A 144,179-nucleotide genomic window follows, 5' to 3' on the forward strand; every position below is an offset into this window, starting at 1 on the left:
TCCTACCATTCCTTAGCTTGCAAGCTTTTTACCTGTGGGGCTGCATTACACTCACGAGAAGATGTTGGGGCACAGTGACTAAACTGTGTGCCGCCTGTAAAGATTACACTGGGAAAGACTACAAAAGCAAATGGCTGCACTTCAGTTTACGGAAGAGCTCAAGAGGTTTACATTGTGATCCAACACCCAATGTCATGTCTCTAAGGCTTAAGGTAAAGAATACTGCATGCCTACTCCCTCCCAGGTATTATTATTAGTTAGCTCTGGCACAAAGCTTTCCAAGGAGCTTGGGCAAAGACAAGTTATTAATAAGAGACAGAGAGACTGTCCCTTGGAGATGGCAGTGTTCCAGTACTGGACTGGCCATCCTACTGCCTTCCCACCCCCTGCCCTCCGCTCACTGTCAGCATGCTTCTCTTACCCTTCTTGCGGCCTTTTCACCCCCCACCTCCCAGACTTATCTTTCCCTCTTCCTCGCTCACCCTCCCACACTTGTGATGGTCCAGTTCGGAGCTTTAGCAGGAGCAGGCTGTCCAGTACAGTGAGCTGCTTTCACAGAGCCATCTAGGTTCTCTCTAATGCCACCTGTTAGCCGAACTAGGAAACTGCAGCTCAGGGAAGTGCCTGGAAAGGAGCAGTTTATATGCAAATTATTCCCATAGGAACCCAGCAACTTCCGAAGAGGGGCGCAGTCTCAACAGCGCCCCATACATTCTCATAGGTTTGCTGGTAGTGGCCCAAACACTGCTCGGTTTGCTGCCTCAGGGCCGTATTCTCAGCAGCAAAGCGCGTGCATACTGAATGGCACCCTAATATGGCAGTGTCCTCGGGTTGCTCCCTTATCCCTACTATAGAACTGGCCGTGTGTGGGGGCACTAAGCAGACTTTACTAAAAAGAAAAGGCGCAAAACATCTGTTTTTCGAAAATGGATGTTAAAATACACAAAGTCTACAGTTTTAAAATAATAAATAAATAGTCATGCTAAGGAAAGGGAAACATGGAGAGAGGGTGCAGTGGAACAAAAAGGGACTGATGGGCAAGAGGCCAGCGAGAGAGCAAAGGTCAGTGAGGGAGCCAGAGATGGAGCGGTTAGGCCAGAAAGGTGGCGACTTGGGGAAAGAGGGAGAGAAGTTGGAAGGGAGAGTGCAACAAGAAAGGGTGAGAGGTGCAGAAGGAGCGAGTGAATGCTCGAGCTAAGAGGAGGCTGGGGCAACAAGAAACTGAAAACCTACCAAGGACTGGAGAGTGCAACACAAACAGCAGAGCGTAAGGTGTGAGTTGGGAGCATGAATGGGAGTCTCTGGCAGTTGTGAGTTGGCAGTGTGACAGTGCTAGTGAGTATGCACATGACTGGTGGAGGGAGAGGTATGGGTACATGGTGATGGAGAATTGGTGAGTGTGAGGGGGTGCTGTGGGTGATTGGGGTTTAGGAGATCATATAAGGAGAATATTTGCACCATTACAAGTGATAATGATCAATGAAGTTCCTACTATAAATTAAAATAGACATGCACGCCAAACAGAAAAGGTAGAGCAAAACAAACACAAGTATGGCCCATCTGGGACTCTGCATTACATGGATTGCACCTCCACCTCTTCCAGACTCTGTACCCCAATCAAATCATGACCCTTACCAGACTGCCCCACATCCCCCCAAACACACGTAATACAGTCAGGGGCCGGCTTCACTCATACTTGCCCATCCACCCAGATTTCCCCTCACCCTTCAAATTTCAGGCCCACCCTATTCTGCAATGAGACACCCTCCCACTTGTCCTCCTGCCATCAGGATCACCCCACATTCCATTCACTTCATCTTGCAACCCCAATCCTGCTTATATTCCGTCCACCAGGGTCACCCCCACTTACATGTCCCCACACAACACCTCCCCCTCTTCCTACTATACCACCCACCACTTCCTTTATACCTTGCCCCCTATTTACACCCCCACCGGTATTCCTGGCACCATGATCACTGCTGCGCACTTTGACATCCCCACCTCCCTTGACCCAACCCCCTTATTTCTGCTTTGAGACCCCCTACGACGTCCCTTGTCTCCTTATTTCTGCTTTGAGACCCCCTCCCACCAAGCTCACATTTACCTCCCTCAACACTTCCCTGTCCATATACCATGACCCCACCTTTCTGCCATGTGACCCACTTGCATTCCTGCCGCATGAAGATGAATGCTTGTGAGCCCTATGCGCCTGCTTTTGCATCCTATTTGAACAGGCTCTGCCGAATAAAGCCATCCACACCACTTGACAGCTCGCTGCACCTCTAAACCCCAACCCTTGGCACTTGCATTTGGTTTTAGAGTCCCTTGTGGAAGCTCTTTCAGACAATGGCTTCCTGCCACCTTGACCTACTCCCATAGAAGACTGCTTTGTTAGTCACAGTCACTTATGCTGGGAGTGAAAGACTCGCAAGTTCCCTTGTAATGAGACTGACACTTTTCGATGCTAGTGAGGTGGGTTTAAGGTCACATCTCCATTAATTCTTAAAGTAATACCACATTTCCATGTGTGCTGGGACGCTATTTACATTTTTTTCCCGTCTAGGCTACCTAACTCAGCGGAAGACAAGGGTCTGTGTGATTCAGATATGGCAAGGATGTTCATGTTTTATTTGGACAAGACATTTGTAGGTGTGACAATCTTTTTGTTGTTCATTGTAGTGTTTCACCAGGACTCAAGGTGGCCGAAGCCACCATTGCCAGAAGGTTGCATCTTGCATGTCAAGAGCATGTACTTTGCATGGGCTTCCTGTTACTGAGAGATTGCAGGACTGTTGCACCAGATGAGAGGCAACGTTAAATCTATAGGTTTCTAAAGGCATTTACCCATTAATGAGAAATGAAGGGCGGCCATAGGGCACAGGTGTTGTGCAGGATGTCTCTTCTAGAATGGATGCTTCTTTTGGTGAGAGATACTGACCAGCCTCATCGCTTGAAGCCATCTGACATATGCAGTCAATGCCTCTTTGTACTCTGCCCCAACAAATTAGCTATGAATGGAGAGTGTCCGGGCCAAAGGGTAAGAGAAGACTCCCTTCATGCTGACTCAGGCACTCTCTCCATCTCGCCCTCCTTCACAACTGGCACCCAGCTATCGCCTCGTGCATATGCCAGTGGTACTGCTGATGGCTGTAAATGCACAGAGCTGGTGACTGGTCTCTTTGATTAGTGAAGCGGGGAACCCGGTCGCCTGAAGGGAGGCTTGTGTAGCAGAAACTCCACATTTGCACTTGCCCCGTCTTCCTGCAGGATCAGGCTTTCCAGCCAGTTGTGAAGAATTGAGCTACAGACTAAGAGGACCTGAATCGCCAGGAAGATCCGTTTTAGGACTCTTGTACTTCTTGTTGCTTGACTCATTGATGCAATGTCCTGTCACTGTGTACGAAATAATATGATGGGGAGCCTGTTCCTCTCCTTTCTCATGGCAATGATCTGCTTAAGGCACTGCAGATCCTTAAATTAAAATGCACTCAGCAATAAAGATTATCCACGTCATTCATCCTGGTATTATCTTACCTTACTCCATCCCTCGTATCCTCCAATTACCCTAAACTATGACCCCTTTTTCATTCTGGGCACTTATCCATTCCTAACAAGTTCTGCACCCTGTATCTGCTGAGGCAAACATGCATTCATTCCCATACACTTTGCATCAGCTCCTTGAAGGGCACCTCTTTCTGCTCTCCAAGATCTCAAACGAAAATTAAGACACGCCAGGACTACTGTATTTTTTTCAAATACTTTGTTTTTTAATATGTAAATAATGTAACAAAAAAGGCTTCTCTACTTCCAAACCCTTTTATCTCGGCTGATTTCATGAAACTGGCCATCTGGTTTCAGCCTTATGCAATCTTCGTGCTGATCCTTTTGAAGGTCACTCCGCCAGCCACTGATGTCTGCAATGAAAGAAAGGAGTCTGTAAGTCTCACAATAATGCACCTGTTTCACTGCCAAACTGCTCCTGCAAAAAAACAACTCCAAAAGTAACATCACAAGATTCGATAGGCCCTAAAAAACAACTCCAAAAGTAGGATAGGCCCTAAAAAACAACTCAAAAGTAACATCACAAGATCGATAGGCCCTAAAAAACAACTCCAAAAGTAACATCACAAGATTCGATAGGCCCTAAAAAACAACTCCAAAAGTAACATCACAAGATTCTAAAGGCCCTAAAAAACAACTCCAAAAGTAACATCACAAGGTTCGATAGGCCCTAAAAAACAACTCCAAAACTAACATCACAAGATTCGATAGGCCCTTCCCCACAGAAGTCACAGCTTCAGTCCGCCAGTTTACAGACACCTCTGCTAAGTCAGGCACGCCACCTCTTACCTCCACTAGTTTTCCGCCAGCGATTTCCGAAGTGTGGTGATATTTGGGGAAGTCCACAACGAGCTGTCCTCCCTCTTGTCTGACAGTTGCCTGAAAGAGGTCAGATGGTTTCTGTTATAATTCAATACTGGGCGAGGGAAGATACAGGGAAGCCTTTAGGAGATCTGGGATGCCAACAGGATTCATTGTAGATTCAAAAAAATATCTTTGCCTGTCCCCCATCTAGATAATTGGCTTATGCTTACATAATCTGCATTCTTTACTGTGCGGAAGCCATATCCATTAGGAGAAAGCGAAAATACATTCTCTCTAAATTTCTCCTTACCTTTGTAGGACAAATACAACGCAATTTTACACTAATTAGCAGAGGATATGCTCACTGCTTTACTCTGACATGATATTTTCTGCATGTTATTTTTTAGAAATGTACTTTCACACACATGTACAGTGGAATATAAATTACAAATGATGGACTATGGGTGGATGGATGGATGGATTGGTTGGTGGTCGGATGGGCAGATGGTTGTGCGGATGGATGGGTGGGTTTGTGGATGGGTGGGCGGATGGGAAGGTGATGGGTGGGCGGATGGGTGAGTAGTCGGATGGGCAGATGGGGGCGTGCGGATGGACCGATTGGTGTGCTGATGGATGGATGGGTGGGCGGATGGATGGGTGGGTGGGAGAATGGGCAGGCGATGGGTGGATGGATGGGTGGGTAGTCGGATTGGCGGATGAGTGGATGGGCGAATGGATGACTGGGCGAATGGATGGGTAGGCGAATGGGCAGGCGATGGATGGATGGGTGGGTTTGTGGATGGATGGATGGATGGGCAGATGGGAAGGCTATGGGTGTGCTGATGAATGGATGGCTGGGCGGATGGATGGCTGGGCGGATGGATGGGTGGGCGAATGGATGGATGGATGGGTGGGTAGTCGGATGAGCAGATGGGTGTACGGATGGACCGATGAGTGTGCTGATGGATGGGTGGGTTGGTTGGTGGATGGGCGAATGGATGGGTGGGCGAATGGGCAGGCGATGGATGGATGGATGGGTGTACTAACTACAGAGCAATGGGGTATGCTTTAGATTGAGTGGAAGATTTTGAAGGCCATGTGAGATTGCGACACCGTGCATGGGAAGGTGCTGAAGACTTTAGTGGGAGAATACACGGAAGCAAGGACTTCCATCTTACATTCTGGATTTTTAGAAGTTACATTTAAATTGTCTTTCCTGCTCCAGATCGTACAATATGTAAAAAAGCTCCATTATTGGAGGAAATGTCTGTCCAATGAGAGATAAGCGGGTACTCTGGGAAGTGGGAACACTAAAGACCACTATTAGTGCAGTGTTTTTTAGCAGAGCTTTGATTTAGCTTGAGAAGTACTGCTATTCGCTTACCTTGAATTTCTTCCCAGCCATGGTCTCCATGTCGGCCTCCACGCCTACGGTGAATTTGTTGGTCATGGTCTGGCCGGGGTAGATCTGAGACCAGGTGAAGTCGTTGCCATTCTGCACAATCTCTGTGACGATTTTGAAATCCTTTCCCTTTGCAATTACATCGCTGGGAATGCCTAGACCAAAGGGAACGAAATAAAATACAGGTTTAAAGCTTTGCACTGAAAAACAAAAGAAACTGAGGCAAGGGCATCGTATTTTCCTGTCATGAAACTATTTTTGCTATAGAAACTAGCGATCTAAGCCGAAGCCAGTAAATAACTCTAGGTGGAGACAAGCCGACTCCACGCTAACCATGTAACATTTGCAATAGTCTTGACTTCCACTCTCGAGCGAACCAAAAGCCAACTATTCCTCAACGGCCAACCAGGAGACCCCAATCTCTGTTTCCCAACCAGCAAGGACTTGCTATGCTTTGATCTTGAGGGCAAGGCAGATCTTGCGTGCCAGCCAGATGGTGTTTATTGGGCAGTCTTCAGGCCATCCAACCCGGATATGCCACCATCATCTTGAGATCCATTAGATGTCAATCAGTAACCCTCCACCACATCTCTCACTTTTAGTCACAGCCTGCCTATCAGAGCTCCACAAGATGTCATGTTGTGACGTCCCTGATTGATGGTTGAGCTTCCTCATGATGTTGGTTGTCCTCTGGGAATCTCTTACTATCACGCGCTGCTCCTTCCATTACAGCCTGGCACACCGCTTGGCATCTGCCAGCGTTGCGCTCTGCTCAGAGACTGCAACACGCGCAGTTGGTGGGGTAGTCGCTTGAATGCAGGTGTTCATTGCCACCTTTCGCCCTCCATCCTGGGAGATGCGCCTCCCAGGGAAACGCTGGCTGATACGTATAGATTTGAAAGGCTGTTTTGAGGAATGGCGGTCTTGAAGCGATCAGGGGGCATGTGACTGACGGATCGCCTGCCCTCAAATAGGCCGGCAGTGTAGAAACCTACATCCTATATAATGCATGTGATAGGATTGTTTTTTTCTTTCTGGATTGCAGTGTATTGATGACGAGCGGGGCTTCCTGGTATCCCAGGTTCTGATGGGGGTATCACAATTCAGGGTGGACTCTGAGAGGGGGGTGATAGTTGTGGGTACGGGCTGAAGCTGAGGTGTTGTTTACTTCAATCCTTAGAATGAGCTGCACTGGAGGTGGCAACCCACGTTCAAGCCCCTCTTCCGGCCAAGATGGGGTGGCTGGGAAGCCACTATTCCAGCCAAGATGGGGTGACTGGGAAGCCACTCTTCCGGCCAAGATGGGGTGGCTGGGTATATAGCGCATTTGTCCAGGGTTTGGGGCCAAAGCCTTTGTTAGTTCTTGGGATACACAGACCCACCATGGGAATCTGGTGATCAAGGGTGACCCTAGTGGCAGCAGGTGGGGGAGGGCTCCCTCCTCCCCGGTTCTACTACATTTGTGCGTGTGTGTTGGGGATAAACCGTGGCACTTCTATCTCTCCCAGGAAATATATTGCTTGTGTTGCTGCCCCATGTCCCAGGGTCTCTGGTGTGGGCTGAGTTTGGTGGGATCACAAGGGCTTCTTACCGTTCGGTTTGGGTTGCTACCAGAGGCTGATGCTGTATCCCCCTCTGATCAGCAACAGCACCACTTTACCTAAAGCTACACCCCTGGAGAGAAACACAGTGACCAAGCAGTTCGAGCTACGCAGCCCCTTTTGGGGTGGGCTGAGCCTGATTTGCACATGGTCTTTCCCCTTCCTGTAATGGCTTGGTGGGCTGAAGAACCATGGCCTGGAGGGTTGCCCAGAGCCATACCATAGGTTAAGATTAATTCTAAAGCTTCCAGCCATCAACTCTTTTGTTTTGTCCAGCTCTGACTGGGCATCGCCAGTTTTAACAGACAGCAAGTTAGGAATTGCGCCAGAACAAGACAGGGCAATGTGTGTCTTTCCAGATTAGTCCAAATTAGAATGAATGACATTTGTGCCAGGGTTAGCATTTTGACCAATCAAAAGAGCAGAGTCCAACTTCCATTACCGCTCAAAATAGTTTCTTGATGAATCAATATGACAGACATGTTTCAAATTTAAAATTGAGAGCATTATTATGCTGCCGAAATGCTCTTTGCTGCAAATCCCCAGGCTTGGCTTCCATGAAGAGATATTGTGTTGGTGGCCTGGCCTGCGGGCACGTGGTCCTGATTCTACTCCCATCCCCGCCCCCCAAAGGAGGAGAGGGTTCCCAGAATACATTGTTTGCATGTCCAGCTCTGACAGGCAGGGCACACTAACACCTCCCCCACTCCTGGCTCCTCCCATCCACTTAGCATGTAGGGGAGACTTAGGCATAGTGATCAGTCTCCACCAGAGCCTGTCATAGGGAAGTTGGCACTCCCTTGAGAGGTCCGCTACACTAACCACTCTTCCAGCACCCCCGCACGTTCATCGTTCTTACACAGTCCTCTTGACTCAGCTGTGTCAAGAGTGCAAACGCTTGCCCAGTTCAATCAGGCTTCCACGCTGCATAGGGTTGCTTGTACATCATGGAACCCCACACACGCTCTCTCTCGAAAGTACTGCAAAGAACAAATTGCTAAGCATTGGCAATAGAACACAGCCTTCTATATCTAGCTAATATCAGGAAAGGTGAGTTCCTCTTCCTGCTTCTTCTAAACCACTGCAACCGGCGCCGGGAGATCACTGGTACCTGACACAGTATGAAGTTAACACATGTATTACACTTTTGCAGGGGAAGCCAGCAGGGAACAGACACCAACAAAAGTGTGGCATGGGTGGGGTGTAGAGCAATTACTCTACTCCAGAAAGCCCCCGCCACTCTACCTTACCTTCCCATAATGTAGACTGCAATAGACTTACACCATGCACTTTAGAGAGATTTATGACCACCAACCTAAATCTATTCATGGCTGGACTGCAAATGTTGCCTTGCAATACATACTAACATACTTGCCAATGTTAATATGTACCACACCTAGAGAGAACTATGAAGATTAGCCTGCACCGCATCTAGACAGGATTGTGAATGTTAGCATGTGCCACACATAGATGGAATCATGAAGGCCAGCAAGCGCCACACTTAGAACTGTGAACTTCAGGCTGCGTCACATCTAGATAGGACTGTGAATGTTAACACGTCTACACTTAGATGGAATTGTGAACATTAGCCTAAGTAACATATTGACAGGATTGTGAATGTCAGCATGTACCACACTTAGATGGAACTTGAATGTTAGCATGTCTCAAATGTGAACATTAGCCTGCGCCGCATCTAGACAGGATTGTGAATGTTAGCATGTGCTACACATAGATGGAATTGTGAAGGTTAGCAAGTGCCACACTTTAATGGATTTGGGAACGTTAGCATGTCCCACACTTGGATAGAATTCTGAACGTTAGCCTCAGCCCCTTCTTGATGGGATTGTGAAGGTTAGCAAGTGCCACACTTAGACAGAATTGTGAATGTTAGAATGTTAAATATCATATAACCCACTAACCAAAAAAAGCTCAGCATTCCTGCATACTTATCTCACTCAAAAAACTCACACAACCATCTCTTGCACAACAACCCGCACGCACTTCACAACACCGCAACAACACATAAGCCGCACCAACAGCACACGAGGATTGACATCGATCCGATACTTGCACCAAAGCTCAGCACTCGGTGTATACCGAGTTGAAGCTGCCAACAGAACACCACTCCTCTCACTATCCTACTCCCTCTTCACCTTACTAACCCATCCCACCTTCTCATTTACAGATCCACCAGAGCGCCTGGGGACCAACTCCGTTGGTGACGGTGCGCGGTACAAATACCTTTAACATTAACATTCATTGCCGTCCCCGCCTGGCACACTATGAGAGGTGAGGGCTTCCTTTATTTGCAAAGTGAATGCAGGGGACTGAAGGTAAAGTCTGAAGAGGAGAGCTGGGGCGGGCAGGGGCTGGGTAACATTAAAGGAACGCAAAGGAACGGAAAGTGTTGGACGGCGCTGTAGACTTGGCGAGGAGGAGGGGCAAGAAAGACAGGTACACCGCGGTTAGAAGCAGAGAAAGAAACAGAGGAGTGTTCCAGTGGGAAACAATGGCCAGCAGCAACAGGAAGCGTGAGATACCGAGCGGAAGTGAGACAGAGCAAGAGCTGGAGAAAGGATGGAAGATGATAAAGAGAAAAAAATGAGAAATAAAAGGAGATTGGGAAAGTAAAAGGGGAAAGCAAGGCGTAAGAGTTGAAGGCGAGGATGCATAAATAATACCTAAATACAAAGAAAATGACGATTAAAAGAGAGAAGGGGTAATAAATGCAAGATGTGAGGAAGTGGGATTAAGGTGAGCGTGGTTAAGATGAGTGTTTCTGAAAGAGCCACGCAAGGTGTGAGAGAAGTGTATTCATACGGGAAGGGAGTGGGGGAAGAGGATGAGAGTTGAGGGGCGATTGTGAGAGGTGGGAATGCGAGAATGAAGGGCGCAGGGGCTCCGCCGCCCCTGCTGGAGTCACACCGCAGGGTACGATCGGTGCTCAGCGCAGTCACTGCAGAATCTCATTTGGGGTCTCCGTGGCTGGTGCGCAGGGGCTCATCCAGATCCCTTCTGTGGAGAGCCTGCATGAGGTCGGCGTTAATGTGACCCTGCAGGAGCTAAATGGGGAACTGGCAGGAGTCCAATGTGGTGCCTGCAGGAGCTCAGTTGGATACTTGCAGGAGCACAGTAAAGTGTCTGCACATACTCTTTATTGTTCCTGCAGAAGCTCGGTAGGGTGCCTGCAGGAACCCCGCTGCTACCTGCAGGAGCTACATAGAGCACCTGCAGATACTGATTCTTCTCCCTGCAGAAGCTCCTTGGGATACCTGCAAGATCATAATAGAATGCCTGCATATACTGGTAGTTGTCCCTGCAGAAGCTCAGCGGGTGCCTGCGTGACCTCTCCTGCTACCTGCAGGAGCAAAGTAGTGACAGCAGATACTCCTCCTTACAAAAGCTCGGTGGGGTTCCTGCAGGAGCACAATAGAGTGCCTTCAGATACTTGTTCTGTCTGCAGAATCTCAGTGGGGTGCGTGTGGGAGCTCAGTGGGGTGCCTGCAGGACCGCTCATTCTCTTCTCTGCCGAATATCAGTGGGGTTTTTATCATGAGCACAGTAGGGTGCCTACAGATACACATTGTTTCCCCCACATAAGCTCAGCAGGGTGCCTGCAGGAGCACAGTGGCATACCCGCAGGACCTCTGCTGCCCTCTGGAGGAGCACAGTAGAGTGCCTGCGGAAACTCCTTGTGCCTACAGAAGTGCAGTGGATTTGCTTCAGGAATCTGCAGACACACTGTGTGATGCTCTAAACATGCATATTCCTGTCAGTGCGTGAAGCTGCGTGCGGTCCATCTACGCCAGTGGTATTCAAACATTTTCATACTCAGCCCACCCTTGACTAAAAATATTTTTTCCGGCCCCCCACCGAAAGCTTGGCCAGCCTGTTGGGCCCAAATGATGTCCAGACTCTTTGAAATATAAGCAGGTTTTCTACTGTTATATTTTCTGTTAAAAGCTGTCACCTTAATCCTTTTTTATATTACAGTCATCTTAATCCCTTTTTAAAGAGTCTGGGCCCCCTGGACATCCTTTGGGCCCCGCTAGGGGGGCCAGCCCCCCAGTTTGAAGACCACTACTCTAAGCGTTCCGGGCAGTGCCTATGGGTTTTCTATCGGAGGCTACAGACACACCTATGGCATTTACCAACAAAAAGTTGAGAAATGGGGAATAGGGGCGAGGGTCTGGGAAGAGACAGTAGGGGAGACACACACACATACACAATCGGGCGACGTTGGCATCCAAACCCAGGTGCCGATTTATGGAGCGAAAGGTGGGCTTGGAAGGCTTAAGAAAAGCACCCAGTCACATTTACAGGAAATGAAACGATGTTGTTCCTGGGAGGCCATAGAAAAGTGCCGCCCGCAGAGCGCATGTGCAGTAGCTAAATATTATTTTCTTGCAGAGGCGCAATACGAAGATAGCAGTGAAAGGGGGCATCGAGGGTAGGCCTCCCATGGGCTCACTACGTACAGCAGATTCCTGGTGACGTGATTGCAGGGGAGTTAAGTAAGTCTACTAACACACCGCTCGCCCTCTCCTGGCATATCTCCCGGCCCCTCCAGCAGTACTACAGCATGACACTGTACTGCTGCTATTCCTGTGTCCCGCTGCTGGCCTTATCTCAGTGAGACTTCATCTAGCTGTCTTTGACACACTTCTCGTCCTACAATAATATGACACATCACCCAATACAACCGAGCTCCACCAGTCTAGTGCCCCGCTACTCACCGATCAGGCCCATAAAGGCTTCGTAGTTCTCTTGACTTTCCACCTCGAACTTGCCAGAGAACGCCATACTGCTGTGCCCGCGGAGGATGGAGGGTGATGCTGAAGCCTGAGAGTGCCGGATGGGTGCACACTGCTTGGACCTGCCTCATTATAAACCCTGCCTGGCGCGTAGCCCCGCCCCTTCATGGGCCAAGCCACGATGATGCAACCGAGTCAATAGCAGGGGTGTTATTGACCCTTGGCAGCAATGTCGGGCATAAAGTACATTAGCCTTGAGAAGCACTTGAATTGCTTTTCTTTATTGACCTGGGCAGCATCCTAGCCTCTACTTACTGCTGCTTAGGTGTGGAGACTAGCCCAGGACACCATGCACTCCCATTACTCACTCCTCACTGTAGCCAGAAACCAGTGAGTGCCCCTTGTGACCCCACCCTCCTGGACTGAGGAAAGAAAAGACCCGTGTGCTGGCCACAGTAGGCTGGGGGTCTGCAAGGAGAGAACTTTGGGAAACTGCCTGGTGCCTTGGTTCAGAAGCCCCAATTGATTGCAGCAGCACCCCATTCTAAAGTGGCTACCTGAGCGTTTATTCTGGTACCTGAGGGGACCGGCTGATTTTCCTCGGGGAGGCTTGTTGGGGTTTCTGAGGTATGGCTAAGGAAAGCCTCAACAGCAGCTTCTGCACCCCTGCACACAAGGGGCTGAAGATGCTAGAGTCAGTGCGTGGCTCCAGCACACGCAGATCTTGAGCATCTCCCTTAGACGCCCTCCCTTCCACAGGCTCGCATCTCTAGCCCACCACTGTGCGCAGGGCACCACTGAAGCCTGACCTGAGACAGGCTGCAACAAGACAATCTTTCCAACTTCCTCCTGGGCACTTGGCGCAGTCCTCTGTTTCCCACGTCCTCCCCAAAGATGATGCACGTGGCATCGCTGGGGCCCACAAACCCTAGGCTGCACTCAGCAATCGTGCTCTAGCTGACAGACACTAACCAAGCGCCTCAAGCACAGCCAGACATTGTCAGAGAGATTCTGGCTATGCACGGGCTGTGGATACCTCCCGGGGTCGGTCTCTATGCAGGTGGTCCTCCCACAGATAGCCACTCCCAGGGTTGGTGTCGGGTATCTTCTTCCCTTCTTTGGGCACCTGGGAACAGACTTACCCCGAGAAATTAGTGATGTTATCTTCAGGTTCATCACATGCCCTTCCCCTAAAGTTGTTGGTCTCTTTTGTCCTTTAGGGGAAAGAGATATAGGGATTTCCCTTGACTTCATAGTAAGTGACTTAATCAATGGGTGAATTCCCACCTTTTTGGTTTTTATATTTATCCCCATCCAGGTGAGCTGGGATACCCATTAATCGAACTGGGGTACGTCACTCCCTATAACTATCTGCGATGGTAATTGTGGGATCACAGCTGCTGTTATCCAGGTTTCCTTTTTAAAGATGGTGATAGGGAACCTTACAAAACCGTACGCCTCTATGTGTCCAAAGGACACCGCACATTTCTTCAGTGTGGGTCCTGCTCCAATTTCTAGGCAACAACTCAGGTTTAATGGCACACTTTCTACTCACACTGTACAAGGCCCACACCTGTTTTTGTTGGATGATGACAGGTAGCTGGTATATAGAGTTACCTTTCACATAGAAAAATCTTGTCTTATTCGTCCCATTTTTATTTCTCTTTTACTTGGGTCGACATTTCCCTAGGCACTCTTCCCAGCTGGTTATTATTTCATTGGGCTGACCATAGAGGATACTAACATAAGGGGGGTCAGCAGTGAATTCCCTAATTCCCATCTCTTGGTGATGTTCTTTTAATGAGGGTATAGTTGGGGAATCTATCCTGTTTGATGGGCAGTTTTTCACTAGATATTCAAATTCACCACATGAATAACGCTGCTGTTCTGATATAGGGGATAGGGGTATAAGGAATGGCACAACTTCCTTTTAACACCCTTTCATTATAACATCTGAACCAGACCCACTATCTTTAGGTCCCTATCATGTGTCTCCCGTCTTTGTAAGTCACAAGTAGAGGTTCCTCTGGTAGGTATTGCTCACTCCTCTTGTTCTAATGACCAGTACCCTGGAGGGAATCCAAATTCTTCCCATGAGGGATCATGTTCGTCTTTTGCAGGAGATGGGGTGGCCATCATCTTCCAAAGCGAGATCAGAAGTCTTTTCCGGTGACATGAGAAATGGTATCTAGGAAAGCCTATTAGACAAAGGGGGGACTCAACAAACAACAGAGGGTTATCCCTGAAGTGGATGGTTCCCCCTTATTTAGTACTTCCCGAAGGCAGTCTTGGTGTGAGATATCTGAATGAGCGTTCTTGGAAATCTCTTCTTTATCAGGGTGGAAGACTTAGTACTTGGATCATCTGAGGTTTCAAAACAAGATGGGGTATCGGGAAGGTTGTTACTTTCTTTGGCCGGTCTACTAACTAGGGTATTTGGAGATTTCATCCCTTTGCAGGAACATCTGGACTTGGACTGACCATGATTAGTGTCAGAGTTCAACTCTGTCTCCAACTTTGAGTCATACAAAAAATGTTCTTGGTCCCATTCCCCACTGGGTTGTCTCTCTGGTTTTCACCATCTCCCTTCTTAGAATTTTGTTGGAAGGACGGTTCCCATAGGATTTCATACACTAAGGATCCCTCCAGCTTGCACTTTTAATCGGTATCGATTCATAGGAAAAATTCAGGAGGGCAATTTGTATCTCATTTCCACTGGATAGAAGAGACAGTACTTTTAATTTCCTCTTCTGCCTAATCTCTACCAGAGGCATAAGATAGATAGTTGAATTGTTGGAAACCTCTATCCTGAGTTCTATGGAGATGATGATTTTGACCCTACTGGAAATTCGGTACTTGGTGGTAAAGAAAAGGTTAGACGTATTTCCCTCCACCTTTTCCTTAGTGAGTAAGATGGCTTAGCAAATCAAGGGGAAACATCTGATTCCTATTCTATGACTTGGATGATACATGGTTTCTTGATTTCTCCATGTAGGTCTGGTGGAAAAGACGATTGAAGTTGACCTTTTCCCTGATGTGTAACCTGTGGGACTGGTAGTTAATTTGCTAATTTCTGCGGTCCCTCAATTTGTATCAGTACCACTCCTGATACCGAATGTGAGGAGTCAAGAATATGAGTCGGACACAAAAGCATGATTTTGTGGCTATAAACCTTCATTAACAAAAGAAGGGTTGGATAAATGCCTATCTTTCCCTACAGCTATGAGGGGTTTCCCAGCCTCAATAAAACTAAAAAAGAGAACAGTCAGGATGTCAAAGTAAAAAGTCTTCTGTCGCGTGTCCAAAACTCTAATCTGGCCCTCCCACTTTTAACATAACAAGACATGATAGCGATAACCTTCTTTAGCCACACTATTAAGACCATAGTCTAGTAGATCAAACACAAAGTTCCAACGTGACAGAACAAAGTATAAATGTTCAAAAGTTCCCAGAAAAACAGAAAGGAATGTTCTCTTCCCCTAGAATATTACACAATGTTGCAGCGCTCAGGGTTACTATCAGTCCAAGTTATTTATTAGGTTCAGCTTCCTTTGAGAAACACTGGTGCACCCTCCAACCAGGAATCCCAATTCTCCTTAAAAGTTACTGTTTTCTTTAGAACACCTGGCATACACTCCTGCCAGGATTCCCAGTTCTTTATTAAACAATCTTCAGTTTACTTTGGAATACTTGGTGTACTCTTCTGTCAGGATTCCAAGTATTTCATTATACCATTTGCAGTTTAATTTGGAATATCTGGTGTACTCACCTGTCAGATGTTTTACTTTTCTCAATGTGCCTTGTATACTCTCCTGCCAGACCTCTGTTTTCCTTTTCTCCAGTATTGGGTCCTTGACCCTCCCGTCTTGACACTTGACAAGATTACTCCAATTTCCTTCTCACCCGTTCTCTTTTTAAAAAACATTTTGATTCACTTATTTATGAAATGTACAACAGAACCAACAGCGAAGCCCCCTGGCCCCCAATACCAGCGTCACAGAGTTAATATAAATCCAAAAATCTGTCCCAGATATTCGCAAACTATTTATTTTTCTTCTGATGATTATAGATCACTCTTTCCATATCCACCAGTTTAAATTCTCATCCATCCATGTATTCTCCTTCAGGCACATCTTTGACTTCCAAAGTCGTAAAATCATTTTTATTTGCCATCAAGGAGCCCCTAAAGAGCCGTTTCTGTGCAACTGTTAAGCCTTCGACCAGTTCATCATCACCCAATATCAGCATCTCAAAATCATAATCAAGCGATAGCCCTTGTGCACTGCTGAAAACAGTACATAGTTTCACCCAGAAATCCCTCACCTTAACAAATTCCCACAGCATGTGTTCCAATGTTCCTGCTATATGCTTGCACCCCCAACATCAGTCATGCCACATTTAAACAGGCGCTCCGGTGTCCAGTAGGCCCTATTCAGGATCTTAAACTGCCTGGCCCTCTCCCCAAACTGATAAAATGAGAAAGCCACATTCTTATAGACATTTTGCCAAAGTTCCTCCATCATGTCACTGGACAACCTTGCCGACCACTTCTGTAATAACTGAGTATTGCTATTTGCCGATGTCACAATTAACTTGTAATATTTGCTTGCCAGATGCCCTTCCACCTTAGCCTGAGCATTCAACTGTGTAAAATCAATCTCCCCCGTCACAGAGACTTCACCAATAGCTCTTTTAAGAGTTTGAAATTCCTGAAGTGTGCAGTGTGGTATTTGCCAGGTAGTCCTCAGTTAATCCAATGACAGTCAATTTCCTCCAGCCTTAAGGTCACCTATCCACTGAACACCCCCAAGAAACCATTCTGGCCAGAACAGCATCTTCATCCTGACTTTTATGTCTGGGTTGCACCAGATAGAAGAGTCAAGGCATTTCAGCGCATTTCCTCCAGGTAGTGACAGGAGTTTCTTCCAAGAAGCCCTTAAAAATTCAGTGACTGGTTCAATACTAGCAGGCCACACTGATTTTGTTGTTAAAACCGCCTTCGGTGCTAAAGGCCCATTCAAGCTTGCCTCAGCTTTTGCCCAATCATCTGGCTCCAATTCCAGCAGCGGTGCCAGGTGTCTGGCCGTAAAAGGCAGATGATAAAATTCAGGGCTCCCAGGCCCCCCTGTCCACTGGTCACTGAAACTTCCAAGGCTTACCCTCACATAAAAAGTTCTGCAACAAAACATCAAATTCCAATCACACTTTCTTAACAATAGTTAAAGACAACATGGCAAGCACATTGGCAATTTTGGATGTAGAGTTCATCTTTAACGCATTAACGTTCCCTCATAAGGAGAGGTTTAAGTTTCCACCTTTCCAAAATCATTTTCAGACCAGATTGTAAACCCATCATATTCTCTGATACAATCCTGTCTAGCTTGTTTTTCAGCCAGATACCCAAGTATTTAAAACTCTCTTAGCACCGCTTAAAGCCCAAGTTCAAAATCGTATTTTCCCCACAATTTTTGGAGAGAGGAATCGCCTCTGATTAAGTTGAGTTAATTTTATATCTTGACTGAGTATTAAACTCAGCAATGAATCCCATCAGTTTTGGCAGTGACATTTCTAGATCTCTTAGCAGTACCAGCAAGTCATTTGCGTTTAGCCATAGTTTTTGGTTGACTCCGCCATAGTTAACCCCTTTAATCATCCCCTCCTATCTGATCGCTGCGCCCAGAGGCTTTATCACAATTACAAACAGTAACGGTGACAAAGGGCAACCCTGCTGAGTCCCCCTTTCCAGACCAAATGATTCTAAATGCACACTGTTAGTAAATACAGCAGCAGTCGGGCTCCTGTATAACATCCTGACCCAATTTATGAAAGACTCACTGAAACCCATCCTTTCCAGCACTGCAGACAAAAGAAGCTCCAGTTTATCCGATCAAAAGCTTTCTCTGCGTCTAGTGAGAAGATTGCTGCATCATCCTCCGTGTCATTCACCAGTGTAAGTGTCTGAAGTAGTCTCCTCATATTGATCACGGCATGCCTGTTTGATTAGAGTGAATTAGTCTTGGCAGTATTACCTCTAGACAATTTTGCTAAAATCTTACTGTCCATGTTTATAAGACTAATAGGTCAATAGTTCGAAGGTGAAGACTGGTCCTTCTCTTTTTTTCAGAATAAACAAAATTGTAGCTTTGACGAGTTGTGTGCCGGCAGGATCTCAACGGTCCTAGAGGCCTTATACATGTCACAAAGAAGTCCAAAAACCGAATTAGGCATATCCTATAAAATTCCATTGGTAGTCCAACCGGCCCTTGGCTTGGTCATCTTTCTGAGTTAAGGCTTGATGCCGATTTCCTTAATTCTTCCACAGAAAAATCCACATCCAAAGTTGCTTTCTCAGCAACAGAGAGTTCTGGAAGACCCAAACCCTGTTCAAATCCCTGCAAGCCTCCTACAACACAGGCTTCTTCAGAGTAAAGGTCCTTATAAAAATCTAAAAATACATTGGGCCTCATTACGAGCATGGCGGTGGCCGTGCCTGTATGGCAGGGACAGCTACCGCCATGCTCACATCCGGCACCGCCTCCTGCGATTGGGAAATAACTGGCCCATTACAAGATGAGTGGGCCGGTAATTGCTCATTCGCAGGAGGCGTTAATTCCGGGCTCCCGATCCCCATTCTGCCCCGCAGGCCAGAATGGGGGTGGGGAGCAAGGATGCGCCAGCACTGTTAGTAACGGTGCCGGCAGCATTACGAGTTCTGCTCGCGGGTGCTGCAAAGCCCGCCAGGTAAGTCAGGAAGCCGCGAGCAGAACTCGTAATGCTGCAGCCCGGTATGAACTATGCCAGTGCCTAACTGCACCGTTCATACCACGGCCGCCAGCCTCATAATGAGGCCCATTGTTTATTTCTCTCATATCAAACGTAGTGTTGCCATCAGGTTTTGTGATCGATGGAATGGTACTATCATTCTCCTGATCTTTTAATCTATGTGCCAGTCAATGGTAAAATTTCTCCCCATTCTCAAAATAAGAGCATTTAATATGAAAAACCATATGCTCTGCTTTTTCGGACATCTTTTTTATTGTATTCCCTTTTAAGCTGAAGCAGTTCATTGTTTTCCCATTAACTGGGATTCGCATCATCGCTTTCTCCAAATCCTTAATTTTCAATTCCAAACTCATAATCTTGTGGTCTCTAATCCTCTTCTATTTGCTAGACAAACCAATCAGGAGGCCTCTCATTGAACATTTGAAGGCCTCCCAAACTGTGCCTGGGTCCATATCTCCCATGTAATTCTATTCTATAAAGTAATTTGCCTCTTTAACAATACTCTCTATGATTTCCTCCTCTTCCAGATTTAAGGTATTCAACTTCTACAGGGAACACATGTGAGTAGTAAACTGCAATACAATAGTCATCTTCACCAGTGCATGGTCAGAAATGTGAATTTCTTTATAGCGCCTCCTGTATAGTAAGTAGTAGCCAATCCAGCCGTCAGGATCAGTTCTATCTGTGAGTAAGTATTGTGGGCACTTGAAAAGAAAGTATAATCTCTGGAAGATGGGTGTTCAAGTCTCCAAGTATCTTTCAGGTTATGCTCCAAAATCAAATCCTGCAAAGCAGCCGCCTAACTACTTTTGGATCTTAAAACACTTTTACTTCTGTCCATTAAAGGATCCAACATCTCATTGAAATCCCCCCCCCCCCCAGTATAATATAATCGCAGTTCTGGTCCTGTAGGGCTTGTGCTGCTATCCTAAAGAAGGACTCATCATCCACTATCGGAGCGTAAATGTTGCATAATGTAAACATTTCTCCATGGATACATAACGAACACGCTACCAATCTTCCTTCCTTGTTCATCCTCTCTGAGAGCACCTGAATTACCAGGTTCTTACGAATCAATATAGCCACACCCCATCAGCATGTATTAAACGAAGAACCGTATACCTGACCTACCATCCTCTCTGCAATTTAGCAGTCTCTTCCACTGTCAGATGGGCCTCCTGCAAAAAGCACACATCAGCTTTCAGGCCATTCAAATGATTAAGAACCTGTTTACTTTTTAGTGGACTATTGATTCCTTTCATATTCCAGAGGACAACAAGCATCTCACTTCTGGAGGCTGATATTCTCTCCTTTCCCAAGTGGGACAACCTCTCACTAGGCACCAACTCTGTGAATAAACTACAAAAGAAAAGAAAAACCCCACACCCTCTTAGGGTAATGTCAGCCTGTAGAAACACCGACATGTAGAAAAAAAACATTACATATAACCTCTCTCGTACCGCCCCCCTCCCTTTTCAAAGAAATACCATGAAAGATAACCAACACTAAGTATAGCCCCTATGTGGCTGCAGCCAGCACTACAAGATAAATACAGAATATGCCCTCTCAGTAGCTGCCTTCTTCAATGTCCCAACGCACGTGCTGATCAATATGGAACCTTCTCGCCCCTTCTCTGGGTTTTCAACCTTTCAATGGACTCCCAAATGTCTTTTATTAAGGGTTGCCTTCCCTCTTGGATAACTTTGAGTTTTTAACCATTTGTCTATGATCTTTGGCCAATGCTTGTTCAACTACTTCATTTACCTCTGCAGTGTTTCCAGTGTTATTACCATTGGCTTTATATAATGTTGGTTCATTTACTTGGCCTCCTTTCCATATACTTTCAATGTCATTATTATTGGCTTTTGACAATACTTGTTCATTCACTCGGTTTCCTTTCTGTTGACTTTTAATGTCAGTAATATTGGCTTTTGACAATGTTTGTTAATTCATTTGTTTACTTATCTCTGTCGTGCAAAGGCTCGCCTCTATGACTGCTTTGCGGTATACACACTGAAGCACCCCGGTGCCCTTATGGTCTCCCCCAGGCTCTCAAGCCCTTCTTGGTGATTTCTGCATCTGCCGCTGTGTGAGAGCTGTGGCTTGAACCTCCTCCTTCTCGATGCGACTGCTCCAGCCCCTTTCGGTCTGGTCACTGCTTCGGTCTTCATTCTGGAGCTTCCGCTGCTCCCAGTCTTGCGACCGCGGTCTCTCCGACTCTGACCATTCGCCACAGGGTTTCTCTGGTTCTCTCCCGTCTGCCTCGCCACAACATGCCTTTGCTGCTTCCCGAACTGCGTCGGGATCCAACTTCTCAAATCTCTTGCTTTTAAAGTTCCCGGCATTGATCACATGATGAAAACTAGTATGCGTCGGTGGTTTCTTTGATTGAGTAATCTTCATTACTCGGTTGTACATCTTCGTTTAAGTACATTTTTCCTGACACATATAATCGCAATCAAGGTTTTCCCCTACATCTTCTACCATACAATACGACATACATATAGGGGCTAGTGTAAAGTTACACTTGTTATTCTGACCCAGGGGGGAATTGTGTGTTTATTTTCCAATAGAAAAGTCTCCTCTTCCCTGGGTCGGTCTGTTCCCTGGCGGTCCTTCCACAGATAGCCACCCCCAGGGTTGTCGTCAGCTAGCTTCCACCCTTCCCATGCCACCTGGGAACAGACTTTCCCTGAGAAGTTAGTGATGTTATCTTCAGTTTCATTAAAATTGCATATCATCAGGTTGCTCTAAATCCAGACTCCAGCAATTATACCACATTTGCCAGCCATGACAGTACATATAGATTCAGGAGGATGGCTTTCAGACTTGTGTTGGCGGCCTAATTCTTTCAGAAGGTAATGCACTGTATATTGAGGGAAATTCAAGGGGTTCTGTACTTTCATGGTATGAATTACAGGGATAGTGTTGAACAACATGATCAAAGGCTTGCTGAAGTATTGCATATGCTCATCAGTGCTGGACTCACTCTTTGCAGGGAGATGTGCAAGTTCAGGGTAGGAGCAATAGCCTTAGTGAGAAGGAACTTGAGCCAAAGGGGGAGCTAGTATCTGCCATAATGAATTTGAAGCCACCAAAGGATAAACCAGCAGTCATGTAATTTTTGGATTTGGTAGAGTGCTATGCAAAATGTGTTATGCGCTTTGCAGATTGTTGCGCCAACATAATGATGTTGTGTAGGAAGGGTGTCTCATTATTATGGTCAGATGACTGTCAGATCGAGCTTGATAAAGTGAGGAATGAGATGGCGAGTGCTCCAGCGCTGAGTAGTTTTGATACTAGTTGTGAGACATACGTCATGTCAGATGCGAGTGACACTGGGTTGGGTGCAGTTCTACTTCAAAAGAAGTGTGGATTAGGAAGAATTGTGGCCTTTGCATCATGAGTGTTGAGAGGAGCTGAGTCACGATACTCTGTGATAGAAAGGGAATTATTGTGGGCCATCAAAAACTCAAGGCCTACGTGAGCAGGAACATATATGTGATGGAAATGATCACAGCTGTGATGCACGAGAAAGCAGCGAATCTCGAGTCCGAGTGGGCCGGGTTTTTGAGCTAGGTACATGCTGGGGTGATCAAACATCAGGAGATGGGGGCCCGTATGGTGAATGTGGTGAATGTGTGGGGGGTGGGGGGTTACATACAGTGTGCAAGGGGAAGGCTCATGTTGTAGGGAATCTTTAAATGCATCCTGTACATAGTTGAGCTGCTAGTAAAATTCTGTTTAGAATGGTTTACATGTGTTAGGGAGAGAAGAGAGTTGCTGTTGGGCGAAGTCAGGAGAGGATGTCTCTAAGGGGGGCCTAATACCATTGGGTCCATCTTTGAAGTTTATGCAATAAAATAATCAGATATACCTGCCGTTTGGCCACCATCATTACAAACTGTCAATTGGCCCACTTTTGATATTTTTAGGAGATGCAGATCCAAATAGGACATTTCCCAATGATGGCCTCTCTGGGCTCCTTAATTGAGCACTTACTGGATGCTGCTCAGTTAACCTGATCACAGGCCTGGAACTCTCTGGAGCACCTTTACATTGTATGTTAGTGGGTTAACATTTGGGAAGTCCTAGGTATGGGGAAAATGACAGCCCTGACCACCGTTTCAAGGATTTGATCTCCTAATTGATTTTGTGATGGATAGGGAACAATTGTTCAGAAGGTTCTCGTTGATATTATCTGACGATCAACTGGGGCTGGAAAATATAACCGATATGTTACACTATGGTGATTTCGCTTGGTCAAATGCAACTATGATGTGCTGTGTCCCTTAGACCAATGGCGTAATTTGGAACACCCCTTTGTGTTAGGCTATATGCTGGCTTTGACTGATTTATGTTTTCTAAAAGTCTTGCATTGAGATGCCTACAAAACATTGTTTTGTATTGCTGAAGATTGTATAGATGTCCAACTCTGTTTATCAAAATGATATAATTAGAAATAAAGCTTATAGAAAACACAGCGCGTGAATGGAAGAACCCGACTGATAACGAGGTCCTCTTGTATACAGTGGTTGAATATGTGGTATATCGTGGGTTCACTTCGGGTCTGATAACGGTCCATATGCACCCACCAGTCTTTGGTAGGATATTCCGTGTCCTACCAAGCCACAAGGAATATCATATCCGTGTCATGAGGTGTGCACTGAGCAGCCTCGGAAAGGAAATACATGTTACTTTCCTTTGCTAATGTTCCTTCGGGTGATACAGCCATCGTGTGTCTGATGTGTCATGTGTCCAGTGAGCCTGCACATTTGAGCATCGGCAGAGTGTGCACTGACACTATCCATGCAACTGTGTATGTGATGCCATGATGAGTTCTAAGAGTGTGCGTATTGTGTGTAAGATTGTGTGGATAACACCAAGTGTGAATGATAAAATTGATGTCGTCATGCATTTGAGTCGGTATATTTCAGAGTGCGAGATTCTGCAGCGCGTGTCCGTGTGTGCGCGCGCGCGTGACGAGTCATGAGTGAATGTGATGTGTGTAGGGAGAGATCATGTGTCATAACAGTGTCTGCACTGAATGTGGACGATGCGTTATTATTGCGTGTCTGCACGGAGTGCACGGGATGTGATCATGTATGTGTGTGCTAGGTCCGTGCGCCTTGTGTACCTTGTGTAAAGTCGGCATAAGCACTGTGTGACTGTAATGTGTCTTCGCAGGGTGTCTCACGCTGTGGTGACCTGCAAGCGGTAAATGAAGCGGCTCTGTAAACCATTTACACAGACTAATGGAAAAGGAGCTTACATTTGACCTTTGGTGTTTGATCAAATCACAGATAATGGGCAGCAGCTCCGGGGTCTGGGAGAGATGGACGGAGCGATAAAGCTCCCAGAGACGTCCAAGTGATTCATGTGATGATAAGCGGTATATAAAATACATTTAACTGCCACTGCCAGAGTGTGGGAAGCCAACCGACTACGAAGCACCACGAGTGGGAGGCACAACCGCCTCACCATCTGTTCATTATTAAGACACGTCTTGACCTAGAATTTGACAATGACGGCCAAGGGCCTGCTACTTGACACGCACAGGTGTAACGTCTCTTTAATGGTGGGAGATAGGAGGGGGCGATGAATGCGTGTATACTGTGCGTTCGTGTGTGATGGGATGATTGAATGTGTATGAGTGCCTTTCCAAATTAATGTGACTGTCTCAAGGTTCTCGACTGATTCCTCAGCTCCTTGCTTGAGTGCACCCCAGCTCTTTATTTCTCAGTGTCCGGGTGCCGACAGGAATATAGTCATTTGCGAAATTTGCTGTAGGATGCTCTCAATGGACCATAGGGAAAAAAGGAATGTTCTCGATATATTTTTTATCTCCAAATACATACAACCATTTGAGCTGTGCATCAGGCAGGGCTAGTGCTAGGATTTATGAGGCCTTGTGATGAAAAAGACGAGCGAGGACCCCTATTTTGCAAATGTAATGACAACGCAGCAAGGAACAATACTGAAAAAGACATTACAAAGAGGGACATCACTCTTTCCTACCCTTGTGCATTAGGAGGAGTTACCATACAAGAATTTAATAACAAGAGTCTGACAACTCTGTGATTTACATATAAATGGTGACTAACATTACCTCCACGTCCCTCTTCCTCGTCCCAGAACTTACCTTTGAGTATGCTCCATGCTCATAAAAACTCCTTTTTCAAGCTGACCTCCTTAGCCCCCCCCTCTTAAGAGGTGTAACCTCCCACTTACCCAACACACAGGAGTTTTTCTGTGTTCTTGCCTGAACTTCTGTATCCTCTCCTTGCTAGGCTTGTGAGGGACAATGGCTGGTGAACCTCGCTCGGTGACTCCAGTGCGGCGCTTGGAGGGTGTGCGGGCGTGAGGAGGCCCACCGGGCCCCCCTGCAGGGCTGTGGGATCCTGCAGATCTTTTCAGGTGGATTCTGCCTTGTGGGTGTGTCAGATGGCTTCCTGTGTTTGATTTCTCCTGCTTCTGTTCCCGTGGCCGGGGGTTCTGTGCCCTGCCCTGGCTCTCAAGTGAGTGTGGGTGCTGGGGGGAGGGGGTCCGTTTCAGGGCTTCCGCCCTCCCCTGCCCGTCTCCAGGTGTGGTTATCCGACCAGGACACCTCTGGTAATACGGTCCAGCGGCCCAGCCTGTGCTGTACCCACTGGCGGGGCCTCCTTTGAGGCAGCTCCTTACTGCCGATTGCTCGAGCAGGCATTGCAATTGTTCATACCGGGCTCTCCCTGGGGCGTGGACTCTTCCCGATAGCCGTTGTTGCCCCTGGCGCTTATTGTTACTTTTGCAACTGTATTCGTGGTGCTGGGGCATGCCTGGGCCTTCCTTGTTGCTGGGCTCACCTGTCACTCTGGCAGCGCATCATTGTCAGCTGGGGTGCACGCAGGTTCTCAGGCTTTTTCCACTTTAATGGCAGAAACCTCTGATGGTGTTTTCTGTGGTCTCAGCTTGCATCCACTATGGGGAAGCACGTGGCTAAATGGCACCATGTGGTGGTGACATCTTCCTCTACCTCCAGGCCTGTGAAACGAAGGAAGGTGGCTGCCCCTGGTGTTTCCATGGGTGATTTTAAGGCTCTTTCTTAAGGAGTTTATGTCCAACCACGCTGCTGGTCTTGGTGGGTCAAGGCCCACTCCCATTTCTTCTTCTTCTTGCACTTCTACTTCTTCAGATACCTCTGGGTCCTGCCTTTCCTCTGAGGACGAGAAGGCGACTGGGAAGTACTTGGACAAAGTCCAGCTGGTTCTGGACCAGATCTCCATCTCCATGGGGTTTCAGGAGCCGTCAGGTGGTGGAGGGGGCTGATGAGCCTTCTATTAGACAGCACAAGCAATCTCCCAAACTGGGTCGTCCCTTGATTTCTGACATTCGGGACAATATCCTACGAGAGTGGGCCCATCTGGAACAGTTCTCCATGCCCCGGTTTATGCCAAAGTTGTACCCTCTTCGGGGTTAGGAGTTCAGACTGCCGGCCAGGGTGGAGGTGGATGACATTCTGGCCAGCCTTGTGGACCGTTCCTCCATGTAAGCAGATGAGGTGGCTGTCAGGGACTTGGTGGAACGGGAGGTATATTCTAACCTCAAGAAGTCCTACGTGGGGTCTCATCTAGCTTTGCAGTCCAAGACCTATGGGCTATTCCATAGGTTGGCTGGTTTTCAGATGCTGCAACAGTCTCTGGATGATAGCACTGATTGTTCCCAGCTCCTTACGGAGTTGCAGAGACAGACCAAGTTGCTTTCGGACCTGTTTTGTGATGGTGTTTGCGGTACTGCTATGCCCATGGGTGCCGCAGTCTCTGGCAGACAACATTTGTGTCTTCGGGATTGGAAGGCGGAGGGGTCCCAGAAGCCTGCTGCTTTGAAGCTTCCCTTTAAAGGTCGGAGGTTGTTTGGTGATGCTCTAGAGTCGAAAGTTCACTGGTCTTTAAGGTGGATAAACATGCGAACAAGTTGAGGAAGAAGGTGGCTCATGCATCTACCAGTGGTTCTCCTCCTCCTCGTAAGTCTTATGTGCCTTGTCCATGGACAGATCGTAAGAAGCACAGTTTCCGGGGTCCTTTCCATCCCAGGTCCCCACCTACACCTCAGAAGTCCTGACTGTAAGATGGATTTCTGAACTATGACTTGGTGGGCAGAGGTTCAGAAGGCCAGCCTAATTTCTTGGAACAGGGTAACCTTCTGGACAAGCCAGACCAATCAAAGTAGCATTGGCGGCGGTCAAGACTAGGTCTCAGGAGGGGTGAGGGTGATCGAAAGCCCACAATGAGCACACACAGTAAACAACACTACAAATCACTCTCAGTCAGGTGTAGATATCAAAAATACATACACATTTATTAAAGGCCTTTTAACATATACACAAAGCAAATATCAGCAGTAATAACTAAACCAACATACACTACTATGAAACATATGTACAGTTACCAATGGCCTAAAGGAATAGTGCACAGTAAGGGTCCACAACCTGTGAGGAAAGGGAGCATACAGTGCGAATATACTTTAGGCAGTGCTTCACTTTATTAACCCTATCTGAGAGGCAGTCCAATCCCTAGGAACAGTGGAGCTTTATGCTCAAAAGTACTTTCGGATGTAGATGCAAGCAAACGTGCGGTTGGGAAAAAATGGGGTCTCTTGCAGGGGCTGTAGCAGGTCAGGAAGGCAGGGTGAGGCAGTGAAGAATAAGTTCCCACTATTCGAGGAGGGTCTCCCCAAGAGGGCAGAACTGGATCCAAGAGTTGGGATTAGCTCGGTAGAACAGGCTATACCTTGATAAAGAAGAGTGGCCCACAGGGGACTCTTCTGCGTAAAAATGGATGGATCCGCCAAGGGCCACCGGTAAGGGTTGCAAGTGTTCACTGACCCAAGGCACACTTCAGACCAAACTTCGGCAGTCAAGTCCACTTCGGTTGCGGGTTCAAATGTTGCAATGGTGCGATTCTGCAACTTTCAGCAGCTGAGTTCCAGGGATGATTATGTGGTGGGACAATGGCGATTTTTCTGCTCCTGATGAAGGGATCAGCTCAAATCCACTGCAGCTCGATTCAGGGCACAGGGGGGCAGGGGGTGGCACAGCAGCAGTGCACCCTCGAAGTTCATCACCACGGCTGGGCGACACGGTGACCGTGTGCACTTAGGTTCAGGCGTACTCTCCTAATACCAGACCAAGGGCGCCTAGGTGTACGAAACTCAGCTGGAGAGTGCCTTATACCCAGTGCTTATGATCTCCAACGTCTCAAGTGTCAACTCGAAACGGTGGCGGTTTCAGACCAAAGGTCACATGCAAGCTGGTCAGTTCACTGGTTGGCCCAGGAACACTTCAGAAGATGCTTACTTGCGTGTTAAGTTGAAGGTGTCGGGAATAGTTACTCACACTATTCTAATGGGTGAAAGCGCCTTTGCAGACCTTCTAAGTTCAATCAGAAGCAGGGTGCCCCAGCGGGACAACAGTGGCTCAGGGTGCCAAACCTTCCAGCGGGTCACCAGCAGTTCCTCGACTCGGCTTCTTGGTTTCAGGATACTTGGCTCCTATCCTAAGTTCGGTGAGAACTCAAGAGATCAGCCTTTTATGGGTGTTTGGGCCCTTTTCTTATCCAGAATCTCCTTTGCGCCAAAATGAAGAGGACCCAATGAGAGATCTGCTCACATACAGCCATCCCAGATGTGGACCAATCACACACCACAGTGGTCCCAGTCATTCCCAGCACACCAGACTCTCTGGAACCCAGGATGTGTATTGGAACTAGACAGTCCAGCCCACATCCTGGAGGCATACACACAAGTCATGCAGAAGCCCGCAAAAGCTTGGGTTTGCGTGGGGATCTGCATGACCAAATAAGGGTTTTCCTGGGTCTGCTCGACCTGGGGAAGGCAAAGGGACAAGACGGCCAAAGGACAGAACAAAGGACCTTGTGGAATGGCCATTTTGGGGCCAAGCCACTGCCCTGGTCCAAACGCAGTAAACGCGATATGAACCAAAAGAAAGGGTTAAAAATGAACAAATAATAACAGCTGCCACCAGCTCTATTCAAGGCATACATCTATGGAAGAATGCTTTGAGGGTGTCTAGGGCCTTAAAAAATGAAAGGAAGACCCCAGCATACTGTACTGTAAGGGATGTTGTGCACTGGTAACATTGCTAAAAACTAGCAGCAAAGTGAAAGACTAATGGAAACAAAGTCTCCCAGTCTGAAGGTCTTTAGGGGCATGTCAGTTTCCCCATAAAAAATGGAGCGAAAACCCAGTGGAGTACAGCTGAAGGCAGGGCTCCACTGGCAAAAGTCAGGCTAGGATGGGCCGACAACAGCAAAAAGTTGGGGGTTCACAACTGGAGGGGAAATTATACATAAATGGAAATCTTTCCTAACATTGATGCCCAACCTTGGCCGGTGGGAGGGCGTTTGTCTCGCTTTTCTCGGATCTGGGACCTATTTGCCTCCGACTCCTGGGCTCGTTCCACAGTTTGCCTGGGGTAACGGCTGGACTTTGTTGAGTCCGGTCTCCGGGTGACTCCTCTCCCCAGGTATGTGTGTTGCTGAGTGGCCTTGCACTCTGCCCTCCAGTACCTTCTTCTGAAGTAGGCCAACTGTCCTGGTGCCATCGGGCCAGAGGGGGACTGGCTTCTATTCCTGGGTGTTTCTGGTCCCTAAACCAGGGGGGGTACTCCTTTCGTCTCATCATCCGCCTGCGGAACCTGAATGCCTTGGTTTGGACTCAGCTTTTCAAGATGGAGACCCTATAGTTCATCATCCTGGCGGTGTCACATGCAGATTGGTTAGTTTCCCTCGACCTACAGGACTTTTATTACCATGTACCGATCTTTCAGAGTCATCAACATTTCCTGCAGTTTGGCATGTGGCAGGTTAACTTCCAATTCTGGGTTATGCCCTTCGGTCTGAAATCTGCACTGCAGGTCTTCACTAAGCTGTCCCCTGGTGGCATCGTTATGCCTGGACAGAATTCAGGTGTCCCCCTACTTGGACAATTGGTTGATCCGGGCTGGGTCCCGGCTCTGGGTGGTGGCCCATCTTCATCTTGTCTGTCGTGCCCTGGTCCGGTGGGGATTTTTGCTCAGTCTTCCGAAGTCCCACTTGTCACCCTCTCAGACTCTTGAATTCATCAGGCCCCAGTTTAGCACCCTGGAGGGGATGGTTCAGCTCCCGTTAGCAAGGGCCTCCCAGCTCCTCTTGCTCCTGAAGGATCTCTCTCTCAGGACCTGGGCTTCGTGCAGGTACCTTTTGTGTCTCCAGGGTCACATCGCTTCCTGTGTCTTTGTGGTTGTCTTTGTGGTCCCCTGGGCACGGCTGTATTTGAGACCATTGGTGTGTCACCTGCTGTACCATTGGTACCCGGCATCCCTTCGATACGACTCATTGATCCCGATCACCTCTACCCTCAAATCATCTCTTCGCTGGTGGTTGGTCAGGTCCCATCTCCGGAGGGGTGTGCCCTAGTCCCCAGCCTTACCGATAATTCTTCCCACCTATGCCAGTGGCCTGGGGGGCTACTCTCCTGGAATTGTATCATCAGGCGAAAGTGGTCCCTTCTGGACTTAGGGAGGTCCTCCAATTAGAAGGAGACCGCTGCTGTTATACAGGCCCTGGTGGTCTTCTGGCCTTCGATCCTGGGGAAGATGTTCTGGTTTGGATGGACAATACTGCTGCTCTGGTTTAAATCAATCATCAGGGGTGCACGGGGCCCCATTCCCTGGAGAATCTAGCCGTGTCCGTCAGGGCCAGGGCGGCGGCTCACCTGCACTCCTTGAGGGTTGTCCATATCTGGGGGTGGGCAATGTGACTGCGTGCCGTCTCAGCAGGGTGTTTCCGGTCTTGGGGAGATGTCCCTTTGCACCAGGATTTTTCTTGAGGTGTGTCAGCGGTTCGGCCTTCCCTGGTTGGACCTCTTTGCCTCTCCTGCAATGCTCAGCTTCCCCGGTTTTGTTCTCAGACTCTGCCCCGCTGGAACTGGGGGTAGACGCTGTTTCCTTAACCTGGCCGCCAGATCTTCTTTATTCCTTTCCTCCGATCCCTCTGATTCAGAGAGTTATCAGCAGGATCAGGGAGTCCCTGGGGGTGTTTGTCCTGGTGGCCCCTCACTGGCCGCAGTAGGGGTGAGTGCCGTTTCTTCTGGAGATGCAGTTGGCTCCTTCGTGGGTGTTGCCCAGTTGCCCGTCTTCTTGAGGGTGGGTGGTCCTCCCTTCTCCTCTCTCATCCATTGGGGGTCTGGAAAAAGAGCGTTAAGCCTTTCCACCACTTTTTCTGGGACGGTTCAGGTGGCACGTCGGTCCTCTACGCTTAAGTCTTACGACGGTCATTGGTCCAATTTTCTGTCTTGATGTTTCCCGAGGGGTGTTCTGTTCAGTTTCTCGATGAGGGGTCTGAGAAGGGATTGGTTGTCTCTACTCTCCGTTCTCAGTGGGCGTCCATTCAGGCCTTTAGGGTTTCCTGGTCCCCTCCATCTGGGAGAGAGGGTAAGGCTCTGGTCTAGAGGCTGTTGAAAGGAGTGGTGGATTTCCGTCCTTTGTGCCCAGTTGGAGATCCTCCTTAGGGCCTTCCTTTGGTCCTGGCTATGTTGCAAAAGCCTCCCTTTGAGCACCTGGAGGAAGTCGAGCTGAAGTGGTTGACGCTGAAGACAACCTTTTGATTGCAGTTACTTCAGCTTGACGTCTGAGGGAAATCGGGGCCCTCCTATGTCCGCCTCCATTTCTGGTGGTCTGGGAGGATGCTCTGGTCCTACGGTGTGACCCTTCCATTGTGCCCAAGGTCTCCTCTTGGTTCCATTGATCTCAGCAGGTGGTCGTTCTGCATTTCTTTCCTGCTCCTTCCCCTCCTGAGGAGGAGGCTTGGATTTTTTAGATTTCAAGCGGGTGGACTTGCATTATTTTTCCCGGAAGGAGTCCTTTCATGTCACTGATCATCTATTGGTCACCTTTGGGGTGGGGGGCTGTGGCCACAGGGCTTCCACTACTATCAGACGATGGATTAAGTCCTTAATTCTCCGAACCTATGACTCTGCGGGCCTCTGCCCGGCAGGCGGGTGCAGGGTCGGTCCTCTAGGGAGGTGGCTACCTCCTAGGCTAACTTGCAGGGGTGCCTTTACTGGATATTTACTGGGCGGCTACCTGGACTACACCTAACACCAGTAATAAATGGGGCTCCTGGCTAGGCCCTGATCTACCCAGGAGGGTTAATAATGATTTTGTACTGTGATCCAGTCATATTGGCTTGGATAATCAATAATGTATCACTCAGATATATTGTTTCTGAAGTGATAAGTGTCCTGTTAAGATTTTTAACAAAACTTTTATGCATCAAATCATGAGGTAAAAATGAATATTTAGTTTCCCTGCCAACCACCATTTTTTCTTGTTTTCTCCTAACCTAAAACAGTGTCATTCATTGTGTAAGAATTGTGTGAGGTATGCACACCACGTTCAGTAACCCTGATCATTTTTTCCTGTTTTTTGGTTACTATACCTAACACCTTCATTCGTCATTACCGACTCAACGTGGAGGGGCCCTGTTCCACTTCCTTTGGCGTGGTGGTTCTGGGGGCTGTTTCTGGTTGATGTAGTGGCAGGTGTCTGGGTATACCTGCTTCCTTTCTTCTATTCCTTGAATACATTTGTGTTGGGTTGACTTTGCATGGATCCTGGTGTCTGTGTGTTTTGTGGTGTGCATGGGCTTCCTTCCTGTTTCTGCTTTGGTACAACTCAAAGGTAAGTACTGGGACGAGGAAGAGGGACGTGGAGGTAATGCTTGTATTACTTACTAGTAATCTTCATTACTCCTAGTCCTACTCTTCCTTGTCCTGCTCACAAACGTATGATGTTACTTGGAAGCACCATACTAAAATAGGTAACGAGCAACCCGTTATCCTGTCCCGACCCCAAGTGGAAGCACTCATAACATTGGGGCTCATTACGAGTGTTGTGGTAGCTCAGCAGTAATACCATTGAGATACCACCAAATGGTATTAGTGTTACCACCACGGTAATTCCAACAGATTACAAGTGGCGGGTTGGCATTGTAAATCCCCATTTTATGGAGTCGATGGAACATCAATCGGGATTTTTGGCGGTATTACCACCGGCAGAATTACCAGATGGTAATTCCACTGATTTTTAGAGGTAAAGTGGAGGATCTACCACCAGGTTCATGATAATTCCACCGGTGGTAATACCACCTAACCAGGAAAAATAGAGGTAATGGAATTACCTCCACTTTTTTCCCGCACCGCCAAACTTGTAATGAGGTCCATTGACCTTGCCTGTGTTACAAATGGTATTTATTTTCTATTTCTAACATGTGGCTAGAATTATATATATTAAAATTGGCAGTGTAAGCCTACCTCTATTTCTGGTGTGAACCAAGCCCATGCTGGGAATATTTTGTTGAACAGTACCTATTATGCCCTGCCACCATTTAGCCTCTGCCTGCCCCACTTAGAAAATCGAATTTAGGCATTGTATTTTGTTGAACTGCTACCTATTATGCCCTGCCACCATTTAGCCTCTGCCTGCCCCATTTAGTAAATCGAATTTAGGCATTGTATTTTGTTGAACTGCTACCTATTATGCCCTGTCACCATTTAGCCTCTGCCTGCCCCACTTAGAAAATCGAATTTAGGCATTGTATTCTGTTGAACTGCTACCTATTGTGCCCTGCCACCATATACCATCTGCCTGCCCCACTTACAAAAATCGAATTTAGGCATTGTATTTTGATGAACTGCTACCTATTATGCCCTGCCTCTGAACTACCTAGCACTAGTCGCAGGATCCCCCTGTCATTTCTGTCACATACCAGCAGCACACACCAGCTGCACACAAACACACATGCAGCCACTCTCCACGATCATGATGCCCAAGAATGCACCTCCCAATCATAGCATAGTTTCACTCTCCCGCACTCTCCTTGCCACACTCCGCTCAGCCAGCCTAACAGCCAACCTTATAGCCCTCACTATAATGGCCTCTACGCCTCCCCACATATTCCCAGCACACCCCACCCAGCGCCCGGCACTAAACTCACATGCTGCAGCACTAGACTACAACATCACACAGTCTCGGCCACCTAGCCTAGCCACCAGACTCCGCAATCTCAGAAATCGATCACTCCCTAGGTATTTACTCTGCTCACCCACACCCATCACGACTAGAAACACCAGATTAGGCACCCGCACTGCACCACTACCCCTTACTAAGATGAGCATAGGCACTGCCCCTCTCCTCCCACCACCCCACCACCCCAACATGCCTCTACACTACGCCACTGTGCGTCTTGCACGGGCACCAGGTGGGACTTGGCGTAGTTTATGGAGAATCCCAGGTCCGTGAGTAGTTGGACGGTCCTCGCCGTGTGCTCCGCGGCGAGCTCCTTTGTCTTTGCTCGGATGAGCCAGTCGTCCAGGTAGGGGTAGACGTGGATCCCCTCCAGGTGCAGCCGCGCCGCCACCGGTGCGAGGCACTTGGTGAACACCCTGGGTGCCGACCTCAATCCGAAAGGAAGGACTCTGAACTGGTAGTGACGCCATAGGACCACAAATCTTAGAAACTTTCGGTGTCCCTTTAGGATGGGGATATGGAAGTAGGCATCCTCCAAATCCAACAACGACAGGAAATCGCCCTCCTCCAGTTGACCCAGGACGTGCTGGAGGGTGACCATCCGGAACTTCTGTGCCTTGATGAATTTGTTCAGTCGTCGTAGGTCCAGGATGGGACGCCATCCTCCCGTCGTCTTCTTCACGAGGAAGTATCTTGAGTAAACTCCGGAGCCCCGAAGCCTCTTTGGGACAAGCTCGATGGCTCCTTTCTTGAGCATCGCCTTTACCTCCAAGAGAAGTTGAGGGACGTGATGTTCCTTCCTGGCCACGGGGGGACGTGCGGGCACTTCTTCAGAAACTCGAGCGCGTGACCCTGGGCCAGGGCGTCCAGCACCCAACGGTCGGTAGAGATGGACTCCCACACGCTGACGAAGCTCGCCAGCCGGCCTCCCACCGGGGTGCTTCGGTGGGGGCCCGACCCCACGGCCGGTTCAGTCCTGCTTCGACGAGGCTTTGCCGCCTTGTCCTCCTTGGCGACAACGGCGGGGTCCGCCCGACTTGCCTCGTCCCCTGTAGGCTTCCTGTGACGATGAACGGGCCGCTTGATGATAGGTGGAAAATCCGCCGCTGGAACCTTTGGAGGCACCCTGCTTGCCTCCGCCGCTCCGAAAGGGCAGCCGTCATTGCTGGAGAACACAGAGAGCCCGGGCCGTCTCTGTGTCCGTCTTGATGGCTTGTAGGGAATCGTCCACTGTTTTCCCAAACAGGTTGCTCCCGTCGAACGGCATGTCCAAGACTTTGGTCTGCACGTCCTGACGGAAGTCAGTTGCCTTGAGCCATCCACGCCGTCTAAGGCACACGCCGTTGCCCAACTGGCGAAATCCAGTGTCAGCGATGTCCGTCGCTATCGTAATGGCGTGGTCCGATGCCACTTCTCCTTCCTGCAAGATCTCTAGGGCCTCAGCCCTCTTGTCGTCTGGTAAGAAGTCCAGCAGGGGGGCGATTTTGTACCACAACTCCCTGTCGTAGCGGGCTACGATAGCCAAGGCGTTGGCAGCCTTAATCGTCGTCGCTGCCGATGAGATGACTCTGCGTCCCATCGTGTCCAATTTCTTTCGCTCGCCGTCCGGCGGGGAGGTTGACGCAGAGGCCGAGGCCCCCCCGCTTTCTTCCTGGCCGCTGCGGAGACGACCGAGTCCGGGGTCGGCTGTGCCCAAAGGCACAAGGGGGCCGCGTCCGGGACCCGGTACTTCTTCTCGTACCAATCCCTTCTCGCAGGCGTTGTGGATGGGTTCTTGAGGAGGGCGAGACCCTCATCCCAGATATCGCCAGTAGAGGTACAGCGAGGACCGTCTTCCTCTTGGTCTCGCGCCGTTGATAAAGGAAACCTTCCTTCTTCCGGGCAGAGCTGGAAAAGCTCGGATGCCCTGGCGATCATGGCATGAAACGATCCCATCTCGTCGGGCGGGGAAGCCCGGGAGGAGGTGACGACGGGAGATCCTCGTCGTAAACCTCATCGTCTGTCCCCGTCGCGGCCGTGTCAGTCCCCGTATCATCCCCACGGGTCGTGGACGGGGAGGAGGGCTGAGCAGGGCGTGATGGTTGAAAAGGAGGTGGAGGATGAATCCTTCTTCTCTTAGGAGGAGGGCTCCCAGACGGGCCTGGCTCCGGGTCCCCCGTCAGGAGAGGTTCCTCCGTTGGTGGTAACGGCAATCTCGTCCTTATCTACGAGCATAAGGACTGTATAGCCAACAAAATGGCCGCCGAGTTGTCTTGCGGCACTGGTAGAGGGGATTCCGATGGGCGGTTAGGAGCCCCGTCGGCACCCTTGACGTTCTCGTTGTCTCCTACGTCGGGGTCCCTCCCGACGGGCTGGTCTTCTTCCACGCCAACGCCGTGGCTTAAGACTTCGATCAGCTCCTCCTCAGAGGTTGAGGCCGAATCCACGACGACCTCCTGCCCCCCCTTTTTCTTCTCCGTCGGAGGTTTCATGGGGGTCCTGTCGATGGGCATGAAAGAGGACTCCCTCCGTGGTGGCAGGGAGACTCTGGGCCCCGAGGTCACCACCACTGGTGTAGCCTTCACAGGCTGAGCCAGGGCCACCACGACTGTCTCGATAGAGGCCATGGCCGGGTGGATCAAGGCTTTCACCACCTTAGGTGCGCTCACCGCCTACTCCTTGGGGGGAGGGTCACCGCCTCGCTCCCCCTCCGATGGGGCCTTCGAGCTCGACCGGGGTCTCTCCAGGAGCTTTGCCGGGTGCTCGGCCTTCCTCTTACCCGAGCCAGAGCGTTGGCTCGTGGTTGATGGCGCCGGGGAGGATGCGCCCTGCCTGGCGACCGTAGAGCCCGCCGTTCGGCGCTCCCGGTGCCAGCGGACTCGCAGTGCTTGGCCTTCTGTTGGACCCCGTCGCCGGGGCACCTTCAAAGGTCTTAGAAGACCGCTCGGACTTCTTCTTCTCGCCTGACGGGCTCTTCCCTTCCAGCCAGTTGGCGAGACGCAGATGGCGGTCCTTCATGGTCCGCTCCGACATATTGCCGCAAAACGCACAGTCCTTCTCCGCGTGCGTCTTGTCCTCATGCAGGCAGTAGAGGCAAAGGGAGTGTTCGTCCTCCTTAAAGACATTCTGAAGCTGGCATCCAGGGCAGACCCTGAACAGCTTTCCGGGCGTCGATCTTCCCTTCTCCTGGGCCATGATCGAGATGGGCCTGAGAAACTTCTGGAGTCCTCCAAAAGCGTGGCTCGACGAAATCTTCACCCTTGAGGGGCGTAGAAGAATCCGACACGGGTCCCCGTTGATCGGATAAAGAAACGGTGGAGCTTGAGGCTCTTTTGACCGAAAAAGAGAAAATTTTCCTAAGAAAAAGCGCGAAAAAGGCACTAAAGCTTGAGAGCAATAGCACGAGGATCCCAACACTTGAACGTGCAGTAAAAATCTGAAGATGGCTGCCAGAGGCGGGGCTTAGGGAGATGGCAGTCATTGGTTGTGGTCAGTATGATGCAGAGATCAGTGATTGGTTACTACTACGAAAGACAGATCAGAAACGAAACTGATACTGATTTTTCTTTACCGAGGATTCCCAGCCTGACGACGGGGAATATTCATGAGCATGTGAATCCATGCCAGACCCCATGCTGGAGAAATCCGCTGCAACCCTAGCTAAAGAACTCACAGACTTAGGTTTTTCCCAAAGAGTCCTCACCCCTACTCACTCCAAAGGCTGCACCCTTGACTGGGTCATGGATCACAACTGTGCATCCAACATTACCTCAAACACGGCCCTTCCTTGGACGGACCACACATGCATCGAATTCCTCATCCCCACCAACCCTAAACCTAATACTCTCACCCATGCACCACCTGCCACAATAGGAAGTTCTAAAAAACTCAACGCAGACAACTTGCGTCCCCACCTTAAAAGCCCCTGCCTAGAACCACCTTTCTCTCAGGACCCAAATATACTATCAGCTATCTTCAATGATACTCTCACCAATGCCATAAACTCTATAGCCCCACTTGAAATCAAGAAGGAAAAAAAAATATTTCACTGCAACTCTTGGTTCTCGGAAGAACTCCAAACACTCTGAGCTCAAAAGCGCCAGTCGCTTAAAAACTGGCAAACGGATCCGAGTGATCTAAATAAGAGCCTCTTCAAACAAATAGACCTCCAATATAAAAAAGCCATCTTACCAGCAAAATCCAACTCCTTCAATGATAGGATCTCAAAGGCCAACACCCAAGCTAAAGAACTATTCGCAATCTTTAATGAATTAGTCACTCCTCCAGCTACTGCTTACGAGATAACTAAAGACAAAGCCTGGTGTGCCAGCATTCAGTCCACCATGCTCAACAAAATAAAAAATCCTCCAGAACAAAATCCAAAACCACTGCAAAGCCCTCCCAAACCAAAAAACCAACCGCCCTACACAAGACAAGCATAGTAATCTCAATCACACTCAATTCTCCTTCAGAAACATCACTGAACCTGAGGTCCTTAATCTCATCAAAAACCCCAAACCATCCCTCTGCAAAGCAGACATTTGCCCTCCCAAAATTATCAAGGAATGCGCCAATGACCTAGAGCCCCTGATTACTGCCTTCATTAACGCATCTTTCCAAACAGGAACTGTCCTAAACAATCTCAAGGAAGCCTGGGTGCGGCCACTTCTAAAAAAGGCAACACTTGACCCAGCGCAACCCACCAACTACAGACCGATAACGACAGTCCCGTTCCCCCTAAAAATCCTGGACAAAGCAGCTCACATCCAGATCCAATCATACATAGAAGCTAACGCCATACTAGGCAAAAGACAATCTGGCTTCTGTGTCAGGCATGGAACAGAATCCGCCTTATTAGACCTAAAAAATCAAATCTCACAGATCATGGACAAAGGCAAACCTGCCTTGCTCCTCCTCCTCGATCTATCAGCTGCTTTTGACCTGAGAGATCACCAAACACTCACCACCCACCTCACCCATGCAGCCCATTTCTCTAATCAAGCAGCATCCTGGATCACTTCCTTCCTTGAAGGAAGAGCCATGAAGGTCTACTCCGACACAGCTAACGCAGATCCTACCACTATAAACTGTGGTGTCCCCCAAGGATCTTGTACAGCCCCCACCCTCTATAACCTCTTCACAAAACCCCTCTTCGACCTACTTGACTCCATGGGTGTTGCATATACAAACTATGCAGACAACACTCAAGTACTTATACCCCTATCTGGACTCTATCACCAAGACGCCACGGCCCTTCACAACATCCATGCCACTATCCAAGCTTGGATGGCAATCAACGGCCTCTGTCTTAATGGGGAGAAGACTGAAATTCTTATCCTGGGCCAGACAAACACATTATCGAAACTAAGTCCCCAATACAACAACTTCAACATAGACAACTCAACCATCTCCGTATCATCCTCTGTCAAGACTCTAGGTGTTCACATTGATGCAAATCTATCGATGAACAAACAAGTCAGCGCCATAGCCTCTGCATCACCGTTCAGCACCAAACTCATCAATACCATTAAACCCTACTTATCCACCCCCAACCACTTGGCCATAGCTAGAGCAACTATAGGAGCCAAACTCGATTATTGCAACACCCTTCTAGCCGGCACCTCCGCCAAGAACATTCACAGACTGCAAGCCACACAAAACAATGCCCTCAGAGCCGCCATGAGCATCCCTAGAAGAGACCATATATCCCACGCCAGATGTGAAGCACGGTGGCTCCAGGTCAAAGACCGTATTACTCTGAAAATCCTCACCATCACTCACAGGTGCATCAACAAAACCGCTCCAGCATCCCTATCTGAAGCAATATCAAGGACCACATCCACTCGCCCCACCAGAGCTCAGTACACCAACCAGCTACACATACCACGCATAAAGAGAGCCACAGCGGGAGGTCTAGGCTTCTCCTATATTGCACCGAAAATCTGGAACTCACTCCCTGCCACCCTTAGAGCTGAAACTTCCATCTCTGTCTTCCGCAACAACCTCAAGGCCACTCTCCTCAACTAGCAAGTGGATGACTGCCTCCTCCACTTCTGCCATGTATATTGCAATACAACACAAATGTAATATAACTATATTGTAACCTGTATATATATTGCTAATGACTATGTAACTAAGTAACTAAGCTTTGTACTGTAACAAGTGCCACAATGTCCTATATAAATACGAATAAAACAAATATAGAATAATAATACTTAGCAGTGTCATGCTAGAAATAATGGGCCTCCTTATAGGTTTGTCAGTATGCTGGCGGAAAATCTGCCAGGATACTGGCAAATGTACCTACCGTCTCCGCCACCCGATATCCCGGTTTTACCTGGATCTTACAGGTGGCGCAACGGGTGGTAAATCCTCATTCCAGGACTCCATCCGGGGGATTTGCCAGTATTTTAACCACCGGCAATACTGGCTGTTTTATGCCGGTGGGGGCCTGAATTACCTATATTCCAACTCTTGGCTGGAGGTAAGTCTGGTTACCCCCACTGGCATACTTGTACTCTGCCGGTCCGGTACAGTGTCAGTATATGTAAATACCGGGACGTTATTACTGGACTGGCAGGGTTATAATATATGTTTCTATTTTTAGTGGGAGGCCCACCAAAGTTGGAAATGTTTACTTTTCTCTTTCCAGTGGGAGCAGGCCTCATCTGAGAAATTAAAAAATAACTATTCTAGAGGTTGCATGTTTTTATGTTGGTGCTAAGACTACTGGCGGTCTTTCTATTGGTGTAAAGGCATACATTGGCCCCCCTTACTATTTTGGCAGTGTTTCCAGTGTAAATATCACCAAACCCATTTATCATTGCTGCCACTTGGTCTGGTGGATTTACTGTCAGATTATGAGTGAAGTCATGGCAGTGCTAATCCCCATTTTTGGGGGTTCATAGCACTTCAGAGGGGCGTGGGGGAGTTGGAGGCATTATCGTGATTGGTAATTCCACCCATGGTAGTTCTAGTGAAGTGAATGACCCACCTCTCCTGCACTTTGCATACACACTCCTTAATATGGGCACACAGGAACATTATTACCGCCACCTTACTGCAACCTTTTCTTGCACTGCCAAACTCTGAATGATTTTTAAGTGTCGTCTTTTTGATTTACAGAATGGGCAACTCTGGCCCTCTGTACACGCACAATGTTAAGGTTAACCTAAGAAAAAGAACACGGCAGGGCACATCAATACCATCGGAAATGAGTGCTAAGGTTTTGATTTGTAGTGGTATAGAGTGAGTGTTTGCACCATAACGTTGTTACTCGCTTTGAACACTTTTTTCTAGATTGAATTTACTTCATGAATAAAAATGTTTTAAAAAAAAAAAAAAATATATATATATATATATATATATATGCACTTGATGTGTTTTGATGTATTCAACGAAAGAGGTAAATGAACCCAATGGCTGAACCGTTTCATTAAAGTTAATTGACATCGGCTCCATATCTCCTAACTCCTAAGATATGGAGGGAGAGATAAAACAGCCGTAGGCGACGGCTTAGTGATTTATTACATGATAAGCAGTATCTCAAATAAAATTAACCGCCAGCACATCAGTCTGCGGAAGCCGGCAGACTACATCTATATGGGGCGCAGCAGCAGCAAGCATGGTCGGACTGGGCGATAAAATTGTCTCGGGCACCAATGAAAATGTGGCCCACAGTTGCAAATGGCAATTCATTCCTTTTGTGACACTGTTTGACTAGTAACCAAGGGGTAGTTATTTGATAAAGTGTAATGCAAATTGTACAATTTAAAGAATATTTATTCAGCAACACTGGTCAAAACTACTAGCCTCAGAGGGAATTAACTCCTCAAACTGGCCCAAATTGGCCAAAAGAGTGCCCCACTTTGACCACAAAAATAAGCCCACACTAGCATGTTGTGTTTTTGGTTCGGCCCTGGGCATATTGCCCTATACACCAGCCCGAGCCTGGCAGCAAGATGTAGCCCTCTCTCATAGCTTTTACACATACTGTACAGGGATAGATTCATTACAGGGCTACAAGACATGGGCAACACATGGTATGTAGCAAAGTAAAAGAGGTACAGCAACTCAAACATAAAAACATTTTCAAGAGTCTCCAAGAGGCAAGGGTCATCTCAACCTAGCCTAATCACAATCCTGCATGCCCAGGTGGTTAGCATTCTGGTGCATGGTGAAGAGGTGTGGGGTTCACAAGCAAACTCTCCACAATGGGGATCTGCTTAGAGGCAGTTCTCAGGCAGACGACTCCAGGTGCCGTAAGCCAGAGAAAGCCCTGACCAAGGAAGATGGCGGTATGAGACTATCCAAAAGCTCTGATAAAGGAAGAGCAAAAAGGCAGGCAGAAAGAGCTCAGTGCATGCACTACAGAAGGTCTCATAGATGAATCCTGGAGCAAGGAAGCGTGAGGGGGAAGACTATGGTAACAGAGGTAGAAGTCCTAGTCCCATGGAAGCGAATGTACTTGGTTTAAAAGAGAGGAAGGAACCTGAGATACATTTTTTTTAAAGTCTAACGTGATAGATAGGGAAGAAAAAGTAACTAACTGGAAGATCTCCCCCAGAGGAAATGTTCATCATCTCCAGTCAAGGTCTACCGTACATAATGTCCTTGAAGAATTTTCAAGAGGTTCTATTTTTCGCAGCTAAGAGATTCACATCCTTGATGCACATGAAAAAATGAGCTAGGGACAATCGGAAGTTGCCGAACGGCAGTATGAGATGTGTGTCCTTTTGTTTTGTTGATGGTACAAGGGCCTATGCAGAAGGATGTCATTGAGAACGATGCACTGCTATGGAATTTGCAATCAGACAGACATGCCAATTTGACTCACCGGGGTCATGACCCCAAGATTGCGAGAAAGGTCTCCGGTGTCCTGGACCACGTGCCTAATGAAAGAGAAAAAGGCAAAACAGGAAGTGATCAGTGTAGGCCTGATTTAATTTGAGCCCTGGTCTGAACGATTCAGGGCGGGCCTTCCCCCAGGGCCAGAGGGCCCCCTACCACTCAGCCTTATCCTTCTCCAGAATTAACCCAAGGAAAAGAGTGAGAAGGGAACAAGAGTTTGTCAATGTCAAATTCAACCCACTCCTCAACTGATTCGTCCGTACTTAGTTGCAAGGTGGTATCTTCCAAAGGTGGTGGGGTTCCTTTTTTCCTTGAAGTTTTCCAGTCCTAGAAGAGGAACGGCTGTTCTCAGGAAGAAGCCGCTATGCCTGTAAGGCTATATCCCAGGCAATAGACTCCTGTCCAAAAGGACCTTAGAAGGGAAAAAAAGCCGGAAAAGGCTCACAAAAAAAACCTCCTCCAAAGAGATGTGTAATCGTGGAGAATTGCAGCAGGATCCTGAACGTAAGTACTAGTAGGGTGAGTCCCCATTCAATCGCTCACAGTAGGTGACAGCGGGTGAAATGAGAAGCAGAAGAGAATTCCAAGTAATTTCCAAAGGTAGGTAAGTTGCAGGAAAAGCGAGTCCACACCAGAACGAAGGAAATGAGAGGCAAATGCAGACACCAGCAGGATTAAGGAAGCCAGAGGGAAGTAAGGGAAATGGAATAAGAACCAAAGGAAGGAAGGACGGGAGCACTGAGAGGCGGGAATGCAAAGGAAGGAAAGCAGGCGCAAAGGCCAAAGATGCACAGGAATGAGGGGAGAGAGCGAAGTACACATGTCTGAAACAGCGTCTTACCCAAAGTGGAAAGAAGCGGGTTGACACGCGCTGTGAGAAAAAAACGCAGCATTGATGAAGGCTAGTGCTGCTGGGAAAGGGAAAAGGCTAGACCCCTGCGGCACGCACTGCAGTGCGTGAAGGAAGGAGGAATCAATGGCGCTGCAGACACCATCTCTTCCATAGGCGCCAGGAAGGGTGGCTGGTGACAGAGATAAGCAGGCCCAACTGAAATTTACTCAGGCCGTAAAATAGAAGGGGAATCAGAATTGTTTTCCATTTTTGATTCTGGAGATTACCCAAATAAAGCCCTCTCACCCCAAGACTCCATGGTATCTCTAGATGATGTGTTGGCCCACTTGGCGGCTCACCAAATAAAAGCAGAGGAACGGTTCCAAACCAGGTTAGACCGGCTGATTGCCGCTCAAGGAAAACCAAACATTCCACAGGGAGATCTTCAACCCATAAAGATGGAGATGATTTGGGAAATTTCTTCTTAAACCATGAAAAATTAGAACCCAGTTACGATGGGGGGATGAGTTAAAACTGTGCTATCTAGGACCTTTATTAAGAGGAGAATTGCAAACGCCCTACCAATTACTAAATCTCCCACAAACAGCCTCCTTTGCTGAAATCAAAGAAGTTTTTTTAAAAAGAGTGGGACAAACCAGTAATTTCTATTGTCAAAATCAAAGAAGTATTAGATTGAACCCCAGGGAAACGCAAGTGGAATTGGGAGAGCAAGTTAAGAGTACTCTGTCCGTATGGTTAGGAAAGAAAACATTAGCTGAAGAGTTGGAAGCCCCAAACCTCGAACAATTGATCAACTCCTTACCTCCCTCACTCCAATGGACTGTCTTATAACTGAAGAAGCCCACACTCATTTGAGCTATTTAAAGAGCCTAACGTGTCACTGATGCCAACAGACATTTTCATTAATGACACCGAGTGGAAGAAAAGAAAGAAAATAGAGGACCTATCCGTCCCAACTTTCCACAAAGAGAAAGATTAAATATCCCCAATCGACCTAGGCACCTTACTAGGGGGGAGAGGGAAAAGATAGAGCGAAAACCAGAACCCAAAACCAAAGAGGAAGTAAGGAGAGAAGACAGTAGATCAATAAAACCCATGATCCCTATAGGTTTCTCCTGCAAAGAGCCAGGACATCAAAGCAAGGAATTGTCCCCAAAGTAAGAAAGAGGACCATATGAAGATTGGGTGTATGAGAGGAGAAGAATGGGAGAATCCATGTTCTTATGACAATATTGAAACCCAGAGCAATTTCTTTTGTGGGACATCATCCAAGTCCACTCATGAATCCGTTCTTGTGAATGGGATCCCGATACAGGCCCTAGTAGATTATGGTAGTAAACAGATGGCCGTGCAAGCTGATCTAGTTCCAACTGAGCAATTAAATGGTGCACCTTTTTCTAAGAAACACTTACATCCATGGAGACCAAGAGATCTACCCCAAAGTTGCTATACCCATACATGTACAAGGAACAACTACAATATTTCTTTCAACCGTTAATCTGGGCCTACCAGAAGAAACGGTAATTGGGACTGACTTCCCTTACTTCCGATCACTATTACAGGAAGTCAGCTCATGCCATTCAGAGTTTTAACCCATCAAAAAGTGTCAAGAGGAACCCTTTATACCCACCACTTCTGATTGTTTATTTGTATAGCGCCTATACACAAAGTGTTTCAAAGCTCTTCAAGGAGTAAGGGAGCATGGGAAAACACAGTTACATTCTAACAGGTCCCTGAAACAAATCAGAATGTGAGAAAGAAACTATCATATCATAACATATAGTACAAGTGCACGGAACAATAAGGGAGAAGTGGGGAAGGAAAAAAGGAGACAATACTAGCAGTAACATTACTATGCCTGTTGGCAATTGTTGCAGTGCAAGAGTGACACGAGGAGGGGGAGCAGGGGAGGTGTGGGGGAGGGGAGGAGGAGAGGAACAAAACAAGTGACCATCTTAGTGGTGAGCGACTGAACTGAGATAATACTGGGGAGGGAGATGGAGGAGAAGACAAGAAGGACAAGAGGGGGACAGACAAGCTAGTATCAAATGTCAAGGGACCTTGATAAGAGTAAGTGATTTGGTGGTAGAAGTGAAAGGGACAGGGGGAGGGGAAGATAGCTGCAGAAGGCAGGCAACTACAATTACTATGCCTGACAGCCATTGAGGTAGTGCCAAACTTACACAGGACAAAGGGTAGGAGAGTAGAGTGGGGAGGCTGCTGCATAAAACAGGCGGCTACAATTACTATGCCTGACGGCAATTGATGTAGTGCCACAATTAGACAGAAGGAGGGAGAAGGAAAGGAAAGGGGGGGTGAGCTGCGGGAGGGAGGGGGAAGGGAGAACGAGGGATTAGACGGACAAAACGGGGGGCATAGGGGTGGGAGGGGGGCTATGACAGAACAAATGGGGGGCATTGGGGTTGGAGAGGGGATCTGACAGACAAACGGGGGGCTGTCTTTGTGGGATTACTCCACAATTCCGAGAGGTTCACCGCAAACCCCCCCCTGAGAATGCTTTAGCATATGTCCCTAGTGTGGGAGGCCCTATTCTTAGGGGATGGATATGTGAGGAACCCGAGGACTTCCTCACTTCTTTTCTCCAGGTATACTCTTCTCAGGTGGCCACGGAAAGGCCATCGCTTTTGGCTCATGACCCTGGGTGTGGATATGCGAGGGAGGATCACCTGGGTGGAGGAGACTTGGGGAGTGGGAAGAGGATGTCCTTAGGTGAGACATGGTATGCCCCATTTCCCTTTCACCACAAACCCTCCAACCCTCAAGCCTTCATAGGCTTTTGTCAGTCCTTTCCCTGTGACTCCCCTAAAGTATTCACCAAATTGCATCAATATGGTACTGGGTCGAAGACAAGGACAACTAGGCCAACACATCGTGATTTTGTGAAAACCAACACCTATCAACCCCAGCCAAGCACTGGGACGAATGGAGTCCGCTGTGGGAACACAGTCAGCTGTGGGAGAACGTCCACAAACTGCTGTGTGCAGGGGACCTCTCCAGTGTGGTGGTGTGGCAGGAGAAGCTCTTGAAACCCATGAAACAGTGCAGAGCATATGCAGCGGAAAGCAAAGGCATAAGAAGCTGGAGGCCTTTGACAAGCCGTGAGAAGGAGGCCAGCGGGACCGACAGAAGGGGTTGTGTGAATCCGGCTTCACGGAGGAAGCACTGATGGGTGTGTGTGAGCCACAAGAAAACTGCCGGGAGAAGACGCGAGCGGCCGTACAGAGAGAGAGAAACCTGTGACGGCGGAAGACCAGTGAGCAGCTGTAAGACCGATCAGTGAGTGCAACTAGAAAGGAGGAACACAGGGCTGGCAGGCAGTCATATTTAAAGCAAAAAGCAATGAATTTTGTATACCGAATGAAATGAAAGCAAGTTAAAGTAGATGAAAGACATTTTGAATATCAAACGAAATTAAACCAAGGCATTTTGAATAACAAACGAAGTTGAAAGCAAGTTGGGAACACTCTGGCATTTTGAGAAGAGTGAAAGAAAGATTGTGAACCTTACTGAGAGGGAAGCTTTGAACTGCATTGAAAGAATGAACTGCCATAACTGAAAACAAGTGCTAGCAAAGCCAAGAGAGTACAACGACTTGTATGCAGGATATGAGAAATCCAACATTGGCCAAAGCCAAGAAAGTGCAAAGAACTGTATATTATAAGGAAACAAGCATTGGCAAGAGCCAAGGAAACATAAGAAGGTGTAACAAGCACAAGGTGGTTACCCAAGCCACAATACATTGTCAGTAGAGTGTTACACGTGACTGAGGCAAACCTCACTGCTGAGGAGAAGCAGTGGACTGGTTAAAGGAAAGCAGTTAAGGAAAGGAAGGCTACCGGTTGCGGGACCTGTAATGGGTGGACCGCGTGGTCCGACAACTGAGCCTAGACTGGGTGTGCCTGAATGGAAAAGCTGCTGAGAACACCTATAAAGAAGCTTGTGTTGGGCAAAGACCTGGTTGTTATTAGGGGTGTACCGAACTTTGGCTTCGAGTACACATTCGGCCGAATTCCGTTCGGAAACAACACATTCGGTTGAAATCAACTATTCTGCATTCAGCCGAAGTCGTACTTGAATCAGCACTCGAAGCCGAAGTTACATCCCTAATTTAGTCACGTGTGGCCAGTATATCAAAACACACCTGGCAATCACGGGTCTTGGGTTTAAGAGATTTCAGCTCAGCCGCGATATTGTGAAAACACTCAAGTTTTCCCGCCCAACTGAAGTCGCAGTGTACAGGGTCACATGCTTACATGCACTTTGCATTTCTTCTATTGAAATGTCTTCATAGACTGTTTATAAATATACATTGCAAGTGAAAACATTTGAACCAACCAAAGAGGACAACGTGAATGTATGTTTGGCATGACATATGGAAACTAATCAAGCGTATTGTCATCAGCACTGAGTTTTCTCTGCCATCTAAAAGGCTACAGGCAAGGATTATTCAGTGCCATTTGGGGTGATCAAATGAATCCAAGAGCCTTGGGAATCGGGGCTTAGGCACCATTAAAATTAAACGAGACTACAAGTCCCAGAATTCATTCGTTTTAATGTTTATGTTTTGTATTTAGGGCGAAGCTGGAAGGTCTGTTGTCCGGAATTGTGAGATATTAAGGAGGGCCAGCTGAGGTGTGGGTGGAAGAGTCCCGACTCGGGATGCAGTGAGGGTGTTAGGCCAGAAAAGACGACAGTCAGGCAGGGAGCCGTGCAGGAAGTCAGCCCCCAGCAGGCTGGTCCCGGCACCTGAGAGTAATCGGTGTGCTGGAGCGCTGCGCAGACCCACGAGCTGCCCTAACCCCTGTCCACATAAAGGCGTGATTTATGAAGTGCAGGCCACGGCAGTGGGGCTTCTGCGGCAGAAGCACATTACTGCACTGGAGATTAACATGCTTTCAGCCGGGCCCTTTTCCAGACCAAAAGACACTATTTTTTTTAATTACATTTTTTCTACCTTTAATTTCAGAGGAAAGGAGTACAAGTACAAAGGAGGAGACACAAAGTCGCAGCAGCAGATAAGGCTGTTTAACCCTCGTGTCCTAGCTATTGAAACCGGCTCGCGGCACCTTGAATCGATCTGCGGGTGGCCTAGACGCTAGCCTGCAAGCTGTAAGATACAGCTCAATAGGGGCCTGGGAACAGAAGGGGGTGGGAGTGTTTACTGCAACCGTCCGGTTTAAAGATGCACGTTAAACAAAGGCTTGCACAGTATCGTCTAATTGCGCCCAGTATGCGTGAATGGCAGCCGAATGCGTGAATGGCAGCCAAACCATGCTCTGTGACTGGGTTCGAGCTTCACATTTCTTCAAGGTAGTCGACCAAGGCTCAAGTTTTGAGTGGGCGCCTTTTGGTTTTCAGTTTTCACCTCAGTTTGCTTTCCATTTTCTTGCCGAGACTAGTATGTCTCAAAGGAAAATACATTTACACACATTTTTTTCCCTCTCACCATGTTGCTAAGAAAAATTGGGTAGGGTGTAGCGTCATGCAAAAGTGGATGTTTGATAAAGCGAAAAGTATTCAGAAAACAATAAAGACACCCAATCCCTCTACAATACCGAAGGTCAGAGCCGCCTCCCACCTTGATGCACAAACAGTATGCCCTGTACTCCTAACATCTTTCCCCAATTGCTACAGGCTGATTCTCCTGCATGTTCCCCTCTCCCTCATTCGCCCAATTCAATAGAGGAATTGGGGGGCCAAGGGGTGAGGCGTCGCTTAAACCACACCATATACCCTCTCAGCATGACCAACCTGCCGCACCCTGCACTGTTTGCCGCCATTCCTGCCTGCAAATTAGTGGTGGCTCAAAGCACTGAGAGCAGCACTCTCTCCTCACCCTCTAAAGCTTAGTTACAGCTATGATCCATTTATAAGCACTATGCATGTCCTTCATCGAAGTTCTGTTAAAACAAGCATTGGCAAAGCCAACAGTTTTGGCTTGTTGCATATATAGACATTTCTAGGAGTAAACCACTATTCGGTTCCGGCCGAATACTTTGGCCTACTATTCGGTATTCGGCCGAATAGTAAATGTACTGTTCGGTACACCCCTACTTGTAATATTGAAGTCAAGTGTTGTTTTGAAAGCTGGAAGATTTGAACTCTTGGGGAAGGAACCCCCGTGGTTTATTAACTACTTTCAACTTGGGGAAGGGGAGTAGATTACAAACTAAAGAGCGAGAAGAAGCTCTGAACTTTACTTTGAACACTATTCATTTGATGCTGATATCCCTATACATTGTATGCAGTTAGCTGTGAGGGCAACTATAGTTTTTGAACACAGACAGAAGTTTTACTTTGGACTTCCTGACGCAGACTATCCTTAGTTTTCTTTAGGTAGGAAAATCCCATCTCAGCATAGGGCAAATTAGGCATTAATCCACCCTGCTTTTTGAGTTAATAAAACATTTGAAGAACTTGAACCTGTTGTCTGTGTCTAACTCATGATGCCTTCACACCTCCCATACTCCTTGGCTGGCCTTGGGTAGTATTCACAGTACTCAAAGATGCAACTGGCATCTGATAATACGGCTCTTCTGCGCACTCTGTGCACACTGTAGTAGCATATCTAGTACACAAAGGATTCACAGTGAGTCTAAAATGTGCATCCTCTATGGCATGGAATAGCATAGTGATGCTTAGACAGTAACCAAGCTGTTGATAGTGAGGTTGAGGCTGGCATTCTGTGTGGTTAGATTTTGTGTGTTATGTTTGCACGCTGAGTGTGTGCAATACTTCAAAGGGTATGTGTGACAAGAGTGTTTATCGAGTAGGTAAGCGTGGACAGTTTTTGATAAAATCTTTTCTGATAAGTTCATGTTTGTGCTATAAGAAAAACTCGAAACCAAAGTGTATTGTAATATGACAAATATAGCACAAAACCCCTACACTCAAAGCAAACTGTTATGCCCGGATTCAAGGCAAAACTAAAGTTGGTAGTCCACAGCAATACATTAAAACTATACATTACTGCAAAGCAAAACCTGTACTGTTGACGAGATTTGAATTAACAAGCTATACTCTAATACATATAATGTACTGCCACCTATGCTACAAAGCATAAAGTCTACTTCAGCACACCACATAAATAGATAAGCAACACATAACCTATATTGTAAAACATATACAGTACTGCAATACACTACCAATTTTGACGGACACACCCACTACTAAAAACATACTGTATTCTATTACAAAACATTTTATTCTATTACAAAACATTTAATACAATATTAACCACAACAAACAGATACTGAAATACACCTAGAGCACCAGGAAACCCAGAAGCCCAACAAAGGACTTACGCCTCAGGGGCAGTCAGGATGGACCCCACCGTACAAAAACGGAGACACTGCTCAGCCTCCATTGCCGAGCAGTGACAGCACTGTGCGGAGCAAGGGGAGGGGTCATGCAATGCTTTGCATGCCTGTAACCCTCTGTGGGCGGCAAGATAGGCCCTATTAGCCAGAGACAGATAACCAATCCAGAGAGGGGGAGTAACATAAAAGGGAGGGACAGCAAACAGGAAGTAGAGCACTGAAAACATTTTTGTTTAGGTAGGGCTCTCTTATTCTCATCGGTGGTCTTTTATGTGGGCTTAGCAGTGTTCTTGTATTAATCATGTTTCCACCTGCGCCGCTATATGGTTTGGTCCGTTCTGTGCGTGTTACAAATTCCCAAATACAACTACAAAATACAAGTTGTGGGTTGTTCGGGTGAGAGGGGCTCCCAATTTAGCCTGACCCAGCCTATATTAAAAAAATAAACTGTGCTACAAAACAAAAACACGTTTGGAGCATTTTGATACCTGGAAACTGGAAGGAACAGCTTTTGCTGCTGTTAAGTTTTACGTCTACTTTTTCAATATTTGTTTTGTAAAAATCGCTAATCCGATTAAAACAAGTAATACAAAAATAAAAATAAACTATATTGTAAAACAAACCGTGCTGCAATACACAATATACGCTGAAAGAAACAATATATCAACTAAAAAGGCAAACATGTTAACTGTTTTCTTGATTAGCAGTTAGCGTTGAGTTCCATTCATATTCACAGTTGAGGTCACAATTTAACACCTTGAAAATTGTCAACCTCCACCCAACTACAATGTTTGTGCATGTACAATGTATGTGCTGGATTACATATAGATCAAAACTATCTGTGAAGCAACAAAAAGCTGTACAACATGGATCTATGATAATAGAGTCAAATCAAATCCATTCAATTAGAAGGCTAGACTGCTACGGATACTTAAGTGCAAGGAATTTACATGCACATTTGAGGCATTCAACAACAGAAGACTGGCTAAAAATAACACTGGCAGGCCCTATAAAACACACACTTTGATGTTCACTACATGAATGAAGCAGCTAGAAATCAAGGAATGGACACTTCCCAAGCACCAGCATTTGGACTTAGCCATAACATGGCAAACATCTGGAAAAGGGTGCAAGTACACAATCAGTCAGTGCCTCTCACGTCCGTGTGTGTGTTTGTTTGCATGCTCGTGTGCGTGTACGCCTATACACAGGCCTGGGTAGACTGAAGGAGCTCTTACAGCAGAATTCTACAACCTTTACCCAGCTTACACCGTGGCCTAGGCACTTACAAAATGCTGTTTCCTATCCATACAAATGCCGTTTTGCTCGCTTTGCGGGGAGCTGGGGGCTTCACTGTCTTGCACATCCCCTGTTTAAAATGTCTTAGCTGTTTTAGCATGAGACAGGGAGAGGGCAATATACCACTGCTTTTGTGGTCGCAGAGGGCACTTCAAGCAACTGTCCAGTATTTCTGCTGCCTTCTCTGACATTTCCCCCAAGACATCTTACCGACTTGTGCAAAGGTTTTCAATGTAAGAGGACAATTCAGTCAAAACCACAAGCCCATCTCCTCCTTTCCTCTGTTCTGACATGTTAATAGCTCTTAATTTCTCCTGGAACCTTCTCTGGCTCCAGGAGACCAGCTGCGGGGAACAGCTCACACCTTGTGCATATGCTAATTCCCTGAGCTCCCCTCCCTACCGTTTGAAGCACAGTCCTTAGAATCAGGATAAATGACGCATGTCTGTTGTGATGAATCCTATGGATCCCTCCCTAAACCCATGCCCAAAGACTCCTCCCAGGTGGCTAGGGAAAGGCAGACACTTTCTGGTCCTGGCCTTGGGGGTTGTGTACTGCGGGAGGATCACTTGGGAGGAGACAAGGCCCAGGGTGCTGAAGAGATCCCATGGGATGAGACACACTATTTGTCCTTTGTAAGGGAAAGCCTCTCAAGATTGTCAAATATGATGTGTCTGAACCATATATCAGATCTATGGCTCTGGACAGAAATACCATAAAACCTGAACAAGCCTTACCAACAGAAAGAGTGTCAAGGTATTTCAGGATAAACATCCTTCTTAGTCCCAAATATATAATTTAAAGGAATCTAGACTCCCAAAGGTATAATGTAAAGGAATCTAGAAATATTGCCTTAAGTAAATTCAATTCCTCTGTAACAACACATTATAATGGTCCATCTTTAAATCACTCTAAGGGGAAAAAATCTACCCTTAAAATCAAGAAGGGACTTAAGAGCTAATGTTGTTGTTGATGACTACAAGTCCCATAATCCCATAAATACTGAGATGAGGAAGAGGACTGAAGAGATATGCTGTAGTAATAGTCAGGCAATTAAGACTAACGGCCCACACCTGAAGGAACCTGAGAGGCTTAAAAGGTCCCCTCAGGTGCAGGCAGTTAGAAGGAGCTGGAACTGTGACTGGCATATTTGCAGTAGTAGCAGAGGCAGAAGGAAGAAGGCACAGTGTTGGCAATCCAGGCACAAGTGGGAGAACCAAAGGGCCACCAGTACATTGATGCAGCAGATTTCACCTGATTGTTCTCAAGGGTCCTATTCCCCCCGAACTCTGAGGTGCAGAGGCTGTGCAGGGGAAGGTGTGCAGGAGAGCTGCCTTCCCCCATGTGAGCTAAATTGCAAAGATTGCCGTGCAAGAAGCACGTCAGGGACCGAGAAAAGGAGCTGTTGTAAAGCCATGGGTCTCAGGAACGAGAAGGACCCCTTAATCGAGTGGCCGGACCGGAGACACCTCCAGTGAAGAAGAGTGTGGGTCCAAAGTGAAGTCAGAAGCAGTAGAAGATGTGCAAGGCCTGGAGAAAGAATCACAGAAGCTAGTGAGTCAAACCTGGCATTCTGATTCCTTATGCGAGTACTGCCAGCAACAGTATCCAGAATAATATTCACTCGTGAATAAGCAGAAGCGAGTTGAAGTTGTTTGTTGAGTTCTTAATGATGGGACAATTGATATGTAACAGTCGCATGTGATCGGGTATTTTCTCATTCGCTTGAAGAACAAACGCTACTGAAAGCCATTTTCAAACAGCCATTTGCTGCTCATAAAATTTCATTTATCGATGTGAGACAGAGAAAGAGCAAGAGAGAGAGGGGGATAAGCAGGTGCAGTGTGAGCTGGTGATAGGGGACTTGTGTCTAATAGGCAAGTGGTGGGAGTGCAGGGTTGCAGGTTGTTTTGCCTTGAGTACATGTTATTCAGTGTGCATGTCTTCTGCATGTAAAGTATAGTAGTACCCTCAACTGTAGACAGTTGCCCTCGGGGTTGATCTCTGCTAGTAGTTGCTGGTCACCTAATTCTATTTACCATTCACATGCAATCTAATGCTCGTTTCATTTCCATGCTTGCACAGACTGCGGTCTTCCGAAGGGCCTCCCACTCCACAGCGCCTTGAAGCCATAACAATAGCAGTAGGCGCTATACAAATATCAAACAACATAACATAACATAGAGCTGGAAGGATATAGATAGAGGGGATACTTAGGGGTACAGGCAAAGGTTACAGGTTAGGAAGGGAAGGGCAGACCCAGACTTGATTCATCTGTTGCTGTTGAAACTACATTACTTTTCATAAGCTCTGCTTCAGTTGGTTTTAAAAAGAAATGTTTATACCAAAAATACTCGAAAGGTGATGCTCGGATGTTTATGTGATAAAGAAGAGCAGACCAAGTTGTGAGGTAATGGAGTGCTGCATAGCAAGGAACTGTAGTAATGAGGATACATTTAGAAGGGAACACTTTTAAGGGTACACTTGGAAGGACATGGAGAGTGGGTACCCAGTTTTACAGGCAGGGGGCACAGGTTAGGGATGGAAAGACGGTCCGAGTCCTCATTCATTTGCAGGTGGATCTGCAGCTGTGCCGGCTCCTTTTGAAGCTAAATGCCTCTGAGTTTCACAAGATCAGGCCTTGCCAGTTGCACTGAGACCCTGGGTTTGCATCAGCGATTTCAATCTTTGCTGCCTTCTGCTATGGGAGAGGAAGTAGAGTGTGTTATCCTGTGATCGCCTAGAAGTCCCCAAAGATGCCCGTCAATAAGCAACAATTCAGACTTGTATTCTGCCCTTTTCAATGGCAATTTTGAACAGCTTTCAGAAAAGCACTGTGTGTGTAATGTGTATTTCTATCCAGGACTTCACCCTTTATTGACACACAGATAGCCTGACAGGCACGTTTAGCAGCAAAGCAAGAAGGCCTGCGGCGCAGGAAAGAGAAAGGACTGGCATCCACATGAACATTAAGAGGAGCTTCTGTAGGACTGTTGGAGTTTCAGACTGGGATGGGAAGGGGAATAGGCCCTCACATATCAGGTCAGGACCCACCGCCACACTGCAGACCTCACAGCTGTGTTATTATGCAGAAAAAGGCATTTGGAAACACGACAGAATTGCTCCATCCAGACAGGCTTCCCACCATGAGGACAGACCTCCTGGACCAGGACACTTCAGAATAGCATTAGCGCAGGCTACACTGCTCCGTTTGAGTGCAGCAAATACAGCTGGGAACATCTTTAACTGTCATCATTAATTAATTTTATAAGGCGCTTAATACCCAAAGTGTTGCTCTGGGTTGCCTTGCTTTAAAGACAAACGTGTTGCCCGAGCTATCCTCTCACAGCGTCTTTCCTGTGGTATTATAAAAAATATACTCAAATATCTATGCTTAAAGCTCCCTCGTCTGATTCCAATGTGTTCCTTAACATATGTAAGATAAAAAAGCAATGTAAACACAAGTATAATAAGAGAAAGGCTGACTGACTGTCACCTTTTCAGATATCAGTTTCAAGGAAGGGTGTGTGTGCGTGTGTGTATATATATATATATATATATATATATATATATACACACATTGCTACCGGCACCCTTATTTCTGAACGCCGAACTTGTAATGATGCCCATGGTGTCACTAAGGGATGATTTCCAGGACACAAAATGGCATCACGTTTGAAGCTCAACACATGGAATGTTGAAGGATTAAAACCATCCATTTAAAGGGCAGAGGGGCTATTACATGTTATAAAAGGTGCAGGCGGATTATCCTACAACAAACGCGCTTGTTATATCAAAATAAGGACTACATTCTGAATAAAGTGTGAAATAAGGCCATATCCAGCTGTCACAGTTCCAAGGCGAGAGAGGTAGAGCTGTTTTCTCTCAAAACCTACTCATTGGGTGCAATGGTAGCTGGCCTAGTGTCACTATGTTTGGCGGTTAAATCAATACTAAAGGGGAGATCCATTTTGTTAAGAAGGTTTTGGAAAAACGAGTCCTGCTTAAGTGAGCAGACATTATTTTGGCATCGATTTTCATTATGTTGAAAGAGAGGGCTTCAGATTGGGCTCTGCCATCTGCCACAGCGTCAGACAAACATCTGGATATGGAACTTCTAACTTTAAAGCATGCACTAAATTTAGTAGCTATATGGCAAAACTAGGAAACTAATGGTACCTTCTTTCTAGCAGACAAGAAACATGCATTTGCATAGATGTCTTTCTGCTTATGTTGGTTTACAGGGAGATGTTTCAAGCTATATAGAGAATAGTGTGGTCTCTCACCAAGAAAATAACTCAGTGGTGATTGACTTCATTAAAGGGTCAAACACCAAAGAAAGCGGAGGCGTCTCAGGTGCCCAGGTGCCAGGCGTTATGTTGTGCACCACTGGTAGAGCAGTACTGTCACTATGCTGCTGCACAATCTGTGTATCGTTACACTCAGTGTACTACATTATATTGTGTGCACCAGCACAGTCAATATTTTACAGTATAGTGTCTGTCAGTGGTCTACACTATAGCATACTTAGCTGTGCAGTCGGTGTACAGCAGTATTGGCTGTCTAGAAAAACATGTGGGTGCTGCATTATGGCCTGGTCATCTGTGGGATTCTTGCTCCCCACAATTGTGGGTCCCCTTAACGTATTGCTGGCTTTCTTAGCTGTTGCACATTTCTTTTGCGACTAGTGCGACTTCTACTGAAGTCCCCCTGTCGCTGCAGCCCTTTTTCTGTTGTGCTGCCCTTAGTAGCCGAGGTGGCTAATAGACCAAAGGTGCATTTAAGCGCCCCATTTTGGTTCCAGTGAGATTGTACTACCCTGAAAATGTGTTATGAAGTAGGCTGGAGGTCGTTTTTGCTACACGAGGGTTGTAGCCACTTTTAATGTATTACTGTCCAGTGCATCTGAATGGTAGTCATTGGGGTACAAACGTAGTTTAAAGCCCTGATCCTAGCCGTTTTGGTTTTGGCCATCCCTTTGTCTGAGTGGACGACGAGTAGGGTGACCAGACGTCCCGGTTTTGCAGGGAGTGTCCCCGGTTTTTGGTGCTCTGCCCCCCCTTTCTCAAGATTATGTTTCGGTTTTTTGTAGTAGTTTTTTTATAGCTGGCAGACAGGAATGCATAATCTCGCACAGAAGAAATGCATTTTATAATTTAAGATAGTGTTAGTTTGTGATGAATTAATTATGATATATGTATTTCTTTGAACAGTAACACTTAATCCCCCCTTCTCCAAACGTTACTGAAGTGTAGTGCCTTGACAGCCACTTTCAAGAGTTAGTCCTACTTTTATGTTAGTTGCCCTGTCTTCGTTTTTTTACTTTTTAAATCTGGTCACGCTAACACGAGGTATGGCCAAAATGCCAATTTTGGTTAAGAAACTCCCCCTCGGTTGTGGTTTAACCTGGTGGTGTAGCTTGGTTTAAAGCCCTCCAGACTTCCCAAGCTTCATCCAGTAAGGACGTCTCTGTGTGTTTGGCTATTTTTAGGGCCAGCCAGATTGGCTGGCTGCCAAAATCTTTCAGTGCTGCCTGCAGTGTGATGGGGGAATGTGTGTCGGACAGCAACTGGGTGAATGTGGTCTCAGTGGGAGATACTGTGCATTCCTGCAATCTGTTCCCGATCCTTGCCTGAATGCTGCTGGAAGATGGGCTGCGGCTGAGGAGCCTGGTGTGGCTATCCTGGTTGGGGCCTGGCTCATTTGTCCTCTGCATCCTGCTCCTCCTCCTTGCTGTGGGAAGCCCATCCAGGCTTCTTCCTTTGTATCTTGCTGTTCTCGGAGCTGGCTGGGCTGTGTTCTTGCTGACTCTTCCTTGCCTGAAGTTGCTTGATCTCTGCCATCATCATTATGGCAGAAGTGCTTGATGTAGGAGGTCCCTCGTGGTTTCCTTGGCATAGAATGTCAAGTGGTTTGCTGCTTCTCTGCCTCAGTCCTTTTGTGAGACATCTTGGGTCACCTCCAGCGATTGCCCCCATTATGCCATTATGGGAACATTGTGTTGCTGTACCCTCCAGCTCCCCTGATCTGACCTGTGACCCTTGCCGGGGGTTTCTATGCTCCTATCACCTTGGTTGTTGCTGACAAGTCTTCTGCCTCATGGGTGATCTCTCTGGGTGCCTACTTTGTTGAACCTTCCTCGCATGTATCCTTGCTGGGTTGCGTTTGAGTAACTCGATTCAGAGTCCTCAACCGCACCTAGCCAGACCTAAATCCGACACAAAAATCATCTCTGCACCTGATTTTCCTGGGCCAAATTAGGAGCAAGCAGTACAGTACTTGTCCGCAGCCCCTGTGGCCCTGAGCCCATTGCAGTTCTTTTCTCCAGGGTACCCTAGGTCTGGGACTAGTGGGGTTTTGAAGCCGCCCTCTTCTGTTGACCTTGACCGTCTGTACATGGTATTGTGTTCCCTCTGCAAACAGCTCTTCCTATCCTGCTGGTTCTTGCATCCTCGGCTCAGACTGTTCTTTGAGGGTCCTTTGGTCCCCCCTCCTGGATGGTTGCCTCTTCTGCTGCACACGTAAGTTAAACGTCGAACCTCCATGAGTTTTCCCCTAACTGCATCAGATTTGGGATCTTTCCCTGTATCCAATGGGGGCGGGGGTGTTTGGAAACTTTAACAACTCCGTTGAAGTGCCTTACAATGGCACTATTTGAAGTAAGACATTTTGCCTTGGCTCCCACGTAAGGCGTGTGTACAATAGCGTTTGTGTGTTGCAGTATAATATGCGTGTTGCTGTATATTCGGGTTGCAACAATGCATTTTGTATTTCAGTCAATTATTGCAAATAAAATGCATGTGTTGGAGTACAGTTTGTGTGCTGAACTACAATGTGGGTCAATGAATGCTCAACAGAGATTGCTTTTACATTCTAATGCAGATGTTTTCATCAGTAAACTGAATGCATAGTTTCTGTGTTAGCTCGTGTAGCTTTATGAATCCTACTTAATACAATTGTGTAGGTTTTCTAGCCTACGGAAACATGGGTTTCTGTAGACGACCTTGGGCTGCCTTGCCCCTTGCCCTCTCCTGTGACATATTTTGTGTTCAGAAAGTGTGGAAGCCTTTCAGGAGTTTGGGTTTTGAATCTATTGTGATTTCCTAGATGGCTGCCGCAGTCTTTCCCATTCTGGCGGTGAAGCGTTTCTCGTTGTTGCTATCAGCATTTGCTAATAGCACTCACAGCGGTAGTGCTACTTTCACTGGCTTTTCGGACGGTAGGCCAATTCTAGGAGATGTATTCATCGAGTGGAATTAGCGTTACCGTCGGAGCCGTGTGCGCGTGCCCGCATACTCGTGATGCGGCAGTATTTGCGCCACGGGGTCCGGTGGTGACGCTAATTCCACTCGCCAGAAACGCCAAACTAGTGCTGAGCCCCATAGTGTTTGAATGTCGGCCAAACCTTTACCTTTTTGCTAATACATAGGGAGGGGCATAGCTTCTGTCAGGATTGGGGTTCAACAGGGCTTCCAGCTATGCTCTGTGACAGTTTCGGTTCGTTTTCGCTGAAGCTGTGATTTTCAGCACTCTTGTCAGCGACCGTCCAGTAGAGAGCAATTGGAAATGGGGCACGGTGGAAAGTTAATATTCAGTGACCCTTTTAAGAAGTGAAATGTTGGGTTTGCTTAAGTTTGGACACATGCATTTTGAAGCCGATTTCCCACCAGAGCAGATGATTGGTACCTTTGTGAAAGAAAATGACAACTAAGTACCATTTGATCATTTACAATAACAGTCTCCCTGACTGCAAAGCAAAACAATGGGGGTAATTACAAGGTGGGCGTTAAGGGATTCCGGGCAACGGTAAGGAGACCGGTGCCGGTAATCCCTTACCACCCTATTCCAAGGTCCCTTGGCGGGGACCGTAAGGAACGTGTGGTCTGACCACACGTCCCTGACGAGTCCCGATAAGGGACCAGGGCGCTAATAACGGGCTTACAAGTCGCAAGCCCGTTATTAGCGCCCTTCCCATTCCCATTGAGCCCTATGGGAGCTCAAATGGGAATGGGGAATGGCATGTTCAATGGGGACTTAGCGGTCCCACCAGAGTCGGACTACACCGGTAAGTCCCCATTGAACTACACCGGTGCCGGACCAGTTATTGGTGGCAGTCATGGCGCAAAAAGCACCATGACTACCACCAATCTCGGAATGAGGCCCAATATCTTTGCTGTGAAACTGCACAAGCCGTATGCATTTGTCAAGCAATGGAAAAGCTGCAGGCAAGTTTCAAACAATGAGCAGGTTTCCTTTTCCTTTTCTTGCATTCTGTCACTTGCAGCTCCACATTTCTAACTGAAAAGCAAAACAGAGCGCAGAAGAATATGCACCACTCAAAGCTTAAAAGGCCCAAGTTAGACCCCTAAGCGCTCTGGGCAGGATCGGACTGGCCTGTAGGGCAATAGGCCTATAGTAATGCACTTATGTTATAATAAGGATGCAGTGTGGGATACAAGTATGCAAAGAAACAAACAAGGCACAGTGATGTTTAAGCGGGGGAATATACATCTCTGCTTCACAATCACCATGCAAAGGAAGTAGGCGGTAACTTAGTGCAGTGACTGGTCTTTGCTTTTAAGCAAATTGCACTTTGGAATTTGAGGAGTTGCAGGCCAAAATGTATAAGAAAAAATAAAACCACAAGACCCAGACTGCAAACGTGTTAAGGCTGAAAAGCCAGGGCTGGATGGAGGTACCAGATATGCCATTGCCATGGAATATAGTCCCCTCTGTGTACATCTATCAGGCTGCCCCCGGTCAAGGGCGGAATACTCCAGCATCCCCGGCCACTAGGCCCACATAGCCCTGCAAAGCTGCTACGTCTTGTCCTGCTTTTATAGCGGGGAAATTACACTTCACTGCTGTGTGAGACAACAAAATTAAAGGAGTTATGTAATATTACAAAAGAGGGTAGTAAGTAGTTCCTCAACTTTACTGCCCTTCCAAATGTTATTACTCGGGAGTTACTCTGCATGCGGGCAACTATTAGGAGCTAAACAATCCTTGTGCCTCATTGCGAGTTTGGCAGAATTAGCAGTACTAGTGCCACCAAACTAGTGCCACTAACAGTAATTTACTGCCCGATTTTGCATTTGGGTTACTCCCCATTCTGGAGTCCCATAGGACTTCCTCGGGGAGAAGATATATTGCAGCACGCTGTAATGGTTCCTGTACCATTTCTACCACTGTGAGAAGTCATGGCAACACATCCATTCACTAGCATGTTTTTGTTTTTGCCCATGGATATCGTGGCAATGTGAGCCCAACGTGGACCTGCGAGTAGTAGTTCAGGTCCTTGAAACAAGAGAACGCCTTTTGACAACACTTCCAAGAACCAGTGACCCCAACCACTGCAGGGGAGCAGGGATGAAAACACAACATCTCCCAGAGTTCCCTTTCTGAAAGGAGAGGAAAACAAGAATAGATTCAGACAGCACAGTTATATCATTCCTGCCTCAGAGGAAGCTCCAGCGCTGAGAGTCTTGTGATCTGTGCAGCCTCTATAAAGGTGGAAAACGAACATGGGTTCGGAGAACGACGGGACTCTTGCCCTAATAGAACCAACTACACACATGCCTGGGGAGCCGGTAGAGGCCGCATGCAGCACCGTCTTTCCTAGAATCTTCAGGGCAGTTAGTGCCCCACCATACCAGGGGTGTTACTAGGTCTTGAAAAGATCCAGTGCTACGCCAATGTCGGGACTGTCGAGACTCGGAGCTAGCTAGCCTCTAGGCTGTAGCCCCTGAGCTTCTATCCAGAGCTACAACCAAAAGACCTGGGGCTATAGCCCCCCCTCCCCCCAGATCTCCTTAGCAACACTTCTGACCCATACCCTGTCCCAGGTAGGGAGTTGTTGACGGTGCATAGACTTCTGTGCAGAGGCACTGAGGCATGGGAAGAGGCAGATCCAATGCAGGAGGTCTGACCAATCCCGGAAGGCTCACAGCGAGAACCAACCCAGTCATCTGGAATGGGAAAGCCCTGAAATACTCCTACACGCAACACGCAGTCAGTCTCTGAACAACAGAGCAAAACCCCCATCAGACCAGAGAGAAGCCTGCAGTTAAGTTTTCCATTTCCCTATAGACAAGTACGGCAACCAATCAGAATTAAGCTGACCCTAAAGGAAAAAGGAGACGGTAGACAGTTGGGGAAAGACACGGAAAGGTGGTGGAAGGATCAGAGGATTGGAAGTGCCAGCAAGAGAAGAGAAGAGCAGCCAAACCAGCATGGGCCCTTAAAGCAGGACCGCCGGGGAGAGAAGCCATAAAAAGAAGCAGTGTCTCCAGTGAATCCAAGAAAACCCAAAGCAGCACAACCATACAGAGACTGTTATGGAAATCCATCTGAGAGGGTGAAGGATCGGCCCACCTGCTGGTTGTACATTCTATTCCAAGGGGGGTGGGGGGGGACTGAAGGGTAGAAGAGGCATCAAGGATAATATAAAGGAAGGAGCACAAAAAGGGCCACAAGCTGAATCCCAAAGAAGGGAGACAAGAGTGAAGCATGGTGAGGGACATATGGCTCAAGGGTCCACATTACTAAAGAAAACCCACCAACAAAAGAATCACGAGGAAAGCCATTTGGAGGATTCCGAGCAGGAAATAAGGAAAACCTGACCCACGAAGATGAGAACCCACAAGGGGGAAGCGGAAGGAAGACTGTAAAAGGGGCAAGAAGAAGAGGTCCCTTAACAGGGGAACTAAAAGAAAACCCCCAGAGAGGCAAAAGGAACAGCAACAAAAAACCAGAGAGAAGAACCCCAAAGGAACTGTTGGAGAGGGCAAAGATAAGGATCCTCTGGAGGGACACTAAGAAGAAAAAATCCTACCTGGGGGAAAGTGAGAGAGAGACCAGAGAGACAAGAGGGAGGAAGAGACAACAGAGAGGGGCAATGAAAGGAAACTACCAGGATATGGGCAGAAAAAAGTAAACCCAAAAAAGGGGAAACGAAAGGGGGAAAAAGGGGAAAGCATGAAAGAGGGGCGAGAAGAGCAAGAGATCCCGAAGAGGGGCAAGAGGAAGAACGGCACGGAATCGGAGCATAAAAGCCCATGGACGAGCCAGAACAAGAAGCTATTGCAGATCAGAAAGGGACGGGAGGATTAATGTGGAAAATAGGGGGGGGGGGCAGGAAGAGGGCATGAGAGACGAAAAGAGCAAATTAACAAGCAAAGCACAGAAATAAGGAAGACTGAAAACCATGCTCGGAAAGATGGCCTGTAATAAGAGACACCCGAGGATATCGACACAGTAAGAAAAAAAAGGAACACCTACGATACCAGACAGAGAAATCACTGTGAAAAGTAATATTGCAGACTCATTGTGCATCCTGAAAGATCTCAAAAAACCACTTGAAAGAAGAGTATGGTGCCATATGTGACTGTGGGCCTCATTACGACCCTGGCGCTAATGGATTAACGGCGCCGTAAAAGGCTGCAGCGCCGTTAACCCATTAGCGCCTGATTACGAGGCATGGACCATGGTGCTATTAGCACCATGGTTTTCTGCCTGGGTCGTAATGAGGCCCTATATGTTACAGTATCATAACCCATCTTCAGATGGAGCAGTAAAATACCACCTGTATTATCACCAAACTAACATGTCCCCATCTTATACTGATTCCTCACATTGTTGGTTGAGAAATCTCAACATAATTATCCCAAAATGTTTCTGGCAAAAATGCGATCTGCCCTTATTTTCTTCTCCATGAATATTGGTGATTGGATTTGGTAGATAAGCCTTTTGCAGAAGTACAGTGCCATAATGGGTTCCTATTTTAAACAGTACCCACATTTCGATTGTCTTTTATTTATTTTGCATTTTTAAGGGCTCACACAGCCCGCGGGCATCGAGGCGCTGTTGTAGGAATTGTTTGTTTTTTAGATGCGTAATCGTTTTTTTTGTCTTAGTTGCTATTTATAATGCGCTGAAACACCCAGAGGTTTCTAAGCGTAGACCGGGGTTCGAACCTGTGTTGCTTCATGTCGTCTTGCTTCCAAGGCGAGCACGTTGCCACTGACCTATCCTCCTGGGACCAGACATTGTCTCTGCATGTTATTAATACATGTTCTGATTACTTGCCAATTGTTTTATTGGCCTCAGGTGAATGAGATGCTGTCGGCCATACCAAAGATTCAAATCCATGACTTAGAGATCAAACACATTCTGGGCGGAACTAATGCTGACATGAGGTAAATACTAATCTCATCAATTGTCTATTTTAATGTTGATTCATTCATGCAGAGTTCCCAACATGCAGCAACAAATACACACATTATTCAAACTAAACACCTAACTATATAACCGAAATACACAGTTTCTCAATACATACAATAGATCACCCTAAAACAAACAAAATGAGTGAAACAATTCAACAATCATGTATACATTAATTCACCTGCCTGTGAAATAGAGAATATGGCTGTACTCCCCAGGAGCAATTGTTCAATAGTGCAGACTTCAGACAGCAGTACTGGCCTAACAAGTGTTGTTCACAAGCACATTTATTAATGTATATACGATTGTTGAATTAATTCTAATGCGCCCGGTTACCATTTGGATCAAGGGGCAAGTACACGTTTATTTAATGTATGCAGTAGGCCCTTATACCACTGAGCTATGTTGCCATCATCGTCTTGCTTGTTAAACGACATGCTTCTGTCGGAGCCAATGAAAATGTTGACGTAGGTTTTTTCAACAAGTTAGTCAACTTCTTAAATAGTTCCTCATGGTACATTAGTGAAATTAGCTTATTTTAACCTATACACAGTTGTTTTCATGTCTTGCATCTGACATTGTACTGTAGAGAATGTCAAAGATGTATTTTTAATCCATATGCCTTGCTGGATTGTCTGCACTCACTTTCCAAATGCACATTGCTATTGTGCACCTTTGCTCATGCAGGTTTAAGCATACTTCTTTTTACCAGCTATGTTTCTATAGAGATTTCTTATTTATTGTCAGGTTAGTTTACAATGTGTTTTATTATTTATACTTGGGGTTTTGTTTTGGTAGTAGCTTTTTGACCCAGCAACCTAAATACCACTCCTGTTGCTCTGGTGTCGCGCTAGTGTGCTGTTTTAGGGAAGGACCAATCCCCTCCTTCCCTTGGTTGCAAGGTAAACAAGGTTGATACACACTTTGAATCCGCCACCTCCGTTATTCCTTGAAAGAAATATGTGGTCACTCTCACTTTGGTGATGTTGGAGCAAGATTATTAATGGTTTGCTCGCATTGCCCATTAGTTGTTGTTAACACATGTTTCAGCCTCTCCAGGGCCTTTTTCAAAACAAAAACTTATTTAAGGGCAAATTATTTGCTAAATAATACTTTATATCTGTATATTTCACAGTTGACACAATCAAAATAACACACATATCATGAATAAATATAAGTATACAGATGTACATAATACCATATATTAGTTTGTGAAAGAAAAACAATGAAAACAATGTTTTAGAAGAGAAAGGAAGAAAGGAAAAAGAAAAGAGAAAAAAAATTTGTTTGTGAAAATAAAATAACACTTAACTTTGAAAAAATGTACACATGATTCAACCTCATGATTCCATTATATTCAAAATTCCAAAAGCTTATTTAACCTAATTTTCCGCTATATTTGTCTTCATTCCGTAATCTTACATCGCTATACCATAGTATGTCCTTAAATAGTTCTGATTCAAATATTCTTAGCCTTGCCGTTAAATAAACCATCGTGCACCTGCACATTTCTATCATTTCCCCGCATCATTCCATACAGTATTCGGTAGATTGTCCAGTGTAGTCAACGACTTACTAAAGCAGTCCCCGTGCATGTACACATGTAAAATATAATTAAATAACCTGATTGCGCAACTTCTGTTACATTTCCTAGTTTGCAATTATAATTGATAACCATTTAGCAAAAAATATATATATAATTTGTGGCTTACCGCAATTCCATCTCACAAAAATCATGGGTTAATGCTCAATGTGGATCTATGCCCATGAACCAACAACATAGAGGAACACATATGGAGATAAAGGATAGTATTAACTGTCGCTTGAAATGTTTGGTCTACGCATTAATATGTGTATGTAAACTAATATACATAGGAAGCACGATCGGGGAAGTAAGAACACGTATTCGTGAACATTTTGCATCAGTTGGAAGTCAGGATCCAAAATTGCCGCTGGCCCATCACTGGCAAACAGAACATCAATTAGAGGATAAAAAGAACCTGAGATTTATTGGCTTACGGAAAGTGAAAATGGGCAGAATAGGAGGACATTTGGAACAAAAACTAAGACAGACAGAAGCAAGAATTATTTGTAAATTTAGAGCTATTGATTTTGGATTAAACAAGGACAATGAGATGGTGCATTTTCTATGATGGCAATGTTTGTACAATATGCATGTGATTGTGTGGGAGATGTAATGTAAAAAAATAATTAAAAAAAATAATAATAATTATTTTTCAATTATTCCAATTATGGGGAAAGGAATTATAATGTCCTAATGTAAGGTACAGATGATTGTTGTAATGTAATTATGATACAGGCGGAGTCCCACAAATGTGATGACGACAGAGATAACCTAGAAACCATGAAGAGTAAGTGTAAACACCTTGTTGACAAACACTAAAAGGAATCCAATTTGAACTCATTTGTACTATGGTTAAATCGTTTCTTTGCCGTGAATTAACACCCACTGAGGGTGGGGCCAAGCCTGATTTGCATATGGTCTTTCCCCTTCTGTAATGGCTTGGCAGGCGAAGAACTATGGTCTGGAGGGTTGCCCCGAGCAATGCCAGTGGTTAAGATTCAGTCTAAACCTTCCAGCCATCACCTCTTTGTTTTTGCTTTGATTTTGGATTAAACAAGGACAATGACATGGTGCATTTTCTATGATAGCAATGTTTATACAATATGCATGTGATTGTGTGGGAGATGTAATGTAAAAAAGATAATTAGAAAAATATATATCTTTTTTTTCAATTATTCCAATTATGGGGAAAGGAATTATAATGTCCTAATGTAAGGTACAGATGATTATTGTAATGTAATTATGATACAGGCGGAGTCCCACAAATGTGATGGCGACAGAGATAACCCAGAAACCATGCACAGTAAGTGTAAACACCTTGTTGACAAACACTAAAAGGAATCCAATTTGAACTCATTTGTACTATGGTTAAATCGTTTCTTTGCTGTGGCTTAACAATGACTGAGGTTCCAAACAAACAAAAGGTGTAACACAACGTCTTAAATACGTTTACATAATTTAAGTTACACTATAGCAGTATGTTTAGGAATTAAGGAATAATTGACTATTAAACAGAGAAATTATACTAATTGTGCAACATCTTGATAAACGCAGTACTATAAACATATTAACACCAATATTCGAGTTTTTTTACGATGCCAATATGAGGTTTGAACTCATTTACAAAACCAGACAGGCTATGTAATTAATATACAATATAGTAGGTTTGAAACATGCAGAAATCAAGCACATATATGGATTAATGCGGGTTGGAAGCACTGTTACAAGATGTCCGCCGTAAACACGGCGCAGGTAACAGCAACAAGGGACTAACTATGGAGGTTGGTATGGCAACAGATAAACATCTCTGTGTGCAGAAGGCACCGTTTTCCAACAGTTCACACGCCGACGCGAGGAACACAGGCAGAACGCAGATAACTAAGGTGAGCAATAACTGCAGGACGGTTTTACACGTCCACACTGCGCGCCCTGGTATATTATGTGCCAAAGGAGATACGTTTAAACAGACATACGGGCCTATAGAGATGGGGATTACGGCTGTATTTCCGATCCCATAAGCAAGTTAAGAAAGGGCGGGGAACGAGTAACAGAAAGAATCACATGAGTCTAAGTTATCAGGAGTTAAACACATACATACTTTGCTTTATTTTCCAGGGATTAACCCATGATTTTTGTGAGATGGAATTCCGGTAAGCCACAAATTATATATATATTTTTTGCTAAATGGGTATCAATTATAATTACAAACTAGGAAATGTAACAGAAGTTGCGCAATCAGGTTATTTAATTATATTTTACATTTCTACATGCACGGGGACTGCTTTAGTAAGTCGTTGACTACACTGGACAATCTACCGAATACTGTATGGAATGATGCGGGGAAATGATAGGAATGTGCAGGTGCACGATGGTTTATTTAACGGCAAGGCTAAGAATATTTAAATCGGAACTATTTAAGGACATACTATGGTATAGCGATGTAAGATTACGGAATGAAGACAAGTATAGCGGAAAATTAGGTTAAATAAGCTTTTGGAATTTTGAATATAATGGAATCATGAGGTTGAATCATGTGTACATTTTTTCAAAGCTAAGTGTTATTTTATTTTCACAAAAAATGTTTTTTTCTCTTTTTCCTTTCTTCCTTTCTCTTCTAAAACTTTTTTTTCATTGTTTTTGTTTCACGAACTAATATATGGTATTATGTACATCTGTATACGTATGTTTATTCATGATGTGTGTTATTTTGATTGTGTCAACTGTGAAATAAACAGATAGAAAGTATTATTTAGCAAATAATTTGCCCTTAAATAAGTTTTTGTTTTGAAAAAGGCCCTTGAGAGGCTGAAACACGGGTTAACAATTAATGGGCAATGTGAGCAAACCATTAATAAACTTGCTGCAACATCACCAAAGTGAGAGTGACCACATATTTCTTTCAAGGAATAACGGAGGTGGTGCATTCAAAGTGTGTATCAACCTTGTTTAGTTTACAATGTGGTTTGTTGGTTTGCAAGCCAGAATTATTGAACACACAGTACTATTTTAGCTTTTGAAAGACAGCTATGTGACAGTATTGTACGTTAAAGGTAAAACTAAAGAGGAATGGGAGGAGGTGTACTTTATTGCCCAAATTGTAAACTGTAGTAGCCTGAAACCTGAGTAAAGATTCTGACTCCACCACTTGACCAAAACATGTTATCCTGGGTAAATTGCTTTACATCACTGTTCATTATATTCCTTAGTTGAACAAACTGTTATCACCTAGCAGTGGTTATTGTAGGTGTGCACTACACAGTGACAAACATATATAATGCTTAACAGGCGACGGCGTTGCAATTCATGTATATCATTCATATTGACAATGTATGCAGTGCATGCCACAGGCCAAAGATCTCTTATCTCACTCATGAAAATGTCAATTGTGAGCCCTCATCTCCTCATATATTAAATGATCCTGCAAGGTTTGGTAGGTCAGTGTAGGGTGGGTGAGTGGGGCTTGGAGAGTACCATGGGGAACTCCAGGGAGGAGGAATGAATGGGCGTGATTGTGTATGAGATACTCCCTGCAAACATTGGTCATTTTGTGTTTTATGCCATGCTCCGCTGCTATCTAGATGCTTTCATTGCACTGAACGAAAGATATGATTGCACAGCAGTCATAGAAAAATATAGCATTTTAAAAGACATATATAAGAGCCGGTTCACAGCGCTTTCCTTTATAGTCGGGAACACTGCATAGCTTGCTGGAAAAATCTAAGAACCACACCCGCGAATATTATACAACGGGGAGCAGCACAGATTCGATAACCGGTCCGCGCGTAGAGGCTGGATTCTGGTATGGACCGCAGTATAAAGAACCATTTGTTTTTTAAATTATGCACCTGCAGACATTGGGCCTCATTACAAGTTGTGCTGTGCAGCTAAAATAGGCGGTATGCATTACCACACTGCCCAACTATAGTTTTGGCGGTAGGATGGAGGAAAAGCCACCAGCAAAATGCTGGAGGTGATTCTGCCTCCTTACTGCCAAATAATTGCCATTTTGGCAGAATTACCCCCAGCGGTAATTGCGTCAAAATCCCAATGAAGTGGATTCCATAAATGGGGTCTAAGAACACCATACTGGCACTTGTAATCCAGCGGCAGCAACAGTAAATCCGTTTGGTGGTATTTCAGCAGCTTCACCGCCGAAATACCATCAAACTTTTCATAAGGCCCATTGGGCCTCATTACGACCCAGGCGGTAAGGGGTTAATGGCGCCGTAAAAGGTGTCGGCGCCGTTAAACCCTTACCGCTTAATTACGAGGTCCCTTTGCGGGTCCCGACCTTAACGGCTGGTTTTACCAGCCGTTAAGGAAGGAACCCGCATAGGGACTTTCGAGGTAATTACGGTACCGCAATTTACGGTAACATAATTACCGCCTTCCCCATTCGCATTGAGCCCTATGGTGGCAAAAATGGGAATGGGGAAGGGCCAATGGTAAATGGGGAATTACCGCCCCGCCAACCTTGGAATGGGGCGGTAATTCCACCATTCACATGGCGGAGTTGGTAAAATACCGGTGTCAACCATGGTGCTAATAGCACCATGGTTAACGCCAGGGTCGTAATGAGGCCCATTGTCTTGTAAAATGAGATCATTTACTTTAGCCATCCTCTGACCAGCGAAGTCGCAATGTATGGCTAGGAAGCTCTAGCAGGCAGGAGGAAACTTCCAATTGAACTCCTACTTGGCCCGTTACCTGACTCAGCCATCAAAGCTTTTACTTCTAACTGGAAAGAAACTTGGGAAAAGTAACCTTGTATCTTGGTCGACAGAGGTCTCCCACACTATAGCATATGGCAAAACCATCACAAATAAGACCACCTGTGCCTCCAAAAAAGGAGGTCTAATGTGTGGCCCCCAATGACCAAATATCTCCGCAAATAAAACCATCCCCATTTCATCCCCCCAAAATCTTCCCTTTAGAGCCTCAGCTCACCTGTTACGGGCTTCCTGTGAATTAGTGGAACAATCCCTATAGTTTTTCAAGTTTAAAAAGCAGGCAGAAATTCACAGGGGTTCAAGCCTCTCCACCACAGCAAAATGAGAAGATGGTGGGAACGACGTTCCTTGCCCGCCCCATCAAGGAATCAAGGGAATCCTGATCAAAATGGAAGTTACTTAAATAACTCCATCAGAAATTATCTCTCGGAATGTTATTGTGTTGTGATTATAGATACATTGTTATTCCTTTATTCCTTGTAACCTGTATTTAAGATTCTTAGGGCCTCATTACGAATAAGGCTGTGCAGTAAAAAAGCTGCAGAAATGCACCACATTACTGCACCACAATCCTATTAGTTTGGTGGTAAAGTGGAGGATAAACCCCCAGAAAAAAGCTGGAGTTAAATCCTCCACCTCACTGCAAAAAATCTGCAACATCTGCAGAATTACCGCTGACGGAATTACTTCCAATGGTAATTCGGTCGAAATCCCCATGGATTGAGTCCTATGGACTCCACAAATGGGCACTTACACCGTCCTAACACCGCTTGTAATCCTGCAGTAAATCAGAGGGACAAAGAGATGGTAACAGTAATTGAATTTGGTTGTATTTTGCCCGTTTTATCACCGACATTCTGCCAAACTCATAACAATGCCCTTAATTAATATTTTTATGTATTTTAATGTAGGATTTCACTTTTAGCCAATATAACCCTGATATTGCAGAAAAAGTCACTACTCTGTTAATTATTTTACTGCTTTATACCCATAATCGTGTATTGTTTAATTGGGTTTTGTTTACATTTGTTTTCTCAATATAGGCACCAGGGCCGGCTCCAGGAATTTTCATCTGGCTGGGTCAGGTTTGTGTTTAGGTGGGCCAATATTCCATTGGGTTTGGGTCTAGGACTACTCTTAAAAAAAGTGCTGCCATTGATCCAAATTTCCCAGATCCGTGATCTAGCAAAAAAGGTCTTCCCAGATCTGAAAAAATACAACTGCACCCCTCTATTAAAAACAGTACAGAGCAAAAGGAAAAGCAAGGAAAAAAGTGTTGCAATATCAATCTACCTATCTTCACTTCCCATCTGCACTCCCCTTTCTATTATATCCTATCCTCCTTCACCTTTCACACCCAGTCACCTTTCTTCAGCTCCCCCAACCACCATTCCCATTTACCTCCACTCCCACCAGCCCCAGCATACCTTGAGGGTGATGCCTCCTCCTCCTCTGAGAGGGCTTAGCAGTGAGGCTCCTATTCTTTGTACCATCTAAGATGGTGTTCGCCCAACAATGCTTTCCTGAACACTGCGGCCACTTCCAGCAGGCCCCACAGGGTATCAGATAATATCCCAGGGAAACGGCATAGGGGATATTAGTAATGGGGATAATTCATGGGGTAAATGGGAGTGGGGTGTCCCCCGCTCCCTTTGAAAAAAATATGGGAGTTTCTAGGATGTCCCCTGCAGGTTCCATGGGTTAATATTGCCACAAAAAAAGGGCACCATTCTTGTATGGCGATATTTTTGCGGGGATATTAACACATGGAACCCCACAGAGGAGGTGCTTGTGGTTGGTCCCTCCATCTTGTTGTGAAAGTTAGAACACTCCCCGAACAATGAAGCAAAGAATAGGCGATTTTGTTTCTTACAAAATTACATTTTAAACAGAACATTTTATTTTTTGTACATTTTAATTAAGTTGAGGGTTCAAGGGGTGCTAGCATGTAGGAGGGAATACTAGGGCTGGGAGAGCTGCATCAGGAGGCATATAGTGCAGGCTGAGAAGTTTCCATCCTCTTGGTATCACTCCTGTTGGGGCGTGGCAGAGAGGAGACGGCCTTGCTCCCCTTCCATGTCCCTGTACATCATTGTCTGGTACATACTGTTTACATACTGGTTATAATATGCAATTGAACATGATTACTTTTTGTTTGATGTGTTTATTTTGATTTGCTATTGAATGACACAATTTTGTTCAATAAATGTGGCCTGATATTTTCAAAGAAAGGTGTGTGTGTGTGTGTGTTCTTGGCGGGTACTAATGCCTGTGCTGCCCATCTATTAAACCATGAGTGAGGCTTTTAATGCAACTTGAACCACTTTCAGGGGCACCTAATTTTAGCAAGTACGGCATAGTGAAATTCAATGATTCATCCACAATTACACACTTTGGTTAAGTGGTAAAGCCATAATTTGAGCCAGGCCTGAAATTATGCCTCTAACTCCACCCCACTCCCTAACTGCAAATCCCTTTCCACAAAACTGAAATGCTGGCAACCCCCCTCCCCTACTATCCATCTCATCTATGGGTCACCCGGCCCAATCGACTCTTTTGAAGACAACCTCAGGCAGCTTATCTCATCCAACCTCAAGCCCTCTACACAAAGACTAGAACTAGATGACCTTAATCTGGGGTTCAGTGACCCCACCGACACAGACGCCACTGCCATATCTACCTCCCTGGCAGCTCTAGGCTTCAATAAACTCATCACAGAGCCAACTCATTCCCCGGCCACACCCTTGAATGGCTGCTGGACCACAAAAGCAACATCTCCATCCTCTATAACCGAACGTGCCCATGGTCGGTCCCCCACACCATCGCCTTCACCATTCCTATCGCCAACAAAAGGCCTAAGGAAGAGCCTACCCAATCCAGCACCATGGCCCGCAGCTCACGTAATCTGACCAGTACCAACATCATACCCCTCATCAACCTTCCGCTCCATTCCACTCAGGATCCCACATCCTTGGTGGATCACTACAATGCCTTGCTCCACAAGGCCATCGACCACCTGGAGCACCTCAAAGCCAGGAAATCCAAGAATCCAACCCACCTCAACTCTTGGTTTAGCCCCGACATTTGCGCCTCTCGAGCAGCAAAAAGAGCAGCTGAAGCCACTTGGCATAAACACCCCACCTTGGCCAACAAAACCAACCTCTCCAAACTGTCGCTCTACTACAAACAGCTTATTCTGAGCTCAAAAGCAACTCCCTATAATGAAAGAATCTCCAATGCCACCTCTAGCTCTCATGAACTTTTCTCAATTCTCCCGGAACGGGAAACTGCCATCTCCCCACCTTCCACCATCTTGAAAGACAATACCTGGTGCAACAAGATCCAAGACACCTTCACAGGCAAAATCACACAGCTACAAGCTAAAATAAAAGCCAAACGATATTCATTACCAGCTGTCTGTCCCTCACAGCCCCCAGCCCAAAGTGACATCCCGCCCTTCAAGTTCCAACTGATTAGCACATCTACCCTCGCCAACATCATCGCTGGGCCCAAACCATCCTGTTGCAAGGGTGACATATGCCCAGCCTCCCTGCTCAAGGAATGTGTTAACCCGTTACTTCCTCTCATTGCCACCATCATCAACTCCTCCTTTGCCTCCTGTACCGTCCCACTTGCCTTGAAAGAATCCTGGATCTCACTGCTGCTAAAAAGAACTACGCTTGACCTGGCCATCCCCACCAAATATCGGCCCATCACAACAGTCCCCTTCCTCTTGAAAATCATGGACAGAGTAGAGTTGCCTATGTGCAAATCCAGTCTTTCCTAGAACACCATTCTAGGAACTCATCAATCAGGTTTCCGTCCAAAGAATGGCACCAAAACAGCCCTCTTATATTTACAAAACCAGCTTGATTATGCCAACGACCAGGTCACCCTCTCTTTGCTCTTACTGCTCGACCTCTCAGCGGCCTTCGACCTCGTTGACCACAAGATCCTCTGTTGTGGCCGTACCTCCTCAGCCCACTTTTCCATATACGCTGCCAAATGGATCATCTTGAGTATTTGCCGGAGAGGCTGCTGTCAAACCAATGCCCACATCCTGCGGGGTACCCCACGGGTCCTGTGTCTCTCCTACCCTCTACAATTTGTATACTAAGTCCCTGTTCGACCATCTCAATGTCCTTGGGATCTCTTACATAAACTATGCTGACGACACCCAAATTCTCATCCCCCTTACTGGTGACCACCCTAAGGACACCCTCAAAATCAATTCCATCTATGATGCTATCCAATCCTGGATGGCCACACATAGCCTCTGCCTCGATGATGAAAAAATCGAGCTTCTCCTCATCAGGCCCCCTGCCTACCTGGCTAAACGGATCTGCGTGAAAAGACTGAATTAAAAAGTCTGAGTCCCAAAAGTCTGATTTTTCTTTTTTTATTTCCCATTTGTTCACACATATGTGGGAGGAGACCCACCTACACACCCCCACTTTACCCCTATAGATTTTTATTAACTTTACCCCCCCACATACATATATACGAACAAAAAGGGGTCGGACTTTTGGGACTCTGACTTTTTGCCCTGGGTCATGTTGGACGAAACCGGCTAAACTACCTCAGGCTTACAAATCATTGATGGCCACAACATTGCTATTGCCTCCCCAGTCAAGACCCTTGGCGTCTACCTCAACTTCTATTCGACCATGTCCCACCAGGTCAACCACATTGCCTCATCATCTGCTTCTGCCACTAAGCTCATCGATGCCAGCAAACCCTAACTCAGCACTACAAACAGACTCGAAGTTGCCCGGGCACTCGTAGGGTCAAAACTGGACTATTGCAACTCCCTACACTGTGACACTTACGAAAAGAACTTACATAAACTTCAAACAATCCTAAACAACGCCCTCAGGATGGCACTTGACATTGGCAAACTGGACCATATCTGTGAGGCAAGAAGAACTGTCCGCTGGCTCCCAGTCAAGGACAGAATCAACTTTAAGAGTCCGTCCCTCACCCTCCACTGTCTATCGAATAACACACCACGCTACCTATCTGACAAAATGAAAAAGAACTTGTCAGCAAGGCCTACAGGATCTTTTTACAAACATTTCCTAGTCACGCCTAGGTTCAAGTGGTCTACAGCAGGTGGCTTCCCGGGTCGCGCATCTGCACTCTCGAACAAATTACCTGCCCACTTACGAGACACACCGTCCTACAATGCCTTCAGAAAGCAGCTCAAGACATACATTCAACCGACATTCACTCTCTTGTCCCTCCCCCTCTCCTTTTCTATCACGCTGGTACTAGCGCCTAGATGCCTGTGGGCTATGTACACTCTTATGAATGTACAAATAAATAACTAAGTTGGTACAAATACATGTTGAAGTTTGGTTTTGAATAGCTAAAACATTATTCCATTTTATATAGATTGCTTTATAAAATGCACAAGTCACATGATAAATCAACCTGTCAGTAAGGGAGGCATTTTGTTTTGAACCACAAAGTGCACTGGAGTGCACCACTTCTCTTTGCACTTTTTGAAAAAAGGGGCCATTCATTAATTTTAATTGTTTCCATTAAGTACGGGAAAAGTAGAGAGTAAAACACAGGTGAAAATCACCTTTGCATATTACTTTTCCATTACATGCCTGCAAAAGTGTAAGTCACTTCTACAATTAATGATTGTGGGAGCCATCTAGAATGGATTCCTTTGGAATCTGCCTGCTTTTACCAGGTGTAAAAATCAGGCGGATCCCATAGGAATCCGTTCGTTTGCCACCAACATAAAAATACATGCTGGTGGAAAACCAATCAGATTTGGCAGGGGGTCCTCTGCTCTCCAACTTCACCTGCCAAATCATACAAAATCCTGCATTTCATAAAAAGTGGCGATAAATGAATTTAGCGTCACTTCTTCCACTCTGCTTCACTTGGAAAATGACCCATGATCGTAGCTTTATTTTCCCCATCCCGAATGGAAGCCCGTAGGCTCCCGCATAGAAATGAATGGGCATTTACAAACAATCTCATACCCAAACAAAGTTAAATGAAATGCATGACTATGCCATTGTTTCACACATCTTGTTCTGTATCCCCTTAATTTCTAATCACCCAACAATCAATAGCCTGTTAAAATCTTCTATAATTTAAAGAAAAAAGTGCCACATCGATGGTCTCTGCCTGTTACCTTTTCTCATCTCTAATCACTTCCTGTTCATCACTTCCTATTGTAAATAATCTGCCTCTGAGACACGTTAAAAATATAAGACCTTAGTGGGAGGGCCTGTGTATTTGCGGGGATAGAGGCAGAACGGTGGGGCATGGCCATTTGTCCCATGTCCAAATAATAAATCCACCTCCGATTTCACTGTTTAGGAAATATTTAAATACTGCCTGTTAGTTGTAAAAGATGTACACCTTTTATTCTTTGCCCGCAAAATTATAGGAAACGATCTTGATTTATTTTACATGTGTTCATGTTTCATTTCCGGCACTGCCTAAACACCCAGCACCCAGGATTTGCATTATACTTTCCAACAAGACACACAATACACATTGAATACATGATGTATTCTCTTTGAATGCAAACTCTGTTAAATTACTCAAACAGTACTTAGTTTGAATCATTAAATGTTCCGGCAGAGCAGCATAGGCTTCCACACAGACAAAGATGCATTGTATATATGTTGAATCCCCACAGGTAAGTACCCATGAGCAGATCTGAAACTGGTCCATACTTGCCATCCTAGCCTTATTTTCAGGCAGAGTCTTGTTGGACCAACTCAGTGAGATGCATCTTGATTCCACAAGCGTAGCAAGCAAGGCACCCACATCTGGGCATATACACGTTCACTTAGGGAAACAGATTGAAGCCAACATGCATTTGCAAAGCCAACAGCTGGGCTTTTGATTAGGCACGGATCAGCATTTGCTAGGCACTGCCATAAGGGTACCACCAGGCCATAAAATGGAAACAGCTGGAAAACAGTGTGAGTACCTGGGTATATGAAGGCATTACCTGGGAAATGTCTAATACCTATACACAAGCCAAAGCTGTTGGCTTTGTGGTTGCGTGTTTATGACAGGACTTCAGTGCAAGGGACAGAAGCGTTGACAAAGATATTGCCTATAAAACCAACGGGCTGAAGACACACATTAAGAGATTTTTATCATAACAGAGCTAATTTACAGTGGCAATTAAGTAATTCAACACTAAAAAGAATGAACACTGGCAGGCCCCATACAGCAACACGTTTGGTGTTACTTTGCGATAGAGCTTGCTCAAAGAGTTCCAGAAAGGTTACGTTTTGGTGGCGAGGGGTAGGCAGTTGGTGGCAATGCCATAGGCATTAACATAGCCATGGGTAATCATTGGGTGGGTAAACACACTCATGGGTTCTATGTTTCACCTCACATTTTATCTCCATTCTACTAGTGTTCCACTGCATGAGTTCACGCTTGCACCTAACGGGCAGAATCAATCATAACCACTGGCATTGCTCCGGCCAGTATTCCACACCATTGTTTGCAAATAAGCCTTGGCCCTGTCACTAATGAGAAGAGCCCTTTCCAAACGCTAGACCTCAAGACCTAAAAATGCATGTGGTTGCTTGTGTTGGAGTCATGGAGAGGGGTCATGGCCTAGCATTTGAGATTGATTTGCACTTTTTGGTGGCAGCACCAGGAGTAATTTGCTAATGGCTTGTGCTCTTCTTTAATGCACAGACATACACATTATGGCATGGAATGTTGCAAAGAGCAACAGTAGTGACAATGTTTAATTCAAAGCCTTGCCTCTATCACTTTTTGATTTAACTATACTCTCACCTCCAGAATTAAATTTTTGTTACTACCAACCATATCTTTTCACTTATGCTCAAGTAGTTAATGCAGCAGAATATATACTTTGAGTGTCATTTGTAAGGGCGCCCAGTAAGATGATGCCCCTTTTGCAGAAATCTGTGTTCAAGCAACATGACCTGTCATTTATTGTTTGATATAGTTAACCATTTTATTAAGCATGATGTGAAAAACTGCTACATTCCCACAAAGGATAAACATACTTCAAATTACAGAAAGCAAAATTGTTATTTTAGGTTTGAGAACATAGTTGTAGGCAGCCTTCTTGAATAAGTGTGCTCTCACTTATAGGTGTGACTGGCCCTTCAGGTCCCTGGTCATTTTGTGACTGTGGGGCATAAATTGTCCTCTAGGACAAGCAAACAAATACTGGCCGGGCCTCCTGCAGTTCAGCCACTCGGAATGATGTCTCTGAGGTTGCTGATGCACGTGTAGAGTCCCTCCACCCCCACCCCTTCGGGTACCAGTGGTCTTTAACACCGGTGGCATGGGGGTGCCACAGGGTGGCCTTGGTGGGTTGGAGGGGGTCTACCCCCCTACCCCCCATGCAGTAGCAGGGCCTGACAGTAAAGAGATGCAAACAGTTAAAATTGCACCAGTTGGCTTTTACAGAGTGGCAACATCTTTATGGGAAAAAAGGGTTTGGGTGGTCTGTGTTTAAGACTCTGTAAAAGGACTCCAGAATTCGCTGCTCGCCTCGCGGATTCACTTTCATGTGTGAGGACAAACAGGAAACAGAACGGCCACCTTTCTTTGAGGAAAAACGGAGGAGCACTCGGGAGCTAGACTGAACTCAGATATGAAAGGAAAGAAGCTGACTATAACAGCAATCTTTCACACTGGAACGGTTAGCCGGAGAAAGCTTTCCTGGATCTAGCTCAGAAATCTGCTATCGGGAAACAGACTTTGCTAACATGGATATGGAGCAGCTTGGGGAAAAAAGGAACCCCATAAAGCTACTGGATTGAAAATGTGTGCCTTAAAGTAAAGATCAGAGACAAATAAAGCATTGCAAACACCGACTGCACCTGAAGCAAAGGCCAAATTGCCAGGAAGAAAACGAAGAGGAAAAGGCTTTGCTCAGAGTTCTGAAAGTTGCACTAGTAAATAATGGCTAGTAAGATTTAGCGGTAAAGGGATCGCTGTATACATGGTCTCTTGGCGCTAATTCCCCTAACTCCCTCAGAGTCAGTCGTTTTTCTAAGAAACAAGCTGGGGGTAGATCGCTGTCTTCGGCTGGGGCCTCCCTCTGGAACAGCCTCCCTGCCACTCTAAAACTTGAGGAGAACCATCTCTGGTTCTGGATGCACCTCAATACCTTCCTCTTTTCTTCTGCCTTTGCTCCCCCTCTACCCTGCTGATCTTTTCTCTCTTGGCACCGTGCACTTGACCACCCTCTGTCCTCCGCGCCCAGGTACCTGCTCACCCTGCCACCCTCCCACACTGTCTCCGGGCCACCCCTTGCACTGGGGTCTGTATCTGTACCCATACAGCCCCCCTTTTTTCTTCCAGCACTTATCAGACCTACCCTGTCTGCTGCCTTACCTAGCACTTGCAAATTGCTGGCTGCACTACCACTGTTTGTTGCATTTATTATTTATCTGTTTCTCCTTTGCTTTGCACTTTCCACTTCTCCCCCTTCATGCACTTTTCCCCTCCCCCTCTCCCATGCACTTGCGTGTTCTCAATGTCACTGGACCTAGTAAGGTCGTTGTTTTGTTCTCCCCTGGTCCCCTCCCTTGCCTTGTCGCGCTCTGAAACACTTGTGTACGAGCGCAATAGAAATAAAATATCAATATTAATAATGGGTGTATACCCAAAAATAAGTTCTCTCAAAAGCCTGTTTTCAGCCGGGTAGGGCCGGGGGCACCTTCCAGGATTCCCCAAGACCTAGTTGTGTTCTGTTTGTCAGTGCGTGAACCAAGAAGCGCTCTGTGCTTCCTGACCAGGTGCGCGGAAGCCAGAGGGCCCTTGTCACAGGAGGAGGCGTAGTGGCAAGGATCAGCATCTGGACAGGGGTCAGGGTAAGTTTTGAAATTGAATTGTAGTTTGTATATGTGATTGTGTATGTAGTTGTTGCTCTGGGTGTATGTATGCCAGTGGTCAAAGTGCATGAAAAGAAGTAGTGGAACTATGTTCCCTGCTGGCCTTCCCCCTACCCACAAACCCCAAAGCACGCCCCCTCCCACGCACGATACAAAACCCCAAACACACGCACCTGCTGTTTAAGGGAATGTGCAGTGCACTGAAGGTCTAAGTTTCAACTGCTTCCTAAACTTTTATTTTAAAACGAAACCATTCCGGAACGGTTTATTTTTAAAATAAAAGTATAGGAACAGTAAAACTTAATGAGAAAAAGTAGAAGAGCACTGCTCCCAACCGCTTCCACCCACCTCGACCACTGATGTATGCAGACACTACAGCATTTATTTCACTGCTCCCACATCTCCCACCTGGCCTGTGGGTTGTTACTTCGCAAACCTTAGCAACTTGCCCGTGAATACTCGCCCGGGCAGGCCTCTGGCCATCTCTCCCTGACCCCCTCTCTGACGCCGCCCAGACTTTTTGCTGACTTTTTCTGCATCCTCTCGCTTCCCCGCAGCAACTACCTCTCTGTACTGTTGCAAGTCAGCGGGTAAAACTGAACAGTAATCTTGTAACTAGTTCGGCCCTCAACGCGGGTCTAGAACTCTCTGCACCTCGGCCGGTGCGTTTAACCTTTTATACAAATCGCCACCGAGACTCTCCAGCTTCGGTGTTCCCTGGCTCTGTTCTTACTCAAGTACGCCCACACAAAGCTCTCGCTCTTCCGCTTCCTGTTCCAGAGAAAAGAACCTGTTAGTCCATCCTTCCACCTCTATTCTCCACAGCCCTCATCAATCGTTCCCCTCTCCATTTTGTCTATCTGCAGTCAGCTTCCCCTCTCTATTGTCAATGTGCACTCTGCTACCTTCGTCCACTCTTTTTCCATGTCGGCTCCAATGAACTTGTCTGGGCATCTTCGCTGTCCCATTGGCCGTGAATGTTTCTCACTTGTGCTCTGCGGGCCATCTCCACGTCATCACAGACCCCACCGTTACCAGGCCCTTATGTTTGGGAAGGGCATGAGAACGTGACAGGAAATCTGCCTGAGTCATCAGTCGCCCAGATGGTGGACCGTCCGATAGGAACACGGCTGCAAAGACAAAAACCATCACAGAATCCTAGGATTCGTGTCCTTGTGTCTTGCTATCCAGACCAGGGGAGCTTGATCCGTCACCAAGGAGAACAGTCGGGCCAAAGCAAAAGTAATACCGTAAGGACTCAAAAAGCCCCTTGACTGCCAAACACTCCTTTTCGATGGTAGCAAAGCACATTTCATGTGGCAGTAACTTTCTAAGGAATCGTACCAAAATGTCGCCCTCATTTGTGTGCCCCCGCAGTCACTGCGACTTTGGGGGCGCACAAAATGAGGGCAACATTTACTGCGCCCAAGCATGGCTGGGTTTGCGGGGGACAAGAAAGAAAAAAAAAGAAAAGCACCCTGCAGCATCACTCTAACCACGTTAGTGTGAGGAGCGGGAGCCGCAGGAATAGAAGGCTGCGGGCGACACACACAGAAGTGTGCCGCCGTCAAGGTAAGTGGGGTTGGAAAGCATAATGCGGGCCAGGGGGATGCAGGCACAGTGATCTATCTGATCACTTCACCGCGCCGTAATTGGCGTAGACATAGATCCCTTTCTAATGATGAACAAGACCGGCCGTTCCAATTCTCCTATATTTTGGAAAAGTACAGCTCTTTAGCCAAACCCTGAAGCATTCGTATTTAAGTAGAAGGGTGCAGTATAGTCAGGACATTGTAGCACCGCCTGGTCATTAAGCGTGTTCTTCAGGGCCAGAAAAGCTGCTTCGGCCACTTCGATTCTCTGGGCTCATTTCTTGGTTTTGGTCATTTTCAGTAGATCTGTGAGGGTCGTCGAGAAATGGGGTATGAACCGCGGATGATAGCACATGAATCCCAGGAAGGCCCATACTTGCTGAGCATTGGCCGGGAACGCCAGTATCTGGATTTCCTCAATTTTCTCTTTTTGCGCGCATATTGTGCCCTGACCCACAAAGTTGTTAAGGATTTGCGGATGGGACCTCACAGAATTCGTCCAGAATATTTGCAGAGACACTTGGGCCCATCAAAGACTCCCTACCGCAAGAACGGAAGACTCAGCTATGGGACAAAGTATACTGTCTTTATTATCCAACACAGACAGGGATCATACAGGACAAATAATTCTCCAGCATTCTCTCAGCTTCTCAGCCTGTGTCACACATTTTTATGCACGAGTGACGTCACAAAAATCAGGTCTACCCCAAAAACCTATAGGGTGTCCTCATTGGTCCATTGGGGCCAACTATGTATACAACCACTATACATTAGTCTGTCTATTGGTCCCTCATATCAGGTGGCTCCACCTGAGACTACCCCCAAATGTTGTAAACTTCACTGTTGCAGGGTCTCAGGAAGACCATTGGCACGTGAACATTTTACACCACCTCACAAATAGAACGTCTGGATTGGCAAGAGAGGGTCCTCCCAGGCCTGGGACCCTTTCTGGCCACAGAGCTCAGTGTACCTTTTCAAGGTGATGTGGAGGAATATGGAGGGCTGTGTTCCATATTGTTGCCACTGGTCTGATCACCTATCCTGGTAGAGTGCCTACAGGTTGCAGTTTTGGTGGGCAACACTTCTATCATTCCACTCAGTCTCGCTGGGAACAGATTCTCTTCCCACTACAAGTAAATGAGCATTGTCCTGTTCTGCTGGGTCACATGTGAGAAGCCCTTCTGTTTGCAATCATGAGTATTTTATTCAGAATTCTTGCAGGTGGCTTGCTACGTCAGGAACCAGGAATTTTCCACCCACCCTTGCCCTTGGCTGTGAACACCAGCTCTTCGAACAGCTCTGCACCTCGTGCTGCAGGCATCATCTCTCCCCTTCCATGTATCTGAGGCCTGTCTTTCCAACCTGATTTACTTCAGTCACCTTATAGATTCCCTATGGGTCTTCATTGCTTCTTATAGTTAGTTGCAATAAAGCATATGCAAGCTAGGTCCACGTATATTCTGCATCTTGCGTTTTCGTTTGGTGAAAGAAAGGAAAAGTTCTTTGCATTATGTAAATGTATTTGTCCTCTACCTACAGGAGTTAAGAATGTTTTTCATGTCTACAATTAATAAAATCAAGTGCATGTCTGTGTAGCTTCATGAATGGATGCATATTTGCTTCATGGCTAACGCAGCTATGTCGTGGCTGATGCAGCTATGTCGTGATGTCTCTAATGACATCATCGATGCCTGACTTTATTGTCAGTCGATCTGATCCATTGATGAGACCTCTGTCTCCTTGAAACCATCAACTAGATATGGTTTTAATGGCTGTCTAAGAGAATATCTCTTGTCATATCTGTGATACACTGGTGCCACCTGTGACTATCCAAAGAGCGAGTTACACCTTTAACTCTTCATTCTGTGAGTCGACAGTCGCATAGCAGACATAAGAGCCATTCCGGGGACCCTCTCTTCAAAGTACCCCAAATATTGGGTTTGGAAATAGGCCGTCTGTGTTTTCTGGGGATTGATGTGGAATCCTGCCTTTTGTAATGTTCCCAGGATGGCTCTCAGATGTTTCAAGCGCTCCTCCCAGGTAGGGCTGTATACGATGATATCGTCTAAGTAAGCCCCGGCAAACTGTTCGTAATCCTTCAGCACTGCGTTAGTTAGTAGTTGGAACGTCACTGAAGCCTCATGGAGGCCAAGCGGCAATACTGTAAAGTAGTACAATCCTTTAGGAGCCGTAAAGGCCGTCTTCTCCTTATCCCCAGGTTGCAGGGGAATCTACCAAGACCCCTTTGAGAGATTTATGGTGGTAAGATACTTCCCCCCTTCCCAGCTTATCCAAGAGGTCATTGATTCTTGGCACAGGTTATACGTTGAATTTTGAAACCTAATTGAGTTTGCGGAAGTCCATACAGAACCTAGTGCTACCCTTGCGTATGGGCACTAGTACAATAGGGGAGCACCACTGGCTCCGGGATGGTTCTATCACCCCCATCTGCAACATCAACTGAATCTCCTGGTTCACAGCCTGGATTCTCGCTTCTGGGATTCTTTAGGGGTGCAGACTAACCGTGGTTCCTGGGGATGCCTCTATACTGTGATAGGCTTTGGTGGTATGTCCTGGTAATGAAGAGAACACCGGAGAGAACCTATTAATGAGCTGCTCCAACTCCTCCCTCTCGCAGGGCTGTAATTCTGGATTAATCTTCAAGGCCTCTTTCCCGAAGTGATTGTCATGCCGCCGGCGTCTAGTCGCCGGTGGAAGCTATGGAACGCCTGGCGTTGGCGGCGCCATTAGGTCATCCATTGCTTTTCCCTGTTCCTTTCCCAGGTTGCCGCTCTAGTCTCTCCTTTTCATTTTCCCGGCTTCACTATTTAAGCACCGCCCACTTCCGGGTTCGGTGCGTTGCAACTTTGTTTCTTTCCGAGTTGCTTGCTCCGTTGTGTTTTTCCTCGTTCCAGCTTTGCTACCCTTTGATCTCCAGTCGGCGTCACCTCGCCGTTCGCCTTCTTGGTTTCTTTCCCTTCCCTGGCGCCTCGCCTCTTTCTGGTTTTCTCTGTGCCCCTTGTCCTCCTTTTCTCCATCATTTTTCACTACTGGATTCTTCCAAGGACCTGCTTCGCTTTCCATCGCCTGCTCAAGACCCTCGATCCAGCCATTCTTGAATTGCTGCACTTCGCTCACTGAATTCTACAGGATCGTGACTTTGTTCTCCAAGGGTTTTTTTAAGCATCCGCTTTTTTCCCTCGTTACCCGGTCCCTGCGGGAAGGAAGCCTCTTGCTTCCCTGCTTGGCAGGGAATCAGGGTGGCTTCCCACCGCGGACGACCATACCTCTTCTCTAAAAAGAAGAAGACTGGGAAAAAGGTATTCCGCCACGACACTTCGCCAGAAGACTCAGGTGAGGAGGAAGCCAAGGAGGTGGTTAACATCATTGATAAAGCTACCGAGGTTCCAGAGGTTGACAGTTTGCAACGCCCACAGTTAAGAACCATGGCCTCACCTGAGCAGGTGCAAGAGCTGCTAACTGCTGTACATAACCTCACACAAGAGTTACAGGCAGTAAAGACGGAGAACACTACCCTTAGACAGAGGTTAGACCGCTTTGAGCAGTCACGCAGTGATCTTCCTCCTATGCCACTGTCCTGTGGCAAATACGACAGAACACCTAACAAATTTAAAGAATTCATGGAGGCTTGCGTGATCTATTTCACATTTAGACCTCAGTCTTACGCCTCAGACCAAGCCCGCATAGGGTTCCTCATTTCCAATTTGACCGGGAATGCCCTGGCTTGGGCAGCCCCTATAGTAACCAGTGCCAGTCCTCTTCTTCAGGATTATGCTGGATTTACCGCCCAGTTCAAACTTGCGTTTGAACAACAAGAGACTACCATATTAGCCAGTGAACAGCTAGTGGATATCCGTCAGGGAAGCATGGACCTTTTGTCTTATATTTCCCGATTTAAAAGGGTGGCGGCTGATGCGGGTTGGCAAGAGAACGCCCAATACACAATCTTTCGTCGAGGCCTCAGAGAAGACCTTAAAGATGAACTTGCTAGGGTTAGCCGCCCTTCTACGCTCACGGAGCTTTGGGCCACGGTACTCCAGCTGGACTTTCGGTTATCGGAAAGACGGTCTGAGCGGCGGAGACAACGTGGTTCTTCCGTTACCTCCAACCCGGCTACGTCCTTTTCCGTTCCCTCGGGTCCGGTAAGAGACGAACCCATGCAGATCGGAACTACCAGGGGACCGCTTGCCCCCGAAGAACGGAAGCGGCGCAGAGACCTCAATCTATGCATGTACTGCGGTTCCAACACCCACGTTCTGAGGGACTGTTCGGACGTACCCCCCCGCAGGTCGGGAAACGCCATACCTCGGAACTAGTAGGGACCAGTTACCGAGGGGGCTATCCTGGTCCCTATGTCTCTTTGTCCATAACACCTACCATCAACTCCTCCGAAGACAATCGGCTCATGGTCATTGCAGTCCAGTTGAACCACCTACATCAGACATTCGAGGTCCTGGCTCTATTAGACTGCGGAGCAGCTGGATGTTTCATGGATGTCGTCTGGGCCGACAAGACCGGTATCAGTCGTCTGGAGAAGGAGGAAGATCAAAAGGTTGAGGGCGTTGATGGTACACCGCTAAGCTCCGGTCTTATCACTCATGCCACCGCACCTATGAACATGAAGATTCTCCATCATACTGAGACCATCCAATTCGACTTGATTCGAGCTGCTCACTTCCCTGTCATCCTGGGAGTTTCCTGGCTCCGGAAACATAACCCTACGATTGATTGGACCAAGAACCAACTGTCTTTTTCTTCTAACTTTTGCAAGAAGTCTTGCTCAATACAATCCGTGGCTGCAACTATCCATGCTCTTCCAGACCCTCTTACCCTGACTGATATTCGATCCGTGAACAATATTCCTAAGGAGTGTCTTCATTATCCGGAGGTCTTTGAGGGAGAAGGTCCTCAAGAACTACCCCCACATCGACCCGAAGATTGCCATATCACCTTGGTCCCCAATGCAGTGGTTCCGTTTGGCCGCATGTTTTCTCTTTCACTCAAGGAGAAGAGAGTTCTCAAGGACTATCTGGACTCAAATTTACAACACGGTCTCATTCAACATTCCCATTCGCCTGCGGGGGCATCTTTGTTTTTTGTTCCGAAAAAAGGTACAGATGAATTAAGACCATGTATTGATTACCGGGGTCTAAATCAAGTTACAGTAAGAGACCGTTATCCCATGCCTCTCATGAAGGATATCCTAGAGGCGGTGCAGGGAGCACGGATCTTCACTAAAATCGACCTTCGAAGAGCCTACCATCTTTTACACATCCATCCTGGGGACGAATGGAAGACAGCGTTCCGGACTCCGTTCGGTCATTACGAGTATCGAGTAATGCCGTTCGGTTTGGTTAATGCTCCGTCTATCTTTCAGCGTTTTATGGAGAGAACATTCTCTGATCTTCTTTTTCACAGTGTCATAATCTACCTTGATGACATCTTGATATTCTCAAAGACCGCACAGATCCATAACACTCATCTCATTCAGGTTCTTAAAAGGCTACAGGACCACCATCTCAAGGCCAATATAGAGAAGTGTGTCTTTGGAGTTTCTCAGGTGATCTACCTTGGGTTTATTCTTTCTGCGGAAGGCATCCGCATGGATCCAACTAAGACCGAAGCTATTTTGCATTGGCCTACTCCGGAATCTGTTAAGGACATCCAAAGATTCCTTGGGCTTGCGAATTTCTATCGCAAATTCATACAGGGATTCTCGGAGACGGTTCTCCCTATTACAAGTCTACTCAAGAAGACGTCCAAACCCTTTTCCTGGACTCAAGACGCTGATCAAGCCTTCTTATTGTTAAAGGACAAATTCTGTTCTGCACCCATCCTTCGGCAACCCGACCAAGGATTAAGATTCATTGTTGAGACCGATGCCTCGTCAGCTGCCTTGGGTGCAGTCCTCTTACAGGAACATGCTGGTCTTGAATACCCAATAGCCTATCTTTCCAAAACTTTGAATGAAAGTCAATCACATTACTCTGTTATTGAGAAGGAACTTTTGGCCATGAAGACGGCTTGCGAAGAATGGCGTCATCTACTACAGGGAGGAACACACCCTTTTGAAATAAGGACGGATCACAAGAACCTCAAAGTCCTACAAAGTATGGAGTGCGTCAATTCACGTCAGGCCCGTTGGGCCCATTTCTTCTCCCAGTACGACTTTCTATTGACCTATCTCCCGGGATCTAAGAATATTCTAGCAGATGCACTCTCTCGGAGACCAGGTTCCGGTGTAACGAACAGGGAACTTCCCAGTCTACTGCTACCTGACGTAAGATTCGTATATACCGTAGATGCCTTTTTGGAGAAGGTACGTAAAGGCACACAATCAGAGGGAATTTCTCATACCGTTCCTCACTCAGATGACATCTCCATACAGGATGGCCTGGGATTCAAGAAACATTGTCTCTACCTACCTGATTCCCAGACACGACGCACCGCACTAAGATGGTGTCACGATGATCTTGTAGCCGGTCACCGAGGGGCGAAGAACACTCTGGAACTTCTTCGGCGGAGTTTTTGGTGGCCAGGCATGTTGAAACAGGTGGACTTGTATGTCCGCTCTTGCCCTGTATGCTGTAGATCCAAGCATTCTACCCAACGACCCATTGGTTACCTACAGCAGAGTGAGGTACCGAAGAGACCCTGGAGTATTATCTCCACAGATTTTATCGTAGAACTGCCCGCTTCAGAAGGATGTTCCTGTATCATGGTCACGGTCGATTGTTTCTCTAAAATGGCCCACTTTACACCCTTGGCTGGGTTACCCACGGCAGCAGAGATGGCAGCCGTGTTTGCAAGAGAGATCTTCCGTTTACATGGAATCCCCAGTAAGATCATCTCAGACAGAGGATCCCAATACACGTCACACTTCTGGAGAGAACTTTGTAAGAGACTGGGGATTGAGCGTGCACTATCGTCTGGTTTCCATCCCCAGACCAATGGTCAAACAGAAAGGACAAACGCTACTCTTGAGCAATATCTACGTTGCTTCACCAACAACCAGCAGGACAATTGGGTTAGTTTACTCTCGACTGCAGAGTTTGCCTACAATAACGCTGTTCACAGTGCCACTGGTCTTAGCCCTTTCTACTGTTCTTATGGGTATCATCCCAGTTTCACTCCTTCCTTTTCTCTTGTCCCTTCTACGGTCCCTTCTGTAGACTCCCTTCTCCTTTCTTTGCAAGAAGCCCATATGACTGCCATCAATAGTCTTCGGGCAAGTAGTCAGCGCTATTGTAACCAGACTAACCCCAAGCGCTTGCCTTCCCCCACTTGGCAGAAGGGAACCAAGGTGTGGTTATCCACTAAATACCTCCCACGTTGGCTTCACCCCTCTAAGTTGTCTCCCAGATTTCTGGGCCCGTTTCCCATCCTACGTAGGATCAACCCAGTTGCCTATCGGCTTTCTTTGCCCAAACACATGAACCGCTTACACCCTGTTTTTCATTCCTCTCTCTTGAGGGAGTTTAAGCCAGATCCCTATCACCGCTCCATTCCGGCTGTTCCGTCTCCGGTTACTCTACCCCCGGAAGAGTACGAGGTGGCCTCCATATTGGACTCCCGCTTTCGGGGTGGGCACCTGGAATACCTCATCCATTGGAAAGGTTACCCCCATTCTGAGGATTCCTGGGAACCTGTCTCCCATGTCCATGCCCCGTCTTTGGTTCAGAGGTTTCACCGTCTCTTCCCAGGCAAGCCGGGGAGACATCCCATTGGAAGGGGGCATACTGTCATGCCGCCGGCGTCTAGTCGCCGGTGGAAGCTATGGAACGCCTGGCGTTGGCGGCGCCATTAGGTCATCCATTGCTTTTCCCTGTTCCTTTCCCAGGTTGCCGCTCTAGTCTCTCCTTTTCATTTTCCCGGCTTCACTATTTAAGCACCGCCCACTTCCGGGTTCGGTGCGTTGCAACTTTGTTTCTTTCCGAGTTGCTTGCTCCGTTGTGTTTTTCCTCGTTCCAGCTTTGCTACCCTTTGATCTCCAGTCGGCGTCACTTCGCCGTTCGCCTTCTTGGTTTCTTTCCCTTCCCTGGCGCCTCGCCTCTTTCTGGTTTTCTCTGTGCCCCTTGTCCTCCTTTTCTCCATCATTTTTCACTACTGGATTCTTCCAAGGACCTGCTTCGCTTTCCATCGCCTGCTCAAGACCCTCGATCCAGCCATTCTTGAATTGCTGCACTTCGCTCACTGAATTCTACAGGATCGTGACTTTGTTCTCCGAGGGTTTGTTTAAGCATCCGCTTTTTTCCCTCGTTACCCGGTCCCTGTGGGAAGGAAGCCTCTTGCTTCCCTGCTTGGCAGGGAATCAGGGTGGCTTCCCACCGCGGACGACCATACCTCTTCTCTAAAAAGAAGAAGACTGGGAAAAAGGTATTCCGCCACGACACTTCGCCAGAAGACTCAGGTGAGGAGGAAGCCAAGGAGGTGGTTAACATCATTGATAAAGCTACCGAGGTTCCAGAGGTTGACAGTGATCCCTTCTTTGCCATACTTCCTCGGTAGAGGCTTCCCCGATGCTTATCATGGCGATGGATGTTGTGGGCTCCACCCACTTTTTCAGAAGATTAATGTGGTAGGTTTGCACTGTTACTCTCTGATCATCCTGGTGTACCTTATAAGTGATGGGACTGATGACCTGGTCTATCGTATATGGTCCTCTGTAGGCCGCTAGCATCTTGTTTTCTATGGTTAGTATTAGAACCAATACTTTGTCCCCAACTTGAAAGGTCCGTACCAGGGTACTCCTGTTGTATTGTTTCTCTTGCCTCCTTTGGACTTGTTGGAGGTGTGTCTGGGCAATGGCCTGCAGTTTCTCTACTCTCTTGTTGAGCTGTGCCGCATATTTGGTCAGGATGATCTCTTGTTGGGGTTGTTCTTCCTATCCTTCACTCAATATGTCCAGCAAAGTTCTTACTGGCTTTCTGAGCAGCAACTCGAAGGGTAATGAGGAGTGTTGATGACTTGATTATACCTTTCCACCAACCCATTGGTCTGCGGATGGTAGGCTGCTGTTCTTAATTGTTCAATGTGTAAGGTTTCACAGAGAACAGTGGGCATGAAATTTGTACCTCTGTTCATTACAATTTCTCTAGGTATGCCCGATGGGGCTATGAACGGAACCAGGGCATCACAAATTAGTTGTGCATTGGTACTCCTAAGGGGGGAGGCTTCTGGGTAGAGGGTGGCATAGTCCACCATCACTAACAAATGTGTCACCTGCTAGTATCAAGGGCCTGGATTGTAGGGGTGCATGTGGGATGTTGGGTTGTTTTTCTTTTGACATTCCCCACACTGTTGGCAGAAGCAGGTGGCTTGCCCTTATATCCCTGGCCAAAAGAACCTTGTCAGTATTTTCTGTACGTCTTCTCTGCTCCTAAATAGTCCTCTCCCACTTGCAGATGCGCTACTTCCAGTACTGTTTGTCGATATTTGGTGGGTACCAGTAACTGCCCGATGGACTCCCCCTCCCCCCCAAGCTTAGTTGTAACCCAGTAATACAATTTGTTGCTTTTGATAAAAGTATGGGCCCTCTCCTTTCGGTTCTTCCTCCGTGGCTGCCCTGGCATTACACAATGTAGGATCCAACCCCTGGGACATCCGGAAACATATATCCGTGCTCATCCAGTTTTCAGTCAACAATCACAGCATGGTCTTATGCCATTTCCACTTCATTGCCCTCTTCTCGGCCTTACTTCTCTATTCCTTGATGTAAGGGGTGAGACTCTCACGGTCGTGAATTGGGGCGCTCTCCAACCAGCTCTGTTCAATCGCCTGTATGATGCGAGACATATGTGGTACGTCAGAGCCAACTACTAGGGGTTCAGGTAGCTCAAGTAATATTGCAGCCCTCAAATCAATTTGTTCTCCCACCAACTTAACCTTGATGTTTTTAATGGGGTATTTCTTCACATGCACGCACCTCATAGGAATGCCTGCATCAGTCTCAAAGGTGGCACCTACCAGTTCTGCGCTGATGGCTGCCTGCAGAGTTCCAGAGTCTATCATGGCTCAAGTGGGTCGACCATCCACTTCTGCCTCACAGGTATAGGTAGATGGGGATCTCTGGGGCCCCTCAGGCTCTGAGTAGCTTCCTTCCCTTGGCACGTCAAAGACGCTGATATCCATAGACTCTACCTTATTTCTCTTCAGGCATAGACTGGTGATATGGCCCCATTCCCTACAATTGTAACACTGAGGGCCCCTTTGCACCATCCCACTGGGTTTGCTCAGCATACCTCCTTCACTTCCGAGCCGAGACTTAGGTCTATCCACTGCCATTCTCCTGTTTGGGAGGTTGGGCCAGTGTCTGATACTGGCCCGAGTTACTGGGGCCGCCAGACCTCCCAGTGTCCGCCCGGGTTGGCCATAAGTCATCAAGACACCTTTTGGTAGGGAGAGGCTATATTAACAACCTCCATCAAACCGGGTCTATGATGTTGTTGCACCCAGTGCTGGATTGGCAGTGGTAGAGCTTCAAACTGCTCCAATACTATCCTTTCAGCCATCTCATTGGTTATGGTGGTCTGAAGCCATTTGTCGGCCAATTCCTTAATTTAATAAAATAACTGCCTGTGTGTTTCATCCTGCATCAATTTGGTTTCTCTGAATTTCACCCTGTAAGCTTCCTCATCATGTCCCAACCTCTCTACAACAACCCTCTTCGTATCCACATAGGTGGTATCCCCCGTCAGGTTTGCTGCCTGGTACGCACTTTGCATTTCCCCAGTCGTTAATGGGGCAATGTAGTGGCTTCATCTGTCCGGTGGCCATTGCGCACTATGCATCACCCTTTCAAAATTAACATAGAAATGTGCTGGTCCTCTCCAGGTGTGTACATTTTTCAGACTGTAGCTGGCACCTGTGCAGGTCTTCTTAAGTTCGCTACAGCTACCATTTGCGCTTGTTGTAACTGTATCGCCTGTTGAAAGGCTTGCCGGTCAGCCTGGTCCTGTTGGCTTTGTAACTGCAACACCTGTTGCAGTTGGTGCTGTCCCTCGCTTAGGGACTTGAGTAAGGCTTCCATGGTGTTCTTCTTCCTTATACCACCGCATGTGCCCACTTGTTATGCTGCGGTGAATGGAATAAGAATAGACAAGAGTCTAAGTATGCAGACACCACAGACTTTATTTAACTGCACTTACATCTTCCAGCTGGCCTGGGGGTTATCACTTGACAACCATAGTAAATTGCTGGTGGATTCTCAGCCAGGCCAGCCTCCGACCCTCTCCTGGGTGGTCCCGAGTGAGGTTGTCTCTGACGCTGCCTGCACCTTTTCACTGGCTTTTTCTGCATCCCTCTCGCTTCCCCGGCGGGTACAACCTCTGTGGCGTCGCATGTCAATGCGTAAAACTTAACAGTAATCTTGTAACTAGTCTGGCACTCAATGTGAGCCTAGAACTCTTTGCACCTCGGCCGGTGCGTTTGACCTTCTATGCAACTCGCCTGCCGAGACTCTCCTCTTTTGGTGTTCCCCGGCTCTGTCATTCCTCTAGTACGCCCACAGGAAGCTCTCTCGCTCTTCCGTTTTCTGTTCCAAAATAATCTGTTAATCACTCCTTCCACTTCTATTCCCCACAGCCCTCCTCAATCATTCCCCTCTACCTTTTGTCTGTCTGCAGTCAGCATCCCTTCTCTACTGTCACTGCGCACTGTGATACCTTTGTCACTTCATGTCTGTGCCGACTCCATTGAACCTGCCTGGGCATATTTGCTGTCCCATTGGCCCTGGATGGCGGCCCGTCTCCACTTTATCAGAGTATGCGTGTGTGAATGAGCGAGTGTATGAAGAATGGGTGGTTGGGTGCGCATGTGAATGAAGTGTGTGTGTGTGTGTGTGCGTGCGCGTGCGTGTGCGTATATATATATAGACAGATGGAGTAGATCCGACTTGTAGTGAGCTAGGTGTCCTGCAATGTGGAAAGGCTGGCTGCAACACCAGACCTATGAAGCACCACTCACAACCTCAAAAAGAAACAAGTACAAGGTCTGATTGATTGCGCTAGTCTATGATATCCATTAACACAATTCACTTGTGATTTACATATGTTCAAATCAAGTATCCAAGACCACTAGATGAGGAACCATTTTTATTTATATGTGTCACAGACATTTTTTTCTTTTTTTCACCTTTGTTAATCTGTTTTGCCTTTTCTTTGTTCAGCCTACACGTGTTTTGACACAAAGGTGTCCTTTTCACGGCACAATGTACTTCTGGTGATATCCTGTTTGGTGGGGCTAGTAACTCTCATATCGTAGCAAATGGTAGTCTTAAATAAATAAACTGATCAGTAGTTCAACAGTGTCAAGAAATTGGCGCAGAAGTAGTCTTTTCATTGCAAGCTCAGTGGCTGATTCACGTTATATAACCCTTACTAGGGAACTGACGGCCGCAGTCATCATTTGTATGCCGCTTGTGCATGAGTGAGTGAATGCTGTGTGAATGTGTGTTTGAATGACCATGTGAATGAGCGAGTGAATGTGCGTGTGCTTGTGTTTGGTTTGTGCAGACCCGTGGGGCTGGTTTGGGAGCGGGTGAAGGGGACTGGAGGTACAGTCTTTTTTACTGGCCACCCATAATAAAAGGAGCATTATAAGTGTTATTAGGGGACTAAAGTGGCATGTTGGTGCAGCCAGTTTAGCTTTGAATTTTACTTAGTCATGACAATTATTACTGCCCATCTATGATAAAGCACGTGGTATAAGTGCCATTACATGGCTAGACTGACATTATAGTGCACCCAGTCTAGCCATTTCTTACTGTGGCATGACATGTTTTACTAGGCATCTATGATAAAGCAAGCATGATATGTGTTAGTACATGGCTGGACTGGCATTTTGGTGCAGCAGTATACCTAGTTCTTACTTTGGCATGACATTTTTTACTAGATGTCTATGATAAAAGCAAGCATACTTCATTATGTGGCTAGACTGGCATTTTGGTACTGCCAGTCTAGCTATACTATCTTACAGTGGCATGGCATTTTTTTTTACTGGGCATCTATGACAAAACAAACATGATAGGTGGTCTTACGTGTCTAGATTGGCTTACATTGGCAGAGCCAGTCTGGACATGTCTTATTGTGGCATGGCATTTTTAATGGCAAAGCCAAGATAAGTGTGTTCTAAAGTGGGGGTACGGGCATATATTGGCAGAGCCAGCTTGGACATGTTTTCTTATAGTATCATTACTGGCATTATGTGAACAACAAACATGAGTATGCTTTTATATGGGAATACTGGCATATATATGCACAGCCAGCTTGGAAATATATGGGCACAGCCAGTGTGATTTTTCCACGAGTTACTCTACAAAACATTTTGCAAACTGTCTGGGTTTTTAAACAATTTTTCACAGACAGTGTGCTGTATGATGCAACATTTTAACCCATCATTCAAAACATTTTCTCGGGTGGAGTGGGGGGTAGAACCTCATTTCCTCCAAGCAATCCTTGGTTGGTTCGGGCTTGCTTGCTTCACTCCATCACTCTTGCATATTTGTGGCAAATATTTACACCCCTTCAATTAAAAAAGTCACCAGCCATCACTGCTTCCCCTACACTTGAGTGAGTTGCTGGTGTATTCATGGGCCCCTAGGTGGCTTAACAGGGCATTGCTAGACCCACGAGATATCTGGAGGGTTTACAGGGTGGAAGCTGCAGAGTCCCCCACTAAACATATGACCATACCCGGGTCTTAGTAAGGCGATCTCCAAACCGAAGACCTGTAGTGCAAGAGAAGACCTTCACTTAATAAGAAAGCCCACGTCCACGAAGGCTCGGGGAAGATACCAGTAGAGGTAATTCATGGCAGCGATATAATTGGCTTTGACAATATTGTTTTCCCATTGGCTCTGGAGAGCATCATTTCACAGAAAAACGGAAAGCCTATGTACCAGAATTTTCCAGAAGGTGCTGCTGGAGGGTGTATCCCGTTTGACCCTGTGTGCCATTGGGATTCCCTGCAGCAGACATGCAGAGGTAAGGGTGAATAACAGAGATGGTTTGGCAGTTTAAGCTTGTGGATCTGGAGACCTGCAATCCAACAAACCTATTTTCACCAATATGCCTAAAGAAAGGGGATTCAGGGTGCCACAGAAGCAGAGAGGGAAGAGACTTTGGGAAACGAGGCTCGAAGTTGCAGCACAGCGCACAGGCAGGGCAGACCTTCCGTCTCACTTCAACATGGCTGCTGTGCCATTCGAAAAGCTCAGAAGTTCACAGACCAGTGAAAGAAGGGGGTAAACACAAAAGAAGGACTAATTAACCAATTCGTATCCCCAGACAGAAGTACCAAACGGAAAACCAATCCAGGGAGAGGCGACATTGAGAACATAAGGAAAAGGACCGCATAGAGCCAAAGAGCAGTTCCCGTGCTGCAGGAGAAGTAAGCTAGAGGGCGAGACCAAAAGCAGACCGGTATGGAAGAAGCCAGATAGGAAAAGGGGAAGCAATTCCATAGCATACTTGCCAACACTACAGATTTAGGCAGTAGGGTACTGCTTTTTAAGCAAACCTACCGCCTACAGATTTGGGTGACAAATCTTACTGCTTTTTACAGTGGCAGGTAATTTATGTGATTCTAAGGCAGGCTGTAGGACAAAGCATGCAACACATTAGTTTGTCTGTACAGTGGGCTGGTAGGTGATTACTTTGATTGGGCTCAGACCAATCCACTGACCTGACAGCTACGTGACTCTGTCCTGCACTCTTGCCGGTACAACCCTTATATGAATCACCAGAGAAGGCAAGCAGCAGAGCTTAACACCATCACACAGCATCTGCCTATCAGACTGAGGGGGTTATCAGTCTTCATGTCATTCAGTGTTAAACTTGCACTTCAGGAACACATATCTATTGCCCCGGCTGCTGCCACAGAGCAGTGGCAAATGTTCCCTACCAGCTGTGTGTGATTACCTTCTGTGTACTTGGATTTGGTGTTAACGTACCATTCCGAATTATACATTTTAAACATTTGAACATCTTTCCATGTTGTGCTGTTTGATGGGTTGTATATTTTAGAATGCTTCAATGGTGTCAACAATGTATGTTTTGTATTTTCCTGTGATGTCATTGTTGTGCAAATTATGTTTTAAACTTGAAAAATCCTACATCTTTTTAGTCACAGAATGTTGGCAAGTATGCAATAGGCACCATCAGTTTCCAGAGGGGAAAAGAACCAGAGACCGGAGATCAGGTGACTGGACCTGACACCTGTAGGGCAAAGTGTCTCTGAGGTCATTGGTCATCTGGAGAGGCTATCCAAACAGCTGTGCAAAAGAAATAGGTTCTGAGGGCTAGACCAACTCAGTAATGTTAAAGGGAGGACATTGTTTGCCAATTAAAAGGTGACCACATTGCTTACCGAGTGTTAGAAGGGCACAATAACTTGTATTCAGAGTACAAAGGGCAACATATCCCTACCGGAGGGTGAGAGTGGCACCATATCCCTTACTAAGAAAGTAGGAAGGGCATCATATCACCTCTCAGTGAGCATGTGCATTATAGCCCAGCGTGGAAATGGCAGGCTCCACGTGTGGACCTGTGACAGCCTTTACCCTAGTTTCACATATTGTTTGTTTTATTGCATATGGTTTTATTAAACTTTTACAAAAGAATTTACAGAAATTGAGAAAGAAGAAAAAATAAAAAAAATTCAGTCATCATTCTGAATAAAATAGTCAACAGAGCAGAAAACTATCCAAATAGCATACAAAACATAATACAATTCCTTAAAAGACAGTTACTTAAAGAAGAAGGAAAAAGAGCCAAAAAGTAATCTCCTTAAATTCTTAAAAGAAATAAAAGGTTATCTACCTATGTGTGATGCTGGAAATGCACCGGAGGGACAGGGTGTCCGTATCCTTGTCCTTTACTGCTTTCTATTGTGTGTTCTGTACGTTTTCCACGCAGGAATTCATGTGGGACTCCTGGCGGTGCAGCTCTCTCTCTTTTGGTTTTGGTGAACAGACCCATGGGATACCCTTATGGCACCCATGGGTAGGGGTGCAACCCTGTGCCCCTAGTGTATGTTTTTGGGCACCTGTGTGTGACCCACAGAGCAGGGTACGGGCTGGTGGCAGCTCTGTGCTTAAATGACTGGTACCCTGAGTGTCCTCCATTTTGGGATGCCCAGGCCCTGTCATTGGAATCGGTAGATTCCGGATGGAGACAAAATGGCCCCCATGGCCTCTTGCCTTCCATCACCGGTTACCTTGATCTTCCCGAAGTCCCGGGAAGCCCTGCCGCTGTCCCTTCCCCCTGACTGGCTGTTGGGTGGAAGTTCCGTATATGGTAGTGTGGGGAAGTGCCGACCAGACTGGCTGGAGCCTTCTCAATGACCGTATGTTGTGGGTACGCCTGTGGGTGGGACCTGGGTGAATGGAGTGTGTGACGAATATACATTCTATGTTGTGGCTGTCTAGTATCTGGTGGTTGACACAATGGTTGAGACAGCCCTGCCCGAAACCGGTATGAATGCAGCTTGAAGTGTTGAATGGCTCGGTACTTGTCCCAATATGCATAACTTGTTGTGAGTGTCTGGAGAGAAGTGAATGGCCTGACTGCCTTGTGTGCCTGATTGGCTGCCTGCCTGCATGAATGCCCGTAGTCGTGATTGGATGTTTGAGTGTGACCCAGCGGAATGAATGGGAGATCAACAGTATATCTGGAGACCTCTCACTGCTAGGAACCATGTTCAAAAGCTGAAGTCCACTACGACGGGTAACTAGAGTAACTGAAGCTTGATCCTGAAGCCCTGCTGGACGAGAAGAATTGCTGTTGCTCTCCTTCACAATCTGAAAGCTGCTGTGCTTCAAGAACTGACCCAGAGAGGACCTGGTAAGGCGCCCTCTTCCCGAGCTTCGAGGGACCATTGTGCACAGCTGATCTTTGCCTAAGCTCCCTGGTAGACAGACCTTCAACAGGCTGCCGACCCGATACGGGGACTGCTGCGGAACTCCAAGGAGAAGCGGCCGGACTGTTGTCTGCCACTGTCGCCGACCGCTGTCGCCGACTGGAGCCGCCGTGCTCCCGTTGCCTAAGAACTTCATTGATCCAAGGACGCTCTCACCCGCATCGTCGCTGCTGTATCCTGCTGGAAAAGGCCTGACCGTCGACTCGCCAAGGAGTATCCACTGGTGGGTTTCCCGCCACCCTAAGACCACAGAGACACCGACGACTCGACGCCCTTGCTGGTCCACAGTTCTTCAACTCTTTGCGGTCCAGAACTATCGACACCGAGGTGCCCCGCACGCCTCTTCCTGGCAGGACGTTTACGCTTCCCTGTCAACGAGCACCGCTAGGAACGATGCAGCCACTTCACCGTCGTAGCTCGACCTGTTCTCCTTCGGACATTTGACGACCCTTGACTCCTGCCTGAAAGGGAGGACACTCAAGAAGGGCCGTCGATTCCCCGACGTGGAACGCTACAACGCCAAGGTACTTTGGGTTTGTAGAACTATTGGAAATTCTAGTGTGAACAATATATGGACTGGGCTTGTATCTTTCTTCTACAGGTTGCCAACTGTGTCTAGGTAACGGGGCCAGTATTCTGCCAATTGCTCAACCATCTTGCTTTCCCTCCTCTCTCTACTGCTGGTTTCCTCTTTATTCTGATCTCTGTGTCATTCTGACCGTATGCACTTTAATGAGATCTAATAACGTTAGTGGTACCACTTTAGAAACTGTACATATCTACCATTGCTGATTTCCGGAGTACAAAGTGAGTTATCGTGATATTGTATACACCTTTGAACATTAATTATATAAAGACTGTTTTGTAACCGATACAGTGTGTGAACATTCCTTTGTGGGTGCTTGGGGATTACACTGTACTTAAGAACCAGCTCGCATCACCTCCTGAGAAGCTAGGCCTTGATTGCTCATCCATTGCTACCGTAATCGAGGATCTTGGCAGGGGTCTCTGTGCCCCCCCTCTACCATATAGAGAGCGGAAGTGCAGACCCCCCCTCCGGTCTTGACACTATGTTAATAAAAGTAAGAACACAAGAGCAGAAACACACCTATCAGAACAAGAGGCAGCCAAATAATAGTTTACGCCGCAGTTATTTCGGGTGGTCTACATGGAGATTGAGGATAAATCCAGACAGTGCCAATCCCTCTCTCAAATTTTGTACACATAGGCAGCATTGCCACACAAGGTCAATAGGTTGGCCAGAGTACAAGTCCTTCAATAAGCATAGGCAAGAATCTCTTAAGACATTAATTTGAGTACAGTAGAGGATGAGATGTTTAGCTGTTTCAGGAACTAGATAGCAAAATCTACATAAACTATCCTCCACCTTAATTTGGCTTCTTCTCAACATAATGTCTTAGGTAGGAAGAATATCCCAGCTCAATCTTAACAGAGGAGATCGATGCAGTCTATTTGGAAACATAGTGAGTATCTTGGAAAGAGAGCCTCTTTTCTTATTTTCATGTGATAAATGAGTCATATATTTGTATGAGTGAAAACTATCGACAGTAAGAGCCCAGTCAGAGTCCAACAGTTTCTTTTTAGTTTTCATTGGGTTGGTATTTAGTTGCTCCAAATCAGATTGAACATTTTGGAGAATAATTTCACAAGAGTTACAGAATTTGGTTAAGAAACCCGAGAACTCAATATTGCTTCCCACTAGTTCATATAAGGTATTGGTAAATGGGGCCTTAATTTTTGCATATAGCATCAACATCCTCCAATGCACACGAGACTTTAAGGAGACATAATCCAGTTCAAACCGAATTGCAGTAAGAGGAACCGCATTCGGTAGGCCCAGGATCCGTCTCCAAATTACACCTTCAATAGCATTCGGTTTAGACACAGTTAAGTCCGTGCATAATTCCAGGCCATATGTCAGTTTGGGGGCAATTTTCCCTTCAAAGAAGAGAAGAGCTGGTTTTATGGAAAAACGCCCATATTTATGATTGATTTTTAGGATCTGATTTTCCAATGCTTAAGCTTTATTTTAAAAGCAAATCAAGCTGTCCTCTCGAGCCACTATGTGCACCAACATGGTAGCCCAGGTAAATTAAACTGCTAGAGGTGCCCACCCTTACACCCTCCAGGTTCCAAGTATGGTTTGCATTCTTTTGAGCTCCTTTAGAAAGTGAAAGGATTTTAGTCTTGGTAGGATTAATAATCAGACCATTAACCTTAGCGTAGTCAGCAAAAGTGTCCAAGAGGCGTTGAAGGCCCACCTTACTGGAATCGAATAACAAAAAGTCATCTGCATAGGCCAGCCATATGATTTTACTGCGGCCCATTTTAGGGGCTAACGGTCCCTCTTGGAACATGTGTTCAGCTGCATCAGACACATATTGATTGAAGACCCTTGGAGCCAGGACATAGCCCTATCTGACCCCACAGTGTGTGCGGACGGTAGTTGACATATCGCCCTTTTGATTCAGGTGAATTCTAATACCAGATGTTTCGTAGAACCCTTCCAGCAGACTCAGAAGGCCCCTCAGGAGACCCCAAAATGCAAGCTTGCGCCACAGTTTTTTGTGATCGACACAGTCAAAGGCTGCCGAGAGGTCCACTGAGGCCATAAAAATGTGACCCTTGTCCCTACTCCAAGCAGCATCCTGAATACATTTGACCACAATGCCGTTGATTTTATTAGAGTGGGATTTACGAAAGCCTCTCTGGAAGGGACTGAGTGGGTGACAGTTTTTTTCCCAATCTTTAAGGTGAGAGAGAAGAAAGGCAGAAAAGATTTTGCAAACTGCATCAATCAAGGCAATAGCCCGATAGTTCATTGGGTCCGACCTACTGCCACACTTAAAGATTGGTATAACATATGCTGATTACCATGATTCCGGACAGACCCCGGATTGTAGAATATCCTTAAATTCGTTATAGAGTAGTTTGGCCCATAGGTTTGGGTCTGACTTAAAGGTATTATTGGTCAACCCATTAGGGCCAGGCGCACGCGATCTTTTACATTTTAGGATTAGACCCAGGACAGTATCAGTGTCAAGATGTGGCTCCCATTTTGCAGTAGTACCAGTTGGTAAGATGACTTTAGGGTTCTCGCCCCCCAAGGATGGCCTAGGGGCAAATCTGTTGCCATAAAAATCGATCCATGTTTGTTCCTAAATCGGGTTTAATTGGGAGATGGCCGAATGGGTGTCTTGTCCATTGACAATAGCCCAAAAGCCCCTCACATTAGACTTGATAAGGGTCTGCAACATTAATTCAGCATCTTGTTGCAGAAGGCGATGTGTAAGGGTTTTGCAGAAGTTTTTATAAGATTGTTTGATCTTTCTAATACCTTCAAATAAGGATGCCCCATCCGGATTCAATGACCTGTGTCTCCTAATGTCTTTTTACATGGTAGTCTTAGCCAGCGCCAAGTCATGGTTGTAGCAGTGAGAATGCTGAGGAGCGGAGACCGCTCTAACGGGCCGTTGACCTAACTCCCATACCACTACCTTCACGAGTGACATAATACCTGGTGGATTAAAGGTACCTATTTTCCACTCGAGAGTGGTTTGATTAAGGCAGGCCCTTAGATTTAGATTTAGAGTCTCAATGTTTTTTGGAGCCCATCTAACAGCATGTCCAGATAGACTGGGTACAACCTATAGCTGGGTCTGGATTTTCCCATTAGAGAGGTTTAACTTAAAGACAGCCGTTAGGACGCCATGATCACTCCAATTATTCATATTACCTTTGAACGATATGCAACTTGTACTCAGATACTCATCCACAAAGATGTAATCAAGCATGGAGGTGGAGTCACCACGTCGCCAGGCATGCCAAGTAGTGACTCCAATTTGGGCTTTAGGGTACCCAACCAAGGGCTGTAGACCTACATTGCCCAGCCCCACATACCAGGCAAAGCCTGCTTGTTTTTTTCTAGAACAACCCAGGACCCCCATAATTGTCTTACAAATTTCCCAGGCAGGCTTTTCATATTTACACTCAATTTAGATCCCCCGCAAGTAAGACATGCCCATTGAGATTAGAAGAGGACCAGTCAGCTATAGCACAGGAGATAGAAGTAACAAAAACATCAACCGATGACATACCGCTGTGCCAATAGATATTCATAATTAGTAGCTTCAGGTCACCATTCCTGGTTGAAAGAGCCACCCCCAGAGCCCCAAAGGGAAGGCCCAGAAGAGCAGTGCCCCTGAGGCCTAAACAATTATCCACAGCGTTCTTTCTGGCCATCTGATCATAGATCTGATAACCATCAAGGTAAGGGGTAGAAATCATCCAAGTCTCTTGTAGACATACAATATTGGCTTCTCTCAGATACAGTAAACAGTCCGGATTAGTGAATAAGTGGGAATTACCTGTAGAATTCCATGACTTAAGACATAAATCCGGACTACAACTCAGATCGATCGCCGGAATAGATTGACTAGAGGACAAGTTTCTGCCACAGAGTCGAGATGATAGTGGCCCGGTCAACGTCTGATTCCTCTTTTTTACTGATTTGATGGCTTCCGCCACTCCCTGGGGGCCCCTGGGCGAGTTTCACATATATCTCACTTGTTGTTTACTGTGGGCTTTCTGTATCTTTCAATGTATTGCATGACTTTTCATTTTCCGAAATGTATTCTTCATATTGCACTGTATGTGGCTGCACTGTATAAGCCCTGCTCTTGCCCAGGCACAGGGAATCCAAGGCCTGGCCAATCTCCCCTGAGAACTAAACTTGTTCCCAGCACAGGCGGCAGCTGCAACAGCTGCGTAATCTGCAGCCTGGTGGGGCTGGCCTTTCCATACTTTCCTTAGAAACGTCCCCCTCCACCCCGCCCCGGCCTGTGTTGGACCACCTGTCCCACACCCTGTGACCTCCTTCCCCCTGCTGGCCCTTTCCCGAGAAACCTCCTTCCCTCCCTAGGCCTGTGTTTGCCCACCCGTCCCCTTTCCCGTTAACAAGCCTCTCTGGAGCCTAGGGTTGTGTTCATCATGGGAGTGGGTGTGGGCGGGTTTTAGAGTGGAAAAGCACCAGCTGTGGAGAGCGCATGTGTTATCCCTACACTCTGTGATCCCCACCCCCTTCCTCCTTAGACCCTGGGAACAGCTGTGTTCCTCATGGGAGTGGGTGTGGGCAGGCTCTGCACGAAGGGGAAGCAACAGCCTCCTGTGAAGAGGAGGCTCTGGCTATCTTTTTTGGGTTGCCTGCCATGGTTTGCTGAACATGTGGGTGGGTGCAGGGAAGCTGAGGAGGCCCTTTAACAGGTACAATGTCCCTGTTTGTCCTTCTCCCTCTCCTTTCCCTCCTCTTGTTCCTCTTTCTCCTCCAAACTGCTACATTTTTCGACTGGTCGGCCTCTCATCTCTGCCCCTGTCTCTCTCTTTGTCGCTCTCTCTCTGTATCTGTCTTGCTTCCCTCCTTCTTCCAGTCTCACCCTTTCTACCAGCTCCTTCTGCCCCACTCCTACTATCTCCCCACTGGCTAATTTTTCCTGATCGCTCCCCACTCTCACTCCCTCCTTCCCTCCCTCCCACTCTCTCTCTCTCTCTCTCTCACATCGCTCCTCAGCTGCCATTCTTTCTTCTCTCTCCCCTCTATACAGCCTCTCTCTCTGCCTCTCTCCTCCTTCCTAGCAGCCTCCCCATTCAGTATTCCCTCTCCAACCCTTCCCCCTTTCCCTCGGTGTCCCCCCCTGCATTTAAGGGTACTCCACAGGCCCCTGGGTCCCATGAAAGTGGGTGTGCCTAGCTTGTATTCCTGCCATCAATGCCCCACCTTGTGACCGTAATGCAGAGAATCTTCTGTGTCCAGTGCGCCTAACTTACTCTGCTTGCAATAAGCCTATCACTCTGCCTGTAATAAATCATTTACTGGTGTTCCCACTTTTCGGTATTGCCTGCCTGTTATTGCCAGAGGGTGGACCAGTCCGTGTGAACACACACAATGCATCGTCACCGGGTCTGTTAATCCCTGGCCCAAAACTGTGACTCTGTCTGGGGTCTCCCAGGCAACCTTCCTCATTTTGGCCGGCCTCCCCCGTCCACCACGGATCAGGAAGATGTGGGCAGGGCACTAGCCTCCTGAATAGATTACAAATAGGAATCTGGGCGATATATAGTCCTGTAAAGAAGAAGTGTGGCACAGAAGCGGCTGGACCCTGTATCCCTATGACTGTACCCTGACAAAGAAGCAGCTGATATGATATGGCATTTATAACGCGCCTATACACAAGGGTTTCAAGGTGCGGCGAGGCAAGGGAGGGAAAACAGAGATAGCGAACCTTCTAGGCCATGTGACATTGAGATTGTGCAAGTGCAGGGGAGGGAGTATGCAATATCATGGCCAGCAATCGGAGGGAGGCCATGTCCACAGGCGGGGTGCCCACCCCCCTGCCAAATTGATGCACTGGGACGAGACGGCTAGCAGATTCATCAGTCCTGAGTCCATTGAGGGATTATGCGAGGATGAGAGGAAGGGGGCAGTGCAGTACATAGGATGACAGTGAAATAAATATAGAAAATAAATAGAAGTTCAGCCAGCTGGTGGCAAGTGCAAGGGTAAGTACAGACATCAGGTGTCAAGTGCTAGTAGAGGCTGTAGGGATACAGAACAGTCCCCAAGTGCAGGGGTTTCCTAGGGGGCAGTGCAGGTGTGCAACAGGCAGGGGGGGACCTGGGCCCGAGATCAGAGGGTGGCCAGGAAAACCAGTGCAGTTTCAGATTCAGCCGGGAGATCAGCAGGGGAGTGGAGGAGAGAAAGCAGAAGCAAAGAGGAAGGTCTTGGGGTGCTTCCGGAACTGGAGATGGTTCTCCTCAAGTTTAAGAGAGGCAGGGAGGCTGTTCCAGAGGGAGGCCACAGCAGAAGAAAGAGATCTATCACCAACTTGCTGCTTGGAGAAGCGACTAACCCTGAGGGAGTTGGAGGCGGATGAACGAAGAGCTCGCAAAGGAAGATATTTAGGAAGAGAGAGTTGAAGGTATTGAGGTCCCAGGCACTAGAAGGCCTTATGGACAATGCAGAGGGTTTTGAACTTAATCCTCACAGCCACTGGGAGCCAATGCAGAGATTTCAGTCCAGGAGAGATACGATCCCTGGGCTTGAGGCCAAGGACAAGTCTCACAGTCCTGTTCTGGGTGAGTTGCAGAGGACAGAGACTACAGGCAGGCAGATTTAGAAAGAGGCTGTTGGATTAGTCCAGCCTAGGGAAAACCAGAGATCTGGAGACAGTGCACTTCTGGGGGAAGGAGAGAAAAGGAAGAATACCTCTGAGGAGGTGCAGCTGGTAGTGAGACTTCTTGGAGATGTCAGAGATGTGAGGACAGAACGAAAGTGTGGAGTTGAAGGTGGGAGCAGGAAGAGGGCCAAGAGAGGCCGGCCAGAGAGTGTCGGGAAAGGAGGGAGCAGGTGTGCCGATGAGGAGAATCTCTCGGTCTTACTTGCATTAAGGCAGAGATCATTGGCGGCACACCATTCCTGGATGGCTAACAGACAGTCAGAGATGAGAGAAAGAGAAGAGGTGGCTGAAGGGAGTCTGAAAATGAGCTTAGTGTCATCCGCATAGCACTGAAAGTTGGGGCAGAGAGCGGCTATGCGGTGGGCAAGAAGTGCCAGGTATTGGTTGAAAAGCCAGGGAGAGAGGTTAGACCCCTGGGGAACACCGCAGGTAGAGAAAGAGATAGAGGAGAGGAGGGACCCAAGTTGGACCTGGAAGGGTCGATCGGAGAGGAAGGAGGTCAGCCAAGCCAGGGCCTGATCGGTGATACCCAGGTTGTCACAGAGACGGTTCAGCAGGATGGCATGGTTGGCGCTATATGTCTGTGACTCTGTGTTATTCCTGAGACTGTTTAATGTAGCGAGCCGGGAGAGACCGGTATCCCCACAAGAATGGAAATCTCAATACTGCATTATTTTAGCCATCCTTAAACAATTAGGTTTGACTGTTTTCAGAAAGGAACTCACAGTTGTATCTCAAATAGCCTGCTAGATCTTTAGGCCCTTATCCCAACCACCCTATGTTGGTAAATACAATCCGTTTGAACCTTTCCTTTATGTTTTGCATGGTTTGTCGCTCTACCACAATATCCACTGTGAGATCATAAATAGCTACCTGTTTTGCAACCACTGCACTGTGGTTTCTCGTCCTTTTCTGATTGTCTTCTCCTAAACGTGCGTGGTTTCTTGGCCTGACCCCCAGATCTTGCTTCTTGGCCTGACCCCTGTGTCTTGGCTTGTACCTTGGACTGAACCTGTGTTTTATGTCTGGGTATGCACGATGAGTCAGTGTTTCTGTGTCTTGCACTGTGTCTTGTATCTTGACCTCACTCCAGCGTCTTTTACCTTGGACTAAACCCTGCGTCTTCTGTTTTCACCGGAAGTCTGTATCTTGCCCTGTACAAAGTGTCTTGCACTGAGTATAGTCTCTTTATTCTTGGCCTGTACCACATAACTTGAACTTAACTCTTTCTTGTGTATATTTTTCAACATCTATTTATTGACATTGACAAAAAGGTTGACATAAGTGAAACCCGATAACATATTCACAGGTCAATAGGACAAGTAAAATTATCTAAAGCGCCCCACCGTTGCATCTTAATTTTGCCAACAGGAAACTTTCTGTGAAGCAGATGCCAGTGTATGTTCGCAATAAAGAAGTTGCTGGAAGTGGCATGTGTGTGCAACGGCAGATTGTCCAGGACAGAAGTTGTGAGTGGAGGTACATGTTATATGCACGGTCTGGGTGCTCCCAGGCAATGCAATAAAAACGCGGGCCGTCTTAGATGTTACAGGGTAATATTCGCCGCAGGTCACCTCTGTAATCAGTCCCAGCCCCCCGTACCTTAAGAAGCACTCAGAGACATGTCTTATCATTACGGGTTCCCAGCGGCTACTGCCGAGCATGGGCGTCCCCTTTATTAAGTGCGCATGCGCGATGGCCAACCCTGCCGTTACGCATGCGTATACACACACGTGACTCTGTAACATCCCACCTTTTTCATAACAAACATGCTGTCAACATGACATTTAGAACAGGTACACAATACACTCAACTCACTCAAGTCCCAATGTGGGCAACTCCTGTCCCATTCTGGTCTTCATTAATTTGGGTCCAGAATGTAGTCCTTGAACCTTGTCGGACATCTCCGGTCTTTGCAACGGGGGTAGTGTCCTTCCTCCTGGCCGGTGTCATGACTGGGTACTCCTGGTTCAGGTTCTCCGGAGTCCTCTTCCGGCCCGACCCTCTCATCGAGGCTCTAGCCTGGGCCCCTCCAGCGGCCTGCTCTTCCTGTGGACCCTGGGCATAAACCTTCTTGAAGAAATAGGAATTTCTCATGACCGTTCCCTGTTGGTCAGACGCCGTCACCATGGACCAGTTGACATGGGTTTCCCCCATCGGGGTAGGCTCATAGTTCAGGGACAGTTTGTCCGCAGGCTTCAACCGTCTCTGGACATTCTAACGCTCATTGCGCACCTTCCGGTCCTCTAGTGTCTTTTGGTAATCGATGGCCCCGTGAGGCTGGCCCTCAGTCTTGGGTAGCAACCCCCTTGGGCATCGGTTGAACAGGGCCTCTGCTGGGGCCACCCATGTGGGCTGATGGGGTGTTGACCGATACTCCCACAGGAACTGGTACAGATTTCGTCTCAATTCTCCTCCATGGCCTTAGGTGATCCGAAATATCTTGTTGAGGGTCCGCATGAACTGCTCCACCTCCCCATTTGCTCTCGGCCAGCCGGGAGTCACTTTCCTGTGCATGATCCCACAGTTGTTCATGAAGGTCGCAAACTGGCAGCCATGAAAAGGGGGTACTTTGTCCAAACACAAAACCTGCGGAACCCATTGCTCGCAAAGATCTTTTCCATCGCGAGTATGGTCTGGTCACTGGACATGGATTCCACCAGCTCCACTTCTGGGTATCAGGACCACTGGTCGATGAGCACTAAAAGTACATGCCCCTCCCCGTGGACCCAAAGTCGGCATGTAACATGCTCCAGGGGCTACCGCTTCTTTCCATCGATTCAATGCACGGTTCGTTGCTCACGGGCGCGGCTGCTTGACACGAGAGGCATTGGTGAACATAATCATCAACCCTCTTCTCGAGGTCAGGGAACCATACTTTGGCTCTCAGTCTTGCCTTAGTCTTGGGAGTGCCCTGATGGCCACTGTGTGCAAGCTCCAGTACTCTATCCACCAGCCTTCTTGGAACCACGATCTGCCTCCCTCGCAGCAACAGGCCTTCATCAGACTTGGACAACTCGTGTCGTGCTCGCCACAGTGACTGCAGATCATGTTGAGTGTCCTTTTCCCTCTGGGACATGTCCGCCAATGCCGACTTCCAGTCCCCACTGTCTATGGTGTTTTGGACTAGTTGAAAGCATCCATCGGCCTGCGAGGCCTCGGCCAGTTCGGTCAATCTCAGAGCTATAGGCATGGTCGCATCAATCACCTGTCAGACAAATTCCTTGCAGTCCCCCACTGACCGCCGTACCTGCGAGCCACCACCATTGGGATGGCGGGACAGGTAGTCTGCCGAGTTATGTGTGCCCGGCCTATACTGCAGCTTTACCCCGTACTCCATGAGAGCGAGCACCCACCTCTCAATCCTCAGTGGCGGTTTGGAGGGCGACCCTGTCATGATAGGGATAAGAGGCTTGTGGTCAGTGATGGCAGATATGAGTTTGCCCAAGATATAGATCTGAAAGTGTATGCAGCCCCACAGTATGGCAAGAGCTTCTCTTTCAATTTGGGAGTATCTTTGCTTTGTATCTGTTTGCCTTGATAGCATATGCGATGGGCCTCATTTGTCCTTGTGAAGCAGCACAGCACCAAGCCCCACCGGGCTGGCATCCACAACCAGCTCTGACTTCTTCTTTGGGTCGAAAAAGGCCATCGTCTTATCACCAGTAAGGGCAGCCTTGATGGTGTCAAAAGCAGTTTGCTCCACAGCCGACCACATCCAGTTGGTATCCTTCGTGAGGACTCTGAGGGGTTCCGAAAGGGATGCCAGGTTTTTGATTAACCTCCCACAATAATTAACTGTCCCTAGGAAGCTCCGCACCTCAGAGGGATTGTCCGGTGGTCTTGCATCCCGTATGTTCTTCACCTTCTGTGGGTCAGGTGAGATCCCACCGGAGTGGAAAATGAACCCGAAGAACTCAATACTCCTCTTCAGGAACTCACATTTTCCATGATGTAACGTCAGACCCAGATCACGGATTCTCTTTAACGCCTTCTCCAGCCTGGCCATATGCTCCGCTTCGGAAGTTGCGTACACCAGGATATCGTCACTGAGATTGATTTCACCCTCCAGTCCCACAAGGGCACACTGATTATCTTCTGGAAGACCTCGCGACTGAGGAGATCCCAGAACTCAACCGTTTATACTGATACAGGCCGTTGTGGGTGGTGAATGCGGTAATAAATCGGGAGTCCAGGTGCAACTACAGCTGGTGATACCCCGAGCGCAAATCAAGCTTCGAGCACACTGTGACCCCCTGCAGCTCGCATACCACATCGTCCATCGTAGGTGTCAAGTGGCGTTCCCTCTTGATGGCCAGGTTGGGTAGCCTCATGTTCACGCATATTCGCACAGCTCCCGGCTGCTTCGATTTGGCCGTCACAATGATGGGCACACCCATTGTGTCGGGCCATCAATCTTTTAGATAATGTCTAGATCTACAAGATTTTGCAGCTCCTGCTCCACTTGCGCTCCTAGGTGGAATGGTATGCGCCTGTGATTCAGTGCCATTGGGCGCACTGACTCATCAATATGTAGTTTGACCGGTTCCCCTTTTAGCTTACCGATCCCCTGAAAGAGATCCGCAAATCTGTTGTTAATGTCTTGGATGTCCGCTTTGTACAACAAGAATGGAAAGTGCACGATATCGAGAGCCTCAGACGCGCGCGCAACTCAGGAGCGAATGTGGCATGACATTGGTCACAAAGAATTTCGCCTTGATAGAATGATCGGTGTGAGTGACAGCTGCAGTAAACACCCCCTGGAGTGGAAGAGGATGATCCCCACTGAACGAATAGATCCTCACTTTGTTTTCAGCCAGCGCTGGTGGTCTCGGCAGTGCCTCATAGTGCTGTGTCGCATCACACAGACTGACGCACCTGTGTCGATCAACACCGGTGTAGGAGTCTCACAAATGTCTACCACACACGTGGGCTGCCTTCTCTTCTTGGCTTTGGAATCAATGTTCGATATGAAGAAAACATCTTCATCTTCTTCTTCCTCCTCTGTGATCTCTAGCTCCTGGAACTCCTGTTCCACCGCGGCCACATTTCTTTGTTTGCGTTGGCCAACATTGCTCAATCCACTCGGACCTCGCGGGATAACCACTAGATTTGCCGCCCGCCACATCCTAGCAAAATGTACAGCGGTCCCGCAATGCCCACACACCCTCCCTTTTGTGGGGCATTCGTTGGAGTGTGGAAGGGCGTACCTACACTTTGGACATTGCTGTGGTAAGTCAGACTTCTTCTGGGACCACCTTGGGCATGGCGGGCCATTGTTCACTGTCCGTCCAACGGCATAGGCCTCTTCCCCTGGATCTACGTGATCCAAACGCAGCTGATTTTGGCGTGGCCGTAATGTTTGCATGTGAAATGTACAAACCACAAAAGGTTCGTACCTTTCCAATGCAAACACACGTTCATACCCACACCCCCACCCTCAGTGCAGGCAACAGGGGAGACAGACGATGTTTCAGCGGGTCCACCCCACAGCAAAGATAGATCTGGGAATGTGTGTGAGCATGCAAGGAGATAAATTGTTGCGGGTGTGTCCTCTGCACGGCAACTAAACGGAAGGGGGGGGAGAGAGGGGAAAAGGGTGGGCAGAATTCAGCAGATCCACAGCACGAGTGGGTGGAACAACAGAAATATTGGTTGGGGTGGGGATGGGGTGGGCCCAGGCAAGGTTGGGGATTTGGCGAGAGGCACGATCCAGCACAGCAGCGGGAGTGTAACACGGCATATGCTTTGTATGCAGTTGGAAAGTCTGCGCAAAAGAAAACTGTGAAAGTTGATGCAGCAGAAGAATCCAGCAGAGAAAAGACATGGGGGTCATTACGAGAATCGCTGTAATGGAAAAACGATGCAGTTAAGGGAATACCGGCACCGCAGTTAAACTGTCATGTTGGAGTTGTAACATGTACGATTGGCTTGGGTGCCCAATCAGGGTGCTGAGGGTCGATCATGAAGGGGAAGGGGAAGAGTAGGGTTTATTTGCAGACTGTTCATTTCTTATGCATTTCTTCATTCATTGTTTTAAAGTTAGAGGAACACATGATGATGAATTATGTTAAGTGAAAAACACACAGTAAAACACATTTAACACTAAATGCCTGGGGACATTTTTTTGAGGGCCTTATTTCAATTGTTGAACATGAGTTAACTTTTGAGTGCATATTAACCTGATGCAAAACATGTATTATCTTATACCTACTGAACTTGCATAATGTCACTTTTTTAACCAGCTTGATAAATATTTTTGCTTAAACCAGTTGGGCCTGTTGACCCTTATTTGCCTGTTGACCCTTATTTCAAGTGCCACCACCCCGCCCCGTCTTATGTTTATGCCCTGTGGTTTGTACCCTCTCCCCACTTAATTTTGATTTCTAGAGATGCCACTGCGGCCACTTAGATTGTCCAGATTACAGAATTCTGACATCCCGGCACTATAGGTACGGTCCCGTACCTGTGCTTTCTTTCTTGGTCTTAACCCTGCTCCAGGTCTCTCTATTTTAATCTGAACCCTGTGTCTAGTCTCTAGCCCCGAACACTGAGCCGTGTCTTGCTTGCCCTGGACACGGTGTCCTCTGCAGTGTCTTTTTCGCGTCAGGTCTTCAGCCCGCAAGAGAAATGCTCAGACATGGCTTTTCTTCACTACAACTTGACTTACTTCAGATCTGTTTCTAGCATTGCCTCAAAAAAGACCGACAGAGCTGGACTCCCTCTGTGCACCCAGGGGTGGACTGTGAACCAAAAGAGGCCCTGGAAATAATGTTCTAAGTGGCCCCATATTACACATAGTCAGCAAGCCCAACCCCTCTCCCACAAGAAAACGTGGGAACAAAATAGGTAACCACACAAAAGAGGCACACGATACAGGGTGCTTTTCTGCCCCATCCCTACCATGTCCACCCTCCCGGGAGTGATGCTGGTGTTTAGAGTCTGGCTTCTGACCCCGCCTCCCCCATCCCCTCCCGCGCAGCCTTCAGGGTCCTAATTGCACTCCCGGATAACACTCTTCAACGTTACTGTTTCTTGCCCTAACCTCAACGTCATATCCCGTACGGCCTTACCCAGCATTCTCTGTGTTTATTTCCCAAAATTATATGTGATGCTACTTGTTTCTGGACACCCTGTGTGCTGTTTCTTGCACTGAATGGTGTGTCTGAACCCTTTGTCTTGGCAATTGCCTTGAATCACGTGTCTCGTTTCTTGCCACTTAAATCCCTGGCTATTTGGTTAACTTTATGAGGATAACACACAGGGCAAAAGTCGGGGGGACCAGAGGGTGGACGCAGTCCCCCCCCCCTAAAATGAGAAACATTGAATGACCTCTTTGAATTCATGAATTATAGGTGACCTGGGGATCAAACCGCAGTCGTCAGGTTTGTGGGCTGGAGATTTCCCCACTGCACTATATAACCTGAAGAAAAATAACAACCAACTAAAGGTGACATGTTGCATTTCAGTACTGCAAGTTCCAAGGAAAATATTTGTATTGGTTCTTGGAGTTTAAAACATGCACACCTTTTAATGTTTTCAAAAACACTATTAGAGGAAAATATCCTCTATTGGTTTTGTGTGTGTTGATTTTATGAAAGGCAAATTCCATTCGCCCTGTGCAATTTGGGTGGTTTTACAAAGCCAATTTAATGAAATGTGCATATTTCATCTTGATATGCTAATTTCTGGCGACATCACATCCAATTGTGTTTGTTGAGGAATCCCCCACTTTAATTTTTAGGACTTGACCCCCGATAACGCATGAAGCTGCCAAAGCAAAGCAGCTCCACTCAACAGGCATGCAGAAGGCCCATGTGCATGTGTGTGTGCTTATACCTACACAATTTGGATTACTGAAGAGGTGACCAATACGACCAGGCGTTGTCTAATCAGCTTTAAACAGGCTCTCCATTTGTAACTCCAGGGCCAATTGGGGCGTGGTTCGGTATGATTACATGCTCCCCAGAATAAAAAAGGCACAGACACCAGGGGAGGTATACTCTATTTAATGTGTGTAATTTCCTTACCTCTTCTCCCACAGTGAAACCTACAACGCCAGCATATCTCAAGCCAACTCAAGTATGAAGGAAATCTTTGTCATCCTCAAAGAGTTGGAAGCCCCCATCCCAGTGCCAGACAATGGTATAAAGGACAAACTCTGGTGTTCCAATATACAGCAAGCATTAGCTAACAAAGTTGTGACTTTACAAGTAAAAATTGCTAAGAAAAAAGCCTCATTAACCAGCATTACGCCTAACACCGTCACCCCAGAGCCAGCCAATAACACCATCATTCCTTCCCGTTCAAGTTCTCAAAAGTTACCATAAAGGAAACTGAAAAGATGATATTATCACTCAAACCCTCCAAATGTCAGGGTGACCAATGTCCGGCTCAACTCATAAAGGATGCAGCCAGAGACCTAGCCCCCTTTATCACAAAACTCATCAACTCGTCATTCTCAACAAATACCATCCCCACTAACCTTAAGGAATCGTGGGTGCTCCCTTTATTGAAAAACAGACCCTAGACCCACTGATACCCACTAACTACCGACCAATCACCACAGTGCCTTTTCTTCTGAAAATCATAGATAAAATGGCATATACCCAAATACAAAAACATCTGGAATCTAACTCTCTATTGGGAACGAGGCAGTCAGGTTTTCGGCCCCAACATGGGACCGAAACAGCGCTAATAGACCTGAAGTTCCAGATTGATGAATTTAGGGATAAAGGGGAATCACCCCTTCTCTTACTCCTGGACCCATCAGCTGCTTTCGACTTGGTCGACCACCGGGTCCTATGCAGCCACCTGGATTCTGCGGCATACTTCTCAACACAAGCCATAGCGTGGATAAAATACTTTCTAAGCTTTCGGACTATTAGAGTCTTCTCACCGATGGCAGCGGCCGACCCTATCACTTGTGGAGTGCCCCAGGGATCTTGTGTCTCACCTACCCTATACAATATCTTTACCAAGCCCCTTTTCGATGATCTGGATCATCTGGGTATCACCTACACAAACTATGCAGATGATACGCAGATCCTCCTACCTCTTACTGGTGATTATGATAAGGATTTGGCCTTGGTGAACAGGGTATATCTCATCATTCAGGCATGGATGGCCACCCATGGTCTATGTCTGAATGATGACAAGACAGAGATTATCATCTTGGGCACGCCATTGACTCTTAAAAACTGAGTACAAAATATTCAGCCTTCAATATAGACCATAATATCATTACTGTCGCCAAGGAGGTAAAAACCTCGGGTTTCTACCTGGACTCGACTCCGTCCTACAACAAACAGATTAAGGCCATGGCCCCGGCCACGGCATACACCTGCAAACTGATTAGAGCAGGCAAAGCCTTCTTGTCAAACTCTAGCTGCATTACCCTGGCTAGAGCACTCATTTTATCAAAGCTCGACTACTGTAACGCTTTGTACTTAGGGGCTAACAAACAAACTATCAACAAAATCCAATTCCTGCAAAACAATGCTCTGAGAGCAGCTCTAGGAATTGCTAAGTAAGAACACATCTCGGAGACTAGAAGAGCTAACAACTGGTTGCCCACAAACGATAAAATCAAACTAAAAGTTGCCTCCCTCACCTATAAATTCCTGAACAATGCGGCACCCCGATACTTGTCAGATAGAATCATCACGAAACCAGCAACTAGAACTACTATACTCTCCAATACGAATTACCTCTTGATCCCTAGATTCAAGCTCTCCAGAATTGGAGGTAGCAGCTTCCAGGTCAAGGCCGCCCAACTATCGAACTTGCTACCGTCCCACTAAGAGTGGATCAAAGTAACAAAAATTTCCATCAGAAAATAATAAACTGCCTCAAAGACGCTGATATCTAGGCCGATCCATGACACCTCAGACAAACTGACCCTCCTGCACATATCTAACCACTAGTCACATCACAGATTGCTTCCTGCACTTTTATACGACTATCGTATTAACCAGGATTGCTTTCGGCCTGCAATCAGAATGATGTGTGTGTATATTTCTTGTATGTATATAACTCGCCTGTGTGTAACCTATCACTGATACCTATGGGTCCGGAGCACAATACAAGTAATACACAAACAAATAAACAATGGACGTAATGCACTGTGCCATCTAGCACCTTCCTGGGACTACCTGGAACGTTGGGGAGGAAAGATAACAATGGACAACCCCCTCCCCACAGCCTCCCCCCCACCCCAACAGAGGTAGGTGAATTGGCCTTAGGGGAGAGAGCACAATCATTGAAAAAAATCTTCAGGATTAACGGTCAAACTGGCATTTAGGAAGAAGGAGAAGAAACAATGGAGGAAGGCTCCCTGGGGGGTCATGGCCTCGAGCGACCCCATGACCCCTATCACTCCGACCTCGGGGAGCAGACAAGCCATGCCACGTATGCAAAGTGCAGCCTGGCATGGGACAAACCCTGAGCAAGGTATGAAGGGAGGCTCAGATGAAGTTCCAGCATGAGGAGTAAGACAGCCTTCCTGGGGACCAGCCTGGGCAGGCCCAGAAGAAGGACCCTTCCTAGGGCTCATGAGCAGGGTGGCCCGGGTAGTCAGCACTGATCGGAGTACCCAGTCGGTCCGCCTGAGGACCATACAGGGCGGCCTCTAAAAGAACAAAGTCCAGGGGCACAATGAGGCAGCAGAATGGATGAAGAGGAGGTGGCTGCCAAGACACGGACCTTGTGAGCTGGGTGGCCTAGGACCAGGCAGCGTGGCATGTGAGGCAGGACACCTTTGAAGAGCAAAGTCCTGTGCCATGTAAGTGCTGCTGCCCATGTGAAGAGGCCGGCGTCCAATCCACCAGCATGAGAAGATGCGTCAGTTAGCGCCAGAGCGCGAATGAGAAAAAGGATGGGCAGGGCCGGCCTGAGGGCATGGCCAGACGGGTGACCGCCCAGGGTGCCTTTAGCCCCCCGCCACGCCAGCTCGGGGGAGACTTTCAAGGAGAAGGCGCGAAGGTGCCCTATTGAAATGAAGGGCCTGATTCAGAGAACATTTTCCTATGGGATTGCGCCATTATAAAACGCTTCTATGAATCGGGCCCTAAATGCTCTCGGGAGCGGCGAGCATTTAATAACAATACAGTGCAGATGCTTTCGCATTGGCGCTTATTGAAAAATGTGTGATTTGCTGTCTGGGGTGCTGCTGCTGCTAAGGCCGGCCCTGGGGGTGGGCAAGGTCCCAACCGAGACACACAGCAAAGGCACAGTGGGAGGGGTGGGTGGGTGTGTCCCACATCCCACTCCCTGAATGGAGGGATCATTCACAGTCCAGGCCTGTAGTGATGATGGCAGCACCCCATCAGGCAATGGGGCACCACATACGAGTGAGTATGTCTGTGTGCAGCGCCCCATGGGGGAATGCAGCACTGGCAGGAATGAGTTCCCTATTAGGGAAGGCGCGTCCCCTGCACACTGTCAGAGGCCAACAATTAGCCAAAAATTCTATTGAGAGCCTACCAAGTGCTAGCCTAATATTAGGATGGCAGGTATGGCTTATGTAATACATTTCTGGGTGTTCACATGTGTTATTCAATCAAAGGTAACAAATGACATTAAGCATTCAATTGACAATTTTTCTTTGTTCCAAGACAAAAATATTTATTTTTCAAATGGCCCAACGCATTTCGAGTACGTCACTCTTCATCAGGGGCGCGAGATATCAAAATTGATTCTACAAAAAGTAATAAAAGAAATAATAATTATAAGTAAATGGAATTTGAACGACCGATTTTCAACCTCCATTCAGTCATATATACTAGTGAAATTTTGGACATACGTTATTGTTGTTAAATTCACAAACAATATTTAACACATCCTATATTCATGACTGATCTGTATAGAAGATAACAATAAATCGTCATTCCAACATATAACATCATGCTTTCATAGACCTTGCTAGATTTACAACAATAAGTCCCCTCCAGAAGGGGTGCAGAGACCTCCTATGATGAGAATTCATCTATTCAGATAACATATCAGTTCATTTGATCCCCAGCTTAGTGGTGCAATCTTACATCAGTAAACCAAAGCTGTATTCCAGTTTTGTTGCATTGTACCGAACAAAAAATCTCTCTATTTTTAACCCATTACAGTGCTAACTCAATTACTGCTGAATGAAGAGCTGGGCAGTAATTACTTGGTTTCTGCCTGTTTTGGAAAAACAGTACTTCTAACGGTTGGCATAGCTTTGAAGGACAAACCTTCCACGCAGCGAGTGAAACGTTGTGCAGTGCAGTGAATTTAAAGACCAAGAGCATGCAAACTAGGAAGTAAGGCGGAGGAAGAAATTAAGGTGCTCTGTACTGGACTGGTGGTAGAGCCCTCGATGAAGCACTACAACCTCTGTTTGCAGTACTGGTAGCACTGTCTACTATAAGCCAAATGTCCAGTGTTAATTGGGGTCTTTTTTTGTGGCAGGCTCCCAAGTTTTGTTATAGGGCATGGTCTAGGCTACAAAGGGCATAACGGTGCTGTAAGGTGGAAGCATGGGCTAGGAGGTAGGGATTAGTGAGATGCAGAACCAGCCTTAGGCATCGGTGACCTGTGAAGTCACCCAGGTCGTCAAACTACTACGATTTACGCATGGTTCCATTGCCTTCGTATGCCAGGATGGAGGAGCTTCTAAAAAGCTCCTTTGTGCTGGCGCGGCACGGTCGTGGCGCCCTATGTAAAATTAAAGGGCCCACATGCTGGCGAAACAGCAGAGCCCTATGTAAAAGCTCTTCTTCCCCTCTTTGGGTGCCACCGCTGTGTCAGCATGTGGGAGCAGCTTTTCCATTACAAATGGTGCTACAGCAGTTCGGGGAAGGCTTTGAGGGGCTCCCCCAAGCTGGCATGGTAGAGGTGGCCTATTCAAATGAAAACTTCCTGGGGGGCGTGGCCGGAACTCATGGAGTAAGGCTGCGCCAGGACAAAGCTCCCATCCTGATCCTTTCTGAGATCCTGTAAATCGCTGACAAAGATAAGCAATAAGGCTAGAGACGACATTTCAATGCAGAGAAAGCGATTCTGCATCATACGACGGAAAATCTAGGAGAACGAAGCCCGTGAACGAGCCCCCCTGGAATGGCAAAAATGGCGGCCTGCGCAACAGCCTTAGAAGCGGTGGGGGAGGGGCTCACCCCGACATTGGAGTGACTGGAGCATGGCGAGCAACGGACCTCCGCCGACTCTTGTGGTACCAAGGCTGTGCCCACTGCCCGTAAAAATCGAACGGAGTAAGCTGGCTGAGGCGGTGAATGGGGAAGAGCTGCCCACGGAAGCGTGAAACACTGCTGGTGAACCGGAACCACTGTGGGTGCGGCTGAATACGGCGACTGCACATAGCAGGGGACTGATTGCTGTCACAGAGAGAAGGAAGGGCGGACTAACGAGGCCCCACCACCAGGGCAGCACGCACCCGGCAGCTAGGGAGGATTGGTAGGGGATCGGATCGAGCGTTGGCGAAACGGAGGCAGAACCCAAACGAGACCGGATGACTAGGTGACCTGTGAGTCGCTGCATACTCTGGAGACAAACTGCACGCATTGCTCAAGAACTACAAAAGCTGGATGCCCCATGACTGCATGCACGTGAAGCAGTGAGGCAAGCGCACACTGTCCACCGCATGAAATGGGAGATCAGTGTGCTGGAACGATACGTAGGTGCAGCCCCCAAGCAGGGGATGAGACTGGTGAACACTCATGTTGCTATGAACAGCAATAATTAACTCACAGTGCACAGCGGTTACAGGAAGAGCGCCGCGGGTTGCAGAGATAGGAGACAATATATTGATTGGTGAAGCGACTCCTCCGGCGCAGGGGACACACACCTTGTGTGGACAGCCACCCACACCTAAAATAGCGCAGAGGCTCAGATCAAGACCAACGAAGCCCGAACCTGGGAGCAGAGGAGCTAGCACACACTGGCCATAGAGAGCTGCCCAAAGGTAGATGTCCTACAGGAGAACTTAAGGTGTATGAAAGACATTACTGAGGCGAGATTGCAGACTCAACCCTCAGACTAGTGCCCAGAGGGACGACAAGAGTTTTGAAGGTACGGAGGAAAACACAGCGAAGTGAGACTGAAGTGACATAGCGGATCGCCACAACCCTAAGCGGCCCACCGGGCAATTGCATGGGAGCTTGGGGTAACGAGACTGCTGTGCATCGCAACGGAGGCGCAAGCCAACTGGGGCCACACTGAGACCCGGCCCACACGTAGGGACAGTTTAAGCAGCACAGAAGATCTGCACGCAAACAACGGGGCACCATACCCCAGTGCTGAGACGGAGAGACCCTATAGCAAATCACAAAAGCGGCTCCATAAACCACGCCCATGACTATCACGCGGGGACATGCCGAAGCCACAGTGCAATAGACAAATTGCAACTGCTGCTTGACTCAGGTGGCATTCAGAGGGCTAGACGGGGTGGGGTGGAGCCAAATTGAGGGACACTGTGGCATGTCGCTATCTAAGGGGAAAAGTGAAGGGAAGACCACAATCATGGACTCCTTCAACGCTGTCACATCTAAAGAGCAACCACAAAATGAAGCAGCAGTACAACTTCTCCAGCAAGACAAGGAAACTGGGACTTTAAAAACCAGGTGTTGGATGCAATCGCAGCCCTTAAATCCTTTATCGATACAAAAATTGAGGAAGTCAAATCTGATATGCAACTAATGCGGCAAGACATTCGCAATCTCACGGAAAGGGTCACAAACACAGAGAAAGACTTGAAAGAGATGATGGACACTACTAACGGCCTTGAGGAGAGACTGCCGGAGTTAGAAAGAAGAAATGCAGCACTTGAGGCCAGAGCGGAGGACGTTGAAGGCCGTGCTCGGCGCAACAACGGAATCCCGGAGGGAATGGAGGGCTCAAACCCCACGGACTTTGTCAAAAACTTGATACTACAAGAAATAGGGGCCGGCAACCTCTCACAGGGATGTGTGGTGGAAAGGGCCCACAGGTCCTTGCAAAAGAAACCGCCCCCCGGCTCCTATCCCCGCCCCATGATAGCAAAAATACTCAACTGCCGAGACAAAGAGACCATCCTGAAATAGAGAGAGGGTGGGGAAATCTGCTGAGATAATTCCAAGATAGCCATATATCAGGACTACTCACCAGCAGTCCAACGGGCAAGGAATTCCTTTGTACCAATTAAAGCAAGGCTCAGGCAATTACAAATTAAATACATGCTGATGTACCCATCCAGGCTCAAAGTGATTTACAAAGGGAGGCCGGTTTTTCTGGAAACACCTGCAGCGGCCACAATGTGGATGGAACACAACAACTTAGACCAGGGGGAGGAACGAGTTACCTGAGTGGCACTGGACTGAAGCGAACACAGAGGGGTGGGGGGGCTCGATAATTGAACAGGATACAGAAGAATCGTAGTGCGGGCTGAATACATACTTCTGCAGCGAACTAAGATATGATATATGGATGGGAGAGGGTCCTTGGACGCTTGGCTAGGGTAAAGACCCACCCTGCGTACTGTCAGGTGCCAGCCTGTTGCTGACACCGCACAAACTTGCACATGACGACCCGGATGGGCCAAGACGGTGCGAGGGCGCTCGAGCGCTGCAACTGGAGAGCGGCTGTTGAGCGTGGTTATTTGTTATTGGTTAAACGTTACCAGTTAACTGCAAAAGTTGGGTGCAGACTGTTGAATTTAGACTGTTTTTTAATGTGCTACATGGTCTTCAAAGAAAGCTTGGTATCGAGGTAGGGGGCGCCAGATAAGGGAAGTGATGTAAATGAGGAGCTACACGGGGAAGAGGAGGGGGTGGTGGGAGCTGGAAAGGAGGATGGAAGGTACGGGAGCAGCAATAGGATACGATGGCGGTTGACATAAGGGTAATGACATGGAATGTCAGAGAGATGGGCACCTATATGCACAGAAATAGAATCAAATCCTACTTGAGGAGGAAGAAAGTTTCAATAGCCATGCTGCAAGAAACACATCTCAATGCGCTCAAACACATCTCGCGATCCCACAATAGACAGATCAAACCCCTCCCCACAGGGGACGACACGGTCCTCATCCACACTAAACGAAGTAATAAAGCACCTAGATCTGGCAGAAGTATGGAGAGAAATGCACCCCGGGAAAAGAGAATTTTCATACTACTTGTCTCCTCACGAGCTATACACCAGAATTGATTATCTGCTGATAGACAGAATGCACCTCCCCCAAATAGTGCTGGCATCTTCCCTGGGGGCAGATCAATCTCAGACCACTCACTGCTAGTCATGGAGTGGAAATTGAAGGGACCTAGACCGCCCATACCACTATGGCACATGCCAACAGACGCCCTCACAGACTGTGCCTTCAAAGAGGACCTTAGATGCAAAATAGTGGAATACATGGATGCTAATGTGGGGAGTGTAAAAGGCTGGGACACAATATGGGTGGCAGGGAGGTGGTGGTTAGGGGAGAAGTCATTCCCAGCGCGGGCGGAATGAGTGAACTGCTCAGGGGCGAAATACAAAAGGGAGAGGGGAGGATACAACAGCTGGAGACTACTGCCCCAAAGACCAGGGAGACAGAACTTGAATTAGCGAGTGTTAGGGAGGAATGCCAAAACACCTGGGACAGACTGTCAAACTTTGACTACTTAGCCAAGACTACCAGGGCCCACACGGAGGATGACAAGCCAGGGAGATTACTGTCATGGCTGTGTAGGAAGGAAAACCCAAAACACCAGATCACGGTTATCAAAGACGAAACAGGTGAGACACAACCACGCAAATGGCAATAAATGATGCGTTCAAGGATTTTAATTCCCAACTGTGCCGCCATGAAAAGCAGGATCCCCAGGAAACCATACAAGATATGCTGGAAGAGATAGGGCTACCCACAATAGACTCCATCCAATGAGAAATGCTAGGCGTGGAACTAACGGTTGAGGATGTGAGCAAGGCGATACATTCGCTGGCCACTTGCAAAACCCCGGGGAGCAATGAGCTACCCCCGAGTTCTATAAAGCATAAAGCTCAGAACTGGCCCCGATCCTGCACAAGGTGTTCAGGGAAGCATACGACTCAGGGATACTGCAGAGAAGAATGAGGGAGACGCTGGTTGTTGCGATCCCAAAACCAGGGAAGCCCTCGGAAGAATGCGGCTCATACAGGCCACTAGGCATGTTAAACTAAGACATCAAAATTCTTATGACTATATTGGCCAAAGAGCTGTCGAAAGTGATAGGGACCATAGTGCATGGGGATCAGAATGGGTTTGTACTGGGTAGAAGCACAGCAGGGAAATTACAGAGACTGCAACACATTATAGCACAGACGACAGATGAGCAGGAAAGATATGCAGTGATCGCCTTAGACGCTATAAAGGCGTTTGACTACATATATTGGGAGTGGCTGATTGCTACCCTGAGACAGTTCGGGCTGAGAGAACACTTCATAAGATGGATCAGGTTGCTCTACAGAGCGACGGTGGCAAGGGTGAAAACAAGGAGGGTGGTATCGGCGTTGTGGGATTTCCAAAGGGGCACTAGACAGGGCTGTCCGCTGTCACCAATGCTCTACATTCTGGGCTTGGAGCCAGCAGCTGTATATATAAGGAAGCAATTCTTTGATGCGGGCATAAGAGTGGGAGGAGAATATCATGTGTCACTATATGCGGACAATGTATTGCTCTATCTAAGAGATCCACACCTCAATGTACCAGTGATCTTAGACGTGCTGTGGGACTTTGCATGAATATCTGGGATTCACTTTAGCACTGAGAAATTGTACATATTCCCGCTAGCTGGGCTAGCAAGAGTTAGCGAGGCGAATCTCCCGGAAGTCGGGCTCTGGTGGCAAAGACACATGTTCAGATATTTGGGGGTGAATATTTGGCACACACCTGAACAGACGCATGGGGGCAACACAATGTTAGCGGTACAGGGGCTGAGAAACTCCATGAAATTCTGGGCCAAGCTCCCACTGTCGGTTATGGGCAGGGTGGCTGTGGTTAAAATGATAGTCCTCCCAAGGTTCCTGTATTTCTTCCATAATGTCAATTATTACATACCAACCTCCTTTTTTTGGCTTACTGGGGAAACTCTTGAGAACTATTGTGGGGCCCTGCCAGACATAGGCTGTCCCTGAGCACACTCCAGCTGCCATATAAAACAGGTGGGGTACAACTGCCGGACTTTGAGAGCTATTTCCTAGCCGCGCAACTTAGCCATGTGTCCAAGTGGTTGGCAGATGAGGCAACCACGGAAACAAGAATACTCAAGCAGCTAGCCGCACCAGTGCGCCTAAAGGAGGTGCTATGGGTGCCGATGAAGTGTCTCAGAGCACTACCGATGATCGTGCAACTAGGCAGAAAGTTCTGGGGCAGAGCCTTGAAACTAATAGGGCAAGACCACCCATATTCGCCTGATACCTCACTAGGGGCAAATGTATGTGTAACCACAGCATATTTGGCGAGAACTAGGCAGTGGGAAAGGTATGGCATATACATCTGGGGTGAGATGTATGAGGAGGGTTGCTTTCGAGAATTTGACTCCATGGTGGAGAGCAAGGGACTACCCGGCGGCCAATTCCTCTGGTACCAGAGGATTAGGAGAGTAGCGAGAAACGTCTGGAAGAGATGGCCCGAAGAGCCGGCAGCGGCGCCAATACTAACGTTACTACACAACCTGGGGGATGGGTGGAAACCGGTGTACAGAATATGCGGGCAGCTTGCAGATAGACCAAAGCCTAGGAGCGGTGCGCTAAGCAGGGGTGGGAAGTGGACCTGGGCACCAGCATAACGGAGAAAGGGTGGGAGAGGATACTGGAATACCCCAGGGAAGTGTCTAGAAATGCTAGATTCCATCTGATCCAGTTGAATGTACTCTACAAAACATACATGACACCTAGCAGAATAGCTCAATTCTGTGGCGCCACGGATCCACTGCGCCCCTGGTGTAAATCGGAGGGTGCAGACATGATACATATGTTCTGGGAGTGTTCCAGGATACGTAGCTTCTGCCACAAGAATGAACAAACCTGTAGGCTGGGATGTTGAGATACGAGTGGACGCCGAAGGAGTGTTTGCTGGGAGCCTATCCGAGAGTGAGCAAATTCAGGCACCTCGTCAAACTTATGGACATGGTATGTGTGCTGGCCAAGAGAGCCATTGCAATGACGCGGAAAAAGCCTTGGGGCCCGCAATACGATAGATGGTATGGTGAACTAGTGCACTGGACGGGGGCGGAAACCAGAGTGTGGGGTGAGGTGTGGCAAGGGAAGGTGGACGGAGGCAAGCCCTGCGTACGAGGCCTGGAAAACAATGGCGTGGGACATGTTCCATCGATCTGATAAACCCCCATGAAAGGGACAGGCCTGGGCAGAGTACGGTTGCGGTAGAAAGTGATATAGTCAGACACAAGGTGAAAATGGAACTGTGGCCCTCTTGCCGTTGCAGCCTGCGATACACCCTGTATGCTGGTTCCTCTAAAATACAGAATGGCCACCCCTTATGAACTCACTTGCAAACTAAAGACCACCTGTCGATACTACAATGTTTTGAATGTTTTATACTGTATATCATAAATGCTAATAAAAACATATTAAAACAAAATCAAATGAAAACTTCCTACTCTCGTGCTGGTGCCAGGCGCTCCAGCATGGGAGCAGAGAATTTTTCATTTGAATAGGGTGACCCTGCAAAGCCAGTACAAGAGAGCCTTCCAAGGGCACACCTGAGCTGGTGTCGTTGAGGCGCACTATTTAAATGAAAACTTCCTGTTCTTGTGTTGGCATGGGGCGCCCCAGCACAAGAGTGGGGAGCTTTTCAATTGAATAGGGTGCCGCTGCCAAGCCAGCACAGGAGAGCCTTTCAAGGTCTCCCTGAGCTGGCATGGTGGAGGCGCCGTATTTAAGTGAATAGCTTTCTGCTCTTCTGCTGGCAACGGGCACTCCAGCATGGGAGCAGGGAGCTTTTCATTTGAAAGGCTGCCATGAGCTGCCGCGGCGTCGATGCCCTATTAAAGTGAAAAGCGCCCCTCTCCATTGCTGGAGAGGGACGTTTTTCTCTTAAGAGGGTGTCGTTGCACACCAGCACAGGGCAACCTTTGAAAGGCTTCCCTGAGCTGGTGCAGTGGTGGCGCCCTATTTGAGTGAAAAGCTCCCCACTCCTGTGTTGGAGAGGGGAGCTTTTCACTGAAATAGGGTGCAGCGGTGAGGAATTCGACCATCCACACGGGGAGTGTGCGCTCGCCTGGGCTTTTTTGATTTTTAAAATGAAAATGAATGATGGGAGAACAGCCTCTGAAAATGTGTGAGGCCATTCCGCACACATTTTCCCTGCTCACCGCACGACAAACGCATAGTTACATGTACTCTGGGAAGACACAGTTTACAGGCGCCGTCCTCCCCTGTCATGTTCAGCTGGAATGTGACAGACACAGGTACATCAAAGCATTTCACGAAGGAGGAAGGCAACACCTTCCTCCGGTCATGGGCAGCCTAATTACAATATCAAAGGCTCCATGGATCTGCCTATCTATTGCCTAAGCTGCTGGTGGCAGCAGATACTAATAGGAATTAATTTGAACAAGCCTGCGTCAGGCTTGATCGCAGAACGGACAAGAGGATGGCAGGACTAACACCTCTTGGATATGCAATGTGTCTACTTGAAGCTAGTTCCCACCCCTCTGTATGAAGGACAGTGAATGGCATGTCTGGGTCCACTATTTACCGTAGGCAACCCCTGCAGAGCGGACCCTTTCAGACGGATGAAGTATGTGATTTGAAGGAGACGGAGGTCTGTTCTCACCACAAATTTCAAGGGAGACCTGCGCTTTGATCAAGAGCCACAGAGGGCTCAGTTAACCAGAGAGCCCCTATGATCTACAACAGACAGGAAGATGGGTGGGACTTAGGAGTGCATGTTGTCACCTCTTACCTTCCCTGTTGCAAAGCACTCTGGTCCTGACCTCACGCATAACAGGAGATTGTTGGTAAGGGACCCTGGATTGGGTCATTAAGGTAGGCTTAGTCTGCACCAATCACTGGGGCCCATTTGGCTTTAAAAGAGGGCTGAGCTCCTCACTTAGCAGATCATCCAATGACTTCAAAAGGAGTAAGAAGGACTCATTTGGATCCTGGCTGAAGGTACAGTCTTCCTTATATATTTCACCAGTGAAGAAAGGCCAAGACTTCCAAGAGGGAAGCAAGATCCCTCCTTTAAACATTTCCCAGAGAACAGAGGGAGATACCGGACTCAGAGGACCCATCCAGTAGCTCCAGAACCGGTACCCAGCCAGCACACAGTGTGCCCAGCTAGGTTCTGCCAGCAAGCTTCCTACGTTTGAATTGCCAGAGAGTCTTTGAAGAAAGGACAAGGCAGTTGCCTGCAAACACTCTCCTCAGCTTTGGGCCATCCACCTTAAAGGACGACATGAGCTCTGCGAAGAAGCTAGGAGGAGTGTCACAACAAGCATCAACTAGCGTCCATCTTTTAAGGACATTTTTGAGACAGTCGAGCCCTCGAACCGCGACCGGCTGCACCACTGACTGTTGTCATGCTGCAGTCACTAAAGGCGTCCGAGTCGCCGCAACCAGCTTTCCATATCCACCAAACAGCACAGAGTCAACGATTCTTGACCCCGAGCCGCAGTGTAGGCCAGCCTGCAGCCGTCCGTCCAGCCTCGCTTGCCGAACTGCTTGCCGCCTGATACCCGCAGCTATCTCTCATTTTTAACTCTGTCGCAGGATCTGCAAAGTGTCCTGGAACCGACTTGATGCTGTCAAGCACCAGGATCATCTCAAGCACCAGGTACATTGTGGTTCTGTCCCCCTGGTCCTTCTCTGAAGGCCCCAAGTGACATTTACGACCCCTTGCTCCCTTGTTGCTGAAAACAAATAACCTTGAACAGTTAAGACTGATTGCTTTACCGACTACCCTCCTGTCAGTATCCAGAGTGCATCCCTTTCCTTCGTGAAACTGTTTGTCCTCTGTGTTCCTTTACAGCGTGGGTTATATTTTGTATTGTGCTAGAACTGTCTGTTGTAATAATAATAAAGTAGTTCTGCTTATACAGCCTTTACTAGACAGTCCTTTTATCATTAGGTAATAATTGTATTTTTGCTGTGTTTCAACTAACCAATGATCCACGACCTTGCAAGATAAGCCTGCCCTTCTGTCCACGTTACCACCATTGGACAAGGAGGTTTATAATTGAGTTTTGTTTCCAATCTGTTCGGCTCCCTTCTGGTGTACTAGAAGTGTGGGGCTGATTGATGGTTTAGAAACAGATATTCATACCAGGACCACTGGTGGCCTGGAAGTTGATTCGTCACAGCAGCTGTCCAAAAACAATACTCTGGGCACCCCCTCCTCCTTGGTATAAGAAGAGGGGGGCCAACCCTGGCATTCTGCATACAAGCAAAGACCATTTAGGTAACATACGAAATTTTATGTTCCCAAAATGCTCTCTGCTTTTATGCAAAATGCATGTTTCAAATTTAAAATTCTGAACATTCTTTGACAAAAATGCTCACAATTTTAAATTTGAAACATTTCTGTGATAGTGATTCAGCAAGAAATATTTTTGATCGAGTAATAGAAGTTGGACCCGCCTGCTTTCATTGGTCACAATACTCACTCTAACAAAATAAGTCTGTAATTGCAAGCCATGTATAACAATTTGCACAAGATGCAAGGCATAAAATAAGCAGTGTTGCATAGCAATTTGCTATGCAATTCTGTCAGTTTGCTAATCAAATGGACAACTGTGTAGCAAAGATAGCTATTTAAGTTGCTCTCTTTAATAAAAGCACAGCTCGTCCTGCATTCCTCTCTTGCCCTCTGTGCTCTCTTCCCACTCTTTTATTTGTTCACGTCAAGTCCTAATGGAGAGAAAGTGCAGCAGTAATCATCTCCTCCACTCATACGTGTCAAAGGAATGTGTGGGAGTGCAAGGCAAGAATTTCCTTTTATTTTTCCAATAATTGCAAACCAGAAATAATCAGGATGCTACTTTTATTAAGCTTTCTATATCCTGTCTGGCAAAGACCAGAAGGTGTCCATTTTATATTTTGGCCCAACCAAAGCGGGCTTGTAGGTGACATGCACCATCGCATTTTAAATTTGTTGTCCTCCAATGCTATTGGTCGAGTGCATTTAGGTTGAATAGGGAAACTAAGTTACCCAACCTGCAGGTCCAGTTGAATTTTAAAGAATTTGCAATGCCTGACCCCTCTAACTAATGTCTTATTTCAGCAGTATGCAAAGCTGCTGTATTGTTGCTCATTTCATGTCTTGGGTACAAATAACTTCTGGTGATATTAACAATATTAGTTGCTACTAATCAAATGGATCTGTTTGCTAAACACAATGTTTTTAATTAGCAAACTCTGCTAATCAATTTTTGAAAACAAATCTATGTCTTGAAGATGTGAAGCTGGCTTTTTCTATAGTCAGTCTCGTGCTAAGTCTTTTGAAGCAGATCTGAGAGTTTTCTGGGTCAGCCCTGGCCCTCAGGACAGAAAAGCTCCTGCATGTGCTGGGAGCTTTTCTTTTACATAGGGTGCCAGCCAGGAAGATTTTCTTTTGCATAGGGTACCAGCCATCACGGGGTGCCTTGAAAATCTTCCCTAAAATGGCACGTGGTGGAGCCAGCCTCAGATTTATTTTGAGGGGTTATGGGTGGCTGGATGACTGTTTTGAAAGCTCATCATCATAGGGTTTATTGATATCGCTTGGGATTTGGTCCTCTGCCACTGTATGTTTGCTGCTGCTGCCACGTTAATTAATGTTTAAATGTGAAAAGTCTGCTCTCCCAGATGAAAAATCAGGACAGAATCTTGGTAGCACCCCTTTCCTACTGGCGCCCAGGGCTTAGCACTCAGACATCAAGGCAGAGTGCTGCCTTCTTCCTACAATGTCCACAAAGTGTGAGGCTTAAGCCCTGCAAAGCCAGGGGCTGACGCCACCATATTTAAGTGAAAAGCTCCCAGCTTGAGTGCTGGCACGGACTGCACTTACACAGGGGCACCACATTTTGTTTTGGCCAGGGCGTTTCCAGAGCTAAGGCCAACTCTGATAAGATGGCCTACTAAAGACAGCTTGGAGGGGGGATTGTCACCCAAAGGGGCTATCTTTTAGCCCTACAGGTGATTTGGGTGGCTACTGGAAGTAAGGAACTTCGGGAGCCAAGCTGCCTGCTCACCCCATGGGGTTTCCCTTCAACCCCTTTGAGAGTGGGGCAGATATGTTGAGCAGTACCCTGCATGAGGGTTGCACTAGGGGTATATTTGGTTAATTTATTTATTTGTTCTATTTATTATACGCCCAAACCCTTGGGTGTCACGGCATAGTTACAGACATCTACGCATAATTAAAATAAAGTTACAATCAGGTAGCATTACATTTGGTGACCTTTACCACAGTTCGAGCCATACTTTACAATCAAATAGCATTACATTTGGTAGCATTTATTACAGTTAGAATAGTTTGCATCTGTGTAATACAAGACAGGGAGGCTAGTGGTGGAGCAGGTGCAGGCGGCCTGGGCCTAGTATTTGTTAAATAACCCGGTTTTTAAGGCCTTTTTGAAGCATTGGTGGGAGGACCCATTTCTGGTGAGTAAGGGGAGCGTGTTCCAGTTTTTTTGAGCCACTACTGGAAAACTGCTACTCCCGACTCTGGAACATTTATAGAGAGGGACAGAAAGGTGGGCATATTTATTGGACCTCAGAGTTCTTGCTGACTTGTTCAGAGAGACTGTATTGTTGAGGTAAATAGGTGCCTTTTTAACGAGACATTTGTGAGTGATGCATAAAGATTTAAATATGATTCTGGCTTTTATGGGTAGCCAGTGAGCTTCCCTTCTAATGTTGGAGATGTGATCTGATTTTTAGTCCCAGGTCTGCTTGCAGGGCTTTATTTTGCAGCAGTTGCATTTTTGCCAAGTCGGTATTCGAGGTGCCTAGAAGTAGAACATTACAGTAATCCAACTTCGATACAATGAGAGCCCGGGCTAGGGTGATGCAGTTCTGTGGTGCGAGGAATTTACGGCTTAAAGCAATCCGTTTGGCTGTGTACGAGGGGGCTGAGGATAAAGCATTGATGTGCTTTGACATTGTTAGGTTGGTATCTAAGTACACGCCAAGCGTTTTAACCTGCTTTAGGACTGGAATGAGGTGCCGTCAATGTTTGTAGCTGAATAGTGTGCGTTGAGGGTGTTGATTCGGGCTGGGGAGCCTACGATGAGAATCTATGTCTTCTCGTCATTGAGGCAGAGGCTACTTAGTGCCATCCAGTTTTGGATTATAGCATAGATTTTATTGATCATGATTGTGTCCTGGTCATAAATCCCTCTGATGGGAATAAGAATATGAGTGTTGTCAGCGAAGTTCCTGTAGATGACGCCCATGGCATCCAGTGCAGCAAAGAAAAGCTTTGTATACACATTATATAGCGTGGGTGACGGACAAGGTCCTTGTGGGACTCCTATAGGTACTGAGATGGGGTCTGCGGCCTCCTTGCCAATAGAGACACAGGATGTTTGGTCAGCCAGAAAGGATTTGATCCAAGACGTGGCTTCTTGCAAGAAGTGGAAGTCCTTTGCTAAGGTGGCACAGAGTTTGTCATGATCGACTAGGTCGAATGCAGCGGATAGGTCTAATAACAAAAGGATGTAAAGTTTACCAGCGTCTCTTATGGAGTCCATCTGGATTTTGAGATCCAGAAGAGCCGTCTCTGTGCTGTGGTTTGGCCGGAGGCCCGATTGACGCGCTCCTAGGAGGTGGTTTTGTTTGAGGTGTGTTTGGATTTGGGGGTAGGCTATTTTATCAATTATTTTGAGCAAAAAGGGGACCTTCGTTATAGGGTGATAGCGTGTGGGGACTGTCGCATCCAGGGTGGTTTCCTTTAGGAGCGGGGTGACCCAAGCTTCCTTGAAGCTAGTCGGGACAGTATTTGTGCTAAAGGAGGCATTGACACATTTTGTGATAATGTGAGTTAAGGTAGCGGCGCATAGTTTGACTAAATGTGCAGGAAAGCTGTCTCCGTTGCAGTTGGAAGGTTTTAGTTTGTTGATGGTGTCTAGCACTTGGGCTAGAGAGAACTTGAATTGGGTGTTGGTGTTCTTGCTGACTGAGTCCATGGTAGGTAGAGGTGAGTTTTTTTAGCTAGTATTTTCTTTTAAGTGTCGATCTTAGCTTGGAGCACTTGGATTTTGGAGGCTAGAGCATTCTGTATGGTAGTGCACCATGCTTTGCTAGAATTGTTCTGTGATGGGGGTGGGACAGGATTTTCCAGTTCTCTGAGTATTGTAGAGAGCTCCTTGGAATCTGAAGCAGTATTACTGATGCGTGAATTCAGGGCATTCGCTTTTTGAGCTATGATGGGTGCCTTGTAAATTTGGTTAGCTTTTAGGAATGCATTTGCAGTGTCTATGGCATGGGTTTTTTGTGGATGTGTTCCAGTGACCTTTTGTTGCGTCTGAGTACTACAAGTTTGTCATTAAACCACAAGTTTGAGCATTTATCTGGGCATTTTGTTTTGGTTGTAAGGGGGGCTAGTGCGTCAATGATTGTAGTTAGGCATTTATGGTAGATATCTGCTAGGCCACTAGGATTATCGACCGGGAGGGTGGTCAGGGTGAGAGCTTCCTCCAGAATGGGGATGAGGTTGTCTGCTGTCAGTTTTTCAAATGTTTCTTGACTCGACCGTAGCCATTATGATAGGGGTGAGATCGGGTTTCTCCTGGCTGGGTAGGGAAAAACTGATGAGAAAGCGGTCTGTCCTGTCAAAAGGGACAACAGCGTCAACTGCAATTGAAGTGTTGAGTGAGCGAGAGTATCAATTCTAATATTCTACTCTTATTGTGCGTAGGGTCGTTGACTAGCTGTGAAAAATTCATGTCTGTGAGTGAGGTATGGAGGGCATTGGCTTTGTGGTCTAGTTTGTCATTGAATCCTAGGTTAATTTCACCAAGGATTATAAATTTGGTGTTGGGCTTGAGGAGTGGGGTGAGGAGTTGTGGGATATCTGATTCTGGGTGTGAGTTATTATCGGGTGCACTATAGATAACCAGTATGTTGATGGTGGTTTTCGAGTTTCTAGACAATTTGACAAGAAGTAATTCATAACCTTCTAGAAGGTCTTGTGGGCAAGGTCTAATTTGCAAGTCGGATTTGGCGATTATGGCCACACCGCCTCCTTGTGCATTGATTCTGTCTGTCCCAGTGATGTTGAAGCTGGGTGGGATGGCTAGCGCTAGTAACGGGCCTGAAGCTTTGTGTAGCCAGGTTTCGGTTACCACTAGTATATCCAAATGTTGGTCTAGGATAGATCATGGGTCTCAATAGAATGGGCTCCAAAGGATTGTACATTCAGTAGTGCTCTTTTGAGACTAGGAGGCGGCTCAGTGGTGGAGGGAAAGGGGGGTATGGCCTGTGGGGTAATGGCAGCAGGGTGTTGTTTGGGAATCATAATATAGCTCGTTGAAGAAGCTTTGGGAAAGGGTGTGGGGTTGGCCTTGAGCAGTTCTCTGAGTGGAAGGGCTGATTGAGCGTGGTTAGGGCGTTCGTGAGTGGCAGGAGGCTTTTAGGCTGGGGTTGGCAGAGTCGTAGTGGGAGGTGCGTGATTTTAGCCTGTTAAGCCTTGCTGTACCCTGAATGGGGCACACCGTAATGTGAGAGGCTGGCGATAGTCTAGAGCTGGTTATTATGTGGGGGTCCTTAGAATTATTGTTGGTGGCGAGGTGGTCTGAGTCTAGCAAAGTCAATTTGAGGGTGTCTGATGTCAACAGGGCCTTATTGCTTCTAGTGGTGTTTTGGGTAATCCAGTGGACCGGGATGAGTGGGAAAGGAGAGGGTTTTGGTAAAAATGGGGTCCGGCAGGGGATGGGGTGGTGACGGAGGCATCTCCATCTAGCAAGGCCGTTAGCCAGTGGGATGAGTATTTCTTTTGTACATGGCGTGGTATTGTCTATGAGATGGAAGGGGCTTATGTTGGAGGCGTTTGGTGGGCCCATTGTTAGGAGGCTGACAATAGTGAGCAAGGCTGGGCTATGCACGTTGTCCTAAGGCAGTTAGTATCAAGGTATGTGGATGAGATAGAAAAGGAATATACTGGTAGAGGTGGCAGCATGAGAAAACACGTTGGCACTATTAATGATGGGTAGTAAAATATGTGTGTCATGAACATCTATAAGTAGTAACTAATGATAGTACATTCATGCATATTCACCTGAGATATTAGTATATGAATGCTGCGAGGAGCCTGGTAATCATTTTGGAGTAGGCAAGTAAGAAGAGGATGTAGTAATCGGCTAGTTTTCATGCCACTAGAGAGCACATGGAACGTGTGATTCCTTTGGCAACAAACCGACCAAGCTATTTGGTAACGATAATAGTTTGCAGTCGGCACTTGACAGCGTAAAATTGGTAAATACTTGACGGGTGCAAGAGATCGGGGTAAGCATGTACCATAATCAGTTTAGCAAATAACAATTAAAAGGATCACAGTTTAGCACATAACAATTGAAAAGATCACGTGCAGTCGGCACTTGGCAGCGTACAACTGGTAAATACTTTGCTGGGTACAGGAGATATTTAGCAAATAGCAATGAAAAGATCACAGTGCAGTCGGCACTTGGCAGCATAACGCTGTAGGTGGTCAGCGTAAGAACGCACAGTAAAAAGCATAGCAGATAACGATTGGGGGTTCACAGCGGCTCTTGTCGAGTGCCGGGAAATGTGTCACTACCAGTAGCTTCAAAGGTTCTGCGCTGCAGTTCTTTTGCTGTTATTGTTATGAAAATATGGGTCCCCGTTGGGACCCCAAAAATCCATCCTCTGGTGCCTGGTGTCGTTTTCAGAAAGTATGTGACAACATCAAAGTATGTATAGTTGAGATAATGTGGAATGCAGGAACTCAGGACATAGACTATCTCCTATTTGGTTGCATTACATCTTTTCTTTTGCAGGTTGTCACACTTACCTTTCCCTTACAGCTGGACTGTGGAAGGACGGTTAGTCTCTTAGTGGTCGTACCCTGGCCTGGTGGTGATAGCTACACTAGTGGGACAGGGCACAAATAACACCAGGGTTTCACACGCCTTGTTCCTGGATGGTTGTGTACATTCATCATGCCCTTGGGGACCTGAGGGAGGAGGGGGGCATTCCATACAAAACCTCACATCAATTTAAGGTGCGTTTCCGATAGGGAAAGGTGCTTATCTATATTCATCCATACTTTGCTGACACCCCGAGAGCTAATAATGATATTTGTTATGTTATGTTAAAGGTTCTTGTACCGCGCACCGTTACCACCTGCGTGGTCTCTTGGCGCTCTGTCGGATCTGCAATGCAACAGGGGTGGCAAGGTTTATTAGCCCGATTGAGTGGGAAAAGGGCAAGAAAGCTTTGATGTGCTGTTGGCAGCTTCAGTTCGGAGAAACCGGTCACTGCGCATTCGTGCATCTTTGGTCGGTAGCCGCCATGTGGTGTTGAGGTGAGATTGTGCTTGGCCTGGCTTCAAGTTAGGTGTTGTGAAGTGGGTGCAGTTTGTGGTGCGGTAGATGTATGCTTGTGTTTAGTTCCGATTTTGAGGGAGAGAGTGCAGACTGTTGAGTGTTTAGTGTGGTTAGCTATAGCAGTACATTTCCCACGCCCAACAATCCATATTAATCCCAGATGGATTGCTGGGAACATATTAATGTTCCCAGCAATCCATCTTAGTGCGGTGCATTTCCTACCCCCAACAATCCATCTAAGTGCGGTACATCTGCCACCCCCAACAGACCATCTAAGTGTGGTACATTTCCTCCCCCAGCAATCAAGGTATGGTGCATTTCCTATCCCTAACAATCCATCTAAGTGCGGTACATTTCCTAACTCCAAGAATCCATCTAAGTGTTGTGTATTTCCTAGCCCCAACAATCCATCTTGGGGCACGTGACCCTGCACGATACAGATGCAACACCATGGCCATCCGACTGCCGCGCAGGGCACATAAGGCTAGCCCACGCAGTTAGATCAGATGCAGAGTATGGCCATTCTCGGCCTACAGGTCAAGTGCACCACTGGGCAACTTGCACAGTTGGACATCATGCAAGATAAGTCAGTTCTTTATACGTAGACTACGTGCAATATCAGGTTTCTTCATAACTGAAATCTCCATTATGTGATCAAAAGCTTGCTCCTGCTTTACAGCCTTAGATAACATCTCGAGCCTGATAAATCCAATTACCTGCAGATAAGGTGTGCCCTATTAGTAAGCAAGGGATAGCAGAGTGACTCACAGAGAAGCCGATACCCATCTCAAAAATATCCCTTTATAGTATCTGATGCAACCTTAGAGCCATCATATCAATGCAGTGCAATCTTGTATCCTTGCTGCATAAGCAGGCTTGTGAAGGATTGTAGACACCTTATCACACGCTGTCTTTTATGCTCCCTGCAGAGATTCCCAGAAGATTACGGTGAAGGTCAGCAAAGGCATCCCACGGCCCTTCAGAACCATAAATCCACAGTGACACCGACAGCCCATTATGGCGTGTGTGCAGATCTCGAGCGAGCAGAGAGAGAGGGGATGGTAGCATGGAACACAAAACCTTGATAAAACCCGCAAGGAGACCATGCCAGAACCAAGCATGAGACAGTAATTAGATAGACTTCAAGAAGGTGCTAGCAGGGGAGTATCCGACGTCCAACGTGGCAGGAATGGGAGTTTGTGGGGGGCGGAGCGAACTATGGAAAAAGTCCCGTTTTTGTTTTGATGGGGGAAATCAGGTTCTCCCAATATGTGGTGAAAAGATGGTAGCAAGACCTAGTAGCCACCTTGATGGACTTTCATGCCGAACTCGGCAATATCACGACAGTCTAGTAGTTGCAGCTGGGGAATTTGTGAAATGGGGGCTGTAAATGTACTCTCTGATTAGAACCAAGCAAGTACATCTGAAATAAATCAGTAAAGCTTGGCTGGTGCTTCCCATTGTAGATTTTTTTAAATAATGAGTTGAAATCACGCATTTCACAGCAAACTATTTCAGAAAAATGGGGCAACACTATAGAATGTCTACCCTGCTCCACAGGGCATAAATAAAACACTTTGAAACAGGTGTTACTGCTGGATGTCCCAAGAAAATAAATGGATACCTCACTCAACAATATTGCCCCACTTTCAAGTACGTTCTGCCCAAACCATATCTGAGGTCTGTGGCCCTCATTACGACCCTGGCGGAAAGTGACTGACCGGACCGCAACAGCGTAAATAGCGTTTCCGCCATTGCACGAAGGAGCAAAGTGCGGCCAATCACGACCCATCGGGCACGAGCATTACGCCATGGCGGAATCCGAAAGGCTGCGATGGCGGAAATGACCCCAAAACGGCCCTTACCGCCGCCGTACGCTGCACCAGGTGCAATACCGCCACCCATCTTAGCGGTCACCGTAATGAGCGGTCACCGTAACGAGCGTGCACCGCAAATTACGGCCACCGTAAATATACGGAAACGGAAGTAAAAGCATGTGGCCGGAACGGGAAACAGCACGCCGCACAACTATAAAATCCGAATCCCAACACAACCATAAAAAATCCGACCCTGACACACATCCCAACCCGTTAGCAACCCCAGTTAAAAAAATAAATATGGGAAAGGTAGCCAAGAAAGCGTGTGACCGCAAGCGGCAGGTACACTTCTCCCGAGAGGAACTGACCGTGCTCACCGAGACCCTACAGGAAAATTCCGCCGTCGTCTTCTCCAGTCAAATGACCAGGACGGCCCTTGCCAACAAGAAGGCCATATGGGCCCTGGTGGCACAGCGCGTAAGTGCGGTGGGGACAACACCCCGCACGCCACAGCAATGTCGCAAGCGGTGGGACGACCTGCGGATCCGCGTACGCAGCATACTTTCTGCGAACAGGAACATCGCCACAGCTACCGGTGGGGGTTCAGAGTCGCCCATCAAGTTGACCCCCTGGGAGGAAATCTGCGCCTCCACCATAGGAATGGAGAGCATAGAGGGAGTCGGAGGGATGGAGAAAGGAGTGCCGACATCCGGAGAATCAGGTAGGTTGGCCAAGAGAAACAATGCGAAATCCACAACCCACGAACATGTGCAGTACCATGTGACCCCATAGTGCAATACATACTTAGCCCTGACAGCGCCCTCTAAAAGTCAGAATGAACAAACAAATCAATCAAGAAGCCATAAACAACCCCTACATGTGCAGCATGCACCCCCTAACTGCAGGCAGCCAAATGAATGCATCCTCAATCCACACGAAAATGAGACCACCTCCAAGGCCCAGTCCCAAATCAGCCTCATGTACCACCCCAATGCATTTGATACGTTGCCATTCCAAATCCGACAGACCCATAACTAACGCTCGCCCCTCTTTACTCCACCACAGGGTCCGATACCAACGACGAGCTGCAGGACACCCCTACCAGCACGCCTGCAAAGAGGGCCAGGACCAACGTCCCAAGAGCCTCCACCTCAGGTGCAAGGATCAAGACACGGCAGCAGCAGGAATCAAGTGGCAGCACACTGGAGGGGACTGCAACAGGCACCCCAGCAGCCAGCAAGTCCACAACCCCAGCACCACAGGTCCCCCCAAAGAACGTATCTGATGGCACTGCCTCTGGTGGTAGCAGCACCATAGGTGACACAGCTGTCATGCCAGCATGCTCCGACACGGAAAACAGTGCTGGCGACGTAGGTACCATCCATGACCTTTCCCAATCCCCCTGCATGTTCCATCCCCTACACCATGACGAAACCACGCAGGGGCACCCTGAAGACGACGACTGGCCAACCCCCACAAGTCCTGTGCCAAGGCAACATGTGTTGAGCAGCCCCCCTGTCACACCACCGCAAATGTCCATGGCCCAGCAGAGGCAACAGTCCCTCGACCTGCTGATCGAGCAACAGCAGGAAGCGTCCACGCTACTCAAGGACCATGCAAATGAATGCGGGGGTTCCAGGGCAGCCATGGAAACATCCACCGAGACACTCAGGGCACAAATAGAGAAAAGTAGTGAGAGCCTCAGGGGAGAAATGGAGAGAAGCACCGAGAGCCTGAGAGCACAAATGGAGAAAAGCACCGAGAGCCTGAGGGGGGAACTGCATGCGACGTCCAAAGACGTTTGTGCTGAACTTGCTGCTGTGCGCCGTGTGCTCTCGGAGCTCTCACAAACCCTCAGAGACATGCATGGACGCGAGCAGGCAGAGACCTCATCCGTGGCAAGTTCCGTCCAGGGCAGCCCCCAACGCAGATCTGGCAGGAACCTGCGCTCCACGGGCAGGGGTGCCCCTGATACCCGTAGAGGGGGCCTGCAATAGCGTCTACCCACGGACAGCATGCATATTTGGACACTGGTGTTGGGGGGGGAGGTAGTAGGGTGGAGGGGGTGTGTTGGGCTTCACTGGGTGGCGGGTCCATAGGGTGTATAAATCAAATCACATTAACAATACAGCACCTCATTATCATCCAATGACATGTGTGGACATTGATATTTGCGTACGAGGCCTTCATAGGCGTACAGTCCACAATGTGCCTGTACTACACACACACAGTGCCACAGGTCCCCTTTCCGTGTAATAGGCACCATGCGTGGTTGCTAGAAGCATGCATCTATGATGCTCTGTCGGATTGCACGTGCATCCTGTGCCTCATGGACTCCTTGAGGTGCCTCCACATCCCCACCCTCATCATCATCATCATCTTCAGGTGCATGCAGTACAGCGTCAGGGGGCATGGGCACATTCCTACGTATGCACATGTTGTGCAGCATGACACATGCCATGACCATCTTAGAAACCTTCTCATGGCTGTATATGAGTGCCCCGCCAGACCTGCTGAGGCTGCGGAAACGAGCCTTCAGTAGGCCGAATGCCTGTTCAATGACCACACGGGTACGTGAGTGGGCATGGTTGTAGTCCTCCTCATGCTCGTTCTGTGGGTTCCGGATTGGTGTAAGGAGCCATCTCTTCAGTGGATACCCGGCATCACCTGTATGAGACGAATAAAGGGTGTCAGTGGAATGATAGTGCTAAGTAGCCCCCCCCCCCCTGCAAGGTCATTGACGCATCAAATGGGCCACGATGTCATGCATGGAATGAGACTCACCGAGTAGCCAGGATCTGTGCCCTGCGTGTCGCTCCATGTAGCGTGGTATTCTTGTGTTCCTCAGGACCATAGAATCATGGGTAGATCCTGGAAATCTGGCACAACAATGCGTAAATATCTTGTTGGAGTCACACACCATTTGCACATTGATTGAATGAAATTGTTTCCGGTTGCGGTACTGGACCTCCATGGCATGTGGGACAACCAATTCAACATGGGTGCAGTCGATGGCACCAATGCAACCCGGGATGCCGCCAAGTGCATGGAATCCCACTTTAGCGTTGGTAATCTCCTGGTACGTGCGTGGTAGTGTGATGTGGTCGTCGGCGTGCTTCAGGAGGGCATCGTGCACTTGGAAGAGTGTCCGTGAGAACAGTGGCTGTGAAATGCCATGCAACTGTCCCACTGTGTGCTGGTAGGTGCCTGTGGCCAGGAAGTGGAGTGCAGACACCACCTTCAGTAGGGGTGGGATGGCGGTTGGGCTATCTATCATGCTCACGAGGTCAGCATGTGTCATGTCCACAATGGCGATTATGGTGTCCCGGTCCAAACGGTAGAGGGTGTGGATCTGCTCAGCAGTGAGGTTGAACGGATCGGCTCGGAGGCGTGGGATTGCGGGCCGCCTGCGTGGTGGTAGTGGCAGTGCTTGTGGGCCTTGCTGACCCTGCCTTGCCCTCCTCCTCCTCCTTCTCCTCCGTCTCCCCTGTGCGCCCGGTTGTTGTACCTGTTGTTGTTCGTCGTCTTCTTGTAGTTGTAGCACTTGCAGTGCTATCTGGTACCCCAGGCCCAACATCGCTAGTCCTGCCGGTAGCATTTTGGAGTGGGAGTGGTTGTGGGAGGGGTTTGGGTCTGCAATATATGTGCTGTCGGCCTGTATGGCCTCCACCTGTGCTGATTGAATGAATCTGTGGCTGATGCAATCCCTTCTGGTCGAGCACGGCCCGCTCGTAAGGCTGCATTTGGCCGCATGGCATCTTGGGATTTGAATCATGTATCTAATCCCGATGGCAGTGTGATGTACTTTGACTGATTTTCATGGTATGCTCCCATTGTTACACATGCTATGATTGCAGCCGCTTACATACCTGTGAAGAGTCAGTGGTATGTAGGGCTCGATCGATGGGCGACCCTCATGCAGCACAGTAACGTAATTCACCGACGGGCGTGGCGTCCCATTTGTGATTGCAGCCAGTTAGCATCATGACACACAGCCGCACTACATTGATGTAATTGTGAATGCAAGCGTTCACAGAAGCCTTTTCGACGTAATGTTGCAAGTGAGGAATTCGAAGGCCAGCATTCTGGGTTTTGAAGTAGCGGCGAGGATACGCCCACAGGTCTGGCTGGAAATGTAACGTTCTATTGTAGAATGTCCTTGGGACATGGCCCATAACGAGCAGGCAATGAATGATATGAATTGAATGGGATGCGCAATAGCGTAGTGGACGATGAGGCAGGACGTTCCCAAATCCATCTTGCTTCACAACACTACAGATCCGGCCAGGGGCACAGTGGTTTTTGCGGACTGCATTACGCACAGACGCGATGGAAGTTTCACATATTATGTGAGTGAATATTCATGCGTTTTCATTGCGGGATGAGGGAATGATGTGTGGATGCATGGACTGATGAATCCGTTTAGGGTCTGCCATGTACATGGGTTTTTTGGTTCACTCCCCTTCCCCTGCGTTATGTGATGCAAGGCTGCCATAGTGGGACATACGTCTATCTGCCCTTGTCGGATCCTCCCTGTCTCGACGCGCCTTCATACACTTGTGTCTAGGCACGTTACTATTCCCATGTCATGGGTTCTATCTTGACGGACGCATGCACAGTAACCGACGTTGCCAATGGTGTATTTAGCTCGATTGGTTTCGTTGTGATTCGATACTGAATTAGGGGTGTGTATATTCCTTTGGAGTGGGCTAGCATGCATATGGGTGTGGATTTGGTGTGTTGAATGAAGATTGTAATGCATCATGAGTCCCGTAATGCAATCGGTTGATTTGTGTTTCTTTTGGGTGACAGGTATCTCCTGCCCTATTGCAGATGCCATCTCTACGCCACTCCTCCAGATGGTTTTTACTCTCGACTCCTGCAGCTTCGGGTGAATCAGTGGAGCACCATTTCGATCATATGGGACGATCGCCAATGGGCCACATGCCCTTACGCTGTACTGGTGGCTAGGTGCAACATTTCGGCCTTTCAGCTCGACTAGTGCCTGCCTCATGGGACGGACCTGCGGTTCTTGCCGCTTCCATGTTGCCTTTTGGAACGTTGATGTAAGCCCTGTGTGCCATGATGGTACAGGGCGTCACACAAGTGGAAGCCGGTCAATTATTGCAGATGCAGCCCTCGGTGATGATGGTTGTTTTGGTGGTATTTTGCAAATTGCTGTGGGGCCTTTGTCATTTGGATGTGCATTTAAATTGTATTCCGATATTTGTCGTGTTGCGTTGTTCTTTGCAGGTGATGTGGCGATTTTCGCTTTGTGGCGGTATGTATTGCGTGATGATCTGCTTTGTGTTCCGCCTTCTGAGTTGAGTTGTGTGGTACAGTACTGGCCGCGTTTGCCTACGTAGCACAGTATGGTCACGGATAGAGGCTGCCATTGTGACTGTTTACATGATGTGCTGTTCAGGGGCGGGGGATTGGCTTTTGGCCGACTGGTGCCTGTCAGCCAGGTCGATTGGTGGAATGATGGGTTGTTCAGAATGTGGCTGGTCACAGGTGGCTGTGTTTGCGTGCGTTTGTTGGAGGGGGACTGGGGTCATGTCCATTGGAATAGCTTCTGTATTGATGCCATCTGTGCCCTGCAGCTCCCATCGGCCCCTCTTGGGATGAGCCTGGCTGCTCAGTCACTCTGCCGACTTGTGTGGTACATGCTTCTGCTGATGGTTGGTTTGTTTACTGGCATGAGTACAGGGCTGGTGCAATCCCCCTCAGGATGCTGTTGTGGATGTTGCCTTGCGCTGGTGGCAAGCGATGGGGGACTACTGTTGTTTTGTGTCATGTGTTCTTGATTTTCATTTTGATGTGTTGTACCTTCACATGCCTGTGCTGCGTCAGTACGGCTATGGTGACATGCCGTACATGGATGCCCACTCACGGGGCGCTTTGAGCCACTGCATGCTTTTCTACGTTGGCATGCATGGGTGAATTGTGGATTTCACTGGTTGCATAGTGTGAGTACATTGCGCCTGCCAGGAGTTGTGCAATGAGGCCAGGGAGTGGAGTACAGGCACTCAGTGGGCCATTTACGGTTGGTTCGCGTTGCCGTATTTCTCGCCATGGCGGAATGGTACTTTACGACGTGCTTGATGGCGTTCAGTACATGTCCGCTAGGGTCAGAATTCGCGTACCGTTGCGCCATGGCGGTGATTCCGGTTTTGCAAGGCGCGCGTGCGCGTACTTGGTGCAGTTAGCGTTGCCGTTCACTGCGGTGTCGCTAATGGCATCGTACTTTACGGTGACGGGTCATGATCGCAACGAGCGGTGTTCGATGGCGGTATTGCATTTCCGCCATCATTTTTCCATTTCCGCAAGGGTCGTAATGAGGCCCTGTCTCTCTTTCATGCCTTTTGTGTCCAAAGAAACTAATGAG

At 47.4% G+C, this 144,179-nt stretch overlaps 1 protein-coding gene across 1 annotated transcript; it reads right to left on the reverse strand.

The window, feature by feature from the left end:
- Window positions 1-3,745: 3,745 nt before the first annotated feature.
- Window positions 3,746-119,740, reverse strand: FABP6 (fatty acid binding protein 6). Its single transcript, XM_069653899.1, has 4 exons — window positions 119,628-119,740; window positions 5,750-5,922; window positions 4,351-4,440; window positions 3,746-3,914 (listed from the first exon to the last, which is right to left on the reverse strand). The coding sequence occupies exons 1-4, from the start codon at window positions 119,650-119,652 to the stop codon at window positions 3,861-3,863; spliced, it is 342 nt and encodes a 113-aa protein (XP_069510000.1). The 5' UTR covers window positions 119,653-119,740; the 3' UTR covers window positions 3,746-3,860.
- Window positions 119,741-144,179: the final 24,439 nt, after the last annotated feature.

Source organism: Ambystoma mexicanum, chromosome 3q, assembly GCF_040938575.1.
Source record: "Ambystoma mexicanum isolate Mex_15411 chromosome 3q, UKY_AmexF1_1, whole genome shotgun sequence".
Lineage (NCBI taxonomy): Eukaryota > Metazoa > Chordata > Amphibia > Caudata > Ambystomatidae > Ambystoma > Ambystoma mexicanum.

Coding starts and splice junctions, on each gene's coding strand:
- FABP6 (XM_069653899.1), bottom strand. CDS start 119,652: ATGCTCCAGTCACTCCAATGTCGGG. Junction 5,923..119,627: donor CCAGTCACTCCAATGTCGGG/GTGAGCCCCTCC, acceptor CCTTTGGTCTAG/GCATTCCCAGCGATGTAATT. Junction 3,915..4,350: donor CTGGCGGAAAACTAGTGGAG/GTAAGAGGTGGC, acceptor CTTTCATTGCAG/ACATCAGTGGCTGGCGGAGT.